The sequence below is a fragment of the Theobroma cacao genome, chromosome 2 (genome assembly GCF_053813885.1).
Source record: "Theobroma cacao isolate CCN51 chromosome 2, ASM5381388v1, whole genome shotgun sequence".
NCBI classification, from domain to species: Eukaryota; Viridiplantae; Streptophyta; class Magnoliopsida; order Malvales; family Malvaceae; genus Theobroma; species Theobroma cacao.
In genome coordinates this window covers 5,235,295-5,371,414 of record NC_142640.1, presented here as the reverse complement: position 1 = coordinate 5,371,414, position 136,120 = coordinate 5,235,295, and the positions used below count along the sequence as shown (strand labels likewise).

General features: G+C 35.3%; 20 protein-coding genes, 2 non-coding genes and 1 pseudogene across 31 annotated transcripts in view; 12 read left to right on the top strand and 11 right to left on the bottom strand.

Moving 5' to 3' along the window:
• The window catches only part of LOC18607964 (filament-like plant protein 7), a 5,941-nt gene extending 2,280 nt beyond the window's left edge, over positions 1-3,661 (top strand). For both annotated transcript variants that reach the window (XM_007042411.3, XM_007042412.3), the window contains exons 4-6: positions 1-2,233; positions 2,322-2,382; positions 2,814-3,661. The exon at positions 1-2,233 is cut by the window's left edge and continues 189 nt beyond it. In XM_007042411.3, the coding sequence (XP_007042473.3) occupies positions 1-2,233; positions 2,322-2,382; positions 2,814-3,317 (2,798 nt within the window). In that variant the 3' untranslated portion in view covers positions 3,318-3,661. The remainder of the gene's footprint in view (positions 2,234-2,321; positions 2,383-2,813) is intronic.
• Positions 3,662-4,063: 402 nt separating this feature from the next.
• On the bottom strand, positions 4,064-7,356 carry LOC18607963 (protein IN CHLOROPLAST ATPASE BIOGENESIS, chloroplastic-like). Its single transcript, XM_007042408.3, has 11 exons — positions 7,197-7,356; positions 6,572-6,655; positions 5,955-6,029; positions 5,804-5,846; positions 5,627-5,684; positions 5,268-5,426; positions 5,097-5,159; positions 4,903-4,997; positions 4,729-4,810; positions 4,524-4,634; positions 4,064-4,411 (listed from the first exon to the last, which is right to left on the bottom strand). The coding sequence occupies exons 1-11, from the start codon at positions 7,294-7,296 to the stop codon at positions 4,271-4,273; spliced, it is 1,011 nt and encodes a 336-aa protein (XP_007042470.3). The 5' UTR covers positions 7,297-7,356; the 3' UTR covers positions 4,064-4,270.
• Positions 7,357-8,213: 857 nt separating this feature from the next.
• Positions 8,214-11,178, bottom strand: LOC18607962 (wax ester synthase/diacylglycerol acyltransferase 11-like). Its single transcript, XM_018115380.2, has 6 exons — positions 10,080-11,178; positions 9,299-9,371; positions 9,153-9,220; positions 8,809-9,021; positions 8,566-8,703; positions 8,214-8,457 (listed from the first exon to the last, which is right to left on the bottom strand). Exons 1-6 carry the CDS (start codon positions 10,887-10,889, stop codon positions 8,302-8,304), a joined length of 1,458 nt encoding a protein of 485 aa, XP_017970869.2. The 5' UTR covers positions 10,890-11,178; the 3' UTR covers positions 8,214-8,301.
• Positions 11,179-14,523: 3,345 nt separating this feature from the next.
• On the bottom strand, positions 14,524-14,616 carry LOC148763954 (small nucleolar RNA snoR8a). Its single transcript, XR_016024972.1, has one exon. It is a non-coding gene; the product is annotated as a small nucleolar RNA snoR8a (small nucleolar RNA).
• Positions 14,617-24,325: 9,709 nt separating this feature from the next.
• LOC18607961 (small ribosomal subunit protein uS9) lies at positions 24,326-25,043 on the top strand. Its single transcript, XM_018116323.2, has one exon. It carries the CDS (start codon positions 24,407-24,409, stop codon positions 24,845-24,847), a length of 441 nt encoding a protein of 146 aa, XP_017971812.1. The 5' UTR covers positions 24,326-24,406; the 3' UTR covers positions 24,848-25,043.
• A 10,617-nt stretch (positions 25,044-35,660) lies between these two features.
• On the bottom strand, positions 35,661-37,222 carry LOC18607959 (caffeoyl-CoA O-methyltransferase). Its single transcript, XM_018116513.2, has 5 exons — positions 37,030-37,222; positions 36,832-36,911; positions 36,544-36,688; positions 36,288-36,419; positions 35,661-36,190 (listed from the first exon to the last, which is right to left on the bottom strand). The coding sequence occupies exons 1-5, from the start codon at positions 37,120-37,122 to the stop codon at positions 35,897-35,899; spliced, it is 744 nt and encodes a 247-aa protein (XP_017972002.1). The 5' UTR covers positions 37,123-37,222; the 3' UTR covers positions 35,661-35,896.
• Positions 37,223-45,904: 8,682 nt separating this feature from the next.
• On the top strand, positions 45,905-54,340 carry MBR2 (RING/U-box superfamily protein). Of its 4 annotated transcripts, XM_088803433.1 has the most exons (10): positions 45,905-46,240; positions 46,409-46,434; positions 46,780-47,033; positions 48,042-48,143; positions 48,431-48,543; positions 48,692-50,607; positions 52,424-52,474; positions 53,580-53,678; positions 53,756-53,899; positions 54,001-54,340. In XM_088803433.1, the coding sequence occupies exons 6-10, from the start codon at positions 48,832-48,834 to the stop codon at positions 54,130-54,132; spliced, it is 2,202 nt and encodes a 733-aa protein (XP_088659559.1). In that variant the 5' UTR covers positions 45,905-46,240; positions 46,409-46,434; positions 46,780-47,033; positions 48,042-48,143; positions 48,431-48,543; positions 48,692-48,831; the 3' UTR covers positions 54,133-54,340. The 4 variants fall into 4 exon arrangements, with proteins under 4 accessions (XP_088659559.1, XP_088659561.1, XP_088659560.1 ...); XM_088803435.1 differs by lacking the exon at positions 46,409-46,434 and having other exon boundaries at positions 48,042-48,133; XM_088803434.1 differs by lacking the exon at positions 46,409-46,434 and having other exon boundaries at positions 48,433-48,543.
• A 1,481-nt stretch (positions 54,341-55,821) lies between these two features.
• RGE1 (basic helix-loop-helix (bHLH) DNA-binding superfamily protein) lies at positions 55,822-58,451 on the top strand. Its single transcript, XM_018115177.2, has 3 exons — positions 55,822-56,324; positions 56,944-57,399; positions 58,067-58,451. Exons 1-3 carry the CDS (start codon positions 55,983-55,985, stop codon positions 58,160-58,162), a joined length of 894 nt encoding a protein of 297 aa, XP_017970666.1. The 5' UTR covers positions 55,822-55,982; the 3' UTR covers positions 58,163-58,451.
• A 2,522-nt stretch (positions 58,452-60,973) lies between these two features.
• PUB26 (plant U-box 26) lies at positions 60,974-62,648 on the bottom strand. The gene has a single exon (XM_018116562.2). It carries the CDS (start codon positions 62,453-62,455, stop codon positions 61,205-61,207), a length of 1,251 nt encoding a protein of 416 aa, XP_017972051.2. The 5' UTR covers positions 62,456-62,648; the 3' UTR covers positions 60,974-61,204.
• A 7,518-nt stretch (positions 62,649-70,166) lies between these two features.
• Positions 70,167-75,264, bottom strand: LOC18607953 (PI-PLC X domain-containing protein At5g67130-like). The gene is made up of 9 exons (XM_007042388.3): positions 75,023-75,264; positions 74,878-74,934; positions 74,651-74,773; positions 74,409-74,546; positions 71,435-71,533; positions 71,014-71,317; positions 70,713-70,936; positions 70,514-70,600; positions 70,167-70,435 (listed from the first exon to the last, which is right to left on the bottom strand). Exons 1-9 carry the CDS (start codon positions 75,026-75,028, stop codon positions 70,274-70,276), a joined length of 1,200 nt encoding a protein of 399 aa, XP_007042450.3. The 5' UTR covers positions 75,029-75,264; the 3' UTR covers positions 70,167-70,273.
• Positions 75,265-78,194: 2,930 nt separating this feature from the next.
• LOC18607951 (putative receptor-like protein kinase At1g49730) lies at positions 78,195-83,136 on the top strand. Of its 3 annotated transcripts, none has more exons than XM_018115230.2 (9): positions 78,195-78,517; positions 79,052-79,603; positions 80,156-80,443; positions 80,550-80,811; positions 80,887-80,939; positions 81,262-81,329; positions 81,459-81,548; positions 81,997-82,081; positions 82,165-83,136. In XM_018115230.2, the coding sequence occupies exons 1-9, from the start codon at positions 78,445-78,447 to the stop codon at positions 82,707-82,709; spliced, it is 2,016 nt and encodes a 671-aa protein (XP_017970719.2). In that variant the 5' UTR covers positions 78,195-78,444; the 3' UTR covers positions 82,710-83,136. The 3 variants fall into 3 exon arrangements, with proteins under 3 accessions (XP_017970719.2, XP_088659574.1, XP_007042447.3); XM_088803448.1 differs by having other exon boundaries at positions 78,196-78,513; positions 80,150-80,443; XM_007042385.3 differs by having other exon boundaries at positions 78,196-78,517; positions 80,150-80,443.
• LOC18607950 (subtilisin-like protease SBT3) lies at positions 82,822-85,972 on the top strand (annotated as a pseudogene).
• Positions 85,973-86,086: 114 nt separating this feature from the next.
• LOC18607949 (Putative endonuclease or glycosyl hydrolase) lies at positions 86,087-89,517 on the bottom strand. Its single transcript, XM_007042383.3, has 3 exons — positions 89,246-89,517; positions 89,063-89,126; positions 86,087-88,145 (listed from the first exon to the last, which is right to left on the bottom strand). Exon 3 carries the CDS (start codon positions 88,021-88,023, stop codon positions 86,437-86,439), a length of 1,587 nt encoding a protein of 528 aa, XP_007042445.3. The 5' UTR covers positions 88,024-88,145; positions 89,063-89,126; positions 89,246-89,517; the 3' UTR covers positions 86,087-86,436.
• Positions 89,518-90,183: 666 nt separating this feature from the next.
• Positions 90,184-92,519, bottom strand: ATHM3 (Thioredoxin superfamily protein). Its single transcript, XM_007042382.3, has 2 exons — positions 92,149-92,519; positions 90,184-90,746 (listed from the first exon to the last, which is right to left on the bottom strand). The coding sequence occupies exons 1-2, from the start codon at positions 92,336-92,338 to the stop codon at positions 90,427-90,429; spliced, it is 510 nt and encodes a 169-aa protein (XP_007042444.3). The 5' UTR covers positions 92,339-92,519; the 3' UTR covers positions 90,184-90,426.
• Positions 92,520-92,708: 189 nt separating this feature from the next.
• Positions 92,709-92,781, bottom strand: TRNAR-UCU (transfer RNA arginine (anticodon UCU)). The gene has a single exon. It is a non-coding gene; the product is annotated as a tRNA-Arg (tRNA).
• A 276-nt stretch (positions 92,782-93,057) lies between these two features.
• Positions 93,058-96,522, bottom strand: MCCB (3-methylcrotonyl-CoA carboxylase). The gene is made up of 10 exons (XM_007042381.3): positions 96,161-96,522; positions 95,959-96,078; positions 95,417-95,851; positions 95,253-95,343; positions 94,920-95,161; positions 94,667-94,831; positions 94,363-94,437; positions 94,008-94,139; positions 93,525-93,581; positions 93,058-93,443 (listed from the first exon to the last, which is right to left on the bottom strand). Exons 1-10 carry the CDS (start codon positions 96,371-96,373, stop codon positions 93,240-93,242), a joined length of 1,734 nt encoding a protein of 577 aa, XP_007042443.3. The 5' UTR covers positions 96,374-96,522; the 3' UTR covers positions 93,058-93,239.
• Positions 96,523-96,546: 24 nt separating this feature from the next.
• On the top strand, positions 96,547-100,046 carry DJ1C (Class I glutamine amidotransferase-like superfamily protein). The gene is made up of 8 exons (XM_007042380.3): positions 96,547-96,966; positions 97,212-97,412; positions 97,798-97,947; positions 98,033-98,212; positions 98,457-98,534; positions 98,694-98,894; positions 99,177-99,314; positions 99,392-100,046. Exons 1-8 carry the CDS (start codon positions 96,706-96,708, stop codon positions 99,599-99,601), a joined length of 1,419 nt encoding a protein of 472 aa, XP_007042442.3. The 5' UTR covers positions 96,547-96,705; the 3' UTR covers positions 99,602-100,046.
• Positions 100,047-100,818: 772 nt separating this feature from the next.
• LOC18607945 (ABSCISIC ACID-INSENSITIVE 5-like protein 7) lies at positions 100,819-105,627 on the bottom strand. 2 transcript variants are annotated; one of them, XM_088803812.1, is made up of 5 exons: positions 105,450-105,627; positions 103,280-104,472; positions 102,168-102,239; positions 102,049-102,078; positions 100,819-101,259 (listed from the first exon to the last, which is right to left on the bottom strand). In XM_088803812.1, the coding sequence occupies exons 2-5, from the start codon at positions 104,378-104,380 to the stop codon at positions 101,191-101,193; spliced, it is 1,272 nt and encodes a 423-aa protein (XP_088659938.1). In that variant the 5' UTR covers positions 104,381-104,472; positions 105,450-105,627; the 3' UTR covers positions 100,819-101,190. The 2 variants fall into 2 exon arrangements, with proteins under 2 accessions (XP_088659938.1, XP_007042440.1); XM_007042378.3 differs by having other exon boundaries at positions 103,280-104,456.
• Positions 105,628-110,141: 4,514 nt separating this feature from the next.
• On the top strand, positions 110,142-114,221 carry EMB2758 (Tetratricopeptide repeat (TPR)-like superfamily protein). Its single transcript, XM_088803680.1, has 2 exons — positions 110,142-110,297; positions 110,430-114,221. The coding sequence occupies exon 2, from the start codon at positions 110,950-110,952 to the stop codon at positions 113,431-113,433; it is 2,484 nt and encodes an 827-aa protein (XP_088659806.1). The 5' UTR covers positions 110,142-110,297; positions 110,430-110,949; the 3' UTR covers positions 113,434-114,221.
• A 1,567-nt stretch (positions 114,222-115,788) lies between these two features.
• Positions 115,789-116,651, top strand: LOC18607943 (membrane insertase, putative (DUF1685)). Its single transcript, XM_007042375.3, has 2 exons — positions 115,789-116,265; positions 116,367-116,651. Exons 1-2 carry the CDS (start codon positions 115,890-115,892, stop codon positions 116,456-116,458), a joined length of 468 nt encoding a protein of 155 aa, XP_007042437.1. The 5' UTR covers positions 115,789-115,889; the 3' UTR covers positions 116,459-116,651.
• Positions 116,652-118,662: 2,011 nt separating this feature from the next.
• On the top strand, positions 118,663-123,893 carry LOC18607942 (cold-regulated protein 27). 3 transcript variants are annotated; one of them, XM_007042372.3, is made up of 5 exons: positions 118,663-118,929; positions 120,914-121,093; positions 121,171-121,462; positions 122,948-123,060; positions 123,173-123,893. In XM_007042372.3, the coding sequence occupies exons 1-5, from the start codon at positions 118,777-118,779 to the stop codon at positions 123,320-123,322; spliced, it is 888 nt and encodes a 295-aa protein (XP_007042434.3). In that variant the 5' UTR covers positions 118,663-118,776; the 3' UTR covers positions 123,323-123,893. The 3 variants fall into 3 exon arrangements, with proteins under 3 accessions (XP_007042434.3, XP_017970059.2, XP_017970060.2); XM_018114570.2 differs by having other exon boundaries at positions 118,762-118,929; positions 122,957-123,060; XM_018114571.2 differs by having other exon boundaries at positions 118,762-118,929; positions 122,948-123,065.
• Positions 123,894-125,425: 1,532 nt separating this feature from the next.
• On the top strand, positions 125,426-130,519 carry FUT11 (fucosyltransferase 11). The gene is made up of 7 exons (XM_007042370.3): positions 125,426-126,267; positions 126,861-127,021; positions 127,473-127,714; positions 128,454-128,558; positions 128,955-129,111; positions 129,268-129,495; positions 129,849-130,519. Exons 1-7 carry the CDS (start codon positions 125,869-125,871, stop codon positions 130,102-130,104), a joined length of 1,548 nt encoding a protein of 515 aa, XP_007042432.3. The 5' UTR covers positions 125,426-125,868; the 3' UTR covers positions 130,105-130,519.
• Positions 130,520-132,322: 1,803 nt separating this feature from the next.
• Positions 132,323-135,241, top strand: NIR1 (nitrite reductase 1). The gene is made up of 4 exons (XM_007042368.3): positions 132,323-132,819; positions 133,352-133,706; positions 133,806-134,094; positions 134,212-135,241. Exons 1-4 carry the CDS (start codon positions 132,450-132,452, stop codon positions 134,950-134,952), a joined length of 1,755 nt encoding a protein of 584 aa, XP_007042430.2. The 5' UTR covers positions 132,323-132,449; the 3' UTR covers positions 134,953-135,241.
• The last annotated feature ends 879 nt before the right edge of the window (positions 135,242-136,120 follow it).

Genomic DNA, 136,120 nt, shown 5'->3' with positions numbered 1-136,120 from the left:
GTGAGTTTGAGAAAGCACAGGAAGCATTACAAGACAAGCTGACAGAGACAAACAGAAGGCTTGAAGAGTTGGTGGTTGAGAATTCTCGACTGAGTAAGGCCCTGCTAGTCAAAGAAAAATTGATTGAAGATCAGCAGAAGCACAAGTCTCAGGCAGAAGCAGAATTTGGTGCACTAATGGCTAGATTAGATTTCACTGAAAAGGAAAATACATTTTTGAAATATGAGTTTCATGTCCTCGAGAAGGAGCTTGAGATCCGAAATGAAGAGATGGAATACAACCGTCGATCAGCTGACTTAGCACATAAGCAACATTTGGATGGTGTAAAGAAAATCGCAAAGTTGGAAGCAGAATGCCAGAAGTTACGTCTCCTTCTGCAAAAGAGGCTGCCAGGTCCTGCTGCTGTGATGAAAATGAAGAATGAAGTTGAAATGCTGGGGAGGGACAAGACAGAGCTGAGAAGAAGAAAGTTGAATTCCACTAGAGATTTGATTATCAGAGACTCTGCCGCTGAAAATTCTCCTGATAATCCAACTAAGAACATCAATCTCCTGTTAGAGCAATTACGCAATGTGGAAGAAGAAAACAGGACTCTCAAAGAAATGATGACCAAGAAAAATGCTCAACTCCAGTCATCAAGTTTAGCATGCTCTCAAACATTATCCAGGCCAACACAGGTTGAGATTCAGCCTAAAAAGCTGTTTACAGGACAGAACTCCATGGAGCTGGTAAGGAGTAGTCCAATATCTAGTGAACTATCTCAAACATCAGGTTTTGATATTGGCAGTATTGATGGAATTAGCTCTTCTTGTTCATGGGCTAATGCTTTGATTTCAGAACCTGCACATTCTAGAGACAGAAAACTTAGGAATCCAATGAAACACAAGGCGATTACAGTTCCAGAAATGAGATTAATGGACGATTTTGTTGAGATGGAAAAATTAGCCTTAGTTTCTGGAGGTGGATATAATCCAGTATCAGATGGTGAGGGATTGCTTCCATTTGGGCAGGGTTACTGTGGTTTCAGCAACACAAAACAGATTCACTCAAGAGATGTAGCAGCTGAAAGATCTTTTGATTGGCTTCAGGTTGTTTTGCATGCTATCTCCGAGCACAAACGTATTTCCAACCGAAGTTTAGATGAAATTCTCGAGGACATCAAAATTGCTTTGGGTTGTAGCACTCTTTTAACTGATGGTGATGTTAGTAAAACAGCATGCTCAATGCATCCAATAGAATCTGATGCTCTCCATATCAGTGGCTACATAGGCTGGAAATCTCCAAACACATCTCCTTCTGTAGGTTCACTCAGTGGAGCTTCTACTGCTGAGAACTCAGCAGAAAAAACAAAGAAGCAACAGTTTCAATCTAATCTGAGCAAGTCAATCTCTAAAATTGTTGAGCTGATTGAAGGAATTGATCTAACATCTTACAATACCTCTAGCAGTTGTCTAGAGAGAGATCAAAGTCCCAAACAAGCAGTAGCTCATGCAGATTACTTTGTCCGTGTTTTTCAATGGAAAAGTTCTGAATTAAGCACTGTTCTACAACAATTTCTTCGCATTTGCAATGATCTGTTGAATAAAAGGGCTGATCTTGAAAATTTTGCTGGAGAACTCTCATTTGCTTTGGACTGGATGTTGAACAACTGTGTTACTCCTAAGGAAGCCTCAAGTGCAAGGGATAAGATCAAAAGGCATTTTGGTTGGATTGAATCACAAAATGATAAAGACGTTGGTTCTGAAGGGAATTTTTTAGTATTGGAACCAGATGTGATCCATATTTCTGAAGAACAATCATCATGCTTAGGCTCCTTTGCTTCTTCACATGACCAGAATCTGAATGTTATCTCCGAAAAGGAGGGTATTCAGTGTAGCTTGGAAGAAGAAAACAAGAGATTAAAAGATGATTTGAAGAATATGGAAGCCAGGCTGGAGTCAGCAACTGACAAGAGTGAGGCCTTGACAGTACAACTTCATGAATCAGAACAAAGCATTGGAAGCTTACAAACAGAACTCAAGATATCAAAAGAAACAAAGGAAATGATTGAGGATCAGGTTGAAAATCAGAAATCAATTAATGAAGATCTTGATACCCAGCTTACAGTTGCAAAAGCTAAACTGAATGAAATCTTCCAGAAGTGCTCATCTTTGGAAGTTGAGTTGGAGTACAAAAATAACTGTTGTGAAGAGCTAGAAGCTACATGTCTTGAGCTTCAACTCCAGTTAGAGAGGTAAAATTCCATTTCTTAGTTTAACTTCCTGTGAATACTAAAGGAACATGTAAATATAGTTCTGATTTCTGGAACATAAAATTCACAGTGTGGCAAGGAAAGAAACACCAAAGTATGTCATGAATCGAGAGGGGAAGCAATCTCAAAACGTAAGTCATTCACAGTTTTTCCTATTTCTCCTCTATTAGAAAAGACTGTCTACATGCCTGAAATACTAAAGTTTGATTATAATCTTCTCAGAATGGTAACATCATGCCTTAGGAATTGAACTAACTAGTTTTTGTAGAATCTGTTTATCTATTTATTGATTTATTCTCTCAATATGAAAATCATAGAATGTACATACTTGATTTGACATTTGGTTTTTTCTGTCATGTAGCATTGGCAATTGATAGGTCATTGTAATATTGTATGATGCATTAGCAGTGAGATCATGTAAAATGCTGATCTTTCTATTTTGAGTAAAGGTTTTGTTATATATTGAGTTCAACTTTCTGTAAACACGTGGCCAACAAATGCAATTGAAAATGGAAAACAGATATCAAACACTGATTATGTATTCTGCTTTTCCAACGAGCAGGGTTGGGAAATTACAGCAGCTTCAGTGAAGTTGGCAGAGTGCCAAGAAACAATTCTGAACCTAGGTAAGCAATTAAAGGTGTTGGCTTCACCACAAGATGCAGCACTCTTTGACAAGGTTTTCTCCAGCAGTGGTGCCGCCACCACTGTAATAAATAACAGAAGGGTGAACAGACGCTTCTCCTTGCGTGATCGAATGCTAGCTGAGGATGGTTCTAAAGCAGAGGTTCACAAGTCTCCCAATATCAGAGGAACTTTAAGCATTGGAGAAGCAGAGAATTCATCCCTTCCTGACTCCAATAATTGTAAGAACTTGCAAGCTTCTGGTTTGGTGGTAAATACTTCAGAAGCACATCTTGGTTCCAAGAAGGAAGGTACTAACACTGCAGTTATGGCTTTGGCTATTGTGCCAAGCAAGAAGCAAGGAGTTGGTTTGCTAAGGAGGCTGCTGTTAAGAAGGAAGAAAGGTTACAGTAAGAAATCTCATTACCAAAAGACTGACTAGTGACTGGAAAAGGTGAAGAGGCTAGGTGAAAACTCCCTGGTGATAGGGAGTGAAGACATAGCCTCTGAAGATAATACACTGGTAGTTTTCATAGTGTGGGGATTGGTTTTTTGTTTGATTTTTCCACCTTAATTACTGAGTGGAGGGAGCTTGTAGTCTCATAGTCCTTTCTGCAAAATTCATAATATGGGAGAGAGAGAGAGGTGTATAGTATCCTAATATGGCTTGTGTATATTTCTGGGTTGGAGGGTGTTTGAAAACCAGAATAACTACAGTTTGAGTCAGTGGCTTTAACCAGAGAACTATCATTTGTGACATTTGATCATCAAATTTTCTTTGACCAAGATCGTGTACTTCTAGATTTTATGAGATATGTGCCTGCCCACTCTAATGCTCTCTCCAAATTAAACTGGAATGAAGGAGAACTAGCTGCTAATGCTAACTGCAACTCAAAACTACCTGAAGGTTAAGCATGCTTTACCGGAAGAATAAGAAGCTATGAAAATTTCTTAAGTCTCGTTTAATGGCAAAGTTTATGCACTACGGTATCCTATGTGCGGAAATTCTTCAGCTCATTTTGGCAAACATTACAAACATTCCTCAACCTTCAGCAAGCAGCAGGGAGAAGAAAACATAGTCAGAAGAGAGAATGACAAGAAACCATCCTATGTTAATATCAGAACCATAAGAACAGCCACCGCTATACCAAGCCAATTTAGCAAGTCTTAAGTAAGAAACCAATACCCTTCTCAAAGTCAACCTATCAAGTGTAAATTTCTTTTCATGGCGTACAGTTGAGAACATTAGGATGCTTTCCCAGTCTCACTCTATACAACAATGGTTTCTCAAAAAAAAAAAACACATATTATTCTTCTCTATCAGAATAAAGTCATTCAAAATTTGGCAACTGTCAACTTCTTGACCATTGGTTTCTCACTACTCATTGTCAAATCTCAATCTCTATACAAAATAAAATCAGCAATTGCATTGAGACCAGCCTCTTTGTAACATTCTGCAATGCGGTCCACATAGTCACCCCAGGTTCCCTCAATAGAAGCTAAATCCAACAGAAAAGCAGCCTCATCCAGTGCAACCTGGAGAGTGGATTCAGAATTAACTAAAATTAACAATCCACATAAGATTTTAGCCCACACAAGTGTTTTTCCTTGCACCAATGGTTGAAATATTGTTCTGCCACAATGTTACCTGGGCAGGAGCCTTCCCTTTCTTCAGGTCTTCCTGTCTACCTTCCTCTGTCACCTTCTCTTTGATGTATTCAATTTGCTCATCCTCCCATTGTGCAATGCTGGCAACATCCTGATCACAACACATCCATGGAAGAGAACGTCAAAACAAGGGCGATGGGTTAAATCTGAAAGGAATATATTGATGATCAAGAAAAGTTCCATGCCTGATACGCACAGCCTAAAGTCCACCATGGTGATTTCAAAGCCACCCTTGCAGAATCTTTTGCTTCTGATGTACGCCCTACTCTACATATAAGAATTTAGGAAATCCTCTTTAAAGGAGAACCACATCGAAGTTCAGAATATTACACATGTAATTATAAAATCTTTCTACTCACTTAAGTAAAACCTCTGCGTTAAATACAAAAGGCCTTCCAAATCCTGGAAAGAGTTCCTTCTTTGTATAGAATTCCCCTGTCACCAAAGCTGAAACCTTCCACCCATAGTTGTCAAAAAGGGACAAAAAGAAATTAGCATAACCACACGCACACTCAAAATCTAATACTAGGGACCAAAACCAGACATTTCTTACTTGATCCCCTTCCTCAAAATGTCGCATAACCTTATGCTCCAAAACATCTGGAAACAGCCCAACCTGGAGGCAGAACAATGATTTTGCCACAATTAATCGTCTTAATTTGAACACTGAACTTAGACAATTCATTTTTGACTGCGGGACTATCTCATAAACTGTTTTATGTACCTTTTTTAAGATATACACATCAAGACTAGAGATCTGTGATTCAGCAAAATCACCCCTCGTATAGAGTTTTTTGCCAGCCTCAGAAGAAGCATGAAATAATTCACCATTACTTCCATGTACATCTTCCTCAACTAGGATTCGATGAATAAACTGATCAACCTGGGTTGCAAAAGCTAGAAATAGTGCGTTAATTTGTCCACATATGAGAAGGTTTTGAGAAAAAGAGCTCCGAGCTATGTGCTACTTGTTCAACTCCAATTTATCAATCCAACAGGCGTAAATTCCAAAATGCTGAGTGGTTCAGTATCGATTATAACCCATTTATTTTTTAATGCATGCTTTCAGCTTAAATGTATTACATTGTTGGCTAAAAGCCACACCCCATGCTTGCGAACTTCCACAACTGGCATCTCCATTCTGTGTGAATAGCAACAGTTCCATGAAGATAAATCAAGGCAATGAAAGCTTAATGAATACATTCATATGTATTTAGAACAGTAAGTCAATAGAACAACATGACAATTTAAGTATCTTACCCAGGTGGAGCTGTTGGCCACCGCAGCAGAGCAGTTACAGCACCTATTCTCAAGGAATGGCAGGTTACATACTTGTATCTCCATTTCCATAATAAAGCTACTGATAATTGACAAATATTTTACATAGAAAATGTGCAAAATTTTATCTAACCTGACAAATTTTCTGAAAGAGGAATGGCAAGGGGGATTAACCCATGCCTTGAACCTGGAGAACGTATGCTTTCGCCTGTATACAGAGCATATGAAAGATGAGAGCAGTCAAGTGGCATACATGTGGAAGTAAGAAGCAGCTTTTCTATTTTCAGGAATGCAGGTTCTGGAGTCAAAAATCAGTCTTTGTCCAACTCGTTGTGACTGGTTTTAGAGATGGAATGATAGGAAAGAAAGAAGATCAAATCTAAAGCCCAGTGAGAAATCTCTTAAATATAATTTACTAAGCATTTTGTAACAGGTTACCATGAAGTAATCATCTCGAAACATGAGAGTTCTAATACCCCCAGTTAACGAGGATAAGAATAGCAGATCACACGATAAGCAATCAGTTTGTTAGTATTAACGTATGATCAGAGAACCAATCTGCACAAGACCCGCACACATGCACAGATACAATTTGAGTATCTTATATCAGGAAGCAATTGACAAGAAATAATCATAATGCTGTCCTCAAATTGCACCATGTAATCAGTGAATGGTTTAAACTTTAGAAAGAACACAAATTGAATCAATCAATAGCAAAATTTTGTATTGAAAAGGTTAACTGCCGCGTACCTCTAGTTTGAAGCACTTCAAGCAAGTGATGAAGATTCTCAGGTGGTCGAGTGGCAGCTACATCTTTAATGAATGATATATGGCCTGCATTTGGTTCACTAAACGCTTAAATACCCAAGTTCAACATGCCCAAGAATATTTTGAAAGAAAAGAAAAGCTGAATCACTTGCTCAAGCGAGATTCACAACTAACTGGAATTTAGTGTGACCGACTAGTTAGAAATGGGGTTCTGATTGTGCATCATTTATCACAACTACTTATAATTTCCAATAAACTAGCTACCCTTTGCCTTCACTTCCCATCCATTCTTCCCAAACCGAATTTAATTGACAATTCGAAATCAAACCCAACTGATTTGTGCATAAGCATTTAAGACTTTGCTTCAAATGCAAGAACAAGCTATCCAGTAGTAACAGCTAATTTTAATTACTTGCATACATATACTCAGTGGTTAATATAATGGAAGAAAGTAAAATGGACCCATTTACGAAACAAATAAGCTGACATGAAAGCACGGAATAGCTTTAGCGTTATCATTTTGCAAGCATAATTGAAGTTGAGATGGATTGCAAATGAAAGAAGAGCTGAGAAATGAAAAGGGATGATTATGGGAGTTATGATTTACCAGAGGAAGAAGAACATGTAACCCTGGCTCTAACGTGGCGAAGAGGGAGTGAGGTAGCAAAAGGAGTTCTGTGCACCACTCCCACCACTCCCGCCCTCATGTTGCTTTTCTATCTGTGGACTGCGGAGTGGTGTAACTGCCTCAGCTAGTTACAAGGCTTAGCTTATTTTTGTTTGTAGGGAATAAGATAAGACGTCCAACCAACCGGACATATAACCTCGACCATACATAATTGCTATCGTGGTTTTGCCCTTTCTTGCTTTTTCTTTTCCTTGTAAAAATGGCATTATTTGGCAAAAGAAAACAATAAAATTATCATTTAACACCATTATTTGCATTCCTGGCCATGTAAATGGATGAGGCATCTCATGACTTTGGTTGGAATCCTACGTACCATCAAACTTTAACCTTATGACCAATGAGTAACTTTCCAACATTTCTAATCCAGTATAAAGTTAGGTACGGATGAAACCCAAATAAACATCATATGATTTAAACCCGTCATGTCTTTCGGCCTATACCTATTGTGGCGAATCAACATTCTATATTTTTTTATCTTTTGCTACAATTTGTTATATTTGCTCTATCAAAACCTTTTATGGTAAAAGAATTTTAGTGAACAACAAATGCTGCAACGAAAATTGTTTTTCCCCATACTTCTAATGTCAGTATCAATACTTAATTTGTAAATGATGGGTTCGCTTAGTTTGGTCCCATCAATAGAAGTAGAGAGAAAAATCAAATGCTAAATCTTCTGAAAAGGAAACTACAACAACGCATTTTTTGAATAGAAAGCAAGTCAGCAACCATTGGAGAATATTACTGTTTGCTGACAAAAAGGTTTTATATTTGATTTATAAGAAAGACCCAGGAAGGAAGCCATCAGTTTTTTTTTTTTTTTTTTTGTTATATTCTGAACAAAAGTGGACATATAGAGGCATCCTTGGTTATACTTCTTTGGGTACTGAACAGAGAATTCTGGCATTGAATTTTGCTTGTGAGAACAAAGTAAGGAGGTAAAAAAGAAAAAAAAATTCACTGGAAATTTTCTGTTTCTGTACAGAAAATTCACGAAGAATTTTCTTTGTACACTAATAATATTCTTCTATTCTTTCTCGGTCCCTATTACTGCCTCCTTCATTTCAAGTAAGGCATCTTCAAAGCATTTAGCCAGAAACTCTGGGTCCGGGACGATATCTTTAGCTACAAGAATTTGCATTTCGGCCCTACCAGCATAGCTCAACATGTGCATTGTGATAGCCTGCATTAACAACAGGCAAAACTCATAAATATATCATTAGTATCCTGGTAGCAAATTTTACTTTCAGAAATCCCACTGATAATATCAATTCAAGATGGGATGTTGTACCTGTGGTAGGCTGGATGTGTTGACCTTAATGCTAGAGATGGGGTTGCCAGCTAGTGTAATTTCCTCTAGAGGGCCGATTATGTTTGAGATCGTGAAGGTAGTATTGCAGAGGAGTCTGTAATTAAGCAAACAGGCATACTGCAACACGAAATAAATAAGAAAATTATTCACAAAGAATGCAGTTAGCAGACAAGAAATCTCATTGTTTTCTCAGGGATCATTGTCATTTTTGTTTTATTCCACCTTTGATCCCAGCAGTGACATTACAAGGTCCCCGATTCTGTATGAGAAGTAAGCCTCCAGAGAGTGTTTCTTCCTGTCAACCATCCTCTTTGCTCTCTTCACATACTCTAAAGGGTTATTACCAGCTTTTTTAAAGTAAACAGGAAGGAGAATCAAACCAAATTTGTTACCCCATCGTGCTTCTGCAGCGCCCTTCATTAATTGGGATAGGTCCTGACAAAGAAAAGTCATCATCCAAGCCATAGGATGTCAGACTCCAATGAATTTTTAACACAAAAAAAAGGGCAAATGCAAATTTGTCAAAACGTTGCTGAGGCGTACGAAATCAGAAAGCTGAAACTGACCTGGAAACCTGTTTGTGGTCTTAAATTAACCATAGCTACCCCTGTCATACGAAGGCCCTCATGCAAGGCTAACAACAAACATTCAAGTCAAATTACTTCTAGAAAGTAGGCAAGAGTAATCATTGCTTTTCATAAACAAACTTTACCATTTGGTGTTCGGTGATCTAAGTATCTTGATAGCCCCGATGACACCACCCCAAAAAGGACATCATTAATGGTCTGCATTTGTGCATAAGAACGGGAAGGTGTAGCATTGTTAGATATTAATGGAAAAAATTATGTACATTTGACAACCTCACCTTGATTTGAATCAGAAACCTTCAGATTGCAATCTCAAATACTAATTGCTAGAGTGTCCCCTTGGAAACATAAATCCACGAAATGATCAACGGTCTAACTTCTATATGTGATTAAACCTAACTAATAACTAATCTTTTCCAGTATAGTAGAATATAACGACAAGCTATTTAAACTAAGAGAATAACACTTTCACCATTTACAAGTTCTCCCGCCACCCACCCATATTAGAAAGAGGCAAATTCTCAAGGTCAATTACAAAATGTGAAAAAGACCTAAAGCCATACTAAACATGATTATAGTTGTGATAATGACATTTACTATCTACTCAGTACAAAATTTAGCTTGAAACATTCAGGAGAATCTTGATTGAAGAATTAGAATTTTAAAAAAAATTAAACACCCCATAAATCTGATTCAGTAACAACTCAAGAGTAATTGGCTTTCAAATCAGGCGCAGGATACCAGGATTCAGGGTCAAATTTCCCCCTAAATATAAACCGTAAATAGTAAATAGGAGTTTATGGAGGCTTAAAACCAGAGTTATTGAGTAAAAACATAAAACCTGAGTTATGGAAAAGTAATGTTTTTGATCTGGAGTTGTGGAACTGTATTATTTTTGGTACTTACAGTATTGGGAATAGCCTTTTTCACCACCCTCATGTCCTCAAGCAAGAACCTAGCAGTAGCCAGTTTCCTGGGCCAGAGCTCCACCCCTTCGCCACCCGAAATCACCGTTTTCCTGTCACAAACCAATAAACTACTGACCACAAACTCCATCACAAACATCACAGTGAAACAAACCATCTTCAAAAACCCCCACAGAATACCAAACAACCAAAACCAATCCCTTCCTTTCCCGTCCTTAAATTCCGCACTCTTCTCGGGAACCATCCTGGGAAGCGCATCTGCATCATCTGCCCTCCTGCAGCTGGCCATCAACATGGACATCAAGGAGATCCCATCCCCTAAAGCATGATGAATCCTGAACACAGCGCACTTGTGTGGCACCAAGATATGTATTTCCCACAGGGGTTTGTCCGTACTTAAAGGACTGCTCACTGATAAATCCGCTACATACTGATTCACTGCTGCTTCATCATCATCATCTCCTTCTCCTTCTTCACTGCTAAAACGTCGACTTTCGTCCAGGAAATTGTCTGATTTATCGAGCCGTTTATCGATGACGATGACATGTTGGTCAATGTCCACCTGGGCTTTTCTCCAGTGCTCAAACCCGTTTTTGTCACGAACTAACAGGCTGCAGAATCTGGGGTGCCGGACCATCAAGGAAGACCTAAGAGTCGATTTTACAGCATCAATGTCAATGGGGTTTTTGCCACGGAGGATACAGTGGATGATGATGTTTGTTTGTGACTGAAGAAAAAGGCGGCCAGCGGGAGTCAACGGTTCGTCGGAGAAAGTTCCCGGGCAGGCCATGAGGGGAAAAAGGGACAATTGAATTCTTTAAAATATTCTAATGACCGGACAAGGACTTTTGACCAGTTGTGAAGAAAAGTAAAATAAAGTGTAGCGTATTTTGGTCAGGAAGGGCAATTAAACTGTGGCGAGTTTTGTTCTATCTCGTTGCTTGTTCTAATGTATGGTGCTGTCCGAATGTGGGGCTGAAATAAAACCTGCGATATAAGTCACAGAAACAAAGATGGCTCCAAGCCCATAATCATGTATATTGACAATATTCTGAGTCAGGGAAACTGACGCCACTAACCTCTGGCAACAGAAATTTTCAGGGTTCTTCTTTGTGGAACTTGGAAGCAGGGATGTAATTGGACAGCACCATTATTTCTTAAGTCTTTGCCTTCTTTCTAGAATAAGTGGCATTGATATTTTATTCATTCATTTATTTTATTTTGTTTGAGTTGCACTAAACTTATTTTTACTTAGTAGTAATTAGTCGCCATAATACATGCACAGCTGCCCACAAAAGCTGTGTGCTGTCTGTGTACTTAAATTTTTTATGATTTTTTTACATATATTGCCCTATTTCGATATAAATGATCTTAAATATTTGGTCCACAATAACTTACGTTTCCCATGATTTATTAGTTAATAGGAGAAATTTTTTTGTTATTTTCGATGCAAGGAGTTAAATGTGTGTGATTTTAAATTTAAAAATGAAAAATAAAATTATTAATTATGAATGCTCCTTTTCAACTGAAAAAGACAACGTAAGACCTACAACACAAAGTGGTCCGACATCAACCGCACAATTGGCGTTATTTGCGTTTCTCAGTTTCTCACTCACCCAAATCTCCAAAAGAAATTGAGCACGGCTCCAAAGCTCCTTGATATTATCTTGCAGAAACGGGGAAGGCGAGGCTTAGCTATTGAAAAGTCATGGTCACAGCCCAACTTTCATTGACGAGTTCATCACCGCAGTTCCTTTACGGCTTAAACTAGCTCTGTACTGCTAGGGACAAACGCTGAACTGGACCCAACTTCTTGTTTTTCCTTTCCGGTACATGTCATAGCAAGATTTAAGACCGTAAGCTGCTCTGCCGTATCCCATTGATGAGAAGACTATTAATACTAAAGACAAATACCGAAAAGACCGCTAGTACTTCCTGTTAGATGAAAGTGTTCTAAATTTCGCCAATTCAGTCTCGAAAGGCTTTTAAGCTGCCAATAAAGCACGGCACTGAAGGCACAATCCCACCACGAGAATTAAATAAACTTTTATCTTTTTATTATATTTAATAGAAACCAGAAAGTTCAAAGGTATAATGTTTTTTTAAACATAAATAAATTTTTATCTTTTTATTATACTTAGTTAAGTTTTTATATTTTTATTTTAAATTAAATAAATTTTTATAATTAATAATAAATTTAATTAAAATATTATTTATTATTTTATACCGCATGATTTACTGACATAAACATATAATAATTTTCATTCACCACATTAATATTACGTGAATATAAAATGATAAATAATATTTTAATTAATAATTAATTATAAATATTTATTAATAAAAATATAATTATAAAGATCTAATTAAATATAATAAAAATAAAAAATTAATTAAAAATAATTATTTATATTTTTAAAATAATTCAAAAAGTTTTTTTATATCAAAATTAAACTATCACAATAATTTTATGCTTACGAGAGCCGCTGCAGCAAAGTCCACGATTTCCAGCAACGACCATTTCTACTTACACATGGAGGAGAGAATAAAATCTAGAGTAAAGGACAATGGAGTATCCATCTGGACAATTGGAGCACCACAGATAAATACTTACATATGTGATAAAGTACACCAGTTCCTCTTTTTCTCCCTTTTGTTATTTTTCTTAATTGCACCATTTACACAATTCCTTCTTTGTGTTCTGATTATGTTTTCCACAACAATTGGTAAGTTTATACCGAATAGACAATAAATTAGAGCTACGTTTGATACGTTATAATGTAATATGATTGTAGAAAACATAGCATTATAGTATTTGATATATAAATAAAATAATAATTAAAATACATAAAAAATAATATTATATGTTTATTTTATAAGTATTTTATTGAAAGTATAATGTTAATTTTTAAATTTTTTTATTTATTAAAATGTAAGTTTAATATGCTTATATTTTTTATTGTTAATTTTTATAATATCATCTCTTAAATATATTTTTTAATGTCATATTTTTTTCATTTTTTATTATAATCTTATATATTTTATTTTCATTTCTTAATATACTTTCCTATATTATATTTTTTTAATTTATTTTTCCTTTAAAAGAGAATATAAATTTTATTAAGAATCAACATCCACCATTTGATAGAGAATGACTACTGAAAGTAATAAAGAGATATCTCTCGAAATCTAAATAAATAAAAAATTATAATATTACAAAATATTTTTAACAAAATATAAAAGTTAAAGAGTAAAAATGTATTTAAAAACATTATAAAATGCAATACAATCTAATTATATTGATTTTGGACTGTAATAGTACATTGTAATAATTTATTACAAAATAAGTAGTATAATATAATTTAATTTGACACATTATAAAAAATATATTATTATTTACCTTATCCCAAACACTACTTAATACCATATTACATTAATTAAGTACGTGCTTGGGACTGCTAGATTAGTAATTTATAATACCATATTACTATTATTGTGCTTGGGACTACTTGATTAATTAAGTACTCAATTATTGGCTAATTTATAATTACATTTTTTAATACTTTAACAAAATGGCAAATAAGCAATTTTTAGTGGACAATGACGAGGTGGGAACAAAGTAGGACATAATTAGAATAGTAATTTTCTACTGATAGAACCATGGAACATATGTAGAGAGACATGACATACGTATTTGATGAGTAAAATTATCATTAAAAAATATTAATCGTGCATACAAAGATAATAATTAAAATAAAGCCATTTATTTATTAATTTAATATATTTAATTTTATCTTACTCATAAGTATAGCCTTAAATAATTACTACTCTACAATAATGTCTTGGAAGGAAAATTTTACAAAAATTTAGTTTGAATTTTCCTTGTATAAAAAAAATTTGAAAAAAAAAATTTATATCTAAAGTCCAATTTAGATAAACAACTTGCATTATATTGGAACAAAATAATATAAAAAGATTAAATAAAATTTTTTATTCTATTTATAATAGTATAAAAATTTAAAATTTATTTGATTTAGTTTTTTAACTTGAGCTGAACTCAAATAAACAAAATAGGTTGATTTAGTTACAACTTTCACAATTTACAAATATTCATTCTTTTTGAATTATTTAACCATTACCTAATTTACTTTTTATTTAAATTTACTCAAAGGTTCTTATAAACAAATTTTATTTAAATTCAAATACCACAGTCAAATTTTGTTAAATTTAAATTTAAAATTATTAATTTATATCCACAAAAAATTTGTAAATACAAAAAAAATCGTATAAATATTTACAATTATATTTAACTTATCAACTATAAATGTAGTCTTTAATCCAAGAAATTTCAACCTAAAGAATATACCCTAAAATATTAAACAAAATAAAAACATAAAAAATAAATAAATAATTGAGGGGGTGGAGTAACTCAGATTCTATAGTTGTAATAAAAAGTTTGTTATACCCAAATTAAGTAAGTCAGAATAAAGAATTATTTTTATAATCATTTCTAACTCCATATCTCCTTTCTTCATTTTTTTAAAAGAAAAAATTAAATCAACTTATTTTACTAATTTGAGTTTACCTCAAATTAAAAACTAAGTCCAATAAATTTTAAATTTTGTACTATTATAAATAAGGGTGAGCAAAACCAAATTCAGACTAATTACCCACTCAAATCAAATGTTATTTGGATAAAATGGTCTAGTCTAATTGGTCCATTAGATTAATTGGTCTAAAATGTTTAGTCCAATTGGTTTTTTTGGTCAATTCTTAGTTTTAAAATTTTTGAATCAATCCACCCAAAAAACCAAACTAGTTTTTTATATATTTATATACAAAATATTTTTTATATATATTAAGAAGAATTGATAGTAAACTTAATTAATAATTTACTTAAAATATATTAGGGTATTATATGTACATACACAAATCAAAATTATAGTAATTTAATATTATATATATTTATTTATAAATATTTATTTATAAATCTGTATTAATATGAAATTACAAGTAATATATTTTAAAGGATATAACTTATATGTTAATATTATAATATATGATAGTAAATATCCTATATTTTAATATGTTATAATTATTACACTTTAATAATATTTCGTAACATAAAATGTTATGAATATATATATATATAATTGTATAAATATATTATATATACATATATTTAAATTATACATAAACATTACTATAATTTATAATAAACTTTATTTATATGATTACATTTAATACCTTTATTAGTTATCACCTTATATTTTATAATGAATTGTTTATAATTAGTTATTATTGATACAAACTTTGATATAAAACATTATAACATATAAGTTATGTCATTAATTTCATATATATATAATGAAGTCATATATTATATATACATATATTTAATTTATACATAAGCCTTACAATAACTTATAATAGACTTTATTTGTATGATTATATTTAATAACTTTATTAGTTATCACCTTAGATTTTATAACATATTATTTATAATTAGTTATTATTTATACAAACCTTGATATAAACATTTTAACATATAATTTATATCATTAATTATATATATAATAAAATAATATATTATATATTTATATATTTAATTTATGCATAAGTTTTACTATAACTTATAATAAAATTTATTTATATAATTACACTTAATAAGTTTATTAGCTATCATCTTAGATTTTATAACATATTGTTTATAATTAGTTTTTATTTATACAAATTTTGATATAAAATATTATAACATATAGGTTATTGTTATGAAATAAATCTTAAGAGAACAAATATAAAAGAAAAATAAAAACAAGTATTTGGAGGAAAAAAAGTATTTAGAAGGAGTAAGAAGATCTTATTCAAGTGTGTGTTTACAAATGAAGTGAAGGGGCTTATTTATAAGCTAATAACCCCTTATTTAGATTGAATTTACAAGATGAAGATAATACTAAGGGATTAGATGGATTAAATCCTAATATTCATTCATTCTAATTTACATCCAAATCTAGATATACATGGTATAAATGGATATTTACAAAAATATTCATAACACTCCCCATTGAGGATTGCTTGTATTAAGAATATGCCTCACTAAAACCTTACAAGGAAAAAACCTCATAGGAAAAAAATCGGAATGAAGGAAAAAGAGTACATAATCATAATCTTTTCAATAATACGTTTTTTAAATATTGTCTCATTAAAACCCTTATAAAAAAAAACCCAATGGGAAAAACCTTGATAAAGAAAAATAGTATAGTGCGTATTTTACTCATCATGATAACTGCATTATAGAGATTTTTAAAATGATGCATTCCAATATTTTATACCAACTTTTTAAATGTTACAGTAAAAAGGGTTTTGGTGAACAAATCTGCTAGATTGTCACTTGACTAAATTTATTGAACACTAATTTCATGGCGAACTATGTGTTGTTTTATAGCCTTTAATGTGTCTTCCTTTAACTATGTCATGCAAATGGCATTATCCTCATATAACGTTGTTTAAATTTCTTTATTGGTTGACAAGCCACATGTTTCTCAAATATGTTGAGTTACAGATCTTAACCAGACACATTTATGACTTGTATCATGAGTAACTAAAATTTCTGCATGGTTAGAAGAAGTAGCAACTATAGATTGTTTTACAAAACACTATGAAATAGTCGTACCTCTATATGTGAATAAATAACCTGTTTGGGATCAAGCTTTGTGTGGATCAGATAAATATCCTGCATCTGCATAACCAATTAATTTTTATTTTGATACATTTGAATAATGTAATCCCATATTCATTGTTTCTCGAAGATATCGAAGTATATGTTTAATTCCATTCAAATGTCTTCAAGTTGGTGAAGAACTATATCTTACTAGTAAATTCACAGAAAATGATATATCAAGTCATGTATTACTAGCAAGATACATTAATGTTCCAATTGTAATAAGATATGATACTTTAGGACCAAAAAGTTATTTATTATCTTCACGAGGTTTGAAAGGGTTTTTTTTTTCACATCTAGTGACCTTACAATCATTGGTGAACTCAATGGATATGTTTTTTTTTCCATATAAAATCGTTTTAGCACTTTTGCTATATAATTAAATTTATGGATAAAAAATTCATTTATCAAGTGTTCAATTTAAAGACCTAAACAAAATTTTATTTTTCTAAAGTCTTTCATCTCAAATTCTTTTTTTATCTCAAATTCTTTCTTTAAGTAATTCACAGCTTCTAATAACTCTTGAAGAGTTTCAATAATGTTCAAGTCATCAACATAAACAACAATTATAATAAATTCAAATCTAAATCCTTTTATAAAATACATGGGTATATAGAATTATTTCTATATCATTTTTTCAATAAATATTCACTACGGTGATTATACTATATGTGTCTAGATTGCTTTAATCCATATAAAAATTTATTTAATTTGATCAAAAAATTTCTCGATAATTTAAATTTTGTGCTTCAAGCAACTTAAATCCTTCATGAATGTTTCATATAGATATTGTTAGTAAGTGAGCTATATAAATAGGCTGTAGTTATATTCATTAAACGTATTTCAATCTTCTCATATATTGTTAGATTAGTTAATATATAATATATAATTATAATTTCATCAACCACATAGAATATATCTCTTCATATTCAATACCAAGTATCAAGTTTTTGGATAAAACCTTGTGTGACAAGCCGTACTTTATATCTCATAGTCAATTTTCTCATTTCATATTCGCACAAATACTCATTTATGTCCCATTGATTTTACACCATTTGACGTACGGACTACAAATCTAAAAATTTCATGTTTTGCAAGTGAATGCCACCTTGATTGTGTTTTCCCACATTGGTCAATCATTTTTATGTTTACATTCTTTAATAAATATAAGTTTAAGATCCTCATTTTTCTTTCTTAATATTGAGCTCTATTTTGTGTATAAAATATCGTTGACATTATTTACCGATTCCATCTTTTCTCATCATGATATAATTTATTGATATTTCTTTATTTTCAATGATTTAAGGTCCTTGGATTTCTTCTGGAATTTAATCAATTATGTTAGGGATCTCTTCTAAAGTTTGTATTTCCTCTTTCTAACCATCTTGAATATTTGCTCATTTTCTTTTTTGAAGATTTTATATTTAAAACGGATTGGTCTCTACGCTTCTGGCATGCTTTGTCCTGTATGGACATTAATGTTATTAGGAGCATTTTGCAACTGGTATATAAGATTTAATTATTCTCTTTATGTCAATAAATATGTATAGCAACTGATTTACTATATTTTGTAAAAGAATTATTTTTTGAACTTCAAGTTCATATTTATTTGTGTGAGAATCAAAACTAGATAATGATAATTCATTATAAGAAATTTCTTTTTTCAGCTGCTTATTTTCTCCTCCTAATGTTGAAAACATTGTTTCATCATAATGACAATCAATAAACTTTGCCATGAATGAATCTCTTATCAATAATTCTAAATATTTAATTACAAATGGAGATTCGTATCCAATATATATTTTTAACCTCATTTGAGGACCTAGCTCTGTGCGTTATGGTGGAGCAATTGAAACATATACCGTACATAAAAAAATTCTTAAATGAGAAATATTTTGTTCCTAACCATAAACCAATTGTATAGGGAGAATTTATAATAACTCGTTTGGCTTGATGCATACAAATGTTGTTGCATCCAAAATGGCATGCCCCTAAGCAGACATTGGGAGTTTGAATTTTGATAAGTAATGTCCTTGCAATTAGTTTGAAGTGTTTAATAAACGATTCTGTCAAACCGTTTTATGTGTAAACATAAGTAACAGGCTGTTCAATAGTTATTCCAACTAATATGCAATATTAAAGGCTTGAGATGTAAATTCACCAACATTGTCAAAATAAATAATCTTGATTATATAACCAGGAAAATATGCTTACAAATAAATAGTTGCAAAATGCCAAATTACAAGCTGACAATAAGCACATATGTGATCATTTAGTTGATGCATTGATTAAAACTGTAAAATATTTAAATGGTTCATATGGTGGATGTATGTATCCACATATAACCCTGAATATTAGTCAAAAGCATAGGGAATTCAGTCTCAACTTTAGCTGATGATAGCCTTATAATTTATTTACCTTCGGAGCAAACAACACATAAAATTTCATTAGATTGAAAAATCTTCTAGTTTTTCAATGAATGATCATATAAATTTTCAATCATTGTTTTTTTTTTTTTTTTGCATTATTATTGATTCGGGATAGTCCAACCGGTTATGCTAAACATTAATATCATTAGTAAACTTCTGGTTTACTATGGGTTTTAAGTATTCTAATATTTATGTAGTTTAATCTAGAGAGCAAAGTGAGTAATAATTTCTTTTCCAACACACACTTTCTACTTATGCTAATATATATAAATAGAGGTATTAAATCCCTATTTCATTCGTTATCTCAATATGATATCTATTTAAACTAATATATTTAAAACTTAATAAACTTCTTTAAGACTTTATTCCTTAAGGTAGTAAAATATTAACTCTTTCAGAGCCTTTAATTAATCTTGCATTATCAGAAATTGTATTGACATTGATTTTTTTTTGTCTAGAGGGAAAAATATTTATTGTTTTTAAATATAATGTGCGTTGTAGCAATGTTTGCTAGACATATATTTATGTCATAGATCTTGGATCCAACAAGATAAATATCTATATTTTTCTTCAAAAATATAAGATATATACAATAAGAAATTTACATATTAACATAAAAGAATATTAAATATAGAATTAAAACACATAATAAGAACATATCATTTAAATATAATAAAAACATATTAAAGTATCTTTATAATATAGTTATATTAAAATATACCAATTACTATTAAGTTTATTCTCGGATATTTTTATTACCAATTGAATAATCAATTCCTTTTTCAGGAAAAAAAAATCAATAATGGATATTTCTATTACGAATCATATAATCAATTCCTCTTTCAGAGTGGACAAAGATCTTAATTGGCTACTTTAACTTGACCATGATTAAAATCATCACAAAGTGTTTTAGCTTTCAGTGATGATTGATAAAATTCAATACGTACAACATGTACGTGACTAGTGGTTTTTCACGCCACATCAATAACAGTATGTTTTCTATATTCCTTTTATTATTTCTATATTTGTTTTTTCATTATTCATCTACTTCTCGTGAGTTGAAAGTATTCATCCACTTTTAATGGTAAAATTATTCTTATATTTTGATGATAAAATTATTCATCCACTTTTTGTGGTAAAATTATAATTAAAATAGTGATAGTGTAAATTATTATGGCCATCATAATTAAATGATATTGCATTCACTTTAAAGAGTTGATGGATTCATGATTATGACCATAATTATTAAATGATGTTGCATTTACTTTAAGAAATAGACTGATTTATAATTTTTTATTAATAACTTATTTGTCTCATTCACTATAGGGAATGAATATTCATAATTTTTCATTAAAAGTTATGTAATAGCAAATTCACTTTCTAATCAGAGACAAAATATAATATATACAACATTATAGTAAAATTCATATTAAGGTTGATTTTTAGGGAATGGAAATACTAAAGAGATATCAAATCACTTACTTGATTTTCTAAAACCAGAAATCAAAACTCAATCATTGAAATCCTTTTGAAGCTTGAAGATGACGAAAACATAATAATTCTAAAACTTGAGAGATCAGAGAATCGTGCTGATAACATGTTATGAAATAAATCTTAAGAGAATAAATATAAAAGAAATATAAAAACAAGTATTTAGAGGAAAGAAAGTATTAAGAGGAAGTAAGAAGATCTTATTCAAGTGTGTATTTACAAATGAAGTGAAGAAACCTATTTATAGGCTAATAACCCCTTACCTAGATTGAATTTACAAGATGAAGATAATACTAAGAGATTAGATGGATTAAATCCTAATATTCATCAAATCTAATTTACATTCAAATCTAGATATACATTGTATAAATGGATATTCACAAAAGTATTCATAACAGTTATATCATTAATTTCATATATATATCTATAATATATATAAAAGTAGGATGTTTCAATTTCTTTCAATTTTTTTCAATTGAGTCTTCAATTTAATGACAAGTGTCATTCAATTAGAACTCCTTTTTATTTTTTTGACCTTTCGTTTTCTATTGAATTAATTTTTTTTACACCTTATGTTAAAAATAAGTTGTTTTTAACATTTGAAGGGTTTTTTTTTACTTTTATTTATTTTAATAAAAAATACTTGAAAACAATAATTTCTAACTTTTAATGCTTAGAATATAGATTTATTTAATATTTATCAATTATAATTTAATATTATTTTTTATTTATATTCTCTTATTTTGTATGAACCTGAATCTATAGTATATAGATATCTCTTTTATACATAAATATTTAAATTTTAATAAATATTCATCCAATTCATTATATAAAAGTAGGATAATTGATTGGGTCAATTGATTGACATTTGTCATTCGTAATTAAATTAATTTTTTTACACCTTATGTCAAAATTACATTATTTTTGACATTTGAAGGGTTTTTTTTTCTTTTTTACTTTTATTTATTTTAGTAAAAAATATTTGAAAACAATAATTTTTAACTTTTAATGCTTATAAGATAGATTTATTTAATATTTATTAATTACAATTTAATATTATTTTTTATCTATATTCTCTTATTCTGCATCACCTGAATCTATAGTATATAGACATCTCTTTTGTATATGAATGTTTAAATTCTAATAAACATCCATTCAATTCATTGAATAAAATAAAAAAGTCAAAAAGGCCTACTCATTTCTCAATATACATGGCATAGTCATCATTGAATAAATAAATTAATTGAATTTGATAACCTTTGGCCATTTATTTCATATATAAAAGACATATAATATTAGAAATTACTAACTATTTTATATTAATAGGATCTTTATATTATATTGTTGCCTTATATTCTACAATTGTTTATTTTAATTTGTTAATAGTATAGGTTATATACTTTCTCATTTCTTAATAATTTATTATACATCTAATAATTTTTTTATAGGATTATCGTCTTTTTTGGATAAATTTTGTTTTAAATAAGATAACTAATTAGGTCAATTGATTGTCATTCTCAATTGAATTAATTTTTTTTACACCTTATGTCAAAGTTGCGTTATTTTTTTACATTTGAAGGGTTTTTTTATTTTAATTATTTTAGTACAAAAATACTTGAAAACAATAATTTTTAATTTTTAATATTTAGAATATAGATTCATTTAATATTTATCAATTGTAATTTAATATTATTTTCTGTTTATATCCTCTTATTCTACATGAACCTGAATCCATAGTATTTAGACATTTTTTTTATACATGACTGTTTAAATTCCATTAAATATTCATCTAATTCATTGAACAAAATAAAAAAGTCAAAAAGGTTTATTCATTTTTTACTATACATAGCACATAGTCATCATTTAACAAATAAATCAACTAAATTTGACAACCTTTAGCCATTTATTTTATAAATAAAAGATATATTATTAGAAATTAGTAACTATTTTATATTGATAGGATCTTTATATTATACGGTTATCTTATATTGTACAACTGTTTATCTTAACCTGTCAATAGTTCATGTTATATACTCTCTCATTTCTTAATATTTTACTATTTTATAATCATATATGTAAGTGCAAGTTTTCGGTAATTGAAACCAGAACAAATAATTATTTTCAATTAATACCAGTTTATTTTTTTCTCTATTAGTAAAAATCGGACATTCATGCAGTTGACTAATACAATATTACTTTCTTTATAAACTCTTTTAAAGGTACCAAATTGAAATCTACTTTAACATAATCAATATTTCCTGTGATATTTTTCGTAGCGTAGCTACGGGCACCATCCTAGTATATATAATAATAGATGAAGTTTATAAATTTTAATATTATAATTTGCAAGAAAAAAGTGATAAAATTTTGGTCAATTTCCAAAATCAGACTAACCAAATCAATTCTATGTTTGGTCGGTTTGGTTTTTCTTTATATTTGATCAGTTTTGGTCGATTTTTTAAAAATAATTGATCTATTTGGTCCTTAAGTATGGTGGACCAAACCATCCAATCCACTCATTTGCTCACCCTAATTATAAATAAAAAAAATTATTTAATCTTTTTATATTATTTTATTCTAACATAATACAAGTTATTTATCTAAATTTGACTTTACGTATAAATTTTTTTTTGAAATTTTTTTATAGATAGAGAATTCAAACTTAATTTTTGTAAAAAAGATAAATTAATGTATATATTTTAAAAACAAATAATCAAGTAAGAAAATATTTATATATATTTTAACACCATAAATCTTTTATACTTAAATATTTACCTTGTTAATAAGTATATCTATCATTTACTTAAATATTTGTATTTTTCAAATATTTTTTTCAATTTAGTCCCTCAACATCTCAATTTTGTTTAATTTAATTCTTATACTATATATTTTCATTTAATTTAGCTTATATGACATGGCACAAAAAAAAATTTTAAAAATTTTTTTATTTGTCATGTGGCACTAACACTTCAACATGTTAGTGCCACGTCAGCATTGCCACGTCATCATATTTAGGGCTACATGGTGCTATCACGTCATTAAGTTGGTGCCACGTGGTATGTTATGTCATAATGTGTGTCACATCATCAAAATATGGCACATTAACATTTATGTAAACATTAACATCATCCTTTTAACGGTAAAATTGAATACCGTTAGTGAGAGAAAATAAATTGAACCAATTTTTAAAATCAAAGGACTAAATTGATTCGATTTTGAGTATATGAATTAAATAAAATAAAATACTTGAATATAGAGACTTAATAAGTATTTTGACCGAATTTTTTCCATAAATCAAATACTATTGAAAAGTACTCCTAATTCCTAAAACATAATTATCAAATATCATATAAGTAAAAGAAAAAAAGTATCATATAAGTATTTGAATTTTAAGCCTGCCCAAAAAGACACATCAAAGTCCAATTTCCTAAATTGGACCAGGCCTTACCAAGTGACAATATATAGGGCAAAATGGTACTAAACCTGGCACACTTAGCCCAAATACGAGAAGTCTTGAACCCCAAAACGCACCGTCTAACTGTATCAAAAACCCTAACCCACCCCTTTTATAAATTTCTTAACGCGCACTGCGTCTCCGTCGCTAGGGTTTTCATTTTAAGCAAGAGAGCAGACGCCTCATTTCTGTGAAACCCTAAATAACAAGAAATGGCGGAAAAAGCATCGATCGAGTCCGTACAATGCTTCGGTCGCAAGAAGACGGCGGTAGCAGTAACCTACTGCAAGAGAGGCCGTGGTCTGATCAAGATCAACGGTTGTCCCATCGAGCTCGTTGAGCCCGAGATCCTCCGTTTCAAGGCCGTAGAGCCAATCCTCCTTCTTGGCCGCCAACGTTTTGCTGGCGTTGACATGAGGATCCGAGTTAAAGGCGGAGGCCACACTTCTCAGATCTATGCTATCCGTCAAAGCATTGCTAAAGCCCTCGTCGCTTTTTACCAGAAGTACGTTGATGAGCAAAGCAAGAAGGAGATTAAGGACATTTTGGTCAGGTACGATAGGACTTTGCTGGTGGCTGATCCGAGGAGGTGCGAGCCCAAGAAGTTCGGTGGAAGAGGTGCTAGGGCAAGGTTCCAGAAGAGTTACCGTTGAAAAAATTTTATGGTTTGTTTGGAGAATTGGGTTTTGTTGTTTTTCAAGAGATAATATGGTTATGTTCATTTTGAGTTAAGTTTTGTCATGTGGGGTAAAGTTAGTTATGACTGAGTTTCGGAATTTTAATTGTTTGGCTTGCTTTAATTTTAATTTAGACTCAATGCCTAAATCTACAGATATAGGCCTAAAATTATCTCGGTTTTTATTTGATATATTTCTGTTGCTTTTCAAGCTTCGTTTGGCTATTCAATGATTGGTTAGGATTCTTTTAAAGTGGTGTAGATTTGCTTTGATAGTTATCCATTGCGTTAGTACAGGGTTAATAACTTTAATATGCGTTTTAGACCATATTGGTGTTATAGCTTGTGGGTACATTTTGGTATGTTAATATTGTTGAATTTAGTTGTGGTTACTTATCCACTGAGCATAATTGATATGTTAATTTAATATTTATTGTATTACTATTTGCTATGTCTGGTGGGTAGGAAGATTTTTGAATCCAATGTTTAGGTTAAGTCAGCAATGTACTATATTGTGGAATGAGGCAATTGCTTTCCTTATGCATTTCCTTCCTATTGCCATGCACAGCTTTGGTTGTCTATGTTTTTGTAAGTCTTGGCAGAAATGTTGAGGACTCTGAATGAAATTTTGAATTACTAGATTCCCCTTGTTCATGCCTGACTGTTTTAGTTTCCTTCGTGCTTGGTTTAGGTGTTGGTGTAGAATGTAGATATCCTTTGGTTTTCTCTAGGTGGCTTATTGGATAATTGGCCCGTCATAACATTTGATAATTGAAATTTACTTTGAAAAGATACAAGTATCAGGAAAGGATGTTGACAGGGAATATCACCAAGTTACAGTAATTTAATGTTTGTTGTGATGACTATTAAACTGTGGTTGGTATGGAGGACAGTTTTTGAAATCAAGGGTTTGGCTACATTATCTAATTTACTTTATTGCAGAATGACACAATTTTCTTTGCTTCCACTTTGTATTCCTTTTGCAATGCAGAGCTTTAGGTTTTCTCTATTTGCAAGTCTTGGCAGAAATATTGAAGACTTGAAAATCAAATTCAATTTGTAAATTCACTCTTCATCTTGCCAGATATGTATAATTTCTTTCTCTTGTACGTTTTTAGTTGAGTTTTGATGTTAGCTATTCGTCAGGTTTCTGATAGGTGGTTTTTTTTTTTAATAAATGGTGTTTCATTATAAGTAACAATCAAATTTTGATTTAAATAATATAAGAAACATTCTCATGTGATCACTGTATGGACCATATTGAATGGATCCCTAGCAAGAATTTTGTACTTGTGTCTTTTTAACATGGATACATTTCTTTAATAGTTGTGGATTTGTTGGATTCTTAGGTCTTGTGCTTATGAATCAGTTGGCTAGAGATGTTTGGTTTAGTGTAAACAATTGTTTTCGATCTTTATGCTTTGTGGTTCTGTTGTGTATTTCTTGTGCTATGATTAGACTGTGATGAAATTAAAGATGTTCTGAGTGGAAAGTCTTCTGAGAAACTAATGAAGACATAGTGGAAAACTACCAAAACGGCAATCTATTTTACCTGGTTTAACAAAAAGGATTAGATGGAGTTGAGTTGATGTAGTATAAAGCTCAAGTTTGAGGTAATTAAGTTTTATTTTTCTCACTCAAGTTCAACTTTTTTAGGCTCATTTACTTCAAATATGTACTACGTTTTTGTTTTTATGGTCAAACTGAGTGTTCAAGATCCGTAAACTAGTCTCTATTGTCAATTCGATTTGCTTGAGCTCATCTGGACAGTGTGTTCTCTGAGTCAAGCTTGCTTTCAGGTTGGTTTAATTCCCTTGACAGCCTTAATCTTAAATAGTGTTAAAAGGCATTGTTTGATTTATGTAGTTCACCATATATAGTGGCAAAGGACTTGAGTTTAATTTTCTGTTCTTCCTAATGCCCTATTCCTTCATTCACTTTTTCCTCCTGGCAATGAGATTGCATGTCTTTGTGTTGTGGTAATGCACACCATGACGTTGTATAGATTTTCTGTTCCTCCCATATTCCTTATTTTCTCTCTGGTATTTTTTTGTTTGTGGTCTGATCAAATTTTTATTATTCTCCTAAGATTCTAGCTGATGCTAATCTTGTATTAATTTTCTAAAAATTCCATGAATTTTGAAGGTAAACGATGGAGGATTTTTGTGCATGGGAAAAGATGGATCCTAAAAGTATTCGTCGTACATAAAAGTGTGGGATGGTTTATTCTTTTTCTGAATAGAAAGCCAGGGTACGAGTGTCGGTATATTGAAAATCTCAAAATTAATAAATTGGCCGGTGGAATGAATCATGGCAGGTAAGCGACTAGCATGTAACATCAATCTATGTCAATGGCAAGCACGTAGGAAGAAACAAATGTTTTGCGTCCAAGGTCAGGTGACGAGGCTTTCAAAGATTGGTTGGGCGAATGGGTGGAAGAAAGAAGGTGATTGGCCACTCTCTCTCCCAGTGGAGAGTGAATTCGTCCTTTAGTTAGCTGACCGGTTCCTCTCAGTTAGGCCAAACATCGTTACCCTTCTCTTTCACTCTCTGCAAGGTGGATACATTCCAGCCAAAAATAAAAGAAATTAACTTCCATTTTGTTTTTTATCGTTTGGTTTTGATTTCTAAAATTCTGTAAGGAAGACACAGATGGTTGGGCAAGACTTAGATCTTTTTGAGCTTTACCAACCAACTTAATTGTTGCCTTTGCGGACCTCTCTGCACTGTGAAGTCTCCATAATTTGGAAACAATATTTTCTAGCTCAACAAAGTCTTTGAAAGCAAAATTGCCTGGGCCTCTAACTTCCTTCTGAAAGAAAACCACGAATATATATATTCTATGGAAAGTTTACTAGTAATTGCCATACTTAGATATTTGACAAGTCATAATTCACGGCTGTGCAAATTCAAATCTGGACTAGCAGGCAGAGTTTTCTTTTTCACACCTACTAGCCTCTGTGGTGGACTTTCACAAGAGTACTGGCACAACATTACAAGGAAAGACACGTTTGCGCATTATAAATTCCACGTTTAGTCTAGCGTAGCAGTAGCACAACTTATAAAATCGTCGTGTTTCACGTGTAATGCCGCCAGCCTGAATAGAACTTGAGACGATTCTGTTTTTGAAATAAATACGCAACACTCTTTCAAGTTTGAAATAAATACGCAACACTCTTTCAAGTTATTTGACGAGAAAACATTGCTAAAAGCCTAAAAAAAGCATATATGGAACCAAGTGTAGGATTTAAATTCCAAGTTGTCTGGGTCCATCAAAAATCATAAGTGCAGAGCATACTCAAGAATTTGAATTCATGAGAGATCTATACTTCCATCTATCTTGATAATTACTAGGAAGGGAGAGAGAGGTTTAGAAAGTCAAGTTGGAAGAAACACTCCATTTTTATTACTCTAGGGTGTTCTGCCTTTCATTACAAAAGATCCTTTCATTTTATAAGTAAAAGAGTAGGAAACAACAAACCTTTCACAATGAAAAGATAAAGACACGTTTTACACAATACACTGACTATAGTGATAAAATTGACACTTTTATCTGACATACTTAAAGTCAACAATAAGATAAAGACATTTAGTATAGGCTTCTTTAACAAAGGAAAATTATTGGCTTTCTTTAGTCATAGTATGTGTCAAGGTCTGAAATGAGGTTGAGTTCCACAATCTTTTGCTGTTTTCTTTTCCTACATATGTACATGTGCGGAGAGAGTGCCTTGAGGTCTGTATCACAGTGTCCTTTGCATGTTTCACATGATGACTTTATAAAGAGTTGTGCAAGCCTATCTTCATTTATCTATTTCTATTCCCAAGGGTCTTGAGACCACTCATGAGGATCACGGATTCTTTCATTGTATTCTTTTAATACTGCTTTTATTTGATCATGATATGGTCTAGGTGTCTTGAGGAAGTAATTCCAAGACATTTCTGCCTCCAACGAAGGCCAAATATGATATGAAATAATCATGTTATGTTGGTAGATATGTCTTTGAAATGGTCTGTATTCTTGATCAAGTTCCCTGAAATTGCAATGGAATGATATATATACCCATGTAGAGGGGAATGCGCCAAGCTAGGTTAGGTGGCTTTTCCATATGTGACAAAATACTAAGGCTTGTAAAGGATAAATATGACAACTTTTTTTTTCCTGCTTCTAATGTGACTAATTCCTTCCAGTGTGGGTGTAGATAAAACCACGTGAGAAAATCTACAAAGTTCTTTCTCCATGTTTCTATTTCTCTCTTAATTGCCTTTTTTATGAATTCCAGAAAATCCATAATGTGGAGTTGGATACTAATGTGATACTTATGGGTCAACTACCAGAACATTCATTTTAATTCCTTAGAAAACTCCATGAATTCAGAGTTAAAAGGATGAATAAAGGGATATTTCGGATAAAGACTATAAGGTTTGAGGATAAGATCACCATACTTCTAAAAGACTTCAATTTGGTATTCAAAAATTAGCTATTCAGTCTTTTGGTGGAATGTTCCTTCTTGTACTAATATGAGTATTTCAAGAGGGTAATCAAGATGGAGGTTTGGTGCCACTAGGATTGAGGATGAGGAAAATGAGGATGACCAGGCGATATAGGTGCCTGGTTTAGGTGTAAACTTGGAAGGTTTTAGCTTGAATATTTAGGATTTTAGGGTCTTGAGATGGTCTGGACAAGAAATTCGTAAGTTTATTTTTGACTACTTTGATATGTTTGGTATCAAAAATATACTTTGAGAACCATTCTGCCCATCTTAATAGTTGAGGATGTGGAACTGCCTTCTGTTTGAACTTCAACATCTGTGGAAATAAGGATATATCCATTTCAACCAAAAAATGATGTCCAATTAAATGGAACTCAAATTTAAAGAACGCCTTTTTGACTACCAAGATTTCTTTGAAGGTGGAATGATAGTGCATTTCAGAATTTGAAAATTTTTCGCTTTTGTATGCACATTTGTGTCGTTTTTCTTCCTTTAAAAAGTACTACTCCTCATTATTTATCACTAGCATCAGTTTAGAGGATTCTTTTGCCTTCGGAAGGAATTTGGAGAGGTTCCAAATTTTGTAGCTTACTTTTGAGTTCTTGGATGGCTTTAGTTTGAGAGATTTCCCATTCTAGAGAGTTTTTCTTCAACATTTTTGTCAGAGGGTTAGTGTATTTTGAAAGATTTGGAACAAAATCTCTGAAATAGTTAACAATTCTAAAGAAGTATTGAACTTGCTTCTTTTGAGGCTTTGGTCTGAAAAATTGATCAGTTCTTGAGCAATGTGAGGGTTTGGTTGGTATTTTCCTTAGTTAATATGCATTTTAAGAAAGTCAATCTCTAACTTGAATACTTGCATCTTTTTTTCTGAGAGCATTATTTCATATTTTAAGACTAATTTTGTGAAGTGCTAAAGTAATTGATTGTGGGCTTCTTCATCTGGGCTGAATAAGAGGATATCATCTATATATATGAGGGCCCAGTCTATTATGGGATGAAAGATTTTTACCATTATTTTTTGGAACAATGATGGAGCTGTTTTGAATACAGTCCATTAGTAGTGATAGTTGGGTATGTAGAACCCTGTTTTTGGCCTATCTTTAGCACAAATACCCAATTGCCAAAAACCAGCCTTGAGATCAAATTTTGAGAAAACTCTTACATTGGCAAGGCTTAAGAAAATGGAGTTTCTGTTGGGCAATGGAAATTTGTCATCAATGAGGAAGTGATTAAGAGGCTGGTAGTTGATGATTAATCTCAATTTACCTCTAACTTGTTCAATTCTCTTGTTAACATAAAAAGTCGGGCATGCCCATTGAGAATTAGATGGCTCAATTAACCCTTGCTATTGTAATTCTTTACATTCTTCTTCAGCTAGCTTTTGGAGATCTAGGTTCATTTCTGAATAACTGGCCAAGGTAGGATTAAAGTTTTCATTAAGCTTGAATGGTAGCTTAATAAAAAACTCTAGGTTCTTCCATAAAAGATTGTTGCATTTGAGAAGGAACTTTGAGTGAGAATTAGCACATGCTTTCTCTTTGAGCATATCAACTATCATTTGGCCTTAATCTAATGGTTGCTAGAAAGAGTATAATCTAGAGATTTACACAAATGGTTAGAAAAAATATTTGTACCTTATCCCCTTAGGAAGAATCCACAAATGCTGGCATTGATAATAAATGTCAAAACCTGTGATGATATCTTTGCCAGGTAGTTCTGACCCAAGAACCTAGGTGGTGATAGAGCATTGGGGAGAAAATTGGATAGTACCAGGCTTACTTATCAGATGTGTAGTAAATGTTTAATTTGAAGCAGTTTTGAAATGTCCTTCAATAAGAATCTAGAATGTGGGGGAAGTATCTGAGGATTCATTATTGTTTTTATTGCTCCACTGTCGAAGAAGGTTATTGCTAGAATAGGCTAGCTATATTTTGAAGGGTAGGTTGAAATAGGTATTGAGGGTATTGGTGGTTCAAGAATTTTTTTGAATTTTTAGCTAGGGAGGGAATTTGTCTTCAGGTTGAATCATGTAGAATTCTTCAAGTTTTATTTCATCATCTGAATGTAGGACCAAGGTTTGAAGAGCAAACACGATTTTGTCTGTGGGTTCCTTTTCGAGTGAGAAAATTGACTCAAAGTCATCATTCTCTAGATCGACTCTTGTTTTCTGTTGGATTTCTTGGAACATCTTTACTCCTTTCTTTTTGTTGGCTGGGCATTATTTGGCAAAGTGTCCTTATTGATTGCAGATAAACCACCTTGGTTGTTTTGGCTCTACGGCCTAGTCTTTTTTTCTTGAGGTATCTCCATTTTGTTTTGTACTTCTAACGAGGAGGAAATCTCTTGGAAAACTTAAATTTTCTAAAATGTTTCTTCTTTTTGTTCTGCAATCACAAATTTAAGATTTGGAGCATTTTATTTGCCACTCAAGTTTTTCATAGGCTTTGTCCAATTATTTATTTCTTGTTAGCTAATCTTGTACCACCTTTCTTCTGTGATAAATATCTTCAAAAGTAATGTGGATTTCTTGCTATATTTCTCCAAGGATTAATGACAAAATTTCCTTCCTTTGTTGCTAGAGAGCCTTTGTAACTGCTGTTTGAATGGGATCTGGCAATGAAGAAAGGAAAACTTGTTTAAGACTTGGAGAGGCTCCAATAACGTAAAAGAGTTTCAACATCTTTAGGAAGTGTCTATCAAGATCCAACTTTTTGCATGAGCAACATTTTCTTTGGAAAACTTCTTCAATTGTAAAGTTTTGACATTTTTAGGATTTTCGAGAAAATATGTGTGGAGAATTTAAATGACTTGGCGGAAGTCTTGCAGAACTAAAAACTGCATTTGGTCCATCTGGTTGATAGTATTCCACTAATTTCTCAAGGCTTTAGTGAATCTGGATAGGAATTCCATTAAAATGGTGTAGAAGCTTTCTTCAAATAACCTTCTAGTTTCTAGCTGTGCATGGAACTCTTAGAACCTTTTTGGCCATTTTGTCAGTGGAATGTCATCATTGGTGAATGTTAATTTTGATACTATTGGTGCTGCTGAATGTCTAAGAGCATAAGTTAGTCCTCCTGTATCATCATTTGCATCCATCTCTTTAACTTTTATTCCCGAATTGCTTGCCATGAATTGAGGCTTTTCCGATTTTAACAGTGATTCTTCTTCAAAATGTGTTTCATCATTTGCGTTTGATAAGGATTCTAAGGTTTTAGAAGAAGTTAAGAATGGAGAGGTGGCTCATCATCTAAAATTGCTTAAGTTGAGAAGATTTTTAGGGTTGAATTTTCTCTGTATTCTTTAAGAAAAGAAGTTAGAGAATTTTCATGTTTGATCATTATCACTTTGGGCTCTTCTTGGTCTTTGATGATTATCCCTTATTGTTGTTTTGATTGTGAGACTTCCGCCTCTTCTTGTTTTGGTTTTTTTCCCTATGCCTTTTCTGTCAACTTTTCAACAATTTCTTCTGCCTCTTTTCTTTTCCTTTGTTTTTCTTCCTCTTCTTTATGAGCTTTAAGCTTTTTGTAGAGGTTGAAAAAAGTTACTTCCTTAGATAGAGGTGGAAATTTGAGGCATGACCTTGGTGGTTCTTTTGGGACTATTGGAGACCATATTTGAGTTAATAATCAAAATGGGTCATTTCTGTCTGGAGATAAGATTCTCTTATTTTTTTGGAAGAGCTTAATTTGAGCTTTAAGCTTCTAAATCTCTACCTCATATTGTTCCATATACAACTAAAGTGGAACACCTTGTTCTGAAACTTTTCTTAAGACTTGTTTGAGTCTATTTTGGAGAAGTTTGATCATATCATTAGCAACCTTGGTATTCTCATCAGCTTTATCTTCCACCTTTTTGATTCTGTCTTGTATAACAGTGACCTTATGGTTAATTCCTTTAAGTAAGGAATTTTGAGCAAGACAAATTTTTGTTTGCCAATTTAGTGTGGCTTCTACTGCACTGAGCTTAGTTGGTCTTCCCCTAGCATTTGCTTGGAGTCAAGTAGAAATTTTGGGTGCATGTTTGTATTCCCTTTTTGAGAATTCCTCTAGTGGAGGAAATTCATGGTCATAGGAAAAATCTGATAGTTGGAACATGCAAACCTTAGGAACCAATGGGGGTTTTTGAGGTTGTTGATAGGGTTTAGAGCAACCTTGTTTTTGGACCCACTTTTGGATCTTTTATAGCAAGGTAACATAGCTTTTGGAGAATTTGGAGGTAGTTGCTTTTAAGAAGAGGGTTCAGATAGGTTTTGCTTTGGTTGTGCCCATTTTGGAAGAGAATATTTGACTAGATATTGATACTTTCCTTCATCTTCCCCTAGAGTTCTTATTGAAGGATCTTTATCTTGGTATTTTCTGTACATTTCTCTGTCAGAACAACTTTGCTTCTTCTTTCTTGACCTTTTAGCTGACACACGATTTGGTTCGTAATCTGTTTCGAAGGTTTCTTTTGGACAACCTTCACAGTTACAATTGATGTCCCATGGACAATGTCCAAATGCATTTGTAAAGTGGAAAACAGGTTTTCGTTCATGGTCAAAGCTTTGGATGAGGGCTTGTCCTAAACCAAGCTCATCTTCTACTATTTTGAGCATAAACATTGTGAGAAAAACTGGTAGTGCTGAGGGTTCCTTTAAATGGGAATGGTCAAATTTGATCTTTATTGTGTTGTATACTTTTTTGGTGAAATAAGTTTCAGTGGATTAGATAGAACTTGCTGTTTCATGAAGCTTCTCGTAGTTAGTTATCCATTTTTTAGGAAGAAACTTAGCAAGATCATGTCTCGATATTCTCTTTGGAACAAATGAACAGGTGGGAACTTGGGTGGTGTTTATGGACAAGACTAGTGCATCATCCGAGTTGGTTTGAAGTTTGGAAAGATTAAATGCATGGTCTTAGATTCTATACACCATCTGGTAGTGAAGAGTTGCTACAATAGTAGTAGGCACTTGTGGAGCACCTATTATCTGGATGTGGACTTTTAATACTGAGAGTAGATTTGGATCACACAGAGTTATAGAATAATTTGAAAAAAGAGTCACATTCCCATCTTGAGAGTAGCTTTAACAATTCCAATGCATGCATTTTCATACTTGATATATCTTGTGTCAAGAAAAGCCATGCGAGCCACAGTTGGCTGACCTTCATGCCTATGATAATTCAGAGCTAATCTGATTGCACCAAAGTGAATATGCGCGTATCCATGATGGATCTATTGTTGTGGAAACTCTGGTGGAATTTGTAAAGTGACAAATTGTTCAATTTGGCCACTCCTAATGAAATGCTTGTCGAATCTGGTAGATTAGATATATTCTTTAGGTGCTTTTAAAGAATGTTTTATGAAGGTTTTTATGAACTTAACAGGGAAAAAAATGGTTATACGTAGATAGAATAAGGGTTAGTAAGAGGTATATGAGATGGTTGAGTTTTTTCTTCTTTTGAGATAAAATATACTTCATATAAAAAATTTATTTTAGAAGTAAATCTTTTAGAAGAACGTAAATTTACGAAAATAAAAGCATTATTTATAACAATAAATTTTCGCTGGATGAGGTCATGATGAAAGGATCCTTCCTAACTTTTATTAGGAAAAATATAAGCTTTGATCTAGGAGTATGGGTATGATACCCAAACATTTAATTATGCCTCACAACATATTAAAGCAAAAGTGATTGCTATAAAAAAAAATATAGAAATCGAGTATGGAAATGAAGTTTGGTGGGTCTCTCGATGGGTGGAAGCCACGTGTAGAACAAAGCCACGGATGAGCACAGAACCATCATGGTCTAAAGTGTGTTGACAGTAGGATATTTTTTTCTCTCTAAAAATTCATTTCAATTTGAACAAAAGAATAATGAAATGTGATTGGATGCTTTTGCAACTTATGGATTAGAACAAGACTGATTAAGTAAGCAAAGTTTACACTAGTTCGACCGCAGCTGTCATGTAGTCATTGTGTCTCATAAATTAATACTTAGAAGGTCCGACCCCTAACACATTGCCGGATGTCTGATGACAAGTTAGAATCATTCTTTATTACTGACAAAGCCCCTCACACGTTATTGACGTTTTGGGTGTATCATTTTTATGTTTGTTTTCTAGGGAAACCTATACATCATCGAGCAGGTATCACCTAAATATGCCGGCTAGTTATGAAAATATTTCTTAATTGTATCATAACTTGCTTATATTCCAAACTAAATGCAGAAAAGAAAGAGTAAGCGTTGTAGACCACCTAATCGTGAAGCACAAAAGAGATAAAATTGCACAAGTCCAAATGTTACATTGGTCGAAAATGTTGGAACTTGAATCTTATCTTGAGAAAATATTGATTATGATTTCATATGGTAGATAGGCAAAGGCATGTTTTCAAATATACCAAAATAAATTTACACCATGATGATATGGCATTCTTCAATCATCCACCGGGCATTATATGATAAAAATACAGAATATATGTAAAGATTTGACAATTGAAAAACACATAAGATATTTATGTCAAATTTCGCGCCGAGGTCAACCTTGGGTAATTGTTCATTTCACCCGACGGCAAAGGGTGATTCCATCACCCACCGGGAGCATGCAGATCTCGATCCTGGGGTCAGCAGCAAGAGCCTTGTTGAGTTCCAAAACAAAGTCTCTGTAATACCTGACGTACTTCCTCAAAGGAGCATCAGGGGGCGCTACCACTGAGCCATTCCATAGGGTGTTGTCGTAGCCGATCAAACCACCTACTTTCACCAGCTCAATTAGCCTCTTGTGGTAGTTTATGTAGTTGTCCTTATCAGCATCCACAAAGACGAAGTCAAAGGATCCATGATTCTTTTCCTGCCAAAATTTCCCATATAGAATAACTCTCAGTTTGTCGATATTTCCGAGGACAAAAAAAAGTTTAAAAAAATGGATGGGGTTTCGTGAAATTTACATCTTCGACTAATTGATCAAGAGCTGGCATAGCAGGGCCCTCTTTGAAATCAATTTTGTGCGCGACACCAGCCTTTTGGATTACAGGCAGACCCAACTCGTAGTTTTCTCTGTTAATGTCCATGGCCAAGATCTGCAACATTAAAAAAACCGTGAGTTTAATATCCTGTGTCATTTAATGACTGCTTCTTTTTTTGTGTGTCTGATATTTAGTCTGCGGGATAAGAGCATTTTTTGTCTGTTAAATCTTTAACCACCTTTCCATCGTCAGGGAGAGCAAGGGCTGTGGCTAAGAGAGAGTAGCCAGTGTAGACGCCAATCTCCATGGTGTTCTTGGCATTGATCAGCTTAAGAAGCATGTTCAAGAATTGCCCTTCATCAGCTGATGTAGTCATGAGATTCCTGTTTCCATATCATTCCAGTCAAACCAACAATACTTAAAATCCCAAACCAGAAAAAGGACAAATATATATATAAAAAAAACAACGAAGGAGGCCCATAGATGTAGAGTAATGATAATTCGAGAATCTGAATCAAGAACGAACCATGGATGCTTGGCAGTCAATTCTCTAAGCTCCTTCATGGGTTCAGGCTCTCTTGGGTACACACTCGTCTCAAGGATATACTGCAAAACCAAAATCCCATTAATAAAATCAAAAACTAATGTCAAAACATTGATTAAAAATGAAAGGTTCAACATAGTCAAAACAAGAATTTGGATACTTAAGAGTTAATGATGATACCTGATAAAGGGCATCACTTTGCAAAAGACTCTTGTGGCCAACCTCCTGGTGCCTACCAGCCTGAGATTGCTGCTCTTGGGTATTAGTTGCCATTGGTACAAATCTCCAAAGGTTACTCTGTTGCTTCTCTGTTTTTCTGGATTGAGAGAGCTTTGATTCCCTTGTAAAGGTAACCTGAGTTGGGAGAGGACATCCAATATGCTTATATGGAGGTCGAAAATCCGGTTTAGACCGCGTTTTTTTGTGGTTGGGCTGCCTGCCAACCCGGTCGGGGGTTGGTGAACCCCCAAAATCTCATGAGTCTGAATTGGGTCCCATTCTTTCACCCTGTGGCAGTGGTACAGGTCGAAAGTAAACCAAATGGGTCATGACTTAATGATGAGGTGAGTCCACCAATAATGAGAGCATATTTTTGCTTCCTTGAGCTTTACAATATACCAAATTTAAGTAATTTGAACCTAAATGACTTATTGGAGTAAAGAGATTTCTATAGTGAGATAATTGTACATTCAAGAAATTTATTGATACATGTACAGGATTAGCACCATATATATTTAGAAAATGCTCATCTGTTTAGTTATAGATACCATTATGTTTAGTCAAATTACTAATTCATCTTTACTTCAAAAATATAGTAGCAGTGCTCCTCTAATGACAAGTTAGTTGATTAGTTATCAAATTAAAAGCAGGGCAGCTTAGTTTCCGTGGACAATTTTTTCTTATCAAGATTAGGAAGAATTATTCAAGAGGTGGTATTAGTAAGTTTTTGAGTGGATGGTAGTGGTGGGTTCCACCAACTTTGTTGTTGGTTTATGTATATGCGAGGCAAATGGGAGTTGGTAAGAGGTTGGTGAATGGGGGAAGAGATGTAGAAAAGAGGGGGAGAAGAATCTAAAGGAAGTTGGTCATGGATAAGGAGGTAAACTGGTTTTGAGCAGCAAAATCAAGTTACATTTAGCAACATTTTTTTTTCTTTATTCTTTTCATGGGTAAGGGCTTCTTTTCGTTTATAAATTACGTATTGTTTTTAACGAACTACATTATCCTGGAAAAACAAATTGAGTGCTCCATTTGTCTTTGAAATTTCTCCTCTTTGCTTTCAGTGGTGCCTACCATAATGAAGCTTCAAATTTAGGTCGAAATGCACCATTTGTCCTCCAATGTGACAATGACACTGAAGCTTTTTCTACCCAAAGTGAATGAAAAAAAGGGGTTAAAAGATTAAGAAATTGAAACAAGTTTGCCTTACCAGAGGCTTCTCTTGAATTCATGCACAGAAAAGGCAGTATTGTTGGCCAAACGTTACGATTTATATTCTGAAGAAGAAACGACACACCGCCATGGTTTATTTCAAGGATAATGTCACAATTTTGCTCTCATTTCCGTCTTAATTTCATCAGTACTCAAATGTTTCTCAAAAAGCACTAAGGTTTAATTACAAAATTAGAAGCTAATAAAGACTCCTTCCTCAACTTATACTCTAGGCAAGGGCATGTAATTAATTATAATGAGAAAATGCTGTGGGGAGTGGTTTATCAAATTGAATACCGCGTTTGGTGAAAGATGGGACAGTCCATTGGGTTTGAGTCAAAGTTTCGTTGCTAAAAACCTTTTGCCTTTCTCTCTCTTTCTGATGGGGTTGCCCGCTTCTTTTTCTCTTGTGATAATAGGCAGCCACTAAAGCAGCTGTTTTGTCTATTTTTGTTTTAATGATGAAGATGGCACGTAGTCCGTAGCTTTCTCTTAAAGGGACCTTCCCAATTACCTAACCCTTTATCATTAAGCTAGAGGCATATTGGCACTTAAGCTATAACGAGCACACACCATCCTTCTCTATCTTCAACGTTTGCCTTTCGTACTTGTACTAGACAACTTTTTGTCAATTTTCTACCGAACTTTGCAGATTCGTGTGGCCAGTATTAATTCTTGCCAATCGTCTTAAACAGTGTCGTACGTTTAGATTTTTCAATGCGCTTCTAGAATTGAATCAAACATCAAATAAATAAAAAATCAGATGTTAAAGACTAAATAATCCTAAATTTTTTAGAGGGTTTTGACTTGGGATCGTTAGCCGAACCTTTTAAAAACACAGAAGAAAAGAATCCTATCTAGACAAGTAGCCATATAACAGATCCTAAAGAAATGAACCCATGCACATGAACTGAGTAACAACAAAAGGGAAGAAATGTTCAGACCTGTTTCTCTATATATTTTCCTTTCTAGTTAATTCATGATTTTGTTTAGAGGTCCACATCCCCTATAGATTCAAAGGAAAAAACACAATTCCTGCGAACAAGTGTGTATATATTATAAAATCCAATAGTTCAAGAATTCCCTAAAAACTAAAGAAGTCAAATTTAATAATGCACGTGATTATACAGTCAGAGAGAGTATTAGTATTAGAACTGTTTCGAATCTTACCAAATCCCATAATTTAACTTTAATATTCAAGAAAAAGAAGCTTAGGCAGCTTTTAGTTGCACTGTGGAAGTCCACAATTATCTCACGGGGTCAAAAAATGAGGGCGTTGACTCTTTGCAGGCACTACAAATTTCACCGACTTTTACTTAAAATTAGACTTCTTTCTCTGTGTGTGTTTATAAACTGTCTAAATAGAAAAAAAACAAAAAACAAAAAAAAGATATTTTTAAAAATAATCCTTATAAATAAAATATTTTTAAAAATAACTTTTTTTATAATTTTAATTAAATTAAATAAAATTACTTTTAATAAAATTATACGTCATGATGTTACACGTAATGTATAAAAATACGTTATATTCATGACTAGGTTGTTACACGTTAAGTACAAAAACATGTTACACGCCATGATTAGGTTGTTACACGTTAAGTACAAAAACATGTTACACGCCATGATTAGGTTGTTGCACGTCATGATTAGGTTGTTGCACGTCATTATTAAGTTGTTACACGCCATATACAAAAACATGTGACACGTCATTGTTAGATTGCTACACGTTATGTACAAAAACATGTGACATTCCATGATTAGATTGTTACATGTCATATTGAAAAAAATATATTATTATTGTGCGTCATGTTGAAAAAATATTATTGTTACACTTTAACATCTAAAATGTTTTTATTACTTACGAACCAAAATTTCAAATCTTCTCAACTCTCTTCATTTCTTTTTATTTTTTTGACAATTTGGTATCCATTAAAGTGTTTCTAACATGTTTTTATAAATCAAAACATAAATTTTCTAATTTAAAATATCTATTTCGACTAAAAATCGAAAAAAAAAATTTGAAAATTCAGATTTATAAATTTTAAAATTTTGAATTTATTAGTGCCTAAATCCCAAATTGATCCAATTAAAAGCTATTTTAAATATCTGTGATTATTTCTACTATTTTAGTTTTATCTAAAATACTTAAAAATCAAATTTCTCAAATAACCATCCATCCAACCATATCAAAACCATCTTTTGGTATCTTGAAAGCGCAAGAAAGAGAAATCTGAAAACGTGAGAGAGAGAAATCGGGAGTATAGCATACGAATGCTGAAGAGAGAAATCGATAAAATTAGAAAGAGTGGGATGATGAGAGAGAAATCAGAAGCACAAATGGAGGAAAATTTGTGATGAATGGTTTAATTTATTTGAAATAATTTTAAGGGTATTTTTATTAAGTTATCGTTAAATATGGTTAAAAATAATTAAATTTATTTTTATGGTTATTTTTTAAATGCTTTTATCAAGAAAAGTTATTTTTCATAATTTTTTCAAAAAGAAAAAAAGAGCTCTTGAAGAGAAACCAATCTGGGTGTGTGTATAAATATACATGTATAATCATGTATGGAGAGTACTCAAAAGACAGGAGTACAGTTTAAGCATAGGAAAAGCAAAGCTGAAGTCCTTGGGAGGTATGGTTATTCCTTAATTTCCAGACCCCAGATCATTGAAAGAATTGACTAAGTCTTTCAAGATACTACATTAGAGATCATATTAATGGAAATAAACTCCAATTCATGCAGTCTTTCTTTGTAGCCAAAACAGCCTTTGACTCCGCCAGAGTATATAGCTTGAAACAAAGACCACAAAATTTCAAGCCACAATGGCCAAGGCTTGGGATCAAAATACGCTCCCCGATTTGCACCAGTGTTCTTACACATGCCGCAGTATCAGTTGGCAATCATGTTTTCTCTCATAATATGATCATCTACAATCAGAAATCTTCTAGCTGCAGCCTGATCCATAAAATTACACTGCTTTCCTCGCTATTCATGAGTTCCAAACTTTATTTCAGTACAGCAAAATCTATGAGATTTTGATTGATTGGTATATGGTATCATGAAGAATGCTGGTTTTTTAAACCTCTACTGGGAAGATAGAAGATGATAGCAGATACACAAGTTAGCTTGAAATTAATTTTGAGAGCAATTAGATGCTTAACAGCTACTGGTAAGCTACATAATCATACAGCCAAACTTCAAGTACATCAAAACAGAGGTGTTTCAAGTTTTCTTGAGACTTCAGATGCGAGATGTGAGGTTTTGGCAATTGAAAAATATGCAAAGATATGATATTTTTAAGCAACAAATCGCCAATAAACATTTTGCAAGTATTCATCCCAAAACTGAACTGTATTCTAGAACAATACGCTGATGAACGTGGTTCTGGGATTGCAGAGTCACCCCATTTGGTATAAAGCCCCATAATGGTCAAGGAGTGGAGGCACTGGAAGCTACATTTCACTATGGGTTTGTGTTCAAGCACACCCACCAGAGAAAACTGATTGCAAGAAATGAGTTGACCGTGCCAAATTCTCTCCATCTTATAACATATTTCAGTTAAACCAAGGCCACAGCTTATCATGTTTTTGCTTAGAGCAATCTATAACCATTACAATTATCCATATTCTCCTTTATGTCTTTACAAGGAACCATGTCACTTACTTGGCAATGTGTCATTCATAATCTGCCATTTTACTTCTCAGTTGAGAGTAAAAGACTTTGTTGCACTAGAAAAGAAAGAACACGCTTTCTATTGTATTAAAATAGCTACCATCCAACCTACAACAATCAGACAAAAGAATTCCTTACATTGTCCTATGATATGTATGGAGGAGCTGAAATAGATTCCATCTTCAAAAATCAATCGGTAGACCAAAATAAATAAGAGACAAAGGGAAAGAGTCCTTAGTGACAGGAGTAATGCCGGGAAGAAAAAATCTCTAGTCCAGATGTCATTTTTTTTATTTCAGATGAGCAAAAGAATCGTCAATTACCTATTTCAAAATTGTTGAATCATGAATGGTCGAAATTCGGCAATATTTAAACTCTGCATCTAGCAATCTAATTGAACTGCAATTATACCGAATCTCTGGGTTGCCGTCCTAAACTTGAAACATGAGCTTCTCTAGCTTCTGTGGCCAATGCATCTCGAATAACAGAAGCCTCTTTCCCAATTGAATTCTCCTCCAAGCTAGCTTCCCCATAGCACTGAGAGCTCTGATCATGCACCAAGTAATCTCCCACCAATTCACACAATGCAGAATCATCCTCCCTCATAAGCAAAATATTATGCAGAATTGAACAAGCCCCAATTATAGCAACCGCAGCCTTGAGCTCTTCCTCCATTGGTTTTTTCAAAATTCCCCAATTCTTCAAGCTAGCAATAGTTTTCAATGCTGAAACATGCATTGCACGATGTGCCACATTGAACTTCCCTTCACTCGACCCGGGAACCACATCAACAAAAGGTACCATTAACCAAGGAAGCAAAGGGTACGCTCCGTCACCAACCAAATATTGATTTATCGCCACTCCATTAACAAGCACTGGACTTGAATTAAGTAACCTCCCTTCCTCAACATCTTTATACAGAGTTGAAGATTTAAGGACTCTAGAATCACCCTTATCTCCCTTAAAACCAGCGACAATGCTCAAGATTTTTGATGATGAATCCACCACTATCTGAGCAGCAACGCTGTCGATGCTTCCATTGTTTTCATTTACAATATTGAATCTAGTGCAATCAATAACACCGCAACAATTTGGTAACCCCGTAAATTGTTCAAAAGATAAAGACACTGACTTTAGCTCCTCTGGACTAGGAAACGCAACCCAAAATCGAAAATTGGTGCAAAGGACGCGGCACAAATGTTTAGTACAGAAACGAGTTACTGACTCGGAAACCCCAAATCTTTGAGCGATTTCAGGGTAACTTGAGCCGGTGGCTAACCTGAATAAACCAATACCGAGCCGCAACTCAGCCGATAGATTCAACGGTGAACCAACCGGGTCACGGCACTCTAGCAGCGGCTCCAGCAATCCAGCGAGCCACTCAAAGGTGGAAGATTTCATTCTAAAGCAGGCTTTGAACAAGTCAGGATCCCGAGTCAAGCCGAGTCTGACTCGGTCATCGCCGAGTCGATGTCCGAGTTCCTGGTCCCTCTCTTCAACAATGGGCTCAGAATCAGATTCTGAACATTGGGTTCTCTTCCGTTTCCTGGAAACAGAAACGAAGGAGAGAGTAGCGGCAATTTCTTGCGACGACAGCAAATAGTTGAGAACGGAAAAGAGGTTCCTATCGGAAACGAAATCATTGGAATTGGTAGAATTGAAGAAAATGGGAAGCAATAAGAGGAGTTGAGAGACAAGGGAAGAGACTAAAGCTGACAATTTCCGGGGATCCATAATTTGCCTTTTTGTCGGGGAATGCGGAATTTGGTCTTCTTGGGAATCGAGGTTTGTGTCAGAGAGTGTTGGGTGGGTGAATCAGAGAGGACCAAATACTTAGACACATCTGGCTAGGCTGCTTGCTTGTGTGGACTTGTACTTTTTGGAACCTTCTTTTGGGGCACGTGAGTTTCGTGAACTCAATATCTCTCAATACATTACTCCGTTACTTCTTCTTTTGCTCATTTCGTTAATGTTTTTGGGTTTATCCTGTTGGATTTCACTTCTTTTAGATGATCCAATGGGCTTTTCTTCTGACCCAACAGGATTAAGTTCCAATTTATTTGGGACAAATTTTACAACCAAATTTAGGATGCTTTGGATAATTATTAAGATTCAACATTTGATCCGTTCGATTTTAAAATTTTAAAAATTAAATTAATCATATTTTTATTAAAAAATAATTACAATTGATTGAATTATAATAAAATTTAAAAAATAAACGAAACTAACCTATTTCGATCTATTTTAGTTGGGTATTCTATTTAAATGTGGAGTCTATTTTAGGAATATTTTTAACATGTTAATAATATTTATACATACAATATATCTTTGAGGTATTCTTTATATATATTAAACTACAAGTAAAATATATTTAAAAATATATAATTAATGGTCAATTTCTCAATCGATTCAATTATAATTTTTTTTTTACTGAAAATCAACTAAAATAATTGAGTAGACTATTCCTCTTAACCGATTGATACCAAAATTGAAAAAATTGGTCCAAATTAATCGAATTCAATTAATTATTACAGTTTGAATCGACTAATACACATCCCTAAGTAGTAGTATCAAAATAATTTAAGAATACGATTCTTTTAAAAACCTTGACAACACATGTAATTTTTGAAATATGGTAATAAGTAATTTTTAAAGTGTGTAAGGTTGCACTTGATTTGAGAAATAGTATTAAGAATGGAAGGCGGAGACAAATTTATAAGCATCAAAATTTGGAGTTATTTGACCGCCAAGACTTAGAAGTTGATATTAAACATAATATCTAATTTTTTTATAAATTATTTAATTTTTTTAAAAAATAATAATTATATTTAATTAAAATTTTATATTTTTATTTTAAATCAAATAAGTCCTTATACTTTTATTTTGAACCAAATAACCTCTTACTAATAGTTGACTTAATCAACTTACTATTTATCATTCTATACTATGTAACATTAATATAAATATATTGACATGTTATAATTGATGATAACATGACATGTTGATATGATATGATAATATGATCATATGATATTTTCACATTTCATGTCAATGTCACGTGAATATGAAAATAACAATTGATTAACTAATGATAATTAGTCAACTATTAATCATAAAAACTTATTTGATTCAAAATAAAAATATAAAAACTTAATTAAATATAATAAAAAAATAAGAACTTAATTAAATATAATAAAAATAAAAACTTATTATATCTTAATTGAACCATTTTGCAACAAATGGAAATGTTCGGTACCCATATTTGGTAAAGTACATTACGATTTTTTGAAACAAATAATATATAAAAATATTAAATTAGGAATATATATTTCTTTAAAATGCCAATAATTCTTCTATATCTTTCAAACCAAGCCAAATCAAATGAAACCAAACATCTGCGGTATGATGCATCTTCTTTAAGCACCAACAACTATGGCCTAATGTGTTGAAATGACGTTGGGTGTTGGCACAACCCAAAACCACTCTGTGCCCTTTTTTCATTAAAGCCTTGTTTGCCTCCCCACCCAGACCAAGGATTGGTTGGCCCAAATTCATTCTTGACTCAGTTAATAACACCCATCACAAAAAAAAAAATAAAAAAAAAAAAATAAAAAAAATGAAAAGTAAAATTTCTTGCTTGCAAAACTTTTACCCATGCCTTCCTCCTGCCTCCCCGAACCATCAATGGGAGAGGGTTATATGTATATTTTTATCAGACAGAAAATGAAAACAAAAGAGAAATGGGGCCCATGGTAATGCATGAAAGCTACGTGTACAACAAAATGCCTCCAAGCACTTAAGACTCAAGACACCTCCCACCACCACCACTCCTACTGACCTCACCCTAAATCTTAAAATTAGACGAGACCCCATTTTTTTATTATTTATAATTTATACCTTTTTTTAAAAAAAAAAATTTATTACAAACTTAATAAAGAAAAAATGAAAAGGCAAAAACAAGGTTAGAAACAAAATACACTGGCTCTGTTTCCCTGTCTGTCTCTCGTCCATTGTTCAGTGGTTTGGTCTTGTCCTATTCTGATAAGTTTTTTTTCTTTGTTCTCTTTTCTATCATCAGAAATGAAAAGTAACTGAAACACAAAGAGGAGAAAGAGAACAAGAGAAAAGTACAAAATTCCCAAAAAAATAAAAAAAAAGAAAAAGAACCCGAAGAAACGCCTTCGATTCCCCTCTTGACAACAGTGTCTCTTAATACCTTTTAATCTCAAAGACCCAATTTTTTTGATCGGTTTTCATTTCATCGTCTCAGGTTTTTTGTTCAGGTATTTTTCTTAATCCATGCGATTGTCTTTTAATAAAATATATTAGCTTTAATGATCTAAAATAATCTGCTTTTTCAAGATGTTTAGTTTTTACCCTTTATTGGGATTTCTTAAGTTTTGCTAATTTTCTGGTTATTTACTTCAATTTTCATGCGATTGTTTTGAAAGAATACGAGGGATCGAGGTCGACTCAGGTTGGGTTCTTTGCTACAGTATTTAATTTTAATTGGGTATTTATCTACAAGCATTTGCGATTTTATTCTTTTTCTTTTTTTTTTTGAAATGAAATAAAATAAAATTCTGGCCGAATATTTGGATATGGGCATTCTTCAATTTAATCATCTGATGTCCAATTTGGTAATTTTTTTAAACTAAATAAAGGAAGAGTGGGGATTAGGTTTTCTTGTTTCAAAAACCCAAACCTGTACTAGTACAAGAAGCAGCGTACATGATTTTTAAAAGACCATTATTTTGGGTTGTTTCCATTTAGTTTAATGGGTTTGTCAATGTGATAAAGTTTGTGTTTTTTCTTGATGCAGATGTTTTATTTTGCATTCTTAGATGGCTGAGATCCTGCCTCTTCAAATTGCATTTTGTTGATTTTGTACTTTGAGGCTGAAGAAGCGACATTTTGTTCTATAATTCCTGCTGCCTCAGCATTTTAGTTTCCTTTTGATCTGCTGCATTGCCTCAAAGCATTTGGTGCAAAAGCCTGAATGTTCTTCACCAAAAGATATTGAACTCCTTCCTGTCTGTGAGCCGAAGCTAAGTGCTAATGACCAGATTGTATGTGGTAATAATTTAATATCATTGTGCTTCTATCTGATGTTATTTCTTCAGTGTTCTTCAATTCTTTCTTTATTCTAGTTTTTGTTTGTAGCTGGTTATTGGATGACAATGCATGAAAATATTGACAAAGTTATAGTTGAGTTGTAGGATTCTAGCAATGGTGTTTTCATTTGTAATGGGGCGTAGCATTTTACTGCTTAATTCTGAACTTAATGTGAATGGTAACTACTAACTAGTTATAAACTTTGTGATTTTGCACATGCATTGAGTGATTGTAAATTGTGTGTCTTTATATGTCAACATGGAAGGTAGAAAAGATATGGGAAGAAAGATTGCATTGCTTAGCTTCCTTAAAGTTGGCATAAATTACATTTTATTCATAATTATGAATCTTAAGTGTCATCTTGAATATGAATGTCAAGTGGATGAGTTAATGAAAAGGCTAGGTTAATTAGTGTTAAAAAAAATTTACGAAAAATTTGAGATGGTTAGTTCTGGTAACATGATTTTGCACATGCCCAGGTGCATTTGCATGTACGCAATTCTGAACAGTGACTTGGAGATGGCTTGAGTTATAGAGAATGTTCCATACAGTCAGAAACTGTGAGTTTCAGTTAGTATCCTTGCTGTAATTAATGTTGCATGAGAGGGACGATGCCAATAAAAGAACAAAGTAACAGCCAAAAGTATTGTAAATCTCAAGACTCTGGGATCTAAAAAGTAAAAACAATAAAATATCTTGTTCAACTGGATTGAGTCATCTCAATATATTGATAAGCCAAAAATTATAATGTCCGAGGGAGGGGGAGATTTGACTGGAAAAACATAGAAAGTTGTTCATCATGGTCATTTTACTTTAGACTGCATGATTTATTGGAAGAAAAGTTAATCCTTGACCAGTGCTTCATTATGTGATGCTTAGGAAAGATTCAGAAGCAACCTCTTGTAAACATTCTCTGTGGCTTGATGTGTTCTGTTAATTTTCTTCTTATTTGCTGCTTTCTACTTACAGGACTTTATGTTGCGGATCATCTAATATTTTTGCTCGAAATGTCCATAACGGCTGCACCAGAGAAATACTGCCTTATGGATGCCATGCAAAAGGTCTCTCGGGGTAAATAAATAGTCAATCAACTGCTTTCCTTATAACCATAAACCAGTCAATTGATATAAGTTTATATCTAAATCTCTAATTGAGCTGGCATGGTAGATACTAGAGCTGTTGGTACTCTGTTTTTGTTTTGATAGACCAATGTTCAGTTTTAACTTCGTTTTTTTATCTAATTGACCTATTAGGATTTCTTGTTGCTTGCCATGTAACATAAAGTTATTCTTGCCTGCACCTCCTGTAAAAAATTTATATCTGTTGTCACTGAGGTAGTTATTTCTTTTGGGTTCAAGAGATTACTGGTTGAGGCTTTCATTTGCTAACATACATGATACACCAAATGCAACCAGTCAAGCCTATATGACCTGGGAAAGCTAAAGAACTCAGGAGTTTCAGAACTTATTTTGTAAGTTGGGATTGCAATACTGTGTGTGTGTGCTTGTTAATACTTTACATAATTTTCTTCCTTTATTGCTTGACCCCTCTCCCTCTTCTTTTCCCTCCTTTTCATAACTGAAGTAAATGACTCTCGCATGTTGTCCCTATCTTTTCAGATTTCAACTAACAGTCTGAGTTTGTGTATCCCTTTCACATTTTGACCCGAGAATTGCGCAGCTGGAACGGGCATCTTTTTTTGGATTTTTGGAATATTTAGCATCTCAGACATATTTCTAGGGGGAAGATATTGTCCCTGATGCAAGGTCAGGGGGGTCCCATTGATTCCTTCCCTGAAACTGTTAACATTGATGAGGGATCTAGTCCCAATAATGCTAGTATTGGTCAACCGAACTCTTTGCATAACATGCTGAATCCTGTGGAAACTCGGTTATCCAATCATACAGTTTCTGCTGGTGGGACAATGCATGGAAATGCTGTTACTCCTGATGTTCAGAGCTTTAGTGGCTGGAGTTCTGGTGAACCGAGCTCTAGATTGAGACTACAAAACCAGGTGATGCAGGATGTTCTAAATCACCATGTTAATGATGATGGAACAAAAATGGAGTGTGGCTGGTCTTCTTCTTTTGGTGTGTGTGCTGGGGCTGCTCCAAGGTCAGAAGAAAGGCGGATCGAACCACCAAATGTCTTTTTCCCTGGGAGGCTGAATGGACGGAGTGGCAATCAGGTCAGAAGTGGGCCTATATATTTGCAGGGTTCCAGCTCTAATCATATCCCACAGAGTGTGAATCTAAATGAAGGATTTATTAGCAGCAGTGGTAATGGAGGGTCAGTTGTGGGAACTGGTCTAGGTCCTAATCTCCACAACTCAGGTGGACTGGAAAGAGAGCAGATGTCTAATGCCTGTGTTTCTTCTGATAATGTTGGAAGTTCATCTGGAAGCTCTAATTATTTTGGGGAGGAAAGCAATGATGGCTCTGGCTCTTCCTTGGGCAGTTGGGGTTTATCCTGCAAGAGGAAGGCCCTTGAAGGTACTTCTGGACAGTCTTATTCTGCTGGTACTTCAAGCTGTTTTCAACAAATTGAGAATGCTGCATGGCATAATGGTTCTGCTCGTAATGATGCTTCTAGCAGCTTGAGTTTATCTACACCCTCTCGGAATTTCCTCAATGTTAGTCCTCCTGATCAGTCAAATCCAAGAGTTGGGCTTGGTATGAGAGGAGTAGTTGCTGATGCTTTTCCTTCTTCAAGTGTAAGAAGAGCAAATCTGGGAAACCAACAAGAATCTTTACCATTTAGTTTATCATCGACTGGGGTTGCAGGGCATTCTAGTTTTGGCTCTTCTACTCAATCTAGATCTTCCCCATTCAGTGACTCTTTAGACTTGAGACCAACAGCAGCAATAGCTGGAAATTCCTGTTCTCCCCCAACTCAACCTCATATGAGGACTATTTCTTTTGTGCCAAGAAATGTGCATCCTTTTGCTTGGAATAATACTTCCAATTCTAGAACCGGCAATCCATCAAGTTCTATTAATTCTGGAGAGAGAGCTGCTGCATTACGGGATGAACCCAACATAAGACATATCCCAAGAAACAATGCAGAGCATCCCATGTTTGTTCCAGCAATTGAGATGAGAAATGTGGCTCAAGATCCAACGGGTTGGAGTTTGGCTTCTGGAAATATTAGCACTTCTGGAGGTGTTCCATCCTCCAGTCGACCTGGTCCTAGTTCAAGCGTCCATCCTTTGCCCACTCCTGCCTGGATTCCTCCTCACAACCCTTCAATACATAATCAACAAAGACTATCAGAATTTGCTCCTTGGTCTTTATTTCCACCAATTGATTCTGAATCTGGTGGTCATAGTGGCCATTTCCCACCATTGTCTTCAGTCCCTTCTGCATCCTCACAAGAGACAGTGGTGCCATCTGGATCTAATGGCCAAGGTAATAATCAACCATACCCAAGGTCAGCATTCTTATTGGAGAGACAAGGTGATGATGTTCTAGGGATGCCCCAGTCATTGCGAGCTTTGGCTGCTGATATTGAAGGGAGACACCGGCTAATATCTGAGGTTTGTGTTCTGAAGATTTTTTGCAAATTTTTAACTTCATTGCCTCTGTTCATTTATATGTCTAAGGCTACCTGAATAGGGTTTGTTTTCAATTAATTTAAATCCTAAATAGTAACATATTTTGCTTTCTAGATAATGATGGTTGTTAGGGTTCTACAATTACCAGTGTCATTCAGTTATACTCTGAGGGCATTGTTAGTTTTTTGTATTTAATATTGTTTTTATATGCATATAAACTTACACCCCTGTTTGCATACACATGGTTTATATATTCATAGACACAAAAATATAAAATATGAACCAATTCTAAGAGGAAATAAGTTTCATTTCTAAACTAAATTGCTGTTGATATGTTCTTGTCATTGTCCTCATTTCGTATTTGGTGTTCATCATGTCACAACTTCATTTTGGGTAAGATATTTAGAATGTACCTTTCTGTATTTATTAATTTATGTTAGATTAAACTGTCAAGAAAGACACATGCATCTTCATAGATTCTTCTCTTTCCATGTTTTATATTTGATGTTCTCCCTGAAGTATCTGTTCTTAGGTATTGTTTTATCTAAAGCTTGTGTCCACCTCATTTTTCATCAAAGATTGCTTCATTTGAAAATTATATCACAATCTTGTACTTATTTTGTGAATTAACTAGCTGTCTATTCTTTCCCCCTTCTGTTAGAGCTTCATACTTGATATCATTGGCACTATTTATGATTTGCGCTTTTGGAATTAATCATTGCAGTTAACATGTCATGTTAGTGCTTACTCATATTCTGATGGAAATTTTCCTGTTCTGGAACATGTAATCTTCAAATTTCTGAAAACATAAAATCTAAGTTTGTATGATATTCTAGCATTAATATTGGAATGTTATTTATTTTAGGGGAAAAAAAAGAGCTAAAGGAAAATATGAACATGGTTTTGTTCTAAAAGGAAATAAGACAAACTGGTAGCAAATCAGGCTCCATATCTCATCATTTGTGTGAGCGATTTTGCAAGCTGCTTGGCTCATCTATATGAATAATTTTACCTTTTAACACTTTTTGCAAGCTGTGCACGCCATTAGATCCCTGGTGATTTCATCTTTCATATCTAATCTGTATTTAGTGTTTAATCAAATAATCTGTTGCCATTAGTGCTTTTATCTGTCCAATGCATATGGGTCATCTTTTCACCACTTTTTGTCCTTGAGTGTAACCTGTTGAAACCTTAATATTTGATTAGGATATTAAGTCTTCAGCAGTCTCAACCTAGCAAAAATAGGGCAGTTTGACATTACTTTTCCATGAAATTGTTATAATAGATTGAAATGTCATGATGCAGTTTTGGATACTGCAGCTTTTTACATTATATTAAATAGACATTTATAGCGGTCATGTCATACCCGCTTATTCCTCTGTCTTTCTCTACTAAAAATGTTCCATCTTGCTAGTTCTCTCTTTTCTCAGGCTATGTTCACTTTTGTGTTTTTTTTTTCTTCTGTTCCACTTTGTTCTATGTGGATGATTTCTATTTACCTCTTCTTTATTATTTATTTTTTCAAGAGAAAAAAATGCTAAAAACATCTCCATTTTGCTCAATTTCTAATTATGCAATCCATATTTGTTACATAATCTGTTAAAGTTATGGAAATCATATTTTTTGCTTCTTAGCTTACATAAGCTGCCCGATTAAATTTGAGGCGAAAAATATATGTTGGCAATTTTGTTGTAGTAGTAAAATTAGTATTTTTTATAACCACAATGGATTGGTTTGGCAATTGAAATTAAGAAAAAATTCCAATAACTTACTGCCCATTTCCTTCTCCATGTGTCAGATTCGTCAAGTCTTGAATGCCATGCGTAGGGGGGAGAACTTACGAATTGAGGTTTGGTTTTTGATTCGTGCGATGCTTATGTTACCATGACAATTTTATAATTTGTTGTGAACTCACAGTAGAGATTTTTTTTTTTATATATTTTTGGCTACATTAACTATAATGAATTAGCTGGCTAAGGTTGAAAATGATTCGTTACCTTTTCTTTTTGCTTTTTTCTTGCAACAATTTTATTCATGGTGGGAATAGGTCATATGCTTTATTTGCAAATCCAATCCTTTCCCAAAAATTGTTCTCTCATACCATATTTTTCTAAATACATTTAAGCTGCTATAAGAGCCTACTTCAATGAGTTTCTATTTCTTTGAAAATTATTTTGTTCCTCGGGGACTGAATCGGAACTTAGTAGCTTCAAGCAGTTAGAGAGCTTTGTTTGAAATGTATGCCATCTCTTGAAGGGAATTGGTAAAAGGTGCAGACAATTTGGTGCCGATGAGCAGAAACAATATCATTCTCATTCTCGATCAGCCTCCTTTCGCTAGTTGAGAAAAATGATTATGTTGTTATTGTGGAGAGCAAATTCAACATGGCTTATGTTATCAACTTAAGTCTTTTTTTATTGCACTAGCTTAGTCTTGAATAATCTGTGGGAGTTGATAGTTAGTGTAAAACATATTACTCCAATAATTTGGTGCATGGTAGGTTTGTATGATTTCTGTAGATCATTGTCTAGACTGCTTTAACATTTGAACATGCTAGGGGATAGGGTGATGTACCCTTGCATTAAGCCACGTTTCTATTCGTTGGATAGTCTTGTTTTTTTCGTCCATCAGGTCACATCCATTGCTTAGCATCCTTTAAGCAAAAATTTCTTGCAATCTCTGAATCTTTACTTAGCATCCATGTTTGAAGAAAAATAAAGTAGGATGCTGCACCCTTTGCTCCCAAAAGAGAAAAAGAAACAGGTCTCACCTTTGAGAATACATGTCTAAATACTCTGTAAAACAATTTCCACCGAATGAGAGATTTACGGCTCTTTTAGTGGAGCACCTGGTTAGAAGCCTAGAAGGTGCTCCATTGTCCGGGAATAATTCTCAGTCTTTTCCTAGATTATGTGCTGTTTTTGACATTTGATCTTTTTGTGATGACCTTTCAGGATTATATGCTGTTTGATCCGTTCATATATCATGGTATGGCTGAAACTCATGACAGACATAGAGATATGCGCCTTGATGTTGATAACATGTCTTATGAGGTAAAAAGGGCTTGCTTTTTTGTGCCTGTCACTTCAAATTGAAGGTTATTCTTCTCACGTAACAATTCCAACATTAGGAACTGTTGGCGTTAGAAGAACGAATAGGAGATGTGAGCACTGGGCTGAGTGAGGAAACCATTCTGAAGTTGATGAAACAGCAGAAATATTCATCCACTACAACAGAATCCCCACAAGAGTTGGAACCCTGCTGTATCTGTCAGGTATGATTTAGATCAGAGTAAATGGCTGCTTTAAATAACTTTGTTCTGCTTATCTGTCAGCTTATGTTTTCTTTACCTTGTTTGAACTTCAATAATGGCAGGAAGAATATGCTGATGGGGATGATACTGGGACACTAGATTGTGGTCATGACTTCCACACTAACTGCATCAAACAGTGGCTAATGCTAAAGAACCTGTGTCCTATTTGTAAGACAACAGCCTTGCTTAAATGAGAGCCAAGACTGTTGTTAGAGCAAGAAATTTAATTTTCTTCTCATGGGTCATTAGATCCAATAATAGGGTGGATTATATCTGATTTAAACCGGCTTCTGTTAATGTTATAAATTGCAGGATGAGCTTGTGGAATAACTTGCATAAAGCATCATGACAATCATAAAATATTTGAAATAATATTTATGACATTATCAAGTTTTAAGGTCATCAGTAGTTCATTGTTTTTCTGCAACCACATATGAATGTGCTATATTATTATGAACAGTTGGCTTTGTATGTCTGTGGAGCACCGTGCTGCCACTCATGACTACTTTATGGTGCCTGTGTTTACCACTCAAACCAGTCCCCTTACAGAAGCAAGTGGCGGCTCCTATCTTAGCTACACTGGAGAGAGATAGCTGTTTAGCTAACTTTAGTCCATGATGCTGCCAATTGTGCTTCCCCGTGTGATATGTTGAAGCCATTTCTTGGGTTTTTTTTTTTTTTAACTAAGCTGGTGATATAATTAACTGGTTATATAAGGGAAAAGCTATCAAGTACTATAAAGATTTAATGAGACCTAGCATTATATGTTTAACTTCAGTTCACCTATTAGAAATGATAATTTTACATTAATATATATTTGATGTATTGACAGTGAATAAATACTTTGTAATTAATTGATATACATGGATGAATGGGATTTTTCTTTTAGTACTGAAGAAAGAAGCAGAGCATGGAACATGGACATTAAGAGTCCATATTTGGACCATAGATCAATCAAATGAGCAGCTACTTATTATGGCTATAAGATATATTGGGTAAAATATTAAGAAACTAAGTATTCAATCCAATCCTACTGCAGAGTTGTAAATTAATTTGTTAACTCGACAGTATAAAAGAGAAAGAAAAAGCATCATCTGCAGTTTCATTGAAAGATTCTCGATGATGATTCTAGGCTTTAGTGGTAAATAACGGCCATATGAAATGGCTTGTGGCTGTTTGATATGATGACGCATCCACGTTTTCTTTATTCTATCAAATTATAATACTACTAGTCTAATTGTAGATGTATTATATATCATCACTCATCAACAGATGTAGCAGCCGTTTCTGTGTTGCGTGAACAGCGCATTGCACTCTCACTTGCTTCTACACATAAAACTTTTTTCTTTCTTGATAATTGCCACTAGTTTCACCTTAACTACTGGAATTTAGACTTAAATAACCCAAAGACCTATCCCCATTATTTATATACTTTCGATCAGTTGAAAGATGAACTGGTTTTGCTTGTTTGGGTAGACTCAGATATTGAAATGAACGCCTTTGAGCTTGGCAATTGAACATCGAAGAGATACCAGACCTGCAAGCATATGCTAAGTATAATGGGATAGGATTAACAAACCCATTTTTCCTGTATTCATTTCTGAAAGATTCACAAGTACTATAAACCCTTTTACAAATTTTTTTCCGAAGAAGAAAACAAGTAGAGTAATTTGTGAGAGAAACAGTGGGGGCACGTAATGTAAAACTAGTTTTATGGCAAATGCCAAAGTAAGGTGGGGGCCATCATCAGGCTGTGGGACCCTTGGAAGGGAGAAAGAGAAAGAAATCTTTGTTACAACGCGCTTCAGGCTAAAGCCCTATATATATACATATCCGTTTTTGTTTTGATTCTCAGTAACGGCGCATTGCCTTATGATTGTATTTTGGGCTCTTCCTTCACTTCCCTTCCCTTCCCTTCTCCAAGCACAATCCCCCTGTCCCTCTTTTTTCACCTTTTCTTTCTTCCTTCTTTGCCACCTTTTAAACACCTCCTCTCTTCTCTTCTTCTCAGCTCTCTCTCTCTTTCTGGCTTTGCTATACCCAGATGTCTGAAGAAGGCGGCCATGATAGTTTTTTGTTATGGGATAGCCAGTCATGGGCTTTATCCAATTCAGACAATAATTCAGCTGGTAGTGAAGAGAAATCAGGCAAGAACCAGCAAGAACAAGAAACTTTACGTGATGAGGCCAAGAAGAATAAGCGAGGCCGTGGAGGAGGATCAGTCGGAGAGAATGGGAAAGGAAGTGGAGAAGTGAGAGAAGGGAAAGGAGGAGGAGGTGCTGAATCAGATCATGAGATGCATATATGGACAGAAAGAGAGAGGAGAAAGAAGATGAGGAACATGTTTGCTAACCTTCATGCTTTGCTTCCACAGCTTCCTCCTAAGGTAAGCAAAAGAAAAAACAAAACCTTGTCAAGATTAAATTAAGGTCGCTAATAACAAAATAAGTGATGATACTTTATTAGAGGGCATGCTGTTGAAATGTCGATACGTTGTTTCTTCGTGAAAAAGCAAAATAAAAGAAAAAATGGTGCTGCATGTATACCCTGAGTGCAGCCCAAAAATGCAGAAACCCTCCCTTATTTGTTTGTTTCTTAGTGTTTGGGTTCCTTCTAAGGTTGTTGGCAGAAGTTACCTACGTGTATTAATAAGTTTTTGACAAATTATGAGAACTTAATAATTACGAGGACAAAGGGAAGAAAAAGTACACCAGGCCAACTAATTTCGTCATTCTCAAAAGAAAGTAAAAAACGTGTCACTTATAGTTTCAGTTATTGAAAAGGATTAAATGAATACATATAGTCAGATTGCTTCCTTTATTTGTTTATGGTTAACATGGAAATGTATTTATTGGAGCTGAGTTGTCATAATCTGCAACCCAATTCCTATTGACGGTTAGTCTGAACCTGCAGGCAGATAAATTCAAGAAGTTTTCAGCATTTGATTGAAGATTAGGATGTAATTATTGCCTTGGGGTTAACTTCATCGAATTTATTCTGTACAGGCTGACAAGTCGACCATAGTTGATGAAGCAGTAAACTACATCAGAACCCTACAACAAACTCTCCAAAAGCTACAGAAACAAAAGCTGGAGAGGCTCGAAGGTGCCATTAATTTTGGTTGTGAGCCCTCCATGATGACCACCCAAAAGCAAGCTCTTGATTCAAGGGAGGCATTCCTGGCTGATCAAGTATCTTCAAGCGACCTGGCCAATATTAGTGCAACCAATTTTTCGAGTTCTCTTTCGGTCTCTCAGTTCCCTGTATTATTTCAAACATGGACTTCCTCCAACGTTGTGTTGAACATATGTGGTAACGAAGCACAGATAAGCGTTTGTTCAGCAAAGAAGCCAGGGCTCTTCAGCGCTATTTGCTATATTTTGGAGAAGCACAAAATAGAGGTGATGTCTGCGCATGTTTCCTCAGATTCTGATCAGAGCATGTTCATGATTCAAGCGCAAGTGAGTTTGTACTTCATTCTCTGATCTCTGCCTCATATATTATCTATATTTGTAGCATAATTTGCTACTTCAAGTCATTTAAAGATGCTGGTTGCATGTAAGTTTACTGTAACATAATGTATGTCACAACCCCACTTCTCATAATTTCGAAGGCTATTTCATGGCTAACGACCCGGCATTTTTGTGTACCAAACTTCTAATAGCAAGAGATTTTTCTTTTAGACATTGTTATGAGCTAACAACAACCCGAAATACTGATTTATAGTACGTGAAATGTAACTCTTAGACTGGAAATTTCAGATGGTAGTGGCGCACTGAGAAATAGCTCATATCCTACTGGAATTAATGTGTGATCTAAATTTCATGACCTAGGGCTTGTATTAATGGATGAAAACCCCTGCAGATGCAACTCTAGGACTAATAGTTGACATTCTTGTTGGTGGAAATCCCTCAGATTTCTAGGCAATGTCCTTTATGTATTGGAAACTTACCAAAAAAAAAACGAGAATCTTGATTTTGACATATGAAGGATTTTGTCTTATGAATTCCTAATTAAATGAGATAGATCATATATAGAATAACAGCCTTTTATTGAATATTACATTAAATGTTAAAGCACCAACTTACATCTATCTCATACCAACTCTATGTTGGGTGTATTAAGCAGGCTGGAGGAGCTTCCAGTCAGCTGTCAGAGGCATTTCAAGCCGACGAAATGTTCAAACAGGCTGCAGGTGAGATCATGTGCTGGGTCTCTTCCTGATCATACCAGAAAACTTGGCCCTCAAATATCATTGCTTCTTTGGGTCAAAGCTACCAGAGATGGAGTAAATCTATCACCATCGGAAAAGATCCTTTTTTTACCAACTAGCTAGAAATACTCTGTTGAAGCTTTTAGTCTGTCTGTGCTTCAAGGTAGCTTTGTTTGTTCGAAGTTGCAGCCTTAGGATATGATTTCTAGCTGCCCTCCTTCCCTGGTCCGTACTAAAAGGCTGCAATCTCCAACCTAGCTATATATAATCATATTTTCCATAAAAGTACAGGCTTTGTGCTTCGCCCCAGTTAGAAATATAATTATTAACATGAAAAAAAATAGAGAAAGAAAGAAAATCAAAGATATTTCGATGCATGAAAACATTTTCAACCTCTTTCCCCTCATACTTCACTGATAATTATGACAGACAAATGATGCCGAACTCTCCAAATGTACATGTATAATTAATTTGGCACTAGTACGGGAAAGAGAGATAAGTTTCTGATTAGCATGTGGCATAAACTTCAATACCATGATCTTTTGGTCGTTAATCTCTTTATTTCTTTTTCTCTTGAAATGATTGAGTGAAATACTAATTAATTTGACACTAAGCTGTTGTTTTGGGCCGTCCAACCCTGTCTTTGAGCAAGGTATCTTGGGTCTTAGGTCCTTTCTGAAATTTTCTTCAAATAGAGTAATCTTTTCGGGTCAAGTTCTTCTCATGTTTTGTGGATCACATTCTACAACCCAAACTGAGGTGGATTGGGCTAAAAAATGGAAGTGTCAATGTCAAGATCAGGCTTGTCTAAGGCTCCTCGGCCCGAAATATAAACAAAGAGTAGGATATCTTTGTCTTTCAATTCTGAAGTTGAGGAACTCCTCAGGAAAAGAAATCCCAACGTCAATATCAAAGCTTATCTGGGGCTCCAAAATGTAAAGCAGGAAAAGGAAGGGCAAAATCAAGGATTAAAGCTCTTCCAGTTTATGAATTATTGAGAAAATATATGTAAATATCCAAATGTTGAATAATATGAAATGTCTTTACAGCAGAAGTATGTAGCAACTGTACAGGACATATATTTCTTGTCGCGTACGACGTTTGAGAAAACGAGGCGTTGCTCTTCCATTGTTCACAAATCACAACCTTGAATGGATAAACCTTGATAATTATTTCATCTTTTCTACTCCATGTGACACAAACGTGACTGATCAAATCAAACACGAACAAAGAATAATGGGGAGAAGAACTGTAAAAAAGAAACAAGGGAAACTTGTTGCTGCATGTTCCAAAGCGATTCCTGTAATGGTAAACAACAATTTGATTCTGCCCGAGTTGAATCATTGTATGTACGAAATTGGCAGGCCTTGGCGTTGGCAATGCTTAATGTGTTCATGTTCTGGGTTCTGGTTGTTTTCGAGTAATGTGTCAAAAACACTTGATGAAGCTTTTCTATGGTTGTCGTCAACCTAAGCCAATCCGGAGAGCTACTTGCAAAATCCACCGCCATAAAAACTCTCATCTTCTGCAGATTATTTCCAGGCTAAACACCCCCCATGATTTGGCAGAACATGGGTAATTCAACAAGCGCCAAATTCAAAAAAGTTATAGGGAAAACATTAATGGTTGGGTCCCAAGTGCTGGAAAAATAAAAGAGGGAGCGAAGACAAACGAGTTCCCCATTTGTTGTTGTGACCAAAAGAGTAGGAACAAAGTTGGTGTTTGGGGCATGTGAGCACTAGTAGCCATCACCCACAGGGAGGAAGAATATGAACCAGCCCATGTGATTCCATGGTTTTATTCCCACCAACATGTGAACCATCATCTCCCCACATCTTTAAGCCACACACATATTTTTCCATTTCTACCATTGGGGTGGGGAGGGGGGTCCTTCGGGATCGGGAGGGGACCCTACCCCTTCCCTGTTTCCATTCCATGATTCTTCCGTGGACCTCCAGCATGCACGCTGCACGCGAGTATGAAAAAAGAGCTAGCTATCTTTGGCAGTCCACGGTCAAAACGCAGTTCAAGTTTTCATTTGATGTGCCCTCTCAAGCCACAGCAAAAGGAGAGATTGAAAAAATAAAACAGATAGCCAGGAATTAACAGGGTAGCCCAAACAAAGAAATAAAAAAGGAAACCGAATTTTTACTGTCAGACCCTCTGGAGAAAATAGGGAAAAGGGGAAGAAAAAGATAGATGAAGGAGGTGGTCTGGAGTCCAGGGGACAAAGTTTCAGGGTTTGAATGTGATTTGTGAGGTTCAGCTTTCTATAACCAGCTATCAGATACTAGACCCGCGTTTATTCCCCGCTCAAAACGTAGACATTTTTATCATTTGATTGCCAGAAACTGATTCTGTGTACTGGGTTTGTAATTTGTAGTATTTCAGAGAGAAGCCAAAATTATTGTAACGACTCAACCTTTACAACAAAAACAGGGATTTCTTTTTTCTTTGTTTTGTGGTTGGTTTCAGGTGTTCTTGATTCTTAAAACAAATTCAAACCAAGTAGATGTGTTAAGGGGGGTGGGGGGGCTAAAGTTATAGGAATTTTTGAATCAGAGACAGGCCTACATGGTTATATCTAGTTTAGTAGTAACAGAAGCAGGTCAAGCTCTTTCAAAAAGCCAACGTTCAACTCTGATTTTCAGGAAAAGTCTGCCAACAGCTATGAAACATGTGTCGCACCCACCCAATTAAATCAAATCAAATCAAGTATTCAAAATTATTGAAGGCTTTGCAAGCTCTTTCAACCCATAAACTAATCATCCCTCATCAAGAGTTCCAGCAATATATGAATTAAAAAAAAGAAGAAAAAAGAATTGAATACAACAAGAACAGATCTATCTTTTTCATTTGCTTTCCTTAACAAAAATTCTTACGTACAAAATTACATACAAGAAAATTACAATCCTCCTCTATACACCCCATCTAGACCCTGAAATTTTAATTTTCGTTTTCCTCCTCATTTAAACAAAAATAACAAAATAAAACTCCCTCTCTCACTCTCTCTCTCTCTCTCTTTGATTTTTCGAAAATCTAGTAAGTATCAATCAAAAGGGTACGACTTCACTGCAAGCGAAGTCATCCGAATTCCCAATAGAATCTTCAGGCCACGAATCCCGAAGCAACTTCAGCAACGTTTGAGCCTTCCTCTTGGCCCTGTCCGTACAATCACTTTGAACCAACAACAGCAACTGCGTCAGGATACCCGCACTCACCGCGTCCCTTTGGCTCTGTTCCGACTCCGAACACAGCGCCACGAGCGCACCAGCCGAGTGCTCCGTGGCCCTGTCCGAAATCTTTAATATTGTCTTAACCAACAATGGAACCGTAAGCGCGTGTGCCGCAAACGCAGAACACCCCGAGGGGATCCGACATAACAACTCTATCGTCGCCAAAGCTCGTTCCGCATCGCACTTATCCAAATCGGCTAGCCGGTCGATCAACGTCTCCGCCGCTCCGGCTTGAACCGCTTTGTGCCTGGTTTGTTTAACTAAGCACAAGGCGAATAAAGCTCGAATGCTGATTTTTAGAGCTCGTGGATAAGAGTTGAGGTTTTTCAATAAGTCGGTGACGCCTTCGAAGATTTCATCTACATTGCTTATCTGAGCTCGGAGATCTGACGATCTTGTTCCGGCAACAACGATTTCGATGAGCGAAGCTGAGTTGACTCGGACTTCAATTGAGGAATGGAACAGGAGTTTTGATAAGTAGATTACTTTGTTTGAATCCGAAGCAATTGATGCGCACTCCGATTCGGTGAGTTGAAACATTACCAAAAGCGCCAGTGCCTCCTGATTCAACTCTGACGAACCAGACCCCGTGTCTGAAAATACGATGTTTATGAGTATTTCACGTGCGTTATGGGAGGAAATCACTGAACGGTTTTTGTCGGAGTCACGGGCGAGTCCCTTGAGCCGACGCAGAGCAGAAAGACGAGATTGAAACGGATTTGAAACGGAGGAAGCTTGATTCAGTAAAGACCGAACTACGGTAGGCTCGGCAGGTTGTTTAGGTGTAGGAATTCGCTCGATACCAAAGGCTTGGTTAGCGACGCACCAATCTTGAATAAGGCGGCGAAGGGTATGGTTCGGGATGAAAGTGAAGTCAGAGAGTGGGGCTCGAGTGACAGGACAAGTGGTGTTACCGGTTGCGACCCATGACTCGATGCTGGTTCGGTCATAGGTTTGGCCGGTGCTGACCGTTACAGGGTCACGCATGAGCTCAAGTGAGATTGGACACCTGAAATGATAAGGAACTTGTACGCCAACCAAATCTAATGGCTCTCTACTTCCAGGCATCTCCAGCGAAAAAAGGTTAAAAAAAAACAGTAGATCAGTTGAGGGGGTTGGGCGGTAAGGACTCTGAAAATTCTCTGTGGAATTTTGTATGGTGTCTGGTTTTGGCTTCAGGACTTATATGCAAAATTCGGAACAGTGCGACAAGTACCCAACAGCTATAAGGACGTGGTGGGACTGGGAAGGAGGTCGGGCTTGGGGGGAGGGGGGGGTCTGCTCTTATCTGACTAAGGGCCACACGTGTGGCATTTAAAAGTCCGGAACCTAACCCAAGAGTTGAATTGAGATAACACGGGGTGGGAAAGGTTTGGTCAAAGGAAATGTGCGACTTGGTTGGGCCCCACTCTTTCCAGCCTAAAATCTAACTTCTGTTTACATCAACAACTGGTGTGTAATGTGACTGATTGTTTATTTACTGTTTTTGAGATTTGATTGAGCATCATCAATAATGCGTTGGCCTTTGTTTTGCAATCAAGTCCTTATGCTTTGCTGTTTTCCTACATCATGCAACTATCTTTTGGGCGATTTGAGACTTACCTTAGAGTAGTAACAACTAATGAGATGTTGTCAGCTTGCTCCATTCATGTTTAATTTAAGTTAAATTAAACAATAACTTGTTTTGTAAAACACAATAATCGGTTGTGATACTTTAGGGAAAGAGAATTTGGATTGCCTCATTTTTCCTTTTCTTGAAAAATAAATCAAAGGAAGGGTGTTACAGTGAATTGAGTTATGTTCATCAACAATGCAGATATTTTTAGCTTATCTATCTTTTTAGGTGCTGTTTTTATGTCTATGCTTTTACTGGTTAGTAAGAAGACTAGCTTTATGCATGCTGTCACGGTTGGTTTGTATGCCCCATGGGAATCCTGAAAACAACATTATGTTAGGGCACGCTTTACAGTCTGGTGGGGTGTCACATCTTTCTTTGTGAGTGAAAAATCAAAAAGGATAAAATGAAAAAAAAAATGGACACCCCAATGGCAACCTCAATCTTCAAAGTGTACTGCATTTCAAGCTTTTGTGCCTTAGAAAAGGTGGCAAAGACTTTCAAAAAAAAAAAGACATGAAAAGATGGAAAAGGGTTTTTGAACAATGCGAATACCTTCAATTTGAAGTAAAAACCCTTTTCAAGCAGATAACTGTATTTGTTTAGTTGTATTAAGACCTTGAACTGGACGAAATCCTTTTTGACAAATTGGCTGTAATTAGGTTGACAGTGACATTCTTAGGGTTGCTTTGAGAAGCCAAGAAAGGGAGAAGTGTGACGAATAATCCATCAAAACCAAAATACAAAAAAGTCTTCGATTGAAAGTGTATTAACAGGCAGCATACATTCCCATCGAATTTGACTACTATATGAAGGTGTAGAATTGCAAAGTAAATTTGTGATGGGAAGGAATATAAAGAAATTGTGAAGGAACAAAATGAAATATGAAAAAGATTGAAAAGAAGGGAGGGGGGGAGTGCAATTGCAAGAACGAATTGAGATTAATTATTAGGTTTGAATTGTCTGCTACTAAAACAGTAGTAGTAGGCAGTCAACGGTCAAAGAGGAAGAGATAAACAGAGGAATGTGCGGGTCCAGGTTGTCTCTCCACCTCTTTATTCGAGCAATTAAAATCATAATTTAAAAAAAAAAGAAAGAAAAACAAATTTCCGTGGATAACATCAATAGGGTGGTTTCTAGATGGGATGGGACCCAACATAAGTGGTCGATGTTGATCAAGTGGGCCCCCAACAAAACTCCGTCTACGTTAACCAAAATTCCCTTTCCACTTTCTAGTTCCCTTCCCTCCCCCCCCCCCAAAAAACAAAAAAAACCTTACAGACCATGATGTGCGCCATTCTGTTGTAGTAGCAACAAGCAAATATTAAGTTGAGTGAGAAACAGGGAATCTGTCACATGTTTACGTGGGAGCAAGTGAATTGGAATTTTATTACCTTTTGGCTTGGAGAGGCTGCTCCGCTACGTTACTTTGGGAGCCTGCTAAGGAAACCAGCGTTCCTTGCTCTTTATTCAATTATATTTATGGGTTTTGGTAATGACATCTGTTTAATTTTTTTTAATTAAATTTCACAATTAACAATTGTACAATTATTTTTTAGAAATTAATTGTTATACCATGATTAATTCTTTATAACAAAACGTGTGTCTCTCTACCTTAATTTGTTGAGTAGACTTGCTACCAATCTGTTGGTTTTATGTCCAAACATTATCACCAGCTTTTAGCAAGATTTCTAATATTTGGGTAAAAAATTAAAAAAGAAAAGGAAAGAAATAGTGACTCAGTTTACGGCCAACAGTTGTCATAGCAGGTATTTGATTGACTAATCGAACAATTGAAGACCTCAAAAAGAGAGAGTATCAAATTACTATCAGAAAGGTGCCTAAGACAGAGCACAGAGCGAGAGGGTGGAGGGCTGGAACAGTCGGTGTCATCTAGCTGCGGAAGCACACGCTTGTTGGGGGACAGTGCGCTCCACGAGCCACGCCCCCTTGCGACCTTGCTGTCTCCGGTCAACCGGGCAACGCATTGCCGTTACAGCCTACACAATATTTGCCTGCCCCGATGCACGTGCGAAACAGCACGTGTTTCCAGCTATAAAATCCTTTTGTGTGTGTGTGCGTGAGAGAGAGAAAGAGAGCGAGGTTTCTTTCTGGTTTAAGAAAAAACAAAATCTTAAACAAAAAAAATAAAATAAAGCTCTTAACTTTGGTTCCTCTTAGCCTGCTACAATCCGCAGTTTGTGCCCCGGGTACGGAATTCTCTGATTCCTATCAACATTATCCAATGGGGTTTCTGATGACTCAAGACTTTTGATGGATCTCCATTGATTTGTGTGCCCTTTCCCTCCCCCCAGTTTTCTATTTTTCTACGCTTTTTTTAAATAAAATAGCACACCCAATTTATTACAATTTTATTTTAGTGATTATTTAAAAAATAAATTATATAATAAATGTGAGTAGGCAAGCTAATTGCCACCCAGCCAGAGCATCACTAGCAAGTATTAGAAAAAGTTATCCTTGGACAGTCATACTTACTGTAACTAAAGCATGTACGTTAGTAAGATAAAGGGCAAAAGAGGTACCTTGAAATTGTCATTGGTTTTGCCAACAAAAACTTTTCGATAATTTCCAAACTTTATCTCAAAGCGGATTCGTGAATCGATAAGCTTTTTATGTTTTAATTCGTTTGCTAAACAGAATCTAATCACAATTGGACTTGCATTCCTTTTATTAATCTTCGAACGATTGGATAATACAAAAGGCTTAAACTTGAATGGTGTCGTCTTTTCAGTCTACAAAATTAACTATTGTGTTAAGATATTTTTAGAAATTATTTAGCAGACAATGCTGTCTGTGCTTAGTTTCCAATTCCATGATTTACTTTTAATATCAGATTTATCATTGCAACGTTCTACATTTTTTTTTCTTCCCCAAATTAAGTAGAGATGTTAGTGTGTGCCTTATCATTATATACTTCACATCACTCGATCTAATTAAATACGATTATAGTATTTTATAATTGAGTTCGAGTAATAAATTTCCTATATGTCACAATTTAAATAAAATTTGAATAATGATCTTAAGATACCCAAAACTCTCTACCTTAATTATAAATAATAATTTTTAATATTAAATTTTATTTTTTACATTTTTTATTTATAAATTTTTTATAATTAATGTAGTATTTACTAAAATTTATTAATGGTTTTAAATATAATTTTAAATTGTAATTTATTTTATAACCTAACAATAAATTATTAATATAAATTAATTTAAAATTTAATTTAATTAGATATTTAATTTAATGAATTGTGTCTATAATATTCATTTACAAATTCAGATATCAATTCAAAAATTTAATCAAATATTTACATGGTTCGAATATATTATAAAATAATAGAGTTCAGATTATGATACTTAAAAAAATAATAAGTATCTTACTGTTGACATACCTAAAATTAAGATTAATACTTAAAAAAAACACTTAATTGCTATTATAATTTCTAATGGAATCTTTTTTTTCATCAGGTTTCAATAATTTACAAATAGTAATTAAAGGAGAAAAAAAGAAACTCCCATCAAATATTAACCGAATTCTTACGTTAAGATCGTAGTATCCTTTTTTCCTTTTTCCTTTATAATTTTCTATTTTAAAGCAAAATAATCGTAAATATGCATATATTAATAATTAATTCTTTGATAATTCTTGAATATAAAAGGTTGGCATTATTTCCCCTTCAGTGGGAGGGTCGGCATCTCTTTTTGGTGTAAAAGAAAGTTTGACTCTACGTGACGCCTTTATGCAAAATTAATAATTCTGCGTAAGCATGGTACCCAACCAATCTCATAAATGTTACAGCGAAGTCCACTATCCCTTTAACCCTCAATTAATATTAACTTAATCAATCAATTAACTCTTGACATATTTGAATTTTAAAAAGCAAATCTAAAAAAAACGATTAATTGAAGGAGATTATCTTTAAAATGGATAAGTTGCCACGGGAGTAAGGCTGCTTCTTGTCAAGAATCTCAAGCTCTTAAATGTACTTTTTCAGAGTTAAAGAATTATTCCTTTTGGGTATTTTTTTGAAAATACTATCAGAGTATTTAATCAACGATTACAGTGGAAAGGAGGCAAGTCTAGTTGGCATTGTGATTCGGCCTAAGATTTTATCTTTACGTGGTCCAATAATGAAATTATTGAATCCAACTTTCCACGTGGGTTGTTTTCGTGTTCACCACGTGTCACTTTAGTTGTGCTGCTGACGTGGTCCATAACTAACTTGGATCCTTTTATTTTTTTCCTTTTTATCCCGACTGTATTTTTATATTGTGTGGTTGAGCTCTCCTCGTGGCTCTTTAGTTCCATCCAAAGCTAAAAAGTCATGAAAAGTTTTTTGTGGCATTGATTCAAATTAAACTCAAGCGAAGAAAAATGGTCAATTTCATTACATTTGACATTCTAAATTTTTGTAAGGACTATGCTGTAACAGGAAATTTTTTGTTCACATTAACTAGCTTAATCCCACCCATAAGCATGGAAGAAAGACCGAATAGGGTGAGAAGATTAGTAACAAGAGATGGATAATATTAATCTGGTATAATTTTTTAAAAAATTAAATAAATATTTAGTTAAATTTTTTACGTTCCTTTTCAATCAAATAAATTTTTATAATTTTTATTACTTGTCGTTTTTTATCATATGACGTTTATATGATATATTGATATGTCATAATTCTGATAACGTGGTATGTTAATGTAAAATAATTATATAATAATTTGATATTTTTCATTATTCACTTCAACGGTTATATCAATATCATATGAGTATAAAATGATAAATAATATATTGATTAATGATAATTAATTATAAATATATATTTAATTTAAAATAAAAATATAAAATGTTAATTTTTTAAATATAAAAATTTAATCAAATAAAATAAAAAATATTTTTTAAAATTTTTTAAATAATTTAAAAAAATTTTCGAGACAATTAATTTCTACATCTCGATTTTCTCCTATTCCATCATATGCATATAAGAAAGAAACAAAGAAAAAGCTTGGGTGTTTTTTACTGTTAATGAGTACTACGATTGAAGAGGTGGCATGTAAGTGGGGACAGCGAGTGAGTGAACGGGTTGAGGAAAAAAAAATCAGAACAATAAAAAAAGTAGTGATACGAAAAGTAGTCAAAGAAATGGCAATAATATAAGTTGGGTTGCTTTCAAATTGGCCACTGCTAACAAAAAAATTTCAAAGATGTTAATTGGTCAATGTCATTATCACATTTTGAGTATTACTCCTTGGGGGCGCATGTTAGGCGAATATAAAGCCAATTGAGCCCCCATTAGTCATGCCAGAAACTGATGCCCTCCATGTCATGTTCCTGAAGATTGAGAGAGCAAAAAACTCCATATATTTTGCCTTTGGTCAGAACTTCCACCCCCTTTTTTCCCCTCTTTATTCACCATGCTTTTTTGATCACATGTTACTTTATGAAGATCTTCATCGTCATGCTTAACAGATTTTCCTTTTTTTTTTTTTATACACTAATATTACTAAAGTTTTAAAATATACAAATACATTGAACCCAACTTAACTGGGAATCAGTGTTTTGTCGAGAATGTCATCAAGTTGATGTTAGATTGTTTATGACTTTAACTTACAAAACAAGTGAAGAATTTCACCATTTCGACGGGGGGTCTAAGGCTAATGATGAGACACTAAAAAGCTACTTTGGGTTCTCTTTAAAGAATTGTGAATTTCTCTCCTTGAAAAATAGATGCTACCCAACTTTGAAGAGTTATAATTCTTAACCAAAAGTTAAAAAGAAAAGAACTTTGTATAGAGTATGATTAGATTGTGTAACTTTAGCTGTAGCAATAAATAAGAAAGAAAGAAAGCCCATGAATTAAATCAAAGCAGTCATTTTCCCTATGGGAACATGAGGCACTAAGGCAGATATCAAACATTCCCACAAAATTTTTAGTGGAGCACTTCAGCAATTAATCCTATCATCATCATATCAAGGTAGGGAACGAGATGACTTTTGTTTTTGTTTTTCTTTTTTTTTTGTCATGCATTGTGCTATCAATTCAAATCTCATCACAAAATTTAATCAAATCAGCATATCCAACGCTTTAATTAACTAAAATTTATATGAAGAAGATGTTTAGTATATGCCATGTTCATCCCATAATTATATTATTCTTTGTCCTTAGCTATATGACACAAATTTCACCGGATTCCCCCCTACCTACCTACAAAACGTATATTCCAATTCTCACTTCATGAGAGAAGTAAATTAAGTAAATAAAAAAGGCAAATTGTTTAGATTTTTGGTGTTGACTTAATTGCAAGCACCGTTGGAGCCAATTAAGTTTGCTGCATGTTAATGTATCATTTAATCCTCGAAAGGGCTTTAAAATAAATGGATTAAGGTTTCTTGAGCTGTGCGCGAACCGACTGCAGGAGTATTTTTAATGCTTTTAAGTGCCCCTGATTCATGCCCGATTAGCTCTCAAGTCATGGACCAATTAGTGAGAAGGAGGGCAAAAAATTGGAAAATGAAAGCAAAAAGAAACCAAGAGAGAAACTCTTGCCGCTGACCACCCCTTGACCCAGTAAACAAAGAAGGCTGGAAGGGAAACCAGAGTGAAAGGCGCTGGCCTTTGCCCAATTTACTTTCAAGATTTTCAAGCCCACATCTCATGAGGAACCTAACCAATGGGGCAATTGGAGTTGGTTTTAGTAGCCCAAACTTGGGCCAACAAGACAGGAAATCGTTCCATTACCCAGTGGTTTTGTTATTGATCGCTCGAGGACAAGTGCAATTTGGACTTTCTCGACGAGGAGAAATGCAATTAGTTAAATAGAGATATAATATAAATCTCCAATGCAATTTATTGATGACCAATTGATCATTACATTGTTAAATAATTCAATGACTTCTCCATTATATTCATCATCTATTGTTAATGGGAGAGGTGACAGGGAAGAGCTAAGACAATATGTTGTGTTAGCGCACGCCTATAGTAGAATCACTAGCAAAAGATTCTTCAAAACAATCACATGATACCCACCCAAACTATAATAATTGGAATACAAGAATAAGTACCACTAGTTATGGCCATGGACCATGGTTAGCCGTCACTCTTGAACCATTGTTAATGTCCAACATCCATAAATAAAGCTGGAATAAGAAGTACAATCCTTTCGGAATTGGATTAATATCTATCTGAGTTATGTAATGGTTAGTAGTTTTTTTTGGGGGGGGAGTAAAACAAGTAGAAGTTTTAACTTGGTGTTTAAAGTTGTAGGCCTATTGCTACTAAAATTACGCCAAGCACCCACTGGAATTGAGTTGGTCTAGTAACCAAAAGAGCAAAGCTCGAGTCATGTGCTACTGCTCCAGGTGCAGGGGCAACACCTGCCTCAGGTACGTCGCATACTCCGAAAGCCATATTTTCCTACACAACATTTAAATACCACAGTCAATCAGAAGGAAATGGATGGAGATAATGGATGGAAGTATTGTTGTCACAGACCTTGCAATAGACAATGTTTCCACATCCGCACACAAGATGACCGTTTGCCACATCTAAGGCCTCCGGAGCACCTCCACTATCACTCCTCTGAAATTTTCATGCAAGAAATAGTTACATACGCCCAATTCAGTAACAGTTAAGATGTTTAGACTGCTCATGCTTTAGTAGTAACAAATCACAGTTATTGCACCATTTATACCTTGTAAAAGTCCACAGCAATGAAGTTAGGCCACCGGTTTCCAGCTGCTACATAACATGTGTTCACCATGCGAAACAGTGGAGCTGAATTATGTTTGCAAGCTTGAGTTACATCTGGTGTATCAGGAAAGTAGTTGACTAAGACCAGTGACCTTGATGTTGCATTCATGGCAGGTGATTCTGCTCGGTTTGGACAGGAACCAGCTACCATCCCGCCATTTCCATCTGTTATTTCAAGTTCATCAATGTTATCTCTGCTTCTTTGAATGAATTGTTCAACAGAAGAAGGTAACAAGACTCACATTGGTTTTCTACCATGTATCTCCATTGATAAGCTATGCCTTCAGAGGCCTCCTTATCTGACTTTGAAGTGAAAACCACCAGGCGCTGATTTTTTTGGACCATATCATCAACCGTTGGCCACTTTCCACCATTTTTGGGCATTCTAGATACTGGAAACCAGAACTTCCTTAGGCCAGCAGCATCAAACACTTTAGTCAAGCCTCTTGGTGAGGTAACATAGTCTTCAATGATAATGGTAACAATTTCTGACGGTTTTGCTTGAAGAAATGCTTGAACCTCTTTTAGAACATTAATTGCAGGTTGCTGATCCAAACAACTTATCCATTAATGCCGTGGTAAAGGAATTGTTAAATTCACATTTTGCAAAACCCAAATCCATGTATAATAATATATTAGCTTTAGATGTCCGCACAGACTTACGAAAGCTGTATAATTGAAGCACTGTCCTCCAAAGGAATGGCACAACCAAATGTCATTCTGGAAATCATACATGTCCAGCATCAAACCTCTAACACCATTCTGCAAAAGAATACCACTTCTGAACAAATGCTAATAATTGAAAGAGCAATGCTCATTCCATTAATTTACCAAAAAATTGACCATACATGGGAAGAAAATGTTCAGTTACAGTTAGTGGGCAATTTAACAATCAAATTGTTATCTGATCATTGCTAATATAATATATACTATATGAAAACCCAGCGCACTTTCTCCTCTAATTGTTTAGTTGTGAGTGAAAGTAATGACTAATGATGACAAGAAATTCGGTTAGTCCACCAAGCATTTGTTTCATTATCTCTCATCATCACTTCTTGGTACTGATGCAGCTGGGAGCCGGCAGAATATGGTTGTGAAACAAGTGCGACATCAGTCATAGGCCAACAACAACATTGGTGGTATGCAAAGCACATGACTTTCATTTTTACCGTTATATTTTTATTGAAGGATCACCTACCGAATTCGCCTAACATGTGGGTTTTTGAAGAGAATAAAGTATGGATGTCCTTTATTCCTCAAGATAATGATGCTTAGTACTATTAGAAAAAAAGCATGTTGGTCCTACTTTCCAAGTTAAAGACAAATGTTTCAGTTCCCCGCTTAAATTAAGAGGTGATATCCTATTGTGTTGCGGTACTGTGAGACCCATGATTCCGACCATTTGACGAATTCTGACCGTTTGATCTGGCAGCATGAGCTTACAATCGTTAAATCAAATTTTGGGCTGAGCTGTCAACCACGGAGATTAATTTAGTAACCGGCCATAACCACTTCATAAATAAAAGGCAAAAGCATCACAAGACACGTGAGCCCGATTCACATGAAATTTTTTCCCAAACACTTGAAAAGGATGAATTTCAAATAAGAGCAGTGGATCACAAGATCTACGCTTATGTATGCAGTTGTTGAATATGTGTAGAATGTTCTAGATGGGGTTCTATATCTAGAAAGTTGTAATGGCTCTAAGGATTGTGACATTTGGACCATCTTTGCCATTCATGGATTGGTTATAAAAGTAAGTTACCTCCTTTCAACCATTTAAGCAACTGTTTGAGCAATAACATTACTTTTCTTTTTAACCTTCTTTCTCTAGCTTTTTGTGAATTGCTAAGTTAGTTTCCTATAGTTACCAACTCAGTTCTTAAATTGATCTAAATTGTAAATTGTATCATTAGATCCAGAATCACATAAATAGAATTAGTAGGATTAGTACTACGGAAGAAAATTACCTGTAGGAAATTATAATATGGAGATATCTATATATAACAATTCCAAACAATGATAATTTTGAAAAACAACTCTAAAAAATAACTTCTTAAAAAATCATGTAGTATCATGTTGTTGTAGTTATTAAAGTATTTAAATTTTAAAAAAATCAAAGAGAAAATTTCTTCATTATCAAAGTTATGCTTGACTAAATATTATGGTTTACATGTGATTTAAATTTTTTAAAAAATATGATTTAAGTAATAGATTATGAAATTGATGAAAATAAAAATATACATTTTCTTTAAATGCATTTCTTTTAGGAGAGAAAATTAAAGAGTGAACGAAATCAAAAGTGATGACAAAATGACATTTTGAATTAGAAAATAGATACATAAATTTGATCTTCAGAGCAGCATATCTAAAATTAATAGATCAACTTAATAGACAATGTTAGAGTGGAAAGGTTATCTTACCAAACTAATTCCGTTGTGAATATTTTGGGCTTTAAATGGATTATTAAGTATAATTTTATTTTTGTTCTTTTGTTCTCATACTTGACGATGATTTCTGACTATTATGAGATGATGTTGGGTTTTGTTGTGATATTTTGGTTCAAAAACGTACCAAACAGTAGTTCATACCTTTAATATTCTTTTTAAAAAAATCACATGCGAGCAAAAGCACGAAGTTCAAAACAGTAGAGCAGAGGATGTCGGATTTGACTCTTGACGGAGTTGGAAAGTTTCCTTCTACGTAACCACCTTTCCCGCTTTTCTTTTCCGGATTTAAATACTATTTTTGATGCTTTTCAATTAGAAAATTGTGAATAAAGACAATCACTATAATCATAACATACCAAATACAAAAGTGAAAGGATGGTGAAAAGTTTTTTCAACCATAGTTAACGGTGTACCATCAAATTAAACCTTCAACAAAAGTGAACGCAAGTATAAAATAGGTAAGAAAGCATGGTAGAGCAAGTTAATTATTAGCTTTGTACATTAATTTTTCCTTTTAAGCAAGGAAATGCATTGAGTTACTTCGTTTTTACTTAATTAAAGTGGTATTTCCCGTATCCTTTCTAGCAGTAAATTAAGTAAATCATCTACGTCCAAAATGAGAAAAAAAAAATCATCATTGAGCATCCGTGTAGTTACGTTGACAACACAAGTCAAACCTTGAGGTCTTTTTCTATTTGCCTCATACTAATCATCCAACTATATATATTACAACTTATATCTAGTTGGTAATCTCATAAAATAAACATTACTTTATTCAATTCCTAGCCGTAGAGTTCACCTAATTAAAGCGGATTATTGAGTACCCTACAACTATATTAAAGCACAAACAAACAAATTCCTTAACAAAAAGACTTGAATATCTTTTCTCTTTAATGTAAAAGTTCAATAATTCCAACTAGAGATTCTCGTCTTTTAATCTTTTCAAAATTTTTACTTTCCAACCCAAAGAGCCGACATTCTTAAAACCAACCCTTACGTAATACCTTGATTAGTTCACTGAAAACTGAAAAGCTAAACCGAAAAGCAAATAATAAAGGCCGCAGGGAAAAGAATTAAAAAAAAAAAAGAAAGCTGAAACTCATAGGATCTGAGAACTTTATTTTCTTTTTCCTTCTCATCTTTTTGTAGACAGCTAAAGCATGGGATAAACAGGGAGCGGAACATACATTAAGCTGGCTGGTGACGGAGTCCTGCTGGTTTGTTGGAGCTAAAATCAAAGACCCAGTCGCAGACCTCTCTCCAAACCTTGCATACGAGTTGTGGGTTGTCAACCAGGAGTATCGGTTGAATGGAAGCCCCTTCACCTAATTGAATCATCACAGTCGCACCCACAGAATTACATCCATTAATCCTTCATATGTTTATATACAAATGTGCATGATGCCGAAAATGGATGAATCATACGGACCTGAGAAGTGGGGTTTAGAGGTTGGATTCTGGTGCATCGGGGCCGTACATTTCCATTTGCTAGACACGTTTCACAGTGCAACCCTGGGTCACAATTGCGATCTGCTACGCATGTTTGTCCCTCCTGTTCAAGATTATACACCCCACATTCAGAAACTGACATTTCAAAAAAAAAACATAGAACAGTCTTCCTGATAAAAAAAATAGAGAGAAATATATATGGCATACCTTGAGAGCAGAGCCAAAACCAAAGAGAAGAACGGCAATGATCAGAACAGTAATCAACTGCAATTGAAATGGAAAATTGTGTTAGTTTTCCTTTGACGACAGAGGAGAGAAGGAGAAGAGAAAAAGAAAGATATTCAAAACTTGCCCGCATTTGGTGACGTTGGAGTTGGCTTTTTGAATTTTTCTTCTGCTCCCTCTCTCCGTTTACAGGATCAGAATTTGCAGTCCATTTTGTGATTTGTTGTGGTGACCCTTTTATATAAGGGCATCGAAGCTGGCAATAGAGGAATAAAAATGCAGGTGTTTCTGCGCCGCTATGGATTTTCAACAGAGCATCTTTTGCTCAGCTAGTTAAGGGTCTTTTTAATTAATGATAATTACCCAAGCTTTTAATAATCGTTTTTTTTTTTTCCAATAAAAAAGAGAGAAAAGCATTGAGGGTAACAAATAACTGCAACCCCTTTATTAAGGATACATGATAGATAGATAGATCATAGATACAGTCTGATCTTTCGTAATAGCATAAAATTCTAACAAAAACGGAATTGCATCCAATCCAAGAGTGCACTTCGAATTTGTTGCTTAAAGTCTTCCTCTTCTGCTTGCTTGCAACAATCAATCACTAACTATATACATATATAGTCATTGGTCTTTATATTTGTAACATTCTTTTTCTCACACTTTATTTTACGACAAGTAAGAGTTTGTGGATAATTTTTTCTGGGTTTTGTTTGTCCGACACTAGGAAAGTTTTACTCTTTCAAGGAAGCTTCCTTTTCTTAGACACATTAGAGTTGCCTCGGCCATCACTTAATTAAACTGCTTTGTAGAAGAAAAGAAAAAATCTTCTTACAGTCTCCACATCTGAGAAAAATGTGGCTTCGCCGAGCAGTTTTAACATATCGAACACTTTGGTAATTTTTCACTGTCTTTTTGCCCCAAAACCGATAGCCAGAATCCTCCGACTTAGTGCAGCACTCTGAGCTGCCCTCTGACCAACAACTTCGAGCTGCCTTGGATGAAGGATTTTAAAGCCTTTTATCCTTCACAGTTAGCTCGTGAATGATAGCTCTAGCGGCCTTTGTGGGCACGTAACTGACACTAATCCAAGCCCGCAGCATGGCAAATGTGGTCCTGCCTTGAACTTTGAGATCTCACATGGGCCAAGCTTACCATTAACAATGTTCATAATACCTCGGCCATCCGAATAAGTAAAGTCGAACATCAGCAAAGAGGCATGGGCCACTTATTCAACCAATTTACTGAATTTTGATTTGGCCCAACCTCACAGCGGTTCATTTTCAAGTCCAAGAAAACCAGCTTGAAGTTACCTGAAGAGTGATGTATATTAGGCATCCCTTAAAGAAAGGAAGGAAAAGAAATGCCAAAGGACATGAACCACGTTTTAATTCAGATGATTAGAATCCAACAATTAGGTGTAGCATGACAGACTTTGAACAGAATGTAGATCAGGTGTAAGATCTCTGCTAATCAATTGATGCAAAGTCCATCCTCTCAATGTACTAATTTCACAGACAATCAATAATAGAGACTTGTATCGACAGATGCGGACATGTACTACAGGCTATTGGGGACGTTCAGTTTTCAAGTGGTTAGAAATTGAAAGCATGCTAGGCATTATTACTCCATTGAAATACATATGAACAAGGACAAAACTAAGAATGTACCAGGGTTTCATGTACAGAAAATTTTAACTCCAATTTTAATCCCAGCAGTATGAATAGTTTGCGCAGAGTACACCTTTAAATCTGTCATTAATTGGAGTAAACTTCCAACTAAATTAAACGAGGGATTCTTCTTTAAGCAGAATCTTAACAAAATGAACATAACAAGCAAAAGCAAATGTTCCAGGCGTGGATTGCAAGGATAAAATTAATAATAAAAAAAAAAGAAAAGAAAGAAAAGGGCACTGCCTGCCTGTCCAAAATTAACACAAAAAGCTGTTCATAAATAGTTACTATCTTCACTAAAACCCTTAACATCACCCAAAGTTTTCTCATTAAAAAACAGTAGTTCCCACCACGTGCAAGATACAAACAAGAAACATAAGACCCCAGACAGGGGTGCATCAATATCAATGTTTTATTCTCTACTGATATGAGGTTAACAGTCTAAGTATAAAAGTTTATCAGTACTATTAGAGTGAAGATTAGGTCTATTTTTTTTTGTTTGTTAGCACATTAAGAAAACTGATATGATTCCAAATGAACCCGTGCCCATAAGATTACAAACATGCTCGAGTTTCCAATGTTTTGGGTTTTGGCAGTTGCAGGTACCCTCACGCCTCCCACCATTAATGTTGGTCCCACTTGGTTTATCACCACGAAATTTCCAGGACAAATTTAGCTCACTCCTGGCCATGCCCTGTATTCTCTCTAATTATCACAAGGTCAAATAAGTAGAGGTCATCAAAGTAGTTAATCAAATGTGATGATAGCAACCCATAGCCCATAGCCCATAGGAAGCCAAACATGGGACGGGAGCACATATTGCGGATTCTTTCTATTGAAAGTTTGAGGCAGGTTGATGTTCTCCTTTTTTAACTTATCCTCCATCTCTATGTACAAAGGTCGAAGTCCTTTTCCACATCCTTGGGGGCCAAAACACCTACCCCCCCCCCCCCTCATGTCCTGTTCAGTGAAAAAATTTGTCCTCTTAAAACAGGTGCCACATCGTCTGCAATATATTTTGCAATTCTGCAATAACTTTCACTTTTCCAACTAAAGTTTTCTATACCTTGTTTCACATTTTGTTCCCTCAAACAAACAAACAAAACATTGTTTTGTTTGCTAAGAAAAGCATCAAACAAACTTTTACTATGTCGTTACATACAAAATTACATGAGAGGCTGATTTTTTATTTGAAGGAAAAAAAAGGGGTGAAGTGACTTTTTTTCCTTTGATCACGCTATACATTGTTATGGCTTAAACCTAAATTCTTTGCTTAGGCATTATTTTATTATAGTTAATGAGTAGGACTAATTAATATTTGTGGGTGAACTTTTTATGATACATATGAAAATGGAGTGTCCTATTCTACATGAAGTCACATCCTAACAAAAGGGAAGAGAAACCCCAACTGACCAACATTGTTGCAGGCATTGTACACCCTAAAATTTGAAAACAAATACTCGAATCTCATCTAGCCAACAACTGTTGTTACAAATGTAATAAAAAGGGTCCTAAAATAACTCTAAAAACTGGCCACCTCAATGTGATTCTTTGGGTCCACACTCCTCCCATTTTTTTTTTCATTTTTCCCATTTCTATGATAAAAACTAGTTTGAGCCTTTGAGGACACTACACTGTTTAAAGGCTGAAATAAAGGGAGAGAGAAACAAAGAGACGAAAGAGAAGGGTCAAAAGCCGCACTCGCGCACCGCTTAGTGACCAGTGCCCCCTTCTCTCTGTTACTCAGTTCTCTATTGTTCCCAGATGTGCTGACATTACCCCATTACTTAGATTTCTCTGTTCCTTCTTCACATCTTTCCCTCTTGTTTCTTTGGGCAAAACTTGAAAAAAAGTTTTTTCTTTTTGCTGGTCTACCATGCTGGTTCATGCGAAGGCACTGTTGGGTTTCCTGGCTTTTCTTGGCTTGCAGCTTCCTTTGATACTGGCAGGTTACGTTTGATTACTTTCTTGTTTCTATTAGCTTAGCTCTACTTTCCTTTCTAAGCAAGTTGCAATTTTTGTTATCAGTTCTTTTTCTTTATTGTAAAAGATAAAATTTTGAGCCATTTATTATGCTTTTTTTCTATTTTGGGTCTGGGGTAAGAATGGAACCCTGAGAAATGGGTTTGGGTTTTGAAGCAGAAAATTTTGAATTATGATTGCATTGATATAAAAATGCACGCTTTTAAAGTTTAAACCTTGTTCTGTTTTGATTATGACGGGCATTAGAATGATTGAGCTACCTGCACTTTGTACCCAGTTATGTGGTTGAGATGATTTATGGGTATTTTCTTTGGGCTCGCTGTTTAATGAAGTTGAAGACCATGTCATGTTCAATCCAGTATCTATTCATTTTCTGAATTTAGCTTAATGGATGTTTAGAGCTCTGTGTCAAAGATAACTATGTTATTATGGATTGCAAAGCGAAGATAACTTTGTTATTGTTGCTTACTCACTGATAAATGGTCCTGCTACTTTTGCAGATTGCCCCTTAGATTTGAGTGGATCCAATTTTACTCTTGTGGCTTCTGTATGCTCCAATAAAGATGACAGAGGAAAGTGTTGCCGCTATATGAATGCTTTCATTGCAGTTTCTGTTGCTCGTTATGCAAACGTGACAAGCAACCTAGGAGTTACATCAGATTCATCTGAGGTCTGCATCCACTCCATATTGCAGACCATGGAACTGTATGGAGTGCCACGAAATGCCACAATTTTCTGTGGGTTTGGTACAAAAATTCCTGTTAGTTATGACTGTAGGGGCCGAACAACTGTCATGCAGATGCTTGAGTCTCCAAAATTTATGGATGTCACAGAGAACTGCAAACTGCCACTTTTGCAGGAAAATGATTGCCGAAAGTGTTTAAATGCTGGCATTGTCTACCTTCATCATCTGGTTGGATCTGAAAATAATATGACATTGAGTACTTGCCGAGATGCAACCTTTGCTGCACTTGCAAGCCAAGTTGACAACACTTCAGCCATTGAAATCGCAAGCTGTTTTTTTCAAGTTCAGGGATTTAATATCCAACCAGGTAGGAATAGTTTTATAAAAAGCATTGGTTTGGTTTTTTATGAGAATTTTGTCTATATCTGTTGTCAGTTGTAGATAGTCTTTCATAAAATTTCTCCCACTTTTGCAGTTTGTTGCATGGATCAAATGTTTATGACTTGTTTTTTAACTTTGTGTCCCTGTACCCCCTTCCTCGTCTTTCCTCTTATCTGTGGTGATAAGAGCCAAGAAGCATTAATGGGCCATTATCTTTCTGGTACTGAAGATAGGTGGTTTATAACAATCATCAGGATAAAATTGAGTTTTATGAGGATTGATGATAAACCTTGTAATGTTTTGGTGCCTTGTTCAAAAAAAAAAAGAAAGTGAAACTTAAGTCTGCCTAGAACAAATGTTGCTTCTAACAATAACCTTTTGTCAAAATGGTGCTTTTGCTTTCCTGTATTAACTGTATCAAGATATTAGTTATGTGAGTATGTTTGCCATGACTTAGTTTCTGTAAATAAATGAACTTTTATGTACTCCATCCAATGATTTAACTAATTATTTGTTGCAATTATGATGCTAGTTTCAGAGTCATCTCCATCTCTGCCTGCTCCTAAGGCTTCTCCTAGTCCATTGGTTGCTGCTAGCCCAAGTCAACTCATGTTGGGAGTGCCTTCAAAACAAAAGCACCACAACTACCACCTCACATTAATTCCAGGTGTTGGCATAGCAGTTACAGTAGCTGCTGTGATGATGCTTATAATCTTGGTAGTTTTGATTCGTAGGAAAAGCAGAGAATTGGAGGATTCTGAGAGTATGGACAAGAACTCTTCAAAACTCTTTTCTTCTCCTCGGCCCATGCGAAAATTTCAGGAAGGTATGCCTTAATATCACTTGTTCTCCTTTGATAATGGCATGCTTTGAACATCATTTTCTTTCCAAGGACGAGTGGGTGGTCTGATGGGGATTTGTATTAAATGCAGGTCCTACATCAATGTTCCAAAAATATAGCTACAAGGAAACAAAGAAAGCAACTGACAATTTTAACACCATCATTGGTCGTGGAGGGTTTGGAACAGTGTACAGAGCCCAATTTAGTGATGGCTCAGTGGTAGCTGTGAAGCGGATGAACAAAGTTTCAGAGCAGGGGGAAGATGAATTTTGCAGAGAGATAGAACTTCTTGCTAGATTACACCATCGTCATCTAGTTTCTCTAAGAGGATTTTGCAGCAAAAAGCATGAGAGGTAATTCATTCTTGTATGAATGTCTATTTGATTGATCACCTACCAGCATAATTAAATGCTTTTACTTCATGGCAGGTTTCTAATGTACGAGTACATGTCAAATGGAAGCCTAAAGGATCATCTACATTGTATGCTTCTTCATTCCCTTAATTCACGTTTCTAAAGTTGGATATTGTTCTTAAACGTGGTTGGGAGGGGTATCTTTGGAGCCTTTTATGGAAGTTGAAGTTTGCATATCAGTTTCCATAGCATTTGAAAGTCAGTGCATAGTCTTGGTTCAAAATAAGAGATTCGCACCCCCATTTGACACCATATTAGCTTCTGTTACCTTTATTGTTTGGGTTTGTTAAAATTTTCTGTGATAATTCTGTTCTATGTCCTTGTTATTTTACTATGTCCCTCATTTGCTTATTGCATGCCGTAAATGGATTTGATCTCATATTTGTGCAGCCCCAGGAAAAACCCCACTGAGTTGGGAGACCAGAATACAAATTGCCATTGACGTGGCAAATGCTTTGGTAATAGCAAAATGATTCTAATTTGTTACTGATTTATTCTGTTGTTTTTTGAATTCGCAGAATTGTTTATAAAAAATTATCATCTTGTTAAATCACTTCACTTTACTCATCTACGGTTTATATTTGCAGGAGTACCTTCATTGTTATTGTGATCCACCTCTGTGCCACAGGGACATCAAATCAAGCAACATTTTGTTGGATGAGAATTTTGTTGCAAAGGTATTTTGTCCATTGAATGCACATTTACTTGTACTACCACTTGTATTTTGCTCTCACATTTATGAGAAACTCCTTATGGAATCTAATAAGTTCTCTCCATAATACTCAAAGTCATAGAAGCAAACACACAACTTTAAGAACTTTTGATTTCCTCACCATTTTCTCAACACATTGGTTTTAAATAAAGTAAATAGGAGTTTTTGTGATCTTTCTCAGTATATATATGTCAGTACAACTTTCAATAACCAGAGAAAGCTGAAAGCTGGTGGAAATACAAAAGGCCATATTAAAACTAAGAGAACAGTTTGAGTAAATGGAACAATTTTCAAAGAAATTCAGGAAGGAACCTTTCATATGAGAAGGTTGAAGAACTTCTGTCTTCTAGTAAACGCATCAATGCACATTCCTTTGTAATGATTCTTGCTTTCTGCTTTACTGTATCCTCTAGGTTGCAGATTTTGGCCTTGCACATGCTTCAAAAGATGGTTCTATTTGCTTCGAACCAGTAAATACTGATATCCGTGGAACTCCAGGTTAGCCAATAAATTATTTGGAAGGTTAAACAATAATTGTCTCGTGTTATTTACTAAAGATCTAAACGTTAGATGACTTTCAGGTTATATGGATCCTGAATATGTGATCACTCAAGAGCTCACTGATAAAAGTGATGTGTATAGCTATGGTGTACTACTTTTGGAGATAGTGACGGCAAGACGAGCTATACAAGATGGCAAGAATTTGGTGGAATCATCCCAGATACTGATGGGATCAGAGTCGAGGCTAATTGAGCTAGTGGACCCCCAAATTAAGGACTCCTTTGACTTGGACCAACTTCAGACAGTTGTGACCATTGTGAGATGGTGCACCCAGAGAGAAGGGAGGGCTAGGCCTTCAATCAAACAGGTTCTTCGCCTTTTGTATGAGAGTTCAGATCCGATGCAAAGTGGGTTCATACAAGCTGTTGAAGATGAAGACTATGAAGGTAGCGAAGGAAGAGGTAGGTCAAGTAGAGGGAAAGTACCTAGGAGTGGACCTCTTTTTTACAGTGGGGATGGAAGATATCTTGCTTCATCTTCAAGTACATCAAGGTCATATTGTAGTAGAAGCTTTTTATTAGAAACTGGCTCACCACAATCTCCTCAAAATATACTCTCCCTTTGAGGCTAATCATTTGTTTGCTTGATCCAACAATATGAGAGAGCTGCCTCCATTTGATTAAGCCACAGTTCAGAAATTGCTTGGTGTGATTTGAGTCATGAGCTGGCAGGTATACATGGTCTTTGTTAGGCAGAATTCTCCTGTTGTAGAGCAGGTAAATGCCATCAAGCTTGTTACTTGTACAAATGGGATAAAAAAAGAATTTTGAAGAGTAGTCATCCTATAATGTTCCGGTTTTTGTTACCCTTAAATTTTTTGGATAACTGAGACCTAAATGTATTTTTTGGTTGTCATTGATACAGAGATTAGGGTATTGCAGCTAGTCATCAAGGTTAACTCTGTCTGTTATTGATCCAAAAACTGGGAGAGATGTCTCCGTGCAATTGTTTTATTACCTTCTAATAAAGTTACCGCTGTTATATATGGAAAATCATGCAGGCAGTTCGAAATTCCATGGAAAATGAAATCATTCCATCAAAATCACGTAGCATAGCTCCATAAGGTTCAGTAATCAAGGGTTTCCTTGCTTGCTATGGTGATGTATTTAAAAGTTGATATTGCAGAATTAAACTATGGGCTCCTATGTTTCCTTTGGCTACCCCATGTTTGTTCCGTCCAGAAGGTTTGGGACAGAGAGTCAGAAAACTAAGAAAAGAAAGACTGTCAGCAAATCTGAAGGCCGTAATTGCTGCAATCACTCTTTCCTATTTGTTCGGACGATTAGAACTATAATAATCCATTTTGCCAGCTAACAATCACTATCAAGTTAACAATGTTGGAAAAATCATTGTAACTTTGGATGAGTCATCTCACAGTTTCTGTGAGTCCGGCCATAGGAAAATCAGAAAATTCACAGGTTTACTCTTATCATATGTTTTGGCTTTTCAACTGAACTTGATTTTGTCATATTAACTTCAGGATGATCCATGTGTATAAGTAAGAACCTCCGAATTTCTGAATGCCATATCCAGGTGGTTCTAGTGATCTGAACAACGGAACACCTCACTCCATCAAGATTCCTTGTTTCTCTCTCCCTCTTCTTCTCTGTTGCCACATCCTTGCCTGCTTCACGAAGCAGTATGACCTATATCATCCACATGAACAAATCAGCAATTTCTGCTGCCTTTTCCACCCATCATGATTGGTTCACGTCAACCCTCTCATCCCTGTCATAACCAGATGGCTTTTCCCCATTGCATCTCTACACTTTCAACCATGTACTGGATGGCTTCAGCGCTATTTAGTCCGAAGAGCACCTTGATCACGTTCACGAATTGCCAGTTCATCTTGCCACACAAGTATCCTGAAACATTTAGCCAGCTCCACACACACGTAGCCGATCATTTCTTGGATTTAAGAAACATACCGGGCTATGGTCTCTGGATTTGGTGACGACATGATCAGTGACGTTCTTGAAACAGGCACCTAGCCTGAAAGCAAGAGTTTGACGATGAAGCCTTGCCTCCAGTGCCAGAGAGATGGCATGCCAAAGCGGCATGGAATTTAACTCATCTTATTGCAACAAGAAGCTGATTGGAGCAAGATCCTTCAGCAAAGGCATGCTGCAGGAAAGAATAGATATATCAAAAACAGACGACGACTATGATTCACCGAGGGATTACGTGGGTCATGATACCCACACATCATCCACAAAGGCAGGCAGCCGGGTGGTAGGTGTTGAATATTTCGGATATGCAAAAGGAACAGCCACAGAAATTGCACCAAAAATTAGAATTGCGGTGTACAAAGTGCTGTTCTTAAATAACAGTCAGACTGCCGCAGCAACTGATGTACTGGCGGGCATGGATCACGCATTAAGGATGGTGTGAATGCCAAGTCATTGCCTTCGGGATTCTTTGAGATTCCGTTTGATGAGAACCCTATTGCAGTTGGAGCATTTGCACCTTTGAAGAAAGGCAATAATGGCCCTCATGCATCGGTGGAGAAATGCTCAATGAGGCTCCTTGGATCACTACCGTTTGGTGCTGGCCGAACCATCGGTGGAGACTTTGCAGCTCATGTCACGCTTGGTGATGGGGACTTAACCGTAACTAGAAAACCTGCCTATAAGGACAACTTGTTTGTCTCTGGCGTTCCTATATATTTTGGACAGGAAACCGAACCAAAGAACTCTGCGAAGTTTTACTCTTTGGACACAGAAAAAGTTGATGGAAAGAACTTAGTTCCGTTACTTCGACTCCAGCGGTCAAATTAATGAAAATCAACTTACTTTTGAAATGGACAGAACTGGAGCTGCTGCAGCTATCTTTAGCTCGGACGATACGCAGTTTCCCGTCCCATGGATTTCTATGAGCCCTTTGTGATAGTAAGCCCGAAGGATGGAGAGTTGGTAAAAAATTACATAATCAATTCCAAGAATGCAGTAGTCAGTATCAGGTTTCAAACAACCCTTTTGAGTACTAGGCCAGCAAGTGGCTTATTTTTCATCTCGAGGACCTGATAGGAGATCACCATGGATACTGAAACCCGATATCTTGGCTTCTGGAGTCGACATTTCGGCTGCATGGTTCCCCAACAGCGGCTTAGCACCAATTGGTGATGATGATTATTTGCTTACAGATTACGCTATTATATGTGGAACATCCACGTCATTCCCCCGTGCAGCTGGCATAGCCAAACTGCTTAGAGCCACCCACCGCGACTGGAGTTCGGTAGCCATCCGATCAGCAATGATGACAACCGCCGATAATACTGATAATGCAAACGGCCGAATCATTGATATGATCATAGGAGTTCGTGGGACTCCTCTTGATTTTGGAGCAGTAAATCCTAACAAAACCATGGAGCCTGGCTTCGACTACGACATTGAGAATCAAGACTACCATCAATTACCTGTGTGGGTTAAACTATACGAGAACACAGATCCCAACTATCACGTTGCATTTCACTATGCAGGTGATAATGCTAACCAGGATCTTAATTACCCATCATTGATCGTAATATTGAAGAATACAAACACCACCTGCATCACCTTCCAGAAGAAGCTGGCAAATTGTGGCAGATGGTAGCTCAGTTTATTGAGCAGTGGTGAGAGCTCCTTCAGGTATGAAAGCTGTAGTGCAACCAGCAAGAATAACCTTTGCACGAAAATACAGTAGAGCCAAGTTCCAACTCACTGTGGACATTGATGTCGGAGTAGCCAGTATCCCTCAAAAGCGATTAATTTGGGAATTATAGATATTTGAGCTGGTACAAGGTCAATGGAAACACCGATGAGTCTGATAGTCTCTGCATTCGCACCTTAAGCCAAAATGATAGATGGTAGTCTCTGCGCTCGCATCTTAAGCCAAACTGATAGAAGCCAGAGACGGTGCCAATTACTGGCTGCAAATTCCATCTGATCTTACTATAAAAAAAAATGGAGGAAACAAAAGCGTAGGATTTATTGCTCGAGATATTAATTTACAACAGAGTTCCACATTAGTGGTTGATCAGTTACAACTTACAATGACAAGGCATGAGAATTACATGGAAACTTTAACCTCCAAATCCATGCATGATGCACAACAAAAATAACATGTGCTCCCAGCCTATCCTATCTATCACTTATGAAACCTTTGGCCAAAAAAATTCAGAAAAAGGAAAAAAAAAAAAAAAGCATAAACAGATCAGAGACCAAGTATCGATAAGCACAGCCCAAATGTCTGATCTAGTCAAGTTAAAAAAAAAAAAAAGTCAACGGTTACAAGAAAAAATCTGTCCGATTCTTCTAGGTACCTACCGCACAGAGAAATTTCCTCTTGCTTACTGGTTCTTCATGCAAGACCACAACATCCCTCACCTTATCAAACAACTCCTCCAGCTTCTCCACACCAAGCTTTCTATAATCCAGCGGTTTCTTGTACCGTTGCTGGTATATTTCTTCAAAACAACCCAAGAAAATTCGGCAAGAATAACTCACCAAAATTTCCTGCAACTCATATTTAAATTGCTCAAGATTACAGTTATCAATGTCACATCCAGCTGCTCCAAAGTTAGTCCGTCCTACATTCCTCCTCTCATCACGTTCTTCTACCACCACTCTTTCCTCATCAGAAAACTCATCAGAAGAGCCAGCACCTGCAGTAACATCCATGCTTTCCTCCTGATTCCCCTTCCCTTTCTTATCTTTCCTTGCTAGAGCCAAAGGAGGTGCACTTGGGCCTGCTTTCCAATTTCGAAGGTAGACAAATTTCTTATGACTTTTTCCATCAATTGCCATAGTGTCACCCATCTTTTTGAAAAGATTAACAAGTTTGAATGCCCCATACTCTGCCACATAAAGAGGCCTTCCAAAATATTTTTGATACTCAGCAGGAACACGGGTAAGAGGCAGGCATCCTCCTGAAAGTTCAAGCAATTTCACTAGTTGTCCCTTCAAACCATTTATGTCTCCAGGCTGTACCCACATAGTATCATTCTGATCACAAAAGCCAGGACATCCTGATGCTTCATTTAAACCAGCTGGGAGACTTTGTGACCTCAAAGTTGTAGGGTAAGAAGGCATGCCTATTGAAGGGTTGCTTGTATATTCAGATAAAGATTGTGATAAAATTGAAAAATCTCTCAAGTTGTAATAACTTTGCGACATGCCCGTATAAACTATTGCCTCCTCCTCATTTTGCCCATCTGGATTGTCACTAATATGGCACCCCATGAAATACCCAGTAATATCCGCTGGTCCTCGAGGAGGCATTAAGGCCTTTGAGGGATGTACAAAGCCTTCCCCACGAGCAACACTAGGCCAGTCCCATACAAATTTACCAGCATTGCTCAGCGCAGATGAAACACCTACCCCAGAAGGAATAACAAGAATGACTGTATATCCACGTTGACCAAGGATGTGAAGAGCGGGAGCAAAATCAACATCCCCTGAGATCAGCATGATAGATGAAGGTGGAGGGTTGTCCAGGGCAAATAAAAACATGTCAACCAAGATAGCCTTGTCAGCAGCATCCTTCCTTCCATTTGGGACATCTATGAGTTTGACACCAGTTCTCTGACAGCCTTCTCTAAGTCTCCTGGGGAAGGCATTAAAATCACCATATGCAGAGAACATCATAACTGCTCCTTTAATTACAGGATGCACTCGCAAAGCCATTCTTATATTCCCAGCTACATCTTCAGGGCGGACATCACTTGGGACAGGGCAGTTCTCTATATCCCAAAGGATAGCCACAGGACCATCAGTGGAGGTTCGATTTTGCTGGTTCATAGGAGGTTGAACTACATTCACGTTTGAATCTACCATAAGAGTTCCCTTTTGTTCTGAGGATTCTGAAGGAACTACGGATGTCGATGCATTTAGATTGGCCATCACCACTCTTTTATCAGAAGCTTAACCAGCAGAAAATTGATGGGAATGCAAGGATGTTGGGAAAAGTAATCCTTAAGGCTGAACAAAGCAAATCGTGTGTATGCCAAGGACCAATCCAATAACTGAAGAAGCAACGTTAAGAAACAAGTCAATTGCTAGGATTAAACTTGGTAAGTACCCATCAGCAGAGTTGCAAGTTATACATAAAACTATGCCTAAAAGGCTATAAACAAAGCACAAGCAGCTCATCATGGGCCATCCATATGGAAAAAGGAAGAAAGAGCGAGGAGGAATACCGCACAACTGGTTCTCCTAGTAGTTTGCCTTACAATTAGTAGTATATCAGCCAGAACTTTACATTTTATGGCAATGTTTTGCATAGTTATCAAAACTACACACCATTCTTGATGTTTTCCTTTAGCATCTGCTCCAGATACTTGTTACATAAATCATTCAAAGTAAAACAGAAAAACGCACTTTAAAAAGAACATAATCATGTGGCGCTTGAGAGAAAAAATTTGGTTCCATAATTTATTTTGCTACTGGTTGTTAAAACAGTTATTCATAAGCAAGTGCTCAGTAAAAGATGTCGAAAATAACAATGTGAAAAGTAAATATGCCTTTAAAGAAGGGCTCTTTGGATGCAGAAAGCTGAATACCAAAAAATTTCCAAGAATTTCCCACACTAAATCAGTTTCTTAATTCTTGGAATTGAAGACCAAAATTAACAATTGTTTCCATTCAAGTATCGTCCCAGGTCTTCGATTTTCGATTAAAATTGACAAACTTTATTCTATCACGTATTCAAAATGAGAATCCTGCACAGACACACACACACACACACACAAACCCTCCTAAATTCAATCACTAAACTCCACAGCTACCATGAACTAAAAAAAGGGTTAAAGAAAACCCTTCAATATCTATTTAAATCCCAATATTTTCCCAAGAAACCAAAACTAAAATATGAAATGATCACTCCATCAAGAAAAATAGAAATGAAACACGAATTAACACCAAAGATTGAGAAAAAGGGTACCTTATGTCAAAACCATGACCCCATATATTACGCCCCTGTCCCCTGAAACCAATAATCTCAGATCCTGAAACCAAAAAAAAAAAAAAAAAGAAGATCCAATACTTATTAAAAAAAGGGATCTTTATTTCAAACCCAGAAAGTCAAATAAAAATCAGGTTCATCTCAAGAGAAAAATAAAGAAACCTGGGGAAACAAGAAGGTGTTTTCCTTGATGGGTTTTTCTTATTCCTTTAAAAGAAAAACAAATTCAGATAATCTGACAAAACTTGGAATCAGAAAGTTAAAATATGGAGAGAGAAATTAGGAGTTCATTGCTGTGGAGGAACTGGTTGCTTTCGTAGTGCAGCTACCGTTTCTGCACAAAGATAGATAGATACGGGCTATCGGAAGTGGCTTTACTTTCTTTTTGTTCTACTATTGGGAAGACATTGGCAAACAATTTGAGGGAAAATAAACATGAAAATCGTGCGAACAAAGTTGTTTGTCTAGTTTTATGGACGGCTAGATTTTGTTCTTGACAGAACGCGTGGAATTTCTTACGCCTGCGATTCTGCACTAGGTCGGCGTAATTAATAATCATCGCTTAAAAATTAAACCCCAGAATTAATGGTAAAAAGTAAAAATGAATTACCTAGTGCACGGGGATAAGGGTCAATGTCTGTTGTTTTAACTCAAAATAAAAAAAAATGAAGTAAAATTTGGATGGACAGTAACTTCAATCAAAAGATTTTTGCGTTTTTTTAAGATAAGATCAAAGTCTTCAGTGAGAAACAAATGGAGTTTTCGTTCTTCTTGTATCCGTATTTAATTGGAAGAAATTAGAAGGTTGAAAAGACAAAAAGAAAACTTGCTTGTACTCACAAAATGGTATCATTGATCAACCTGTCAAGATTAATTGTTCCACTTAACATTTTCTTCCTTATGTTTTCAGAAAGCATTCCTCGTGGCTTAATTGCTTTCCTTTCCTGCTTAACGTACCTCGCATCAAAGTGCAAAAGTTATTACCACCCGAAACAAAGGAAGTTTTGATAATGCAGCACTATCAAATTTTGGTTCCTATCTTGAACCAAACACTGCTGCCTTCTAACTTGAAACGCCATCTAAATATGTAAAAGAGAATCTGGGGGCAACGCAAAGATTGGATTGATAGAACAGTTTTTAAGTTTCAAGACTCCAGTCAAAAAGGATAACCGTGAACCAAAAAGGACCATTCAGACCATTTGGAAGCTATGGTGGTAACAGCAACTAGCAAGATACAACTAAAAGGATGTACAAGTTATGCACTTACAATCCAATCAACATATATATATGCAAGAAGAGCTGAAACCTTTACTGGACATTCCAGTTATGCACTATATCATTGTTTATGACTTCAGAACCCTCTCTATGGCGGCGATATAAAAGTCCTTTGGCATGGTTCCAACAACAGACTCCCGCTTCTCTCCATTTTTGAACAGTAACACCACAGGTACAGCCTTGATTTCATAATCCTCTGCAATTGGCAAGTCATCATCCGTATTGAGCACAAAGCAGCTAAGTCTCCCGGCATACTCTCCTGCAATCTCATCAATAATTCGGTGGACCATCCTGCAGGGGCCACACCAGCTTGCATAAAATTCAACAAGAACAGGGGTATCACTGTTCAATATTGATTTCTCCCACGTGTCTTTAGTAACCACCGCAGCTAAACAAACCCAATAAAACATGGTCAAGATGGCATTCAAATGTTCTATACTATGATCACTAAGATCTCAGTAGAACTCAACAAGAAGAAAGTAGAAGCACTGTACAGAATATAGATACACAAGTTTTACATTGCAAACTCAAATTGTCTCTTACTACCAAAGAAGCCTTACATCATTACTTTTAAGAAACACCTTGTTAGAAATTGTTAGTCATTTCTTACAGCCTCTAAAGCTTAGAATATTAACCGGCATCCTAAATGCATAAGTCATATTTGAAGCTGCTTGTAATATCTAAATCAGTTCAACCTTTACGATAACTGATGAAATACAAATCACTGTTTAACATCTGCAATTGTGAGGTTACAAAGAGAAGTTCACTTTCTCACCTTTTCAAAATATCTTCTCTTCTTTTTAGTCTGATATTTTAAACTTATTTACACTAAAATTCGGTGTAAGAAGAATAAGAACATAAGATTTTAGCTAGTCACAAGGTCTAGCATCCAATAAAGAAAAGGGGACAAAAAAACCCCTTCTACCCAGAGCACTAGCAGTAATGGATCTTCGTCACAGGAGAACACTACAAACAAGTTTTTTGGCGGATAGATCAGATTCATTCTATGAAAGCAATCACCTTCCAAAACTTAAAAGTCACATACATAGTATCCGTTACACTATGGGAAAATTTCCCTGAGATCTATTTAATCACGACACAGAGCAAAAGAACTAAATGGAATTACTTTGAATGTACACATGTCCAGATTGAAAAAAAAAGGGTCAAATGGCTCTCGTTTTGTAACTGTTTGCAGATCTAGTATCAAATTGATGCTAAAGAAAAAGTAAAGAACCAATGTTGAATTATCAAATATCCCATCAAATGTCAAAGAGAAGTTTCACCATCCCACTTTTCCAAACTTTCTTTCTAATCTATTCAGAGAATCGAATTATCAAAAGATCGTTAATACTTGGAATGTTAAAAATCATCATATTTCCAACCAAGGCACCCAACATTAGGAAAAGTGATCCGTCATACCCACAATTCTAAATCAACCCTTCATTGAGGGCTCATATCCAACGTACCAACACTCGTTTGAAAGCACCAAACCTTCAAAGTCAAACTATTTCCTACACTTGGTTGCCAGTTGCTACAACCACAATCAACTGAAACTGAATATTTTAACAGACCCACACCTTTTGATTGCTTTGAACAAGTTTTTACAAATTCACCGAAAAGGCAACCAAACAATCAAACTTCACTGGATTAGCCACAATAAATAACATGGAAAAACCAAAAGAAGAAGACAAACAGAGAAACAGAGTAAAGTTGAAGCAGATCAAATAAAACCCACCATTTCAAACAGTATGACATAATCGAAGAAATAAAGAGAAAGATAGAGTGGTTACCTTTGGGTTCACGGGCAGAGAGGGCCTTGAGAGTGAGCGGAGGCGCATAACGAAGCTTCAAGGACCCATTTTTCAGAGGAAATGAGATTCTTGAAGAGCTTAGCTTAGAGGGCAACTGAGAAGAAATGGCGCGTGGGTGAACGCGTGTCGAAGCAAAATGAGACGGGGTAAGCGAAGTAGAAGACGCCATCAGGGAAAGAAAAAAGGAGGGAGAGAGGAATCAGATGCTTTATATATAAAGAAGAGTAGGTTTGGGCAGATTTCTTATTTATTTGTATCAGCACTCAGTCAGTCAGTCAGTCAGTCTACCAGAAAACCAAAGAAATGAAATGGAAAGAAGCCAGGGGAAATGCAGAGAAAAACAAACGCACATCTCTTTTTTTGAGTTGATTTTTACGATATTGTTATTACTTGATCAGGACAGGCAGCTGGGGGCCCCATTTGGTCTAGTTGGTACCACCAACCCAAGGAGCTGGGCCCTAGTTGGTGATGAACAAGATGAACCATCAAGGGCTAAGAGCCCAGTTTGAATAATATTGAAAAGGGTTATTTATTGAACGCACGCCCGATGGGACTCGAACCCACAATCGCCTGATTAGAAGTCAGGCGCCTTATCCATTAGGCCACGGGCGCTTCACTTGTGGTATTTGTGCTTCCTTTTTTACTTATGGGAACTACGCTTTAATCTTCCAACACAATTAATTCACGAAAACAAACACGGTGATTCAAAGATATTATTCCTGCCTAATTATTGAGTAACAAAGCTGGCACAAGAAGGTCATCTTGCAAGGCAAAACTGAGATTAATTAAACTAGTCTAGGCATATGGCACCACAAGCATCAGGAACTTAAACTAGTCTTCTTGGCTTCAAGAAAAGACACTGGAACCTGAACATTGCAAAAGTTAATGTCATTTGATAACGGTATCTTGACATTTGAAGCAATTGATTAATGATTATGAGCTGCATTACATTCTTATACAGATTTTGATTACATTATTTCCTTGTTTTTTTCCAATGTTCCTTTCTTCCCTTTTGGTGTTTGTTGGCTGGGGGAGGAGGAGAGATTGCAGGTTTGGAGTTAATGAGTACATTACATCCTAAATACACCATACTTGGTATCTTCCAATGGATGATTCTTGGATGCAGAAATGCTGAGCCCTAGAATTTTCCTCGTATCAGCAGGATCAATAATACCATCATCCCAGAGCCTAGCTGTGGAGTAATACGGATTTCCTTCTCTCTCATACGCCTCCACAACCTTAGCCTTGAACTTCTCCTCTTCTTCTTTTGTCCACTAGAATTCAAGAATGTGCAAGCACAGACAATAAGCATCTATTAGTAAGTGCTTGAATTCAATAGAAGAAGCTAAGTTTACCTGAATTCCTTGCCTTTTCTTGTTGGCCCCTTCAATTTGAGACAACACGCCAGCAGCCTAATTGTTGCCAGGAATAATTCAGTATATGATATGATTAGCCAAAACTCAAATGTAAATAAAAAACTGAGAACTTTTAACCAATATCTATACACAATAACTATTAAAATGTCTGGCCACTTAAGCATAAGGACTAGCATTCATGACATGAATGAAATATTCTGGAGTTTATCATTATTTCAATGGAATTTATCACATCCATTCATGTTTAAATAGACAAGTGACAGATTCCTGCTTTATTAGACTGGAGCAGACAAAGAGAACCACTTCTTAAGAAGGTAAGCCACAACCATATTGAATATGAATATATAGGTGACAGAAAAGGCTGCTTTTAAGATTACGGTATACTTCTCTATGCTTATTTTCAACCCAAGGATATCATATATTATTGGCACATAGATCATAAGGAAGAAAGTATCGATCCACCTGCGCACCACCCATCACAGATATTCTTGCATTTGGCCAAAGGAACAGGAAATTTGGGTTAAAAGCACGACCACACATTGCATAATTTCCAGCACCAAAGCTTCCACCAATCATAATAGTCACTTTTGGAACCTGTAAATTCATCATCCAGAAGAGATGCTCAGGTCAACATTACAGATGCATGTATGTTTGTTTTTGTCCTTGTACTTGATGATTATATGACAAAATAGAGGAAACACATTGATACAAATAAAGAGGTGAAGGAAATTAATGCAATTTGTTCATGTAGGAATCCATCAGTGTATATCATAAGAATAACGTAGAGGACCAATAAACATTGAAACGTGGTACCTACCTTTGCACAAGAAACTGCCATCACCAGTTTTGCTCCAGATTTTGCAATACCATTTGCCTCAGATCTTGAGCCAACCTAGCAGTTACAAATGATCAGTATGGTTCGACAGTGCTATTAAATCATCAGCTTCAAAGGAAAAATGAGAGATTACAATAGTTGACCAACTCATTCATTTTAGACTAAGTGCATAATATTCTAGATCAGTTTGATGAGCAACACTCTGCATGAATCATGAATGCAAGGACACAACTCACAGAAAGGCTTCATAAAAAATGTAATGGAAGGAAAGTGTGGGATCATGTACCATAAATCCAGTGATGTTCTGAAGAAAGACCAAAGGAATATTACGTTGAGAACAAAGTTCAATGAAGTGGGTCCCTTTAAGCGCAGATTCATTAAATAATATCCCATTATTTCCCAGGATCCCTACAGGTTGTCCAAAAATTCTAGCAAAACCAGTTACAAGTGTCTGCACCAACATGATCCAGGTTAGAAGATTCATGCATTTTATAAGGAAAAAGTAACTTTGGAAATCCAAGAGATATGAAAGTCCTCACAGTTCCATACAGTTTCTTGAATTCATCAAATTCACTTCCATCAACAATACGTGCAATAACTGATCGGACATCAAATTGCTGCTTGTGGTCTACTGGTGCAATGGAACGAAGTTCCTTCACATCATATAATGGTTCTTTATAATCAAGGTTTATGCTAGGAGATGCATTCAACATCCCTTGCCTCCCAGCCAAGTGCAAGTTCTTCACAATGTTCCTCCCAAGAGCAAGTCCATGCATTTCATCTACAGGAAGATATATAAAAATTTGTAAATCGTCACATAATGCTCAAGTGAGAGGTTCTGCCAATGGTAATAACGCATAAGGAAACAATACCTTGAGCAAAATAATCTGAAACCCCTGAAGTCTTACAATGAACAGTAGCACCCCCTAAATCCTCCGCAGACACTTCCTCTCCGGTGGCAGCCTGCCCAAAACTTCCCTTCAGATATTATCTAATCTCAACAAAGACATTGGACAGATAAGTGCATGGAACTAACCTTGACAAGAGGAGGTCCGGCTAGAAAAATGGTACCATTTCCTTTAACCATTACACTTTCATCAGCCATGGCAGGAATATAGGCACCCCCAGCTGTACAAGACCCTAAGACCAATGCAATTTGAGGAATGCCTTGAGCAGACATGGTAGCTTGATTATAAAAAATTCTGCCAAAATTTTCCTTGTCTGGAAACACCTCAGCTTGCTTTGGAAGAAAAGCGCCTCCACTATCAACTAGATAAATGCAAGGTAATTTGCATTGGGCAGCAATTTCTTGTGCTCTTAGATGTTTCTTAATGGTAATAGGATAATAAGTTCCACCCTTAACAGTTGGGTCATTAGCTACAAACATACAAAGTCTTCCATGAACTGGACCAATTCCGGTTATTATTCCACCTGATGGTAAGGGGTCTTCGTACAATTCATGCCCTGCAAGCTTTTTACATCAAATGTTCAATAAGGAAGCAGAAGACACCCAAAAAAGAAAAAAAAAAAAGAAGAAGCAATGACCCAGTTTAAAAGAGAAGAAATGGCAAAAGGAACCTGAGAAAATTCGAGAAAAGAAGAACCAGGATCGAGAAGACGATCGATTCGTTCCCGGGGAAGAAGCTTATTTCTGCTCCTGTTCCTCTTCACAGCAGCTTCTCCTCCTCCAGCAAGAACCTTAAATCAAATCATATTAACTATAAGTAGCATATTTTAAGAGAAGAATCGGATAATACATTTGTTGGGAAAGTGGGAGAACCTTGTTGATGTGGGATTGGAGTTCAGATAAGAGACGTTCCATGGCGTCGGAGTTTTGGGCAAAAGAGTCGGAGTTTCGGTTGACTCCATCAGGAAGGAGTCCTATAGAGAAGTGCTTCGTTTGGAGACGTTGGATTGGATTAGCTATTATACATGGGGGTGAATTGACTGTCCAAGAAGCTGAAGCTGCTTTCCTCACCAAAGTCCTTAGCATTTCTCTCTGTTTTCCTTTTTCGGCCGTCAAACAAATCAGAATTCGATCAAAGCCAGTTCATACTCCAGAGTTACAAGAGTTTATAGAGTATAGTGCCTTTTTAATAGTTTATCTTCTTCGCTGGCTTCGCGTGTAATTCATATCCATTTTCTCTGGATCCTAAAAACGCAGCGTTCTAGTGACTCTCCCTGTCCTGGGTGCCAAACGACACCGTTAGGGCCACTGTCAGACTGCGGTTGCTGCGGATAAGATAATAGCGTCAATTTTCCTGTTTTCAATTCTTGCAAGAAGCTGGAGAAGTGGTTCGCTTTACACACTCCAGTGCGTGAGAAATGGAGAATTTGTCGTGTCTGGTGTTGAAACCAGCAGCTCCTCCGAGGTTACCTGGACCTAGGCTTTCTCAAATGGCAGCTACTGGTTCTGCAACGTTTGTTTCTAGCTTGTCATTTCCTTCTTCCATGGACTCTCAACTTCCAAAAACAACAGCAAAACGCTCTTTAAAACCCACCGAAGCGTCGTCTTCAGCAATTCCCACAATCCCATCAGCAACTACCAATGTTAGAAACACAACCACGGCCGTCTCGACCAAAAAGGTCTCTCCTTCCTTAATCCCTGTACCATTTCTTTTCTTCAAATGCTTCAAAAAAATTATATAAAAAGCTATCTTTTCTCAAAATCTGCAAAACCTTTTCACTGGAGCTTGAAAGAGTGGCAACGGCTTTGTTTGCTCACATAGTCAAGCAATTAGCTTCAGGGGTTTTAAGTAGTTCGCAAATTGCTTAATTTTGATATATAAGTTAAAATTTTGATCTTTGTTGATTTTTATGGGAATGGATAGGTTTTGGTTCCAATGGGATTTGGTACAGAGGAAATGGAAGCTGTTATATTGGTGAATGTTCTGCGCCGTGCTGGTGCAGAGGTGACGGTAGCCTCAGTGGAACCGCAGCTTGAGATTCAAGCATCGGGTGGCACTAGATTGGTTGCTGATACCACCATCTCCACCTGTTCTTATCAAATTTTTGATCTCGTGGCATTGCCAGTTAGTTCTTCAAATCTTTGAATTGCATGTTTCTTAAGAGTGTCAGTGTCAGTATGACTGCATATTCATACACTGTTGATTGTCACAAGTAAAGAGTACTAAGGGGTTTGTATTCATTTGTTGTGACAATAAAAATTAGGTATTAGGTTTAACGGTGTTAAGGGCAACAAATAATAGTGTGTACTTATAGCTTTAAGGCTCCTCAACTGGAAATAACACACTTACGGGATTAATGCAGCACTTTTTCTTTCTGAGTATATGACTGTGCTTCCCCCAATTTATAATTTTACTGACCAATAGATTGATTTGTTGGTGATATTTCTTCTGGTAATTTGTTTTTACTACATAGTTCATGCCGTAGTTAATGCTTGGGTACTATTCGAAGGGAGGAATGCCTGGGTCAGCACGATTAAGAGATTGTGAAATTCTAAAGAGAATTACAAGCAAACAAGCTGAGGAAAAGAGGCTGTACGGAGGTATATCTATGGCTCCAGCAGTCACACTTCTCCCTTGGGGACTCCTGAGGAGGAAGCGGGTGAGTGCTGGTTTATATTAAAATTGGAGTTCCGTGCATATCAATTTTTTTTTATTGCTAAATTTGATGTAGTTTGTCATGCAAGACAACATGCCACCCTGCATTCTTTGACAAGCTTCCAACCTTCTGGGCTGTCAAATCAAATATTCAAGTTTCAGGAGAGCTTACAACAAGCCAGGGCCCTGGAACTTCTTTTTTGTTTGCTCTATCCTTAGTAGAGCAGCTCTTTGGGGAGGCTGTGGCCAGGGAGATTGGAGAATCATTGGTAAAGCTTTTTACTCTGTTGTTTTCAAAGTCTCTTTATGGTGCTTCACCTCACTTGTTTTATCCCCCATGATAGACAATTGCATTCATTCATGCACATGGGAGGATTTTGGCTTATCTTTATTTTGATTTCTTTTTTAGTTTCTAACAAGACTTCTCCAACGAATTCTTGACTAAAAGCCATTTTGCATTTCCAACTAAAGACAATAGAATGAGTTTCACCGTGCATGATTACTGTTTTCCAGTTCATGCATTCTGCTGATGAGAAACCCACAAAGGAAGAGTTCAACAGAGTTGACTGGGCTTTTGATCACACTCCTCGTGTGAGTTATTACTTGCTTCAGTTGGATACTTTCTATGTTCATACTCTGTCTTCAAGTGTGACAATTTCTTGTGTAGTATTATTATAAGTTCATGTGGCACTTTGTTGTAGCCATATGTTTCTTACCCCGCATATGTTTCTTTGTCAAAATTTATGACAGGTTCTAGTTCCAGTTGCAAATGGTTCAGAAGAGATTGAAGTAGTTTCTATTATAGACATTCTACGTCGAGCAAAGGTGGATGTTGTGGTTGCTTCAGTTGAAAAATCAGTTAAGGTTTTGGCATCTCAAGGTGTAAAAATTGTTGCTGACAAGTTAATTGGTGATGCTGCGGGGTCGATATATGATTTAATCATTCTTCCGGTGAGATAAGCTAACTGCCATTCTAATACAAAAAGTTGTGGATGCATTCTTTCTCAATATAAAATTGGGATTAGGGACTTCTCCCATTAGATTTAGTATTACTTCTGGCATCAATATATGCTTTGGTTGAAAAGATGTAAATATTTTAAAAGGCTTGTACTTATTACGAACTTGCTGTCTTTTAGTTTGAAAATTCATAATTTCGGCTTAAAAGATTTTATTTTCTATTCTACCCCGCATCTCTGAATGGTGAAAGATTTTTTGTTTATTTTTAACTTGAAGGGAGGAGTTGCTGGTGCTGAACAACTACAGAAATCTAGGATTCTTAAGAAGTTGCTCAAAGAACAAGAGGTGGATGGAAGACTATGTGGAGCAGTATGCTCTTCCGCCACAGTCCTGCACAAGCATGGTCTGCTGAAGGTAAAGATAAACTATTTGACATTTTCCTGCATATTAATTATCATATGCTGATCATCAACAACCTTTGCCAAATGCAGGAGAAGAGAGCCACTGCTCATCCCTCTACCACTAGGGAACTCACCAATGTAGTAGATGGTCCCAAAGTAGTTATTGATGGTAAACTGATAACAAGCAGGGGACTTGCTACCGTTTCAGATTTTGCACTGGCTATTGTGAGCAAGTTTTTTGGCCATGCAAGGGCTAGAAGTGTTGCAGAAGGCCTCGTTTTTGAGTACCCTAGGAGTTAGAAGATCTAATTTTGAGTCATAGCTGATGAATGGCAATTTTTCAGATGCCATTTAAACATAAAGATCAGATTATAATCCCTCAACTTGGACCACTAGCGGAAGGACAAAACCATCACAAAAACATACTCAGCCAAATCCTAAATGCTCCATGTTAGAGTTAGTGCTTTTCTTTGAAAAGTATCTGCCCCTTTTTTCTTTTGTATATGCCTTGCCATAAACAGAGGCCACACCTGTCTGTGAGGTCCAAAGCAGGAAAATGACAATGTGACTTATCAATTGTCATAGCCATATTCGGGTGAGGAGCTGCTATCAAATCTTCAAATATCTACCAATGTGGCAAACCAAGCTACAGGTAATTTCATACATAATAGAACCTACTAGCAGTAAAAGGACTGATATGTTAATGAGTTCTTCTGATGCTTTGCAATTCAATATATTTCCCCAATGTTGATCATGTGTGTGGCCTGATAGGGCAATAATTTGGGTTGGGAGATGGGGGGAATGAAGGCTGCAGGTTCTCCACTGTTATAATATTGTTATGACTGTCTTCAACAAGATGAAACAAGTGAAGGGTCTAATCTGACTATGATATTTCATGCTTTAGGCCTATTTTTGGTCTTTTAGGAGCAAGCAGATTTTTGTAAGCATCGGCATTTCTGGATATCTGGACCCGCTTTCACCAAACAGCATCTTTCTCTGCATTCATTTTCTTCCAAAGGTTTCTCTAGTCTCCTACGCAAAGAATTGTAAGGTAGTTTATGCTCTTGGGGGCCGAATCAAATTAGAAAGCGGATGAGACATCCACGTAGCTCATAGGGTGGGATAAAGGATTGGGATGGAAGAGGTTGGGATTATCGCCATCTGTTGAGTACGGGCTGGAACATGTCTCCTGTCTGCATCAAGACAAAAATATTTTCGCTTCTTCTGTTGACTTTTCGAAAGTTAGACGTACACGACTTTTGTTCTTTCTCAAGGTTGTTCTAGAAAAAAGATACCCAAAAAGATATCATAATCCACCGTGTGATTTCGACCGAAACAATGGATAGACAATGGGTTTTCACGATCCGAGCACCAGGTGTCACATTAAAAACGTATAAACAACGTTGCTATATCTTTTAGTTTGAGGCAATTCACAACTTGTCTAGATATAAGACATAGCACAACATCAAATGAATAAACAGATTCGATGACCTAAGTTTATCTGTTACAACAAGGCAAAAAGATAAGAGATGTCTTAAATTAAAAAGTCAAATCTGATGGTAGGTTAGAGACTAACCAAGTCTGTGGGTGGAGTGTAAAAACATAAGAGGAGAAATACGTCTGACTTTCCTACATGCCTTTGTTGTCAACGTTATATCATGATAGGCAAACAGAGATCAAGCCAACCAGAAAGTCTAATCTACACGGTTGAGCTAATAGTATTAAGTTCATAATTTACAACTCAAAACCCTTTGCTCCTATTCATACAGCTATCTACCCCTTCTGCAGTATAAGATACAGATAATAGATGCACACCCGCAATCCTTGTGCCATACCACTGGCCAGGATTGTGTATCTAAGTAAAGTTTGTACCATCAGCAGTTCCAACTCTACCAAGGACCAGTCAGCGTTCTTCTCAAGCAGTGTCTTTTACACGGTCGACTCATTGTCTCTAACATCTGTAGAATTAGGCAACAGAAAGCAGAATAATATCAGCATTGTCCTCTAACAGTGACGTTAGTCAAGAAAAGGGTAACGCTCATGTCTAGCTTAACTTTCTGGTCAACTTTTAATGAAGAATAACGCCAGTACAAATTTACTGAGTGTGTGTGTGTGTAATATGCAACTAGTCATCAACTCCTTTACGTTACTGCCCTCTCCTTTGGTCAACCACTCAACCTAGACGGCACCACTGGCCTTGGTGCAAATTCAATTGTAAGTTTGTAACTCATCTTTGACCCTTTAATCCAGCAATTGCTTTTTGGCATTGTCAGTCTAGATATTTTACAGGGTTTTGGTGTGATATGGTCGACCAATTGTTAACAAAAAAAGAAAGAGCAATGGAAAAGGAAAGTTGGAAAGGAAGCAGAAGACTTGATTTCAAGTTAAGCACATCGTTCACGTAATGACAAATCAGTCATTGTTGATCTTTTTCAGTTAATCATCCTGTAAATACCTAGTGTTCGTTTCCAATTATATGAGAGAAAACGTCTATTATCATTTTAATCTCAGGATAATACATATTTTGAGGCTTACTACTTTCCCAACGTGAAAACAAGTGCACAAGAAGAAACATCCTAAAACATGATAACATCTCAATAAATATCCATATGACACTATAGTTTATACTATGGTTTGCAAAAATTTGTTTTTCTTCGGGCCTTGGAGCCCATCTAAAAGCCAGTTGCTGCTTTTGAATGGTAATATAAAATGTAAGGTAGTAATGGAAGTATGAAATGAGCATTTACCTGATTTTTCTGCATTTCCATCATTTCTTCCTGCACCAACCAAAAAACAGTCAAGGAGGCCATCACCCAACATTTTCAATAAAACACAAAGCATCTTAGACTCTTAGTCAATTACTTACCTGTTTCTTCTGCAATTCTTGGTTCATTTCTTTAAGTTTTGCAACTTCAGCTTCAAGTTCCAATGTATAGGCCTGCCAGAAACGCAGAACAGTTAAAGCAATCAGTTGTTTTATATTTGGAGCTAAACTATAAATCAATAATTAGTAGAAATTATACTTCTATAGTTCTTTTCTTTTACAGTTGGGTTCAAAAAGACAATTGAGGAACCTCTATGATCACCACCATTTATCATTCAAACAATTTTCACACAATTAAGACGAAATGATACCATTTAATTCCAATATGATTAATGTGATACATAAAGATAATGGAAAAATAATACAACTGTAACAACTGAGTCAATCAAATGACATGCCCACTCCATAAACTTGTCCAAGGAGTTAAACAGCTGTGTTATTAAATTGGCACTTCAAATTTATGCCATGCCCCAAGAATGATACATGATCATAATCTTGTTAGTATATAGGGTTTGATTAGAGTTTCTTCCACATCTCACAAGGAATCTTGCAATCAAAACATAGTGTGGTTTTCAAGAGTAGTAGGAAGAAATGAACTCGAGCTGCAGCATTTCATATCCACAAATAGAAAGCCATAACAAGAAGAATGCACTGAACAACATTTATTAAAATTCTATGTTGTATTTAAAATTTTGTTTCGAACAACAGTTGCATGAATCTTTCATCATAGTTCCTTCAACAGAAAGGGCGACATACAAACAGCAATTTACTTAGTGCCTTTAAGTACGCCCATATCGTCATAATCAGAACGAGAACACCCCCCAAGAGAGAGATATTCTTCCAATGTGAACCTGACTGTCACGCCAGTCATAATGGTGCAAGCAGCAAAAAGCAGTAGCTTTGCACTGGCATTACATTTGATGTGCCAAGTAGAAACCATACCAAACCACTATTTTCACACAAAGAAAGCAAGGGCATCCTGCTAAACCTTATTATGTAGCATGTTTTTAGCAGGGAAAAAAATTTGAAACAAAGTTGCAACTTTTTCAACAAGTATCCACATAAAGGAGTTTGAATCTATACATTAAAAGACATACTATCTAACTGAGTGTGGGAAAAAAAAAAAAGTGTAGTGGCTCAATCACCCAACTTACCTGCTTGCGAGCTCGTGATCTTGCAGCTGACTCTCTGTTCTTAATCATTCTCCTTTGCCTTCTCTCAACTACTTTCTCCAAAGCTGCACTGCATTTTCTTCCCCGGCCAAATACATAAGGAACTGGTGACAAAGAAGTGGCATCTACGCTGTTATTTGGAATCATATCTGAAGATATCTGGCTTGGAGGAGATGCTAAACCAACTATTCCCATCCCACCACTCTGCAGCCCGGTAGACTGAACTAGATTACTATTCATAGATGGGTCACCAATTCCAACCATTGAACCCCTAACTCCTGGATTAGCAAGCTGTGCAGTGTTCATTAAGTGCATAGAAGGAGCAAATGCTACTGTTTGTTGCTTGGGAAAGAGTGGTTGTGGCTGCTGCTGCTGCTGTTGCTGTGGTTGTTGTTGTTGTTGTTGCTGCTGCTGCTGCTGTGGCTGTGAGGATTTGACTCCACTCATGTTCAATGGTAACCTTGGAGGATGATTGAGAACTGAGTTATTGTTACTCAAAAAGCCATTGTTTCTATTTGTCTGTTGAAATCCGAGAGCTACACCAGTGTTGTTACCGAAGAATCCACTATTGTTTGCCATTCCAATCTGTTGCATATCTTCTCTTACAACACCTGCCCTCACCAAGAATTCCTCCAACGTCATCTCTCCCAAAGTCTGTTGCCTCTGTGGTAAACTTGCTCCTCCACCAACACCACCGCCATTACTTCCGTCTTTAGCACCATCATTTTCTTTCATCAAGTCTCTCCATACTTCATCAACCGTTTTCTGACTCAGAGTCCTCGGCAATGTCAATGATCCTTGCCTCTGCAAATTCCCACCAGAAAAACTTCCTTCTCCTCCAGCAACTGAAGCTGTTGTCACAGCCTGAGTCTCTTCAGCAGTTGATATATTTTTCAAGAGTTCATCCATGTTCATTGACCCAAAGTCCTTCCCAAGTCCACCAAAGGTGTTCTGCAGCTCATCAAAGGTCAATGAGTATATAGATGACTGCCTAGCCAATGGAAAATTCCCCAGTGGCTTTGACCCGTTTCCTTCCATACTTGGAGCATCACCAAAGTTCTTGTAATTCAGATGAGATCCCATGTCTCTTTTTAAACAGCAGCAGACACAGATGACCTCAAATCAAGATTGCCCCAGATGACCTCAAATCACGATTGCCCTAAAAATCCATCCAACTGAAGTAGATGAGACGATTATGTCATTCACTTTTCCTTTTATAACCTTTTTTTTTCCTTTAACTTAAGATCTAATAAATGTTCACCAAACCAAGCAAAGTCTAAGTTAATCATAAATAACATTCTCGATATATTTCCAATTATGGACATACTTTTTAATCCCAATTCCATTAAACCATAAATATCTAACTAGCAATAAAATCATACTATCTATCACAACTTCAAACCGTAAAAATCTAAAAGACAACATGAGAAAGTAACGGCTTAGTAAATATGGGAACCAATAAGCATTAAAACTTTCATGTGATATCTCAAAATTCAATATTCTCCAACAAGTGGTACAAAATATACGATCATACACATAAGAAAACCAACTGTCCTGCAAAGCCATCCAATTTATGCAGATAATAAAGAAAAATCTGAAACTATATTAAGTCGTTTTATCTTTCTCCAAAACTCAGATCCAAAAACTAAAATGAAAAAAAAAAATCTTGGAGCCAGAAACTAATCAACAGCCAACAAGTGTCAAACTGCCATTTCTCGTAATAGTAAACTTCCATATCCATGGAACAACACAGATATTGAAGCTTTATTAGAATCTAAAACGAACCCATTATTCCAAATCATAAAATCTATCGAAAGCATGTAATATCAAGACAAATTCAACCAAAACAACAAAAAAGGAGTCAAAGGGAAAGAAACTTTCATTTTTATAGAACAGAAAAAAAAAAAAAAAAACAAGCAGCTAAACTAACTCTTAAGCACAAAATCTCTTCTTTAATCCATTCAATACGGTTTCCTTAATCGAGAAAAAGGAAACAAAAAATTGAGGCAAAAAAATAAAACTAAAAATAAGAAAAAGACAAAAATATAATAAGAAAATGGGGAAAAATAAAACAATAGATAACGAAGAAGCGAGAGAAAGAGTAAGGAAGAGAAGAAAAGAAAGAGACGCTTTCTTTTTCCTTTTTTTTTACCTTTTAATTTTATTTTCGGCAGTAGTATTTAATTTTCGTAAACAAAAATAAAAAATAAAATGTGTTGAAAATCGGGAGTGTGTGTGGACTCGAGCGAGAGGGAGAGAGAGAGAGAGCTGTGTCGTTTCTCTGAAGAGAAAAGAGGGTTTAGCAGTGTGGAGGCGACAAGTGTCTAGTGCCGCCTCGACACGGGTCGAAATTTAAGGAGCTTCCCCGATTTTGGTGGATTTAATTGTAATTTTCCTTGTCAAGTTTTTTTAATTCATTATAATAATATTTACGTGGAAGACTGATTAGCCGCGGAGATGGCGCAACGTGGATCAGTAGAAATGCGGTTGAAATTGTGATGTGACTTGTAGCCAATGGGTGAGACAAAGGTGGGAAATCTCTGGCCGTTGGATCTGCTTTCCGACAAGGTGATCGATGGTTCTTGGATGCTGGATTAATTTGTCCCGCCGAGGAGATGAAATTTGTGTACGGTACGGTGCACAGTTGCATACAATGCATGTTTTACATGGCTTTCATTTTCTCTCCTTGTTACCGTCTTAAAACTTAGTAATAGAATTTTTAAAAAATCGAAAATAAAAATTTATCACATAAGTTACAACCAAACAACGTATAGTATATGATAAAATAAAATTATTGACTCATGTGTAAACTTCCACTACATTTAATTGTACAATGAGATTGAAGAATAAATCATTTTTACCCACAAGTTTTGGAAATACGCATAAATTTCAACAACTATTTAATTAGATTTTAATACTTGATGCAACAGGTCAAGGTTGTATGTAATAATATGTTTTAAATACACATTTATATGTGTGCGGTACCAATGATTACATGCCTAATTAATGTTTTCACTGTGATGATTACATCAATTTGCTCTACGCCCTAGGATAACAAATTAAGACTGTTACTCGATATTAAAATATATTAATTAAAATATAGTCCTAACTCCTAACTACTACATTCTAATTGTGAAATCTTTCTAATTAAAGTTATTAAAAAAAAGTTACTCACATAGATGAAAGACTTCTAATTCAAATACTAAAAAGCCAATCTCAATATTTATATGTTTCTTTTATATATAGATAAGAAAATAAATTTATAAAAATTAACTATATCATTTTAGGTCATGCAACACCCAAAATGTTTATTAACAAAATTGAACTAACACTAGCTGGTAAATAATTAAAAACATGCAACGTTGTGAGCATTCAATCAACATACTAATTAGTTTTATGATGAACATGAGATATGGTATAGTCTCAAATCTGTTGAAATAGTTCCCTTATATACTTGGTTTTAATTAGTAATTAATAGTGAATTTATTAAAAAAATAACAATGAACCATAGATTACACGAGTTGAGATAATTAAGAAATAACATTCGTTGAATTTTTTAAAAGATATAATTCAATGATAAGAATGTCCATCCTATCATTCAAAAAGTTAAATAGTTAATTTATTACTCTCATTACAACTTCACAAGCATTATTATTACAAATTGGAAATTTTTATTCAAACTTTAAAAATAAATGTAGCATTATTACTCTTGAAATTCACAAATTTGATATAATTAATACCCAAATACGTTTGGTAATGTATTAATTTAAAAAAAATGAGGGATGAACGATGAATAGCTAAATTCATTATAAAAAGTCACTACATTAATAACAATAATTTTCTCTTGAAAGGCCATTCATAACATTCAAATACACTCAGGTTCAAGACGTCTAGAATCTAAAATTTTAGTTAAAAACGATGCTTTTGCATTCAAATCCTTCACTTTCCCTACCTAACTAGACAAAGTAAATTGCTTTAAAAAACAATAAAAAGGGGTTTGAACGAACAAAAGAAAGATTGTCATATGGTTAAGATTAATTCTTTTGTACGCTCATTTGAAAGCATAGAGTAACTTTCTTTGGTGGATTTCACGTGTTGTGTGCGCACATCAAATAGATGTCAATTCCATCACATTGTCATGCACGGATGCACATGCGACTCTGCTCTTCCATCTGACGCATGTTCGTGGAACACTGTTTCTTCTCTAGCAGTTAAAAGCTTCCCCAGATCTACTTCCATGGCCGAAAGCTTCCATCTTTTTAGTTTTTACCTCTCATGTCAGGAAAAATGCAAAACGTCTACGAGACTATTGCACTTTTAACTTTTAAATAGATGAATTGGGATGTGAATTTTAACTTTTAAAAATATCTCGACCACCTTCGATTGTTTTAATTTTTTTTTGAAGATATATGCTGTTGTTGCTATTAAATTATTTATATTATGTATATATGTTTTGGGTTAAACAATAAAAAATTTATAACTTTATTCATTTTTCAAACTTGCAATCTCGAAAATAAATTTTTAAAAAATTATGTTATTCTTCACTTAAAAAATTGATGACTAAATTTGCAATGTTTTCATTAGTCAACATTCTTTTTTGCTCTTTTTTGTGCGCTACATTAAATTTAAAGCAAAAGGGGAAAAAAGGTCATATAGACTAATAGCCACATATCACGTCTCCTTTTTTTTTTTCCCCCTTTAATGTACGTGTCCAAAATTTAAGCATTTTCTCTTTAATTAATATTTATAATAATTTATCTTAAAGTTTATTACTAAGTACCATTTATTTGATATTTTTAGTTTTTAAAATAAAAAGCAAAGCATTAACCAAAAATAACTGAATTCACCGTGCTTGGTATTTACCCCATTAGGAAACTTTCTATTTTAGAATTGCTTGCAATTAAGGGATATGGGATTATGAGTGTCTAAATCTGGCAAAGATTTAATTGGACAACGTTTCAAAATATTTAATGAAAAAAAGTATGATTTTTTAAATTACCAAAAAAAAGTGAATAAATTATAAAAATAATAATCACCTTAAGAAAATCGGCTTTAGCAAAAAAAAAGAAACAACAATGTCATGTCATGGAATGAGTTGGCAACAAAGAGCGGCACTAGGAATTTTACAGGCAGTGTGGGTCACCAGAGATAAACGGCTGAGACCCACACATCAGCGTCGCACCATTAACGGTTTCATAATCAGAATGATAGTACTGGGTACATATTACCCAAACCAATCATGAGGATTCGTAATCTGCACAGATGGTGGGGTTTCCGGCCGACCACGTGGTTGCGCTTGATTCCTTCATATGCTCACCATATTATGTATGATGGTGGGCCCGCGCCTATCCAGTCCGTTCTCCACAATCTAACTTTCATTGCATCATATGTACGTCCTTATGAAAATAAAACTTATATTAACTGTGTGAATGTATATTATCTCATTATTTAAGAAATGCAGATCAAATCAATCAATTTAATAATTAAGATATAAAATATATAATTTAATTTGAACTCTTAAATAGAATTAGATTAAAATTATGATTCAAGAGATTATTAGCTTATAAATTGATTCTCACTTCATTTATAATTATAAATACACATTTGAATAAAATTTTCTTACTCTTTTGATTTTTTTTTAAATATTTTTTATAATTATTCATTTAAGATTTATTTCATAACATTAACATTAACAAAATAATTATTTTTATTTAAGAATATAAATTTAATAATTAATACTTATGAGTTATGATTTGACAAAAAAAAAAGAAAATAATAAATACCTCATTACCAATTATTTATAAAAATAGATATTGATAAATAATCAATCTGTTAAATTCATATTATTTGCGAGTATTTTCAGGATCAAAAGTTGGGAAAAATAAAACTGTTCTTATAAAAAAAAAATTGCGAACTAGAAGTTTAGGATATATTTATTTACTCAAATGTTAGTTGAGGTATGCAAGCATTTTTGTGGTTGAAACTAGCTCATGTGAGCAATAGAAATTAGGTAACATTGTTTTTTTTGTCTATTTTATTTTAGAATTTATTGTTCAACAACTCAGATTGCTTGAACACGAAACTAATGCACATATATTTATAAAATACTAAACAAATCCCAACAATATATGATACTTCTTTAATTCGATGATCCAATCGATAAATTGATTTTTCTTTCTTAAAATTGGATGATGTGATTAAGAAAAACAGTACTAAAATAGCCGTAGAATTAAAGCTATATCCAATTTGATCTGTTTAGGACAAAGTAAGTAGTACAACCTCGAATTAGGCAATAGTCACTTGTAGTACAACAGAGGTAATAGTATTTTTCACTGCTTGTATTGTTTTTGGTACAAGGATTTTGGGTGTGTTTTTTAGAGGATGATTTTGAGCTTATGTTATAACAAATTCTGGGCATATTCCTTATTCCAATCTCTGCATAACCATAAGGTTTTGTCATCAGATCTGATGGCCTGCAAAAGAAGGTGGAGAGCAAGAACAAATGGGTCTCATATGATCTGAGATTTTTAAGTCACCCGTGGGATCTTCTGTGTTTCCAGCATGAAATATTTTATTATATTTATACCTAAAACGAGTAAATTATTATTTTTATCACTTAATTTTTAAAATTTTTTTAATCACCTAAATCCCAGTTATAAAAATTAATTTATATTATTAATTTTAATTGTTTATCTATTAAAACATAACGGATCTGTTACCTATATTTCAGGTTAGGATACAGCGCATGTGCACCTTTTCTGCTCAGGATCCAAAAGAATTTTCAAGCCCAACCTTAATATCCTGATTTAGAATATGGGTATCAACTCACGCAGCCCAAGCCGCAAGCCCAATCTAAACCCTTTCTCTCCTTCTTCGAAAGACTTAAACCCTAGCAGGCCAAACCGTATTCTCGGGAAATCATTATCATCATCATCGTAGTTCTGAATTTCTACTCATTTCCAATATATCCTTTACAATAAAGAGCTAGATGTATGTTCAGGTGCAATTCTCCGAATAATTTCTTCTTGCTTCCTCATTTAAACTTAATTAAGAACTTGGTGTGAACGGATGGGATTTTTTCTTTTTCTGATTCTGGGCCTTTGATTTTTGGGTTCTTTTATCCATTTGAAAGACAAGCAGCAAGAACAAGAACTGGCTTCAGTTCGCTTCTGTTCAGTTTGAAGGTTGTGGAAGAAGAGAGAGACTTGAAGCGGTTTTTGGGTTTTGTTCGTCTGGGAGACTTTTTGTGCTTTTGCATTTAGTACATTGTACCTTAGTTCATTCTTGGAATATATTTTTACTTGAGAGAGCTTTGAGCTTGAGATAGATTATAAAAATGAGGGTGCAACTTATTAAAGCTACAGAAAACTTGTTGATTCTGGTTAACTTCACCACTTCAGATTTACAAATATCTCTAACTTGAATTCTGTAAGTTGGATATGATAGTGAATCATGGAACCTTTATTGGGCTACTGTTCTGTGTTAATTTCATATGATATTTTCATCCTGTTTTTCATTAGTTCTGTTTTAAGTTTCACTTGAATTTCTTGTCACCAGAAATTCCATTGCGGACATCTACTGATCTTTTGTTTCAAGTAATTATTAGAGTTAGGCCATGGTGCGTATTTAAAATTTTAAAAGTAATATGCAGTATGCCTTATGCATTGCCTATTTTACTCAGATTGGTGCCAACCTACAGAGTTAGGCATATTTCCAAAATTTTCCCATTGCTTCAAGTGCGGTGCCCCTTGTTTTCAGCAGCTGCAAATTCTCTACAAGGTACTTCAAATGGATGTGAAGACAATGACAAATCAATTGATTTCAATCATCTGTTCAAATCCTGCACCCAATTGCACCTTGCGAAGCGCCTTCATGCCCTTGTTTTGGTTTCGGGAAAAGCTCAAAGCATCTTTATATCAGCCAAGCTTGTTAATCTTTATGCTTACCTTTGCGATGTCTCATTCTCTCGTCGCACTTTTGATCAGATCAACGAAAAAGATGTCTATACCTGGAACTCAATGGTTTCTGCTTATGTTCGCAGTGGCCGTTTTCAGGAAGCTGTGGATTGTTTCTATCAGTTTTTCTCGACCTCAGGTCTTCGACCAGATTTCTATACTTTTCCTCCTGTTCTAAAAGCTTGTAAAAATCTACCTGATGGAATGAGGATGCATTGCTTGGTTCTAAAACTGGGCTTTGAATGGGATGTATTTGTTACTGCTTCCTTGGTTCATATGTATACCCGGTTTCGAATTGTAGGCTCTGCTCGTAAATTGTTTGATGATATGCCAGTACGAGATATGGGTTCTTGGAATGCAATGATTTCTGGATATTGTCAAAACGGCAATGCTGCAGAAGCATTAGAGGTTTTGAATGAGATGAGATTGGAAAGGGTAATGATGGATCCTGTTACTATAGCTAGCATTCTTCCTATTTGTGCACAATTAGATGATATTTTATACGGGAGGTTGATTCATTTATATGCTATAAAAAGTGGGTTGGAATTTGACTTGTTTGTGTCTAATGCATTGATTAACATGTATGCCAAGTTTGGTAAATTGGAGCATGCCCAGAAGGTTTTTGATCACATGGTGGTAAGGGATTTGGTGTCATGGAACTCAATAATTGCTGCCTATGAGCAGAATGATGATCCACATATGGCACTAGGTTTATTCTACAATATGAAACTAATTGGAATTAATCCTGATTATCTGACACTGGTGAGTTTATCTTCTATTGTTGCTCAGTTAAGTGATTCTCGGAAGGGTAAGTCTGTTCATGGATTCGTCATGAGGAGAGGTTGGTTTCTGAAGGATGTCATCTCTGGAAATTCAGTAGTGGACATGTATGCAAAATTGGGCATTATGGATTCTGCACATGCAGTTTTTTACGTCCTCCCAGTGAAAGATGTGGTATCTTGGAACACTTTGATCACTGGTTATGCTCAAAATGGTTTGGCAGGTGAGGCAATTGAAGCATATGGCATGATGCAAGAGTGCAAGGAGATAACGCCCAACCAAGCGACTTGGGTGAGCATTCTACCTGCTTATTCTAATGTAGGAGCCCTGCAACAGGGGATGAGAGTTCATGGACGGTTGATTAAGAACTCTTTCTATTTGGATATCTTCGTGGGAACCTGCCTGATCGACATGTATGGAAAATGTGGGAAATTAGATGATGCTATGTCCTTGTTCTTTGAAGTGCCCAAAATGACTTCTGTCCCCTGGAATGCCATAATATCATGTCATGGAATTCATGGGCATGCTGAGAAAGCTCTGAAGCTATTTAGAGAAATGCGAGAAGAGGGGGTGAAGCCAGACCATGTAACATTTGTATCTCTGCTTTCAGCTTGTAGCCATTCAGGTCTGGTTGATGAGGGTCAATGGTGCTTTCATGTGATGCAGGAAGAGTATGGAATTGAGCCTATTTTGAAGCATTATGGCTGCATGGTAGATTTGTTTGGTCGAGCTGGGCATCTGGAAATGGCATATAATTTTATAAAAAACTTGCCAGTAAAGCCTGATGCATCTGTTTGGGGTGCCCTTCTTGGTGCTTGTAGAATACATGGAAACATTGACTTGGGCACCTTTGCTTCAGATCGCTTGTTTGAAGTGGATTCAGACAATGTTGGGTACTATGTTCTGTTGTCAAACATTTATGCAAATATTGGGAAATGGGAGGGAGTGGATAAAGTAAGAGCAGTGGCTAGAGATAAGGGATTGAGGAAGACTCCTGGATGGAGCTCAATCGAGGTGAGTAATAAGGTTGATGTCTTTTATACTGGAAATCGAAGCCATCCGAAATGTGAGGAGATATTCAAGGAGTTGAGGAGTTTGACTGCTAAAATGAAAAGCCTAGGCTATGTTCCAGACTACAGTTTTGTGTTGCAGGATGTTGAGGAGGACGAGAAGGAGCATATCCTTATGAGTCACAGTGAGAGACTGGCAATTGCATACGGAATTATCAGCAGTCCTCCTAAAAGTCCTATCCGAATATTCAAGAACCTGAGAGTTTGTGGTGATTGCCACAATGCGACCAAATTCATATCTCAAATTACTGATAGAGAGATCATCGTGAGGGATTCAAACCGTTTTCATCACTTCAAAGATGGGATTTGCTCTTGTGGGGACTATTGGTGACATGACTAAACAATTGATGGAACAACCTTGGAGTTGTTGAGACAAGGGATTGCGAGAAGAATTGAGTACACTTTTTGGGCTTGAGCAGTTGAGCTGGAGCTTGGATTGATGATCACTAAAGTCTGAGCATACTTCCAGGATGAGTTGGCCTACGTCAGACAAGGCCACAGGAGGAATGAATGCTTTTCAGCTTGATGCACCCATTTAAATCAGCATCGCGTGAGGGAAGGTTGTTCTTTTTGCAACCTGATTTGGCGACACTTTTTTCTCTTAATCAAAAGTTTCATCATTTTTGTGATCCCAAGTCTAAACCACTGTGCTTTCTTTCTTGGCATTTTGGTTGAACCGCTCTGCTGTTGCTCGAGTGCCAACCAAGTTGCCAGCTCGGTGGGAATGTCAGAGGGTCCATATGCTTATCTGGACCATGTGGTTTTCTAAACCCTTTGCGCATGGAAACAAAAGTTGATTATACACAGCTGACTTTCTTAGTCATCCTAATTGCCAGCTTGTTTTCTTTAACAATAGTAAGCGGCCAAGATTTTCTTTTTCCTTTTTTTTTTTTGATGATTTTTCAATGTTTACAGCAATCTTTCTTTCTGTATCTCAATGAATATTTTTTAGGGTAAAATATAAGTGAAAAGTAATACGAGTAAATTTTTGTGGATGCACATAAAAACCTAGGAAGGTGATTAGTATGTCAATGGGTGTCAGGTTTGTCTTACCTTTATGTTACACTTTCAATCTTAAAGACATGCTTATTAAGCAAAAGAAGTCTCTTATTTATTCTTTTTTGTAAAATTTGTTTAATTAACTGTTAAACGTGAAATATTTTGTTAATATATTCGTGTATGTATTTATAACATTTACACGTTTGATTAATCATATAATATTTGTATTTACTCATAAAATTATTAATATTTTATATTTATACAATATATCAAAATTCATGAAAACAAATTGACGAGCTATACATATAACATTGGGCATATTTAAGCCAATCATGTGAGGCCACGTCAATGTTAGGAGGGGTGAAAGCATGTGGTTATAACAAAATGTGTCTACATTTGATCGTATAAAGTTTAAAAGATTTAGCAGAATTTGATTGTAATATTTGAATTTAAATAAAATCATTTTATAGGAACTTTGAGTAAATTAAATAAAAGGTAAATTGAGTAAAAGTTGAATAATTTGAAAAGAATGGGTATTTGTCAATTGTGAAAATTGTAACTAAATCAACCTATTTTACTAATTTAAATTCAGTTCAAGTTAAAAATTAAGTTAAATAAATTTTAAATTTTTATACTATTATAAATAGAAAAAAGTTTATTTAGTCATTTTATATTATTTTATTATAACATAATGCAAATTATTCATCTAAATTTGATTTAAGTATGAAATTTTTTAGAAATTTTTTTTTATAGAAAGAGAATTCAAACTTAATTTTTTGTAAAAAAGATAAATTAATGTACATATTTTAAAATCAAAGAATTAAGTAAGAAAATATTTATATATATTTTTTAACACCATAAATTTTTTATATTTAAATATTTGACTTATTAATAAATGTATCAATAATTTACGATTTGTATTTTTCAAATATTTTTTTCAATTTAGTCCCTCTACATCTTAATTTTGTTCAATTTAATTATTGTATTATATATTTTTATTTAATTTAATTCATTTGATGTGATAGAATTTTTTATTTTGAAATTTTTTTTGATATTTCACGTGACACTAACATATTAGTATGTTAATCTTATGTCAGCATTATCATGTTATCATATTAATATCATATGGCATTATCACGTCATTATATTAATATCATATGGCATTACCACGTCATCATGTTTATGTCATGTGGTACGTCACGTCATAAAAATGTGTCATGTCAATGTTGATATCATTAGTGACGTCATTTTATATAATGATAAAATTGAATATCGTTAAGAGAAAAATTAAATTAAAAAAAATTAAAATAAAAAATAAATTATTTTGATTTTAAATTTATAAATTAAATTAAACAAAATTAAAAAATATAAGGACTGAATTAATCTTTTGATCAAAATTATAACAATCCGAAAAACTAACGCTATTAATTGACAGCTTTATCCTAGAATTATTATGTGGCCATAAATGATTGGTGGAGCTCTGTATAATTTGGCTGGGTGCACCATTGACCCACCAACCAAACCTATTTAATGGTTTTGCTGCTTTTGCGTACATAACGCCCCTAAATCAATAAAATATTTCAAAAAGACCCCCATCCCGCCACCTCCTAAAAATAATAAAAAAAAAAAACTAAATTCATATATATTGTTATATGTGAATATATATATATACACTTGGAAACACGCACGAAGAGTTTGTGAAACGTCCTGAACCTCTCCCCTCCCCCACTGATTACCCAGAGAACCCTAGCCAACCCGATACAGCGTGCAGCTACGGCTGTGAACCCAATGTCGAGACGTTACGCGCCGCCTCCACCCCCTCCGCCACAACCAAGGCATTTATACAAGCAGCGATCGTGGTCCCCTGACGCGGAGCGAGACGAGGCGTGGCTCAGGCGGAAGGGAAGCTATGGCGTGGGGCTCCGTCGTAGCCAGAGCGTCACCAACGATGATTTGCAGGAGCTCAAAGGCTGTATCGAGTTAGGTTTCGGTTTCGAACCCGACTCGCCCGAACTGGATCCGAAACTATCCGATACTTTACCCGCTTTGCCATTTTACTGCGCCGTTAATCGTCAATATAGCGGTAGATTATCGAGGTCTTCATCCACTTCATCGATTGGATCCTTTAATGATGCTGGTAGCTCTAGCACGATAATTGATCATGGTAAACATTAGTATTATACAGTAATTCTCTTTATTAAATTCAATGAAATCATATCGCCGACGACGATTCTTAATTGTCTGATGTCAATTGTTGGGCTATAGGCGACGATCCGGAGACGGTTAAGACTAGGCTGCGGCAATGGGCGCAGGTGGTGGCATGTTCGGTGCGGCAGTTTTCAGGAGAACCAAATTGATTGCGGTGTTCTCTTTTCCTCCTTATTTTTGTATAGAAGCTTCAGTTAACAGTATTGGATGTAGAAATTAATTTTATATAACTTCTAAAGTTCAAGTTTGTATTGTAATAGATAGGATTGGGATTTCATTGTAATATATATTTTTCTGATTAGCTTCTTGTTTTTTTTTTAATATTTGATTTGATTTCTTCTTCGTTTTGGTTATATTAATTTATCAGTCGAAGTAAAACAATTTTTTTTAGTAAACTTTACTTATACTTTTTGAGATGTTATTTGTTTTTTTTCTCAATTAGTATTACGCCAATTTTTTTCTATTAGCACTCTTTGGATAGCAAAGTGTGAGTTTTATATTACAAAATTATGAAAATATTTTTAATACAAAATAAATTTATTTATTTATACATAAAAGTATGCTTTCAATTCTATTGAACAAGATAGGTTAAAAAAAAATTTCAAAATTTTACCATCAATGTGGTTTTATTTTATTTTCGGATAAACTTTGCTAATATATTTTTTACATGAAGGATCATATTTGAATCTTTTATTTTTTAAGTCACGTTTTCCATGAAGTTTCTACGTGATAACATGTTACAATTGGCGGCTGTTAATGTCCTAATCAAAATGTTCGTCACATAAGGGCATTCACTTGAATTCGATAAATATTTTGACTTATTAGAGTCAATTTTGGCTTTCAATATGATAATTTGAAAGATTGGAAGAAAGGTCAATTTGATCAATCTTCAAAATATGGTATTTTAAATATAATATGGAAATAAAGCTTGCTGAATAAGAATTGATAATGAAAATATAATGAACCGCATTATTCGGAATTTACAGAGGTATTAGTTGCCATATTATTAAGCTTTCCTTGTCTTTTCAAGAGCCGTGGCCCTATCAACTTTGATTTTGGGTGAGCTGGACACTAACTAAAATTTGCATTTCATGTATGATTCACTATGTTACCAAATTTGGGAGCAAAATAATGATATCTCCCATTTTGGATAAAATTGCTATCTATCCTCAATGGGTGGTGATCCCTTCTTTTTCAACTTTGTTATTGTTCACTCGTGTTGAAAGGGACAGATGACAAAAACATTTTTTTTCATATTTTAGAATTTTTACCATGTTTTGTAACCAAAAAAAAAATGTTGAAATTATAAAAATAAAATTTTAAAAATTATATTTAATGTATTGTTAGTATATAAATTTTATTGTTAGTAAATAAATATAAAATTAATTAAATGATAATAATTTTAAAAATATCTATGTTTTTAAATTTTACTGAGATGACGTTTAAATATATTTAAGAATTAAAAACTAAAAAAAAATAAATATTTATAATGTAAAAAATATTAATGTTGAATGATTTTTGAATTTTTTCTACACATATTTAATACGTAACATTTTATGATTAAATAATGGTGCATAAATACTATACACTGACACTATATCAAATATAAACCCTTTAAAAAAAGTCACATCAAAATTTTTGTATGGTTTATGAACAATTAACAAAAATACTAGATTAAAAAATCTCAAATACTCTTACAACTTAATTGATTATTCTTAAATGTACAATATGATTTAATTTATTCACAATTTTATGTAGGGGTAAAAATTTCCTTGTATTTAACATATATTTAGTTGTCTTATTCTCAAATAAGACAACTATATATATGTTGGGAGAGTGAAAAATGACATTTTTTATGCACCAAAAAGATAAAATATTTTATTTACAAAAAATTTTATGTGCAAGGTATTTACGATAACAATTATTATGCGTAATTATAATGTTGATTTTCCTATGTGATTTGTTTTTTTTTTTTTAAAGTTCCTATGTGATTTGTTAAGCGTTATGTATTACGCGATTAACTTTTAACTCTCCCCGAGTCGGTACAAATTCCAAATCCTGCAAAAAAACCGCCGTACGCTAAGCACGCAAATATGCACAAATATGAACAGCGAGTGAAGCACAGTCGCGAGCCACCGAATATTCCAATCTGCACCTCTTTTTTTTTTGTTTTAAAGTTGGAAATTTGGAAAGCGAGTAGCCTGGAAGCGGAGGAAAAATAAATATCTGGCTGACATTGGCCGAAGATATTATCGCTCCTGATGACGTGGCACATATCTGATGGTATTGACACGTGTAAAAGCGTCGCCATGTGGAGCCTTTATTGGCCCCAACAACACGGCCTCTCCCTCCTCTCTCTCTCTCTCTCTATTTTCTCTGCTAAATTGAAGGAAAACTTCTCTTTTAAATTAAACAATTTTCACGTTTCTTTTTTTGATTTGAAAGAGGAGAAAGATAGAAAAATACAATGGGGGATAATCTCCGGTGCAATTTTCCGTTTCCGGCTCCGTTTTCGGATTCCCAGGCTTGTGTAAGTGAGTTGACTAGGACGAACTCGGACTCCTCTGGCTGTGCTGTAACCATTGAGAGCTTCAGAGATCCTACTGCTAATGCAAGACCGGTAATTTTCCTTTCTAATTTAACTTTCATTTTTTTTTGGTTTGGATTATGGCTTTGCATGTGTTATTCCTCATATATAAATTTTAGTATTTAGTCAATATGATAATTTGAGAATATATTTTGACTGCAAATAATTTGTTCTGCGTTTTTTAATAAACGAAGGTTCTATTTTCAGTTAGAAAATCAAATTAGGGGAAAATAGTGAAGCGGAGATAGATCTTTTCATTGAAGAAGATGAGACTGAGAATCTCAGCTTTTATAATGCTTAACTATTTAGTTTGGTTTACTGTTTTGGAGTAGAGAAATGGATATTTACAGTAAAGTTATAACTAATTTCTTTACTTGCACCGATTAGCAGCTAGTTGTTTGAAAACAATTGTTTAATGGGGGCATCCGTTGAGTATTTCTTTCTTTCATTATTAGAATCATTACTGCAATATTTTGTGGTTCTATATAAATGTATTCTTTACATATAGAGGTTTGATGTTTCACAGTTGCTTGAGATAATTATGGTGATAAGTATTTTTGGAAGCAACTTCTAACCAAATGTTTAAGAGAGATTTGTCCGCTAGATTAATGCAGAATGTGAAATAATTTGAAAGAATTGTCAGCAAAGCAAAGGGTGACAAGCTGAAACCAAGGTTTCCTATCTGGCTGTGATTTCTAGCCCGTCTAATAGAGCCTGTGAGAACGTAGCAACCCTTTACATGCATGTTGGAAATAAATAATATGGATAATCGAGGTGGCTTACTTCGTTAATTTGGATTTCAGTTTTCTTTTTCTTTCTAAAACAGGATTGAAGTTCTGATAAGTTAATTGTGGAAGCAGGTTTTTTAAGTTCTATCATTCACTTTATCGAGACAGAATTGGCTACATTTTGTTCAAGATTGGTGACTGGTAGTTTTAAATACTATTATTATCCATTGTCCTGTTCTTTTATGTTTCAAAAACCTTTTTTAGAGCAAAATCTTAATTTTATATCAGATATACCATTGGACAAGTATCTTATCTTTTCTTAACAGGTATGAAAATAAGATGATAGAGTTGAGACCAAAGATTGGGTTGATGATCTGGAACACTCCACATTCTTGTTTCTTGAAGATATATTGGAGTTGAATGGAAGATTTTTGGAAGAATAGCCTATGTCATTTTCTTTGCCCATGGCTAAGCATTTGGATAAAAAAAGTCTATTAAGATGACCCTTAATGGAAGAAGACAGCGTTGACTTAAGTGATTCTGAAATTTGTTTTACTTGATTTGGTCTCTTATTAGTTTCCCCCTCTTGATATCTCAATGGATCATTATGTTCTTACAGAGAACTGTTGTTTGTCCTTTTTTGAAAGAAAATTACTTGCTGGTTGTTTATGACCATTGGGGTCTGCCTCTAGATTTTCAGCATGCTCTAACTTATTTAAGCACAACTCCTCCATTTGCTCGATTCATTTAGTATATAAGATGGAGTTCTGCTGAATGTGATTAGGTTCCCTATTCAATACCTCAAAAATGTCTTGTTCACTTTCCATTTGGTATCAATATATTATTCATGAATGGCTTTAATTGTCCAGTCATCTCCTACTTTCTCATGTAGTTTTTAGTACTGCAATCCTTGATTTGTTCAGTTAGTATTGTAATTTCTTGTGCACTACCTAGTGCTTCCAACCTAGGTTAAGTATTTGTTCGGCACCTTTTCCACCTGTTTGCCTGTAGAACAATCTATCCAAGAAATCCTGATAAATAGGAGGGTAGAACCTAGCAGAATGATCATTGAGCTATTTGAAGTCACTGTAAATTGGATGGTAAGTTATATAATGTCCTCTTGTTATAGGAAACTCTTCTTTCTTTATCAGTTAGTCTGATGTAAATGGTTGAGTTTTTTCCCCTGCAATCTATGGTTTTCAATTCTTCTCTTTATTGTTCAAGCTCTCTTTTCTTTGTGTGTTCATCTTAAATCTTTTCCTTTTCTATTTTAACTTTTAACTTAGCAGGGTCAAAGTATGGTTTGGACAAATGAGAAGCACAACTTATATCTTGATTTCCTAGAAGCATCATTTGTTAAGCAGTTGCATTGTTCCATAAGTTTGCATGGCTGTCACTCAAAAGAGGAAATTTGGGGGTCATATCCAACCCAAAAACTTCCAGCCAAAGGACATAATTCTTCTGATCAGGTCAGAGATTCAATCTGCTATGACCTTGTTTCAATGAGTTCCCTTGCTTGAATAAATGATCTCGATTATCTTTTCAGATTTCGATTCTACAAGATGGCTGCTGCCAGAAGATAGACTATGAGAGCAATGACCCTTTGTTGGATAGCACTGCTGATTCTAACCAAATCCTGGGAAGTCCATGGATAGAACATTTTAGATCTGCAGGCAAAAGCAGCTCCTCAACATTTCCTGTTCCAACAGAAACTGCGGTTCTAAATGATGGAATCTACTTGAAAAGTAATTCGAACGTTTCTTACAAATCAGCAAGAAGCTCCCAACACCATCTGATATTTCATTCCTGCAATCAAAGTTTGGATTGCTGCACCCCTGGTAAATCTGAATAGGCCCTTTTTTTTTCCATGTCTGTTAGGAGTTTCCCTATTCCATGCTAACTGGTTTATTCTTTTTTAACTTATGCATTGCACTTTGCCATGTCCATGCATCATTTTCCTGGAGATATATGCAAAAAAATGTGTTTCTCTCCTAGTTTGCTTTTAGCGGGAAATGTTTCATGAATGAGCCTTTTGGGTTATGTTACTTGTTCACCACTGGTAAAGGCCTGTCAATTTTGGCGCTCTCTCTTTCTCTCTCTCTCTCTATAAAGTTTGCAGTATTGCTGAAAGCAACTTGGTCTTACTGATGTAAGTCTTCCGAGTAGTTGCTTTTGTTTTGCTGTGCTTCTGATATCTGCCTGGATTTTGTTGTTTGTTACTATTAGAGATAATGATGGATCCTGGAGGAAGGAGGACTTGCTGAGGATGTTATTTGTTTGAATAGAATGGATTGGATGGAGTGGAGAGATGCTATGTGGGGAGTTGTGTTTTGGTAAGATCAAGCTGGAATGGCATAAAAAAATGACCAGCCATGTATTACGGTACTAAGCTGAAAATAAAATTTATAAAATGGTTGTTAGATCAGCCATGCTTTTTATATTGAGAGCTTGGCAAGTAGAAAACAACCATAATTTCAGCTTATACAAGGATATTGAGCTTATACAAGAAAAGATGGATAATAAATGAAGTGTTCAGTAAGATGGTAGAGGCATGGTTTTGGTCATACGCGACATAGATTTTAAAGTGCTGTGGTAAATAAGAATGATTAGATTGAGATCGTGTGAGTTGACGTACTAAAAAAATATTTGGAACTTTCAATATTTCATAAGCTTTAGCCTAAATTGAGCAGAGTGGAGTAAAGGATGCATTTTGCTGACCATAACTTTTTTGAGATTTGAGGTTTAGGTGACTTAAGTAATGCCTGCTAATATTTTTTGATGACAGTGCTTTAAGACAAGCTCAGCGACTCTTTTTTGGAATGTATTAGTTTTGTTTTTCCCCATTCATGAAAGATATTTTCTCTCCTGTTCTTTCTCTTTCTCTTCTTCATCTGGCGTTTTCCATTTTTGTGCCCACGTACTTGAAACCATGTTTTGTGGGATAAATATCTGTAGCGTTGTGTTTTGTAGTTGCTTCTTGCACTTAGTTAATGGGTTTCTAATATATAACAAAGAGGCATTATTGACTTTGTCTTGGTTCATATTCAGTATTTAGATATGGGGTGTCTAAATGGATTTCTATGAGAAATCATGCACTGAAAGGGACTTTTGTGATTAAGCATCTCATTCTTATACAGTAGCCAGTATTTGTTGGCCATTCCTATCTTTCTCACCATCTGGATACTTTCCTTTGCTAGTTTTTGAAAAGAAACTTGTTTTGTTTTCTTTGGTTTGCCCCCTGGGAGAAATTTTTAACTATTTTTTAGTTCATCTGGAATGGTGGCTGTCTTTTCTGTTTAATAAAATTTTTTGGTCTTTCATAGAGGTCTCAGACCAGAATTTTGCGGATGAAGACCAAGGAAAAAAGATCAGCTGTGTGTCTGGGGCAAAACGCTTGAAGATGACGGCAATGCTTGGTGCTTCAAGCAACAGTCAAGTAATGTTAGAATTAACTTTGTGTTTGCCTCTTGTTTATGGATTTAAGTTGTTTTAGATGATGTTTAATTTTTTGTAATCTCACTTTTATTATCCATGAAACTCTTGTTCAGGTTGTGCCACTTGGAAGATTACATTCAGTAGATGACTCCGTCATCAGTGACACATCTACAAAAAGAGGGAAAAAGAAATTGCTGTCAGAGCATCCTGAGAGCTTCCCCTGTCCAAAGTCTGACATGTGTTACTTTCTAAGGGAGAGTTAAATTGCAACTTGAAACCGAAATCACTGATACATGTATGGCTAAAGAAATGGGACAAATTCAGCAAGTTTCTGCCTGGTGCCTGATTGAAGAAGAATGCTGTACCAAAAGTTGATTTGGGGTGATTTGTCTTGTGAATGATTATACTGGGTGGGCACAACATGGTGAGTGTGCAGTCAGAAGATTTGACATTAGAAAAGGAAGAATTCTTTTGTTCTTTTTCCCTCTATGTTTTTGGACCCGCACTGAGATTTGCTTATACATAATTTGCATGCTAACTAACTTCTGTGGTGGTATCTGAAGTATTGGAGATCGGTTTATACTTTAGACTGGCACAATGAATAGATATAAAAGCTGGGGAATGCAATTTACACTCGGCTGATGGCAGGGGTGTTTTGGAGTTGCCAGTGATGTAGTCTTTGGTGTCTAACTCTTAACCTGTATTTTCTCCAGATGTATCATAGTTCTATCACTGTCAATTTTGGTTTTGTTTCTCAGTTTTCCTTTTATTTTGATGTAGTGTTAATTAATAGCATAAATCAATGTAAACAAATATAGTCTTAACATTGCCTAAGCGATTCAAATTCCCATGCTGGTTTGCTCTATATGCACGTCTATTATTGACATAATTGCATATTTGTTTGGAAAACTCACCTAGCTATAGACTTCCCTATATGAATATCCTTTCCTGCCTGTGGCGGCTGCTTCTTTTATCCTTTGTAGTGTGTTATTATTGAAGTTGATACCCTTGCTTTCACAGGATGGATAACGGTTAGACTAACTTAAAAGTAAAAAAGCATACTTCAAAAAGAAACCAAAAAACAAGGAGCAAAACAAGAAGCTACTTTGGTTGTTATGTTATGCTGCCAATGATTAAATTAGAGGACCAATAACATTAATATTAATATTATATTGCGATCAGTGTTTTAATCCAATTAAGCAATAGTTGTCTTTGAATAACATAAATAATATTCTTTCCTTGATTTAGGGTTTAGGGTTTAGGTACATTTTAAGTATCCACCAAACGTGTAGTAGGCTGCTTGGCTTCAAAGCCACAAGCCAGAAAGAACAATTATTGATCGAATTCCTATTTTAAAACAATGCAAAGCCTTTTCCAAACCCTGCCTGCTACTGCTATTGTAAAACTCATACTATTTTGGACACCTTTGATTTCGATCTAATGGATAATGCTATTAATGCAAGATAGTACAAGCATACAGCCTTAACCAATTTCCCCTAGCAATAATGTCTCCCTACGAAACTATTTTCATGTCTGGTCCATCTTTTGCCTAACCATACCATACTGAAGTACTTGCTACATATGTCTGGTCCATCTTTACCTAAAACATGGTTTCTCTAACATGGGGCCGACAGTATCATCCAGGGACCAATGGCATAACCAACAACTCCCACTGGATATGGCACTATCTGTAACTGTTCCCATTGGCTTCTACTAGCAAATCAAAGTGATTTTTTTGGGGGTGGTGTTTACATGCGAATATGATTTCAAACGGTACAAAACACATGGGTTTTTCAAAAGAAATTCTCTTATATATTTCGACCAACATGGAAATTAATTCACGAAAATTATCACTATTTTCATAAATCTTAATAGACTTTTTAATAGAATAATAATATCATTAATAGTTAAATATAAAATGATAATATTTATTATTATATGATGTCATGAGATTTTGTTTACCACAATTGATAAAGAGTATAAATTGATCACTCTTCTAAAAAAATAAACCAAAAGATTAACCTCTAGCATTTGTCTTTATCTAATTTACTAACCATTCATAATCTATTTAAAATTAAATAAAACATTTGACAAAATAAACTTATAATTTGTACAATATTGACTAGAGCTTTTGGATTATCAGCCTGATGCAGACGTGCAAGGCGAAATGAACTAGAACAATAATCCTAGCAATGCCAAACAAAAGTATCCATATACGTAGAGAGAGAAGACTAGGATATTGTTTGACCAGACATTTCACAAAAGTGTAACTTGAATGGACTCTCATAGGCTTAAATAAACAAAAAAAAAAATCTATATATTAAAAGAAAGAAAATAAGAAAGAAAACGAAAGAAACAAGTTTTAAGAGTCTTCCCTTACCCCTCAGGCCCTCACGTAACGCTGCTGCTTGACTTGTGTCAAAGGGACCAAACCCGAATGGCCAAAACCCAGATTATATTCGATTTCAAACCAGAGAAGCTTCGCCCTACGCGCTTGCCCAACCCCATAGACCTTTCGATGTTGAAAGAGGAAAACCTCTGCCCTACCATTATACCCCAAGATAACTCTTAACTTTCCGTGTTTTTCCTTGGGCAACTCTCGAACAACCTTTTCTTTTAAGAGAATAAAGAAAATCTATAAACTGATAAACATGATTCCTTAAAAACGCACCCAAACTCTTTATCTTTTTTTTTTTTTGATTTATTTCAATTTTTTTTCTTTCCCTCTTGGTTTCTTTTTCTTTTTTCTCCCCTGAAAAACAGAAAATTAGACCGAGAGAGAAAGACACAAAGACTCTCTTTTTGATTGATGGGTGTTCTTTCAAATCTAAGAGGATCACGAACCCAACAAGGGTTGCCCTTAACTGATGGGTCGCCACCTTCTGCATCTGTTTCCAACAAGAAAAAATGGTCAAACTTGATGCCTTTAGTTGTGGCCCTTGTGGTCATAGCTGAAGTTGCGTTTCTTTGTCGTCTTGACATGGCAAACAACGCTGCCTTTTTCGATTCATGGCCTGAGATGTTCTATAAATCTCATCCTTCTGGTGAAGTACAGGTTTATAGCGTTGAAAATATTGGGATTGAAGCTTTGGGTGGTGACCAGAACTCCGTTACAGAGAGCTGTGAGGAGTGGCTCGAGAGAGAAGATGCCGTGGTTTATTCAAGAGATTTTGGCAAGGATCCCATCTGGGTTTCTGGTGCTGAGCAGGTTCCTTCACTATTTCTTCTTCTTTTTTTGTGGGGGGGCGGGGGTTAAATGATAGTACGATCAAGGTCTGTTTTTTGGTCTTTGCAAGTTTGTTCGATAGGACAGCGCATAGAATTTTATGCTGATATTCTGTTGCGATTTTGAACCTTTAGCTAATAGGATTGTGAATTTTCTAGATTGATTTGTTTGTGAAATTGTGAAGTTAGTGTAAAGTGTTTATTTGCCCATTTTATCACAATTTGACGAAATCAATATAGGAAATATAAATAACATAATGTTTATGTATTATTGCTTTCTGACTGAAGATCATATCTTCATATTTCTTAAGGCCAGAGGAGCTATCTTGGAAATCAGACAACATATGAAAATACATCCTAGACCTCTCCCTCGATGTTGCTAATCTATTACATTAAGAGTTCAAATGATAGCGATGCTAGTTCAGTTTAAAGGTTCTTGTCATTTTGCATATTTCCTGCATTGATGTTGCTTAGAAGTTGAACTTCTTACTTGGCTTTGGGGAGTTTACTAAAGAAGGGTTGTATGTTTAATTGTGTATCCTTATGTATCTCTGAGTTCCTCTTCATGGTATATAGGAGTGGAAAACTTGTGCTGTGAGTTGTAAGTTTGGGTATGATCCCAGTAAGAAAATTGATGCTGCCTTTGGTTTGCCTCAACCACGTGGAGTAGCTAGTGTGCTGCGCTCAATGGAATCAGCTTCATATTATTCAGAGAATAATATTGCTCAGGCACGAGGGTGGGTAAGCACAATCTATAATGACTTAGTTGCATTTGAAACAGACACAAATTTTGCACTAAATATTGTGGGACTCTATGGACACCACAACTGGTGTGATGCTTCAACATAGACATGTTTCCAAGAATCTAGGCTCTTGAACATGGCTGTGTCCCAATCTTTTCCACTATATTTAACACATACTTCTAACATATTTATGTAAAGAATAACAGTTTGTGAGATTTCTGCAAAAAGTTCATTCAGTAATTCTACTAGTTTCTTTTGGTAATTAAGCTGGCTTCTCTTGTGGAATGATGGGTATAAATGGACTTGACTGTTTCCCTCAAACTGTTGGACATGTGCCAATTATTTCATTGGATACTGTCCTACTAAGCTAGGGTCCAAAGTGGATTTTAGTTATGGGGGATTCTTTTTAAAACTAACAGTTTCATTTTTTTTCCTTTTGAATTAGGAGGGGTTATAATATTGTAATGACAACTAGCCTCTCATCAGATGTTCCTGTTGGATATTTTTCATGGGCTGAGTATGATATCATGGCACCAGTGATGCCAAAGACTGAGACTGCTCTTGCAGCTGCTTTCATTTCTAACTGTGGTGCCCGCAACTTTCGTTTGGAAGCTCTTGTTGGCCTTGAAAAAGCTAATATCAAGATAGATTCTTATGGTGGTTGCCATAGAAATCATGATGGAAGAGGTGAGCTTGTTTGATGCTTTTTAATATTTAAACTAATTATATATTGACGTGCATTCTGATGTTTAAATTATTGGAGTTTGATGTGATTTTCAAATTATTAAATTTTATATTTTTTAATTTGTGGTCTTCCTATAGAAAATCTATAAGCGATCCTGTCTATCTTTTCTTCTAGTTTAAAACTTACCCTGCCTTTCTGAGCTCACCGGATCTCTGGGCCTGAGGTTTCCCTTTATATTTCTTACCTGGGCAACTCAACCTGAAACTCTACAGTGCACTACTCTTACAATGATTATGGTTTCTCAAAAGATAGTGAGAGATCTTTAAAAGTTTTTCCAATGATATCTGTCTATTTAGTAACACAACTCCATCCAACGTAGCATTTCTCCTCAATCGTTGCAGTTACTCTTCATGAATCTGTCTTCGCCCTCTTCATCTATTGTGTTTTGTAATTTTGTATGGATAGATGTTCAAAGATAGTACACGTGCTGTATATATATCTATACATATGAGTTTGGTCTGGATACCAATGCCAGCCCTTTTTTTTAATTCAATTGCTACGCAAAAGTCATAGGTCATTTTAGCAAATGACTGTTTGGGGAAGGTTGTTTTGCTCAAATGAGAAGTTTAAAGAGTGGATTAGTATACAAACTTCAGCTACTATTTAATTGCTTGCCACCCCTTGCATGTGCTTGTGCATTGTGTAGAGTAGTTTATGATATATTTGATGTAAATTTTGCAGTGGACAAAGTGGAAGCTCTGAAACGCTATAAGTTTAGCTTGGCTTTTGAAAACTCCAATGAGGAGGATTATGTCACTGAAAAATTTTTCCAGTCTCTTGTTGCAGGTATGAACATTACTTCTCTGGCCCGTGTAACATTATGTTATGACAAAGGAGATAGACGGCAAATACATTTATTTTCAATTGTCGCTCCTTTTGATTGATGTTTCAAAACTCCATTCTACTTTAGTCTCTGCCACTCGACTGGGTGACAAATTGTACTTAAATGTCTCCATGGGGAATTAATTCTGGTTTTAGAATAAATGCAGAATGTTTTGCCAAAAAATGGGAAACAAGTGGTATAACTAATTTCTGGCCAATATGAGAAACAGGATCCAGAAAAATTATCATCTAGGCTGGAAAGACATTCATATGTGTTTTTATTTTGAATTTGAATGTTTTGGTGCCATTTGATTTCAGTTTCATCATTTGATTGATTAACGGAACTGTTGAATTTTGTAGGAACTGTACCTGTGGTGGTTGGTGCACCAAATATTGAAGATTTTGCTCCTTCTCCTGGTTCAATTTTACATATTAAGGAATTGGAGGATGTTCAGTCAGTTGCAAAAAGAATGAAGTACCTTGCAGAAAACCCTGATGCATACAATCAATCATTAAGGTGTGGCTCAACCCTTGGAATGAATATACCAATTTACCAGAACCCTGTTTTTTTGCCCACCCCTCTCCCCTTCTTTCAAGGTTTCTATGATGGTTGTAGTTATATTTTGGTTTCTTCATGAGGTGTCTTGTTGACAATGAGATATCCATGGATTAGGTGGAAGTATGAAGGCCCATCTGATTCTTTCAAGGCCCTTGTGGATATGGCGGCGGTTCATTCATCATGCCGTCTGTGCATTCACTTGGCAACAGACATCCGGGAGAAAGAAGAAAAGAGCTCTGACTTCAAGAAACGCCCCTGCAAGTGTACCAGAGGATCAGAAACCGTGTATCATTTATATGTAAGAGAGCGAGGGAGGTTTGAGATGGATTCTATTTTCTTGAGGTAGGCCCTGTACTTTTTAACTATCAGTACATTCTTGCGGAACAATGATATTGATTAATTTTATCCAGACTTGATTAGACTTTCTTTAAACGTAACAATCAATGGAGAAGTAGTTGAAATTATCTAGTGTTTCATTTGACCTTACATAACAATCATCTAGTGTTGTATGGCTATTTTATCTTTGATTTCTTCTGTCTTGTCAAGACTCATGCGTCTTAAGCAGTTAAGCATAAGCTAATTTGCCAATGTGGCTACAGGTGGTAATTTTATCTCCACTTAGTGGAAGCAAATTTTAAATATTTCTTCAATTTTGAAACTGGAGAAAATCCTTATTTTTTCACATTGATGAGCAGGTCTGGCAATTTGACTCTAGAAGCCTTGGAGGCTTCAGTGCTTATGAAGTTCAAGTATCTGAAACACGTGCCTGTTTGGAAGGATGAAAGACCAGAAAGCATAAGAGGAGGGGATGAACTAAAAGTATACAGAATATATCCTGTTGGGTTGACACAGAGACAGGCTTTATATACCTTCAAGTTCAAAGGGGATGCTGATCTTAGGAGTTATATTGAAAACAACCCTTGTGCTAAGTTTGAAGTCATATTTGTCTAGATTGATGGTTCCATTATCTCAACTTTAAGCACGGAATGGATTCCCAATTGCAGCACTATTTGCTGAAATTATTTCCTGGGAGGTCAAGGCAACCTCATGTGGGTTATTGCTTTCACTTTCATCAAATGCTTCTTGTAAGAATCCCATGATTTTTTTTACATCAATGAGCTGCTAGGTTTATGGGGAAGAACGTGGTTAAAAGTTACTAATGGCTCATTAGTGTTAGCTCACGTCAGAATGCATCTGATATCTGACCCTTTGAGTTTAGCTTCACAATTCTTCCAAGCATGCTTATGTTATTGGATAAAGTATTTTTACTTCAGGTGTGTTACAGGGTCATTGTGTATATGGTACTTGTTCCTGCACAATATTTTGCAGAATAATACCTAGTTTGAATACTTAATGATGGAACAAATCTGGCTTTGTCGTTTGCATCTTTCCTTAACTTCAGAATATGCATTCAGATGTTTGGTTGAATACGTACGTATACAGAGTAGGTGATTATCTGAAGCTTTTGAAGGATTGGGGCAGGGCAAGGCAAGGCCAGCCTCACTAGGCCTGTAATCAGAAAATTTTATTGGGACAGGTAGGTCTCAGCGATGGGCTAAGGCTCTCTTTATCCTTATCTCATTCTGTATGGCGAAGTGCGCCATGAAATGATGAAAACAATCCGGATGAACCAGCCCGGGATGGAAGATAAGGATAAACTTAATAGAATTTTATATCGGAGTAATGAGTGGAATCTTCGAAGAATGATCCTAGTTATCTTCTTGGGTGCTTAAATGCTTCCAACCCTTTACAAATAGTTCTGTAATATTCAGTTTTCTGGACCCTGGATCTCCAATGTTGCCTTAGCTCTTATAGGACCACATGGTTTATTGAAAAAAGAAAAGCCTTGGAGCTTTTACCACCTTAATTACAAATGAACCTAGAGCCAACTAGGCCAAGATACCAACAAACAACAAGAAATGCAGAACCGTAGAAAGACTAATGTAAAACGTTGAATGAGTGACAAAGAAATCTGGGCCAAAAAGAAGAAAAGCAACAAAAAATACAAATCATGGCAAGCAAGGGAGAGGAGAGGTTCAAAGGCAAAACATGAGGTGCGGTTGGATTCGGCAAAACCAGGGAAGAAGGATTGTTGACTTAAGGCCACATGTTTATTTTCGATTAAGACCAAAACACAAAGATTGATCTTTAACTAGTGGCGGCGAGTCAAGGCAGTGTGCCTTTTGGCTCATTCTAAAGGTTATGAACCAACAACTGGTTCAGGTTTCTTCTCCTCTCAAACGCTCATTCTTACTCTTTCCCTCCGCCCCTTCCCACTCAGTGGGTCACCCCTCTCTTTGCCAGTACAAATTGCAACCTTTTTTCCCCGTTTCTATGCTCATGAATCTGTGGGTTAGGAAAAAATAAAGGGTTTTGCTATGCCTTGTTGAATATGGTGAGATCATTGTTACTTTTGCATTTATAAAATTCAGGTAGGGTAATTTTATTATTTCAATGATAGTAATTAGTCTACATCTTGATTCTAAGGTCAAAGCAAATCAAATTACATGATACAAATATTAAAAATGCTTTTTAGTATTAAAAAATTCAATAAAAATGTTCCATATCAACTAATCATGTGTTATGTTTTGATTTCATGTACTTATAAGTGTCCACAAAAAAAAACCACTGGCGTAAACCGTGCGGTGTCCACAGTTCAAATAAGAAGCAAAAGCCAATCAAAACTTGTTACAGATTTATTAACCCAATATTCAATTCCAAAACTCATCCCAATACATGCACTACGACCCAACTAGTTTGATATAAAAATAATTAGTCAAATACTAACAAATGATATATATATATATATAAAAGAAAAAGAAATAGAGCACTAGCCTCCTTAGTTCCTTGTCTTTCTTCGTCCTGAAGACAACCGCAACTCAATCTTCAATCCCTCAAGTGACAATTAATTAGAAGGAGATGGAGATGGGAAGAACAAAGCCTAGTCATCACATGCCACATGTCGTGAAACTCATATTAACTAAATTTAGAAAGTGGAAAGTTGGGGTATGGTAATAGGAATAGCAGTTGAAGGTAAATATTTAGTAATAAAAGTAGAAGACAAACTAACCCTCATCTCCTTCATCCAAAGTCGTACTAAACAAACTGGCCCTTCACACCATCCAAAAGTCCCCTCCATTCCCCCCCCCCCCAAAAAAAAATAACCCTCTGCTATTCTCCTAAGGTCCCCATCTTTCCACTACAAAAATGTCCAAACTCTTGTCTTCCTCCGCCAGAATTCTTGCTGTTCCAAACACTTTGTATCTCAGTTTCAACTTTTCGAATAACTATCTCAAATGTCTTCTTTTTCAGTTCGTTTCCTTGCACCACAAGCATTGCAGTCTACTTCCTCTTCCAGGCCTAAAACCTGGGTTCTTGCCGCTCCGACGACGGCACCGGCATCGGTGGAAGTGGATGCAGGGAGGTTGGAGCCAAGAGTGGAAGAGAGAGATGGGTATTTTGTGTTGAAAGAGAAGTTTAGGGAAGGTATTAACCCTCAAGAGAAAGTGAAGATCGGGAAAGATCCCATGAAGCTTTTCAGGGAAGGAGGGATTGAAGGACTTGCTAAGATGTCAATGGAGGAGATTGATAAGGATAAGACTACAAAGGATGACATTGATGTCAGGCTTAAGTGGCTTGGTTTGTTCCATAGGAGGAAGCATCAGTGTTAGTTTTACTACTTAAGCTTTCTCTCTCTCTCTCTCTCTATTGCTTGATTTGGTTTTTGGATTTTAATCTGAATCTTTTAAATGTTCTTTTTTGAGGTTGAATGAGATTGGTTCCTTATAAGATTGGAAATGTTTCTCTTTCTGATTATCATTTATCCCGAGTTTCATAAAAGTAACAATGAATTAGACTCCTTGGACCTTGCAGGGGAGGAAAAGCTGATTTTTAACTGTTATAAGAAACCAGGGAAATGGAATTTTCAAAAAGACCCTCTATTGTTCTCTTTGAGTTGATTTTTTTTTTTTTAAGAAAAAGGTATCTATTTCTCTGTTTTGTCCATCTCTCTGTCTTTTCACCTCTAAAAAGAGTATACATTGATTTGCTTACCAATCTTACAAATTCCTCTTCTTCCTTGATGTATTATGAGATTTCAAGTAAATGTTCAACGGGGTATTAGGGAATTGCATGATTATAATGAGCACAATTAACTAAATTTAATCTTCTTATAGTTTCCTCATATTATTGGTGGCAGATGGTAGATTTATGATGAGACTGAAGCTACCAAATGGTGTAACAACAAGTGCTCAAACACGATATCTAGCTAGTGTGATAAGGAAATATGGGAAGGATGGGTGCGCTGACGTGACAACCAGGCAAAACTGGCAAATTCGGGGAGTGGTGCTGTCTGATGTGCCACGAATTCTCAAGGGTCTTGAAGAAATAGGCTTGACTAGTCTGCAGAGTGGCATGGACAATGTCAGAAACCCTGTTGGCAATCCTCTCGCTGGCATTGACCCAGAAGAGATTGTCGATACCCGTCCTTACACCAACTTGCTATCCCAATTCATTACCGCCAATTCCCGTGGCAATCCAACCATCACTAACTTGTAAGTTTCTTAACACTGCCCTGATTTCTGGAAACCATGTTTCTGTCATTTGTTGAGGGAGATATTGAGGCTGATTTTGGACATTATTTGTTTGAACAGGCCAAGGAAGTGGAATGTCTGTGTTGTGGGGTCTCATGATCTTTATGAACATCCCCACATCAATGATCTTGCTTACATGCCTGCCACAAAAGATGGACGTTTTGGGTTCAATTTGCTGGTAGGTGGGTTCTTCAGTCCCAAGCGATGCGAAGAGGCCATTCCTCTTGATGCTTGGGTTTCGACCGATGATGTGATCCCAGTGTGTAAAGCTGTGTTAGAAGCCTATAGGGATCTTGGCAGTAGAGGTAACAGACAAAGGACGAGAATGATGTGGTTGATTGATGAACTAGTAAGCAACACTTCTTTCACAATTACTATTATGTTAGACCCTTGAGGTTGCATTATTTCCCCTTTTTTTTGTATTCAATTGTTTCCTGATCAGTTGAAAAAATTTGTTAAAATGCAGGGCCTTGAAGTATTCAGATCAGAGATAGCCAAGAGAATGCCTCAAAAAGAGTTAGAAAGAGCATCTTCTGAAGATCTAGTTCAAAAGCAATGGGAAAGGAGAGACTATCTTGGTGTCCATCCACAGAAACAAGAAGGCTTTAGCTATGTTGGTTTTCACATTCCAGTTGGTCGAGTCCAAGCAGATGACATGGATGAATTAGCTCGGTTAGCCGACACATATGGCTCAGGCGAACTCAGGCTTACAGTGGAGCAAAACATCATAATTCCAAACGTTGAGAACTGGAAATTAGAAGCCTTGCTTAACGAGCCTCTATTGAAAGACAGGTTTTCACCGGAACCAAGTATTCTCATGAAAGGATTAGTGGCTTGCACTGGCAACCAATTCTGTGGACAAGCCATTATTGAGACAAAGGCTAGAGCCTTGAAGGTGACTGAGGAGGTGGAAAGGTTAGTGTCAGTGGCCCAGCCGGTAAGGATGCACTGGACGGGCTGCCCTAATTCCTGCGGACAGGTTCAAGTTGCTGATATTGGTTTCATGGGGTGCATGGCAAGGGATGAGAATGGGAAACCTTGCGAAGGGGCAGATGTGTTCCTGGGAGGGAGAATTGGTAGTGACTCGCATTTGGGACAACTTTATAAGAAGGCTGTTCCTTGTAAGAACTTGGTACCTGTAGTTGCTGACATATTGGTGGAACACTTCGGAGCTGTCCGAAGAGAGAGGGAAGAAGCGGAAGATTGATACAATCAAGTTCGCTCATTGCTTCAAGATTTTTCCTTTTTTTTTTTTTTTTTTTCCAGTTGGAGGACCTGAGGATTCTAAGCAAGCCTTCGAGAAGAAAATGGAGCATTTTAAAAGATACGTGGGGGACTATTTTGGACAACTTTGATCCAATGGGATGACAAAGAGAACATCTCCTCTTTCAAACATGCTTTCTCCTTTGGTGATGGGTTTTGTTTGATAATATATAACATTTTGATCATATGTATCGAAATAAAATTATTAGTAATATATTTTCCGTTGAATATTAGAGATGATAACGATTATACTTGTTTTTCATTGATTAATCTTTGATCATCCTGTTCTAGGAGCAATTAAGTTCCTTGCAGGAGAAAGATACAAACCTTCACATTTCACCCCAACTGTCTAATGAAGCCATTCCCCTCATTTTTAAGAAAGATTTTGAAGGAAGGAAGAAAGATTAGCCCTTTGCTAGGTTTAGATTGGATGTATTCAGATTGCTCCAGTTGTCCTTTGGGCTCTTGCTATGCTGCATATTAGTGGGCTACATGGATTGGGTTTGAGATATCATATCATCCTAAGCAAGTCTTTTCTTTCCCTTTATTTTTTCTTTTATTGGACTCCTCTTGGCGCATGGGCTTTCTCATTGGGGTGGGATACCAGGCCGAGAAAAGGCTTGCAAGATTGAATTGCCAAGTAATTGTTATGGCGTTATGGGCTCACCCTAACAATTCCTTTCAAATGGATAGTGGTTAAAGCTTTGGGGTTTCCCCCAAGAGACGAGTGGGGAGGGAATATACCTTCAATCAGGGGGAATGTGTTCTACAGGAGAGACAGTTTTGCCCAAATTTAAATTGCATTGAGATTTCTAAAGGGATTACCAGAAAACCAAAAGTTATAGTAAAGTTTTTATAATGAAAGTGAGGTATATTCCTTACTATGAACATTCGATTTGGGAATCTGCTCGTAGTTCTGACAATTATGTCTCGTATGATTTTAAGCTACCACTGCAACCCATGGTTTAACTTTCTAGTGGAATCTGGAGCCAGAAAATGTTATATTTACCCCCATTTTATCAGACACTAGCACGTAAAATCACAGTGGAGTCGTCCTGGCCAAGACAATAGCCTTGTAACAGCTACATATTCAAGATTGAATCTTCTAGTAT

What these genes read in the sequence shown, in the direction of transcription:
- LOC18607963 (XM_007042408.3), bottom strand. Translation starts at nt 7,296, where the DNA reads ATGAGGGCGGGAGTGGTGGGAGTGGTGCACAGAACTCCTTTTGCTACC. An exon ending in TGTGGCTTTTAGCCAACAAT is followed by an intron (nt 5,427 to 5,626) that starts GTAATACATTTA and finishes TTTGCAACCCAG; the next exon opens with GTTGATCAGTTTATTCATCG. An exon ending in AACGCAGAGGTTTTACTTAA is followed by an intron (nt 4,811 to 4,902) that starts GTGAGTAGAAAG and finishes TCTTATATGTAG; the next exon opens with AGTAGGGCGTACATCAGAAG.
- LOC18607951 (XM_007042385.3), top strand. Translation starts at nt 78,445, where the DNA reads ATGCTGGTTCATGCGAAGGCACTGTTGGGTTTCCTGGCTTTTCTTGGC. An exon ending in GGGATTTAATATCCAACCAG is followed by an intron (nt 79,604 to 80,149) that starts GTAGGAATAGTT and finishes TTATGATGCTAG; the next exon opens with TTTCAGAGTCATCTCCATCT. An exon ending in TTGACGTGGCAAATGCTTTG is followed by an intron (nt 81,330 to 81,458) that starts GTAATAGCAAAA and finishes TTATATTTGCAG; the next exon opens with GAGTACCTTCATTGTTATTG.
- LOC18607943 (XM_007042375.3), top strand. Translation starts at nt 115,890, where the DNA reads ATGTCGAGACGTTACGCGCCGCCTCCACCCCCTCCGCCACAACCAAGG. An exon ending in TAGCACGATAATTGATCATG is followed by an intron (nt 116,266 to 116,366) that starts GTAAACATTAGT and finishes GTTGGGCTATAG; the next exon opens with GCGACGATCCGGAGACGGTT.
- FUT11 (XM_007042370.3), top strand. Translation starts at nt 125,869, where the DNA reads ATGGGTGTTCTTTCAAATCTAAGAGGATCACGAACCCAACAAGGGTTG. An exon ending in GGGTTTCTGGTGCTGAGCAG is followed by an intron (nt 126,268 to 126,860) that starts GTTCCTTCACTA and finishes CATGGTATATAG; the next exon opens with GAGTGGAAAACTTGTGCTGT. An exon ending in AATATTGCTCAGGCACGAGG is followed by an intron (nt 127,022 to 127,472) that starts GTGGGTAAGCAC and finishes CTTTTGAATTAG; the next exon opens with GAGGGGTTATAATATTGTAA.
- MCCB (XM_007042381.3), bottom strand. Translation starts at nt 96,373, where the DNA reads ATGCTAAGGACTTTGGTGAGGAAAGCAGCTTCAGCTTCTTGGACAGTC. An exon ending in TTCAGATTATTTTGCTCAAG is followed by an intron (nt 95,162 to 95,252) that starts GTATTGTTTCCT and finishes ATCTTCCTGTAG; the next exon opens with ATGAAATGCATGGACTTGCT. An exon ending in AGAACATCACTGGATTTATG is followed by an intron (nt 94,438 to 94,666) that starts GTACATGATCCC and finishes TGTAACTGCTAG; the next exon opens with GTTGGCTCAAGATCTGAGGC.
- LOC18607959 (XM_018116513.2), bottom strand. Translation starts at nt 37,122, where the DNA reads ATGGCAACTAATACCCAAGAGCAGCAATCTCAGGCTGGTAGGCACCAG. An exon ending in TTGACTGCCAAGCATCCATG is followed by an intron (nt 36,689 to 36,831) that starts GTTCGTTCTTGA and finishes ATATGGAAACAG; the next exon opens with GAATCTCATGACTACATCAG. An exon ending in CTCTCCCTGACGATGGAAAG is followed by an intron (nt 36,420 to 36,543) that starts GTGGTTAAAGAT and finishes TTAATGTTGCAG; the next exon opens with ATCTTGGCCATGGACATTAA.
- LOC18607961 (XM_018116323.2), top strand. Translation starts at nt 24,407, where the DNA reads ATGGCGGAAAAAGCATCGATCGAGTCCGTACAATGCTTCGGTCGCAAG.
- ATHM3 (XM_007042382.3), bottom strand. Translation starts at nt 92,338, where the DNA reads ATGGCGTCTTCTACTTCGCTTACCCCGTCTCATTTTGCTTCGACACGC. An exon ending in CTCTGCCCGTGAACCCAAAG is followed by an intron (nt 90,747 to 92,148) that starts GTAACCACTCTA and finishes GGGTTTGTTTAG; the next exon opens with CTGCGGTGGTTACTAAAGAC.
- LOC18607962 (XM_018115380.2), bottom strand. Translation starts at nt 10,889, where the DNA reads ATGGCCTGCCCGGGAACTTTCTCCGACGAACCGTTGACTCCCGCTGGC. An exon ending in GACCACAAACAGGTTTCCAG is followed by an intron (nt 9,022 to 9,152) that starts GTCAGTTTCAGC and finishes TTTCTTTGTCAG; the next exon opens with GACCTATCCCAATTAATGAA. An exon ending in ACACATCCAGCCTACCACAG is followed by an intron (nt 8,458 to 8,565) that starts GTACAACATCCC and finishes TTGTTAATGCAG; the next exon opens with GCTATCACAATGCACATGTT.
- DJ1C (XM_007042380.3), top strand. Translation starts at nt 96,706, where the DNA reads ATGGAGAATTTGTCGTGTCTGGTGTTGAAACCAGCAGCTCCTCCGAGG. An exon ending in GACTCCTGAGGAGGAAGCGG is followed by an intron (nt 97,948 to 98,032) that starts GTGAGTGCTGGT and finishes TTGTCATGCAAG; the next exon opens with ACAACATGCCACCCTGCATT. An exon ending in ATGATTTAATCATTCTTCCG is followed by an intron (nt 98,895 to 99,176) that starts GTGAGATAAGCT and finishes TTTAACTTGAAG; the next exon opens with GGAGGAGTTGCTGGTGCTGA.
- LOC18607942 (XM_007042372.3), top strand. Translation starts at nt 118,777, where the DNA reads ATGGGGGATAATCTCCGGTGCAATTTTCCGTTTCCGGCTCCGTTTTCG. An exon ending in CTACTGCTAATGCAAGACCG is followed by an intron (nt 118,930 to 120,913) that starts GTAATTTTCCTT and finishes TTAACTTAGCAG; the next exon opens with GGTCAAAGTATGGTTTGGAC. An exon ending in GACATAATTCTTCTGATCAG is followed by an intron (nt 121,094 to 121,170) that starts GTCAGAGATTCA and finishes TTATCTTTTCAG; the next exon opens with ATTTCGATTCTACAAGATGG.
- LOC18607953 (XM_007042388.3), bottom strand. An exon ending in ATACATGGTAGAAAACCAAT is followed by an intron (nt 70,937 to 71,013) that starts GTGAGTCTTGTT and finishes TTGAAATAACAG; the next exon opens with ATGGAAATGGCGGGATGGTA. An exon ending in GAAACATTGTCTATTGCAAG is followed by an intron (nt 70,436 to 70,513) that starts GTCTGTGACAAC and finishes AATGTTGTGTAG; the next exon opens with GAAAATATGGCTTTCGGAGT.
- EMB2758 (XM_088803680.1), top strand. Translation starts at nt 110,950, where the DNA reads ATGCCTTATGCATTGCCTATTTTACTCAGATTGGTGCCAACCTACAGA.
- NIR1 (XM_007042368.3), top strand. Translation starts at nt 132,450, where the DNA reads ATGTCTTCTTTTTCAGTTCGTTTCCTTGCACCACAAGCATTGCAGTCT. An exon ending in CCATAGGAGGAAGCATCAGT is followed by an intron (nt 132,820 to 133,351) that starts GTTAGTTTTACT and finishes TATTGGTGGCAG; the next exon opens with ATGGTAGATTTATGATGAGA. An exon ending in TGTGGTTGATTGATGAACTA is followed by an intron (nt 134,095 to 134,211) that starts GTAAGCAACACT and finishes GTTAAAATGCAG; the next exon opens with GGCCTTGAAGTATTCAGATC.
- LOC18607945 (XM_088803812.1), bottom strand. Translation starts at nt 104,380, where the DNA reads ATGGGATCTCATCTGAATTACAAGAACTTTGGTGATGCTCCAAGTATG. An exon ending in GATCACGAGCTCGCAAGCAG is followed by an intron (nt 102,240 to 103,279) that starts GTAAGTTGGGTG and finishes CGTTTCTGGCAG; the next exon opens with GCCTATACATTGGAACTTGA. An exon ending in AAGAATTGCAGAAGAAACAG is followed by an intron (nt 102,079 to 102,167) that starts GTAAGTAATTGA and finishes TGGTTGGTGCAG; the next exon opens with GAAGAAATGATGGAAATGCA.
- LOC18607949 (XM_007042383.3), bottom strand. Translation starts at nt 88,023, where the DNA reads ATGGCCAATCTAAATGCATCGACATCCGTAGTTCCTTCAGAATCCTCA.
- RGE1 (XM_018115177.2), top strand. Translation starts at nt 55,983, where the DNA reads ATGTCTGAAGAAGGCGGCCATGATAGTTTTTTGTTATGGGATAGCCAG. An exon ending in TTCCACAGCTTCCTCCTAAG is followed by an intron (nt 56,325 to 56,943) that starts GTAAGCAAAAGA and finishes TATTCTGTACAG; the next exon opens with GCTGACAAGTCGACCATAGT. An exon ending in TGTTCATGATTCAAGCGCAA is followed by an intron (nt 57,400 to 58,066) that starts GTGAGTTTGTAC and finishes TGTATTAAGCAG; the next exon opens with GCTGGAGGAGCTTCCAGTCA.
- PUB26 (XM_018116562.2), bottom strand. Translation starts at nt 62,455, where the DNA reads ATGCCTGGAAGTAGAGAGCCATTAGATTTGGTTGGCGTACAAGTTCCT.
- MBR2 (XM_088803435.1), top strand. Translation starts at nt 48,832, where the DNA reads ATGCAAGGTCAGGGGGGTCCCATTGATTCCTTCCCTGAAACTGTTAAC. An exon ending in TTGATAACATGTCTTATGAG is followed by an intron (nt 53,679 to 53,755) that starts GTAAAAAGGGCT and finishes TTCCAACATTAG; the next exon opens with GAACTGTTGGCGTTAGAAGA. An exon ending in AACCCTGCTGTATCTGTCAG is followed by an intron (nt 53,900 to 54,000) that starts GTATGATTTAGA and finishes CAATAATGGCAG; the next exon opens with GAAGAATATGCTGATGGGGA.